At 44.9% G+C, this 120,661-nt stretch overlaps 3 protein-coding genes and 1 long non-coding RNA gene across 7 annotated transcripts; all 4 read left to right on the top strand.

Annotated features, from left to right (window-relative positions):
- The first annotated feature begins 12,507 nt into the window (after nucleotides 1-12,507).
- Nucleotides 12,508-72,902, top strand: LOC125748944 (NACHT, LRR and PYD domains-containing protein 12-like). Of its 3 annotated transcripts, none has more exons than XM_049025683.1 (14): nucleotides 12,510-12,819; nucleotides 18,159-18,295; nucleotides 23,409-23,522; nucleotides 33,636-33,699; nucleotides 33,886-34,114; nucleotides 34,351-36,094; nucleotides 42,085-42,258; nucleotides 48,728-48,901; nucleotides 50,032-50,205; nucleotides 50,349-50,522; nucleotides 69,162-69,335; nucleotides 69,512-69,685; nucleotides 70,147-70,193; nucleotides 72,081-72,902. In XM_049025683.1, the coding sequence occupies exons 2-14, from the start codon at nucleotides 18,189-18,191 to the stop codon at nucleotides 72,614-72,616; spliced, it is 3,885 nt and encodes a 1,294-aa protein (XP_048881640.1). In that variant the 5' UTR covers nucleotides 12,510-12,819; nucleotides 18,159-18,188; the 3' UTR covers nucleotides 72,617-72,902. The 3 variants fall into 3 exon arrangements, with proteins under 3 accessions (XP_048881659.1, XP_048881640.1, XP_048881649.1); XM_049025692.1 differs by lacking the exon at nucleotides 12,510-12,819 and adding an exon at nucleotides 13,174-13,761; XM_049025702.1 differs by lacking the exons at nucleotides 50,032-50,205; nucleotides 50,349-50,522 and having other exon boundaries at nucleotides 12,508-12,819.
- A 21,910-nt stretch (nucleotides 72,903-94,812) lies between these two features.
- On the top strand, nucleotides 94,813-98,570 carry LOC125744737 (uncharacterized). The gene is made up of 5 exons (XM_049016898.1): nucleotides 94,813-95,156; nucleotides 95,815-96,865; nucleotides 97,778-97,943; nucleotides 98,382-98,420; nucleotides 98,536-98,570. The coding sequence occupies exons 2-5, from the start codon at nucleotides 96,107-96,109 to the stop codon at nucleotides 98,568-98,570; spliced, it is 999 nt and encodes a 332-aa protein (XP_048872855.1). The 5' UTR covers nucleotides 94,813-95,156; nucleotides 95,815-96,106.
- A 1,204-nt stretch (nucleotides 98,571-99,774) lies between these two features.
- On the top strand, nucleotides 99,775-106,291 carry LOC125748959 (uncharacterized). Of its 2 annotated transcripts, none has more exons than XM_049025749.1 (2): nucleotides 99,775-102,431; nucleotides 105,754-106,291. In XM_049025749.1, the coding sequence occupies exon 1, from the start codon at nucleotides 100,580-100,582 to the stop codon at nucleotides 102,110-102,112; it is 1,533 nt and encodes a 510-aa protein (XP_048881706.1). In that variant the 5' UTR covers nucleotides 99,775-100,579; the 3' UTR covers nucleotides 102,113-102,431; nucleotides 105,754-106,291. The 2 variants fall into 2 exon arrangements, with proteins under 2 accessions (XP_048881706.1, XP_048881695.1); XM_049025738.1 differs by lacking the exon at nucleotides 105,754-106,291 and adding an exon at nucleotides 103,090-103,222.
- An 11,748-nt stretch (nucleotides 106,292-118,039) lies between these two features.
- Nucleotides 118,040-119,551, top strand: LOC125749034 (uncharacterized). The gene is made up of 5 exons (XR_007399729.1): nucleotides 118,040-118,817; nucleotides 118,907-118,999; nucleotides 119,130-119,213; nucleotides 119,291-119,383; nucleotides 119,500-119,551. It is a non-coding gene; the product is annotated as an uncharacterized LOC125749034 (long non-coding RNA).
- The last annotated feature ends 1,110 nt before the right edge of the window (nucleotides 119,552-120,661 follow it).

Genomic DNA, 120,661 nt, shown 5'->3' with positions numbered 1-120,661 from the left:
AGGCAAAGAGAGCAGTCAGGAGCTAAGCGAGAGATCAAAACCAGAAGACAAACAAACCAAAGGCAAAGCAGAAAAAGTGCAAAGCAGAAAAGCAGAAACCAAATAATCAGAATCGTCATACACAAGAAGTCAATCAGAAACAGCAAAAGACAAAGCTTGAGCAAGAGCTCGAGCTTGATGTGATCAGCAGGCTTTATCCTGGACCGGAACACAGGGCCAGGGTCAGAGGTTAGGGCGGAAAGGGCGTGGCCGGAAACTGGGAGGCGGGCTGAAGCAGCAACTGGTAAGTCGAGCTTGAGGCAGAAGATTGCAAAACACTTACGACACGTTACAAAACAGTTATTGAATACACCTGTTTAATGATAAAATTATTGCTTCAAATACTAACTAGTGTAAAATAAAATACGAAGCTACTGTGACAGATTTGCCAGCTCTTGGGTTGCAGTTGGTGTTTTTTTCCCCCAAAGTATTTAATTCCCACAAAACCTTAAATTTACCAGAAAGTCACAGGTGCAAACTGAAAATCCAACTACCACTAACTTAACTTAATGGACTTGACTCTCAGTATGTCCAGCACAATGGATATGAAATGCTGCGATTATGGCGGAAGACTCAATATGTTCCCACTGCCACCCTCTGGTGGCCATCTTGTATATTGTGACACCACAGATAAATCAAGAATGACCTTCCTAAACCCTGTAGCGGGCGGTATACCGGATTTCATTTCTCATACTGTATACGTTTCTCATATATTCCCATACCGTAGCATAGCTGAAACCACAGCTGTAACACTTCAATAGATAGCAGATTCACTGTTAGAAGCACCAGGGATCAACATGCAGAGTGTATTGGAAGGACCCCTCATTAATAATAATAATAATGTTTTTATTTATAGTGCACTTTACATTTTACAAAGAAAATCTCAAAGTGCATACAGACAGTGAAAAAAACATAACATTAAAAGCGGACATACATGGTTTTGGGCAGAGACAGAGGAAGAGTGTGTACAAATAGCGGATAAGTTGAGCATTAAGGTGCAGAAATAGTTGTTTCAGTAATAAAATGTGTATGGAGTCTAAATGAGTAGGAGGTGAATTGATAGAGACGCAGAAGGAAGTATTTGCGAGCTTTAATGCAAAAACATTCTTTGTAATATGGGTAGGTTACTGTAAAATTTGGACAAATCTGAAACTTAAAGCAACAGGAAGATATTGTAATTGGAGAGTACAGTTTAGGAGTAAGCACACAAGGGAAAAAGTAGATAATTAGTGAAACTTTTGACTGGACTGGAGATCTGAGGAGTCATGCATAGATGTGTGGCACAGGTGCCTGAGAGAAGCGAAAATGAGATAAGGATATTAAAGGAGACTAAGGGTATTAAAACGCATTTTGTGAGAGCAGGAGCACATTAAACGTAGAAAAACAAAGTTAGGTTTCGCCCAGGAGAGGGAGCGAGTAGAAAACAAATAAATATTCTAAAGTTATTAATGGAGGTAGTGACGTTAAAGGTGAAGTGGGAGACTATGTTTAAAAATATACACTGCTCAAAAAAATTAAAGGAATGCTTTGAAAACGAATCAGATCTCAATGGGAAAAAATGTGCTGGATATCTATACTGATATGGACTGGGTAATGTGATAGGAGTGAAAGGATGCCACATCGTCTGATGGAAATGAAAATTACAAACCTACAAAGGGCTGAATTCAAAGACACCCAGACAATCAATGTGAAAAATAATGCGGCAGGCTAGTCCATTTTGCTGAAATTTCATTACAGTGACTCAGAATCATACTCAGTAGTTTGTATGGCCCCCACGTGGTTGTATGCATGCCTGACAACGTCGGGGCATGGTCCTAATGAGACCACGGATGCTGTCCTGGGGGATCTCCTCTCAGATCTGGACCAGGGCATCACTGAGCTTCTGGACAGTCTGAGGTGCAACCTGGTGGCATTGGATGGACGAAACATAATGTCCCAGAGGTGTTCTATTGGATTTAGGTCAGGTGAGCGTGGGGGGCAGTCAATGGTATCAATCCCTTCATCCTCCAGGAACTGCCTACATGCTCTTGCCACATGAGGCCGGGCATTGTCGTGCACCAGGAGGAATCCAGTACAAATTGCACCAGTGTAGGGTCTGACTATGGGCCCAAGGATTTCATGCCGATACCTAATGGCAGTTGAGGTGCCCTTGTCTAGACTATAGAGGTCTATGCGTCCTTCCACGGATATGCCTCCCCAGACCATCACTGACCCACCACCAAAACGGTCATGCTGAACAATATTACAGGCGTCATGATGTTCTAGACAGCTTCTCCAGACCATTCACCAGGCATGAGAACAAATCCTAGAACAAAAATAGGAAAGTCTGCCGAAAGCAGAGGAGTCGAGGGCAAAGCCCAAGCGGGGGGTGCTCGAAAGGGGTGTCCCCCCTCGAGTTTGAAAATTTTGAAAATTCCCAGTCTATTTGGAGTGATTTTAAGTATATTTCAGTGATGAAATTGGCACATTTCTAAAGAAGCTTTAGTACCTTTCTGAGTGCTAGATTACACATTCCTCAGCTTCAGTTCATAATATATCACTGATGGAGAACAAAGAACAGTCACAATATGAGAAGATCAACCATATAGATCAAAGAACTCCTCCAGATCAATAACTTCCTCATTTTACAGACTCACTAGATGCACTTGAATGTATATGCAAGGGGAACTGGCTTGGTAGTACCATCAATGTTGTAAATATGTATAAGAGCAAAAATGAAAGGTCCTCATCATATCCAGGGTCTCTTGAAAGTTACTGGAATTCAAAAACACAACATCCATCTGAATTCGTTCTTCACAGACTTCTCCAATTCATTGACGGGCGCATGAACAGGTAGAAACCGCCACATATTTAACTAGAATTTAAATCACAATAACAGACGATCGCGACTGCATACATGACAATGCAAGTTAACACACGGATTCAGTACGTGACCCGTTTGGACCGATCATGTCGATTGGTTAGTGCTGAAGCGCTCATCCAATCATAGTTGACATAAGAAAAACTACTATTATAGGATGCAGTCCCGCGGTGCCATGCGTGCAGACGATATCATGTTACGTGGTTCTCTTCAGTGCCTAATAAGGTCATGCTACTATCGTGTCGATTGAGACGGGAATGTATTCGACGTAATCACGCATAAATTATGAGCGTTCGGGATGCGACTTCGGCATATAGTCGGCATTGGGTCGCCTATTACAAGGCGTCTGTTGGACTTTGTAGCTTGATCTGGCAATCAAAAACGGGGAGATTGGCCCCACCCCCATCCTACCCCCTATTATTTTTATTGCAGATTTGCATGAATCTCAGGACCCAACTTTTTGGCAATAAAAAAATCGGATTTCCGTCAAAAATCGGAAATTTGTCATGCCTGCTTCACGTCTGTCACATGGGCTCAGGGTGAACCTGCTCTCATCTGTGAAAAGCACATGGTGCCAGTGGCGGACCTGGCAATTCTGGTATTCTACGGGAAATGCCGATCGAGCTCCATGGTGCTGTGCAGTGAGCACAGTGAGGGTCCACTAGAGGACATTGGACCTTCAGACCCCCCTCATGAAATCTGTTTCGGATTGTTTAGTCAGAGACATTCACACCAGTGGCCTGCTGGAGGTCATTCTGTAGGGTTCTGGCAGTGCTCATCCTGTTCCTCCTTGAACAAAGGAGCAGATACCGGTCCTGCTGATGGGTTAAGGACCTTCTACGGCCCAGTCCATCTCTCCTAGAGTAACTGCCTGTCTCCTGGAATGTCCTCCAGGCCCTTGTGCTGGGAGACACAGCAAACCTTCTGGCAATGGCACGTATTGATCCGCCATCCTGGAGGAGTTGGACTACCTGTGTGTTATACCCCAATCTGAGATACAATTGTACACATCTGAGATCCCAGATTCGGCCAGGCAGAATAAGAAAGACTTGCTATTTTAGAATTTGGAGTGTAATGAACAATTTATTATACAATTCACCAAAAAGGTAAAAAAATATTAAATTTAAAGTTCAGAGGGGAAGAAACAGAAGGATGAAGCAAGTAGGGAACAGAAAGAGACGGCAAGTTGTTTATATGGGTACAGGGAAGTGAGCGACCTGCGGCGGCAGCCCGTGGAGGAAGGACTGCAAGGGAATGAGTTAATAACAGAAGGCCAGGTATGTGGGTCTGAGAAAAAAGGGAGTGAGATAAAGGTTGGTTTACGGAGCAAGTGATAGTAATGCAGAAGGGCTGATGCACCTGCTGGACACCCCTAACCCTCCATCTAAAGGATGGAGTCAGTTTCAGAAGAAGGAGACAGAAACGGAAAGTGAGGAAGGAGTAGTGGAGGATAGTGTAGATCTTAGAGTAGTGAGAAGCAGGAGGTCTGTGAGGCCCCCCACCAGGTACACTCCAATGCTTCTGTTGTACAGAGAGGAAGAGGACTCTGCTAAAGAGCATGAGAGTGAGCTGACGAAGAAATTGAGTCACCGCCAAAAAGAAGAAAAAAAGTCCAGGTACCAGTGGTCTCTCTGGACCCAAGCCCCCGGGGGCAGCCTATGGACAGCGACCGTCTCCTGTCGCTGGAGCTCCCCAGGACACTAATTGGTCTCCAGTTCCTAATTGGAATAGAGTGAGTAGATAAAATCGATGGGTGTTTCCTCAGAGGGCTCCCATTTACCCATAAATTTGATGATCCCAGACTCTGGAGAGACGGGAAAACAGGCCATTTCAGCTGGTGTGCTGGAGCTGTGATCAGCCTTGACACACCTGTCCAACCTGCATGTTCCAGAATCTTGTTTAGTAGAAGTTCAGATAGGGGACAAAAATGTAAATATGACCATATTAATATCAGAGCATATCCCAGTGAATTTGTTAGGCAGAGATGCTTTGTGTCAGCTGCAGATTGACATAAAATGTACAGAGGGGGGAGTAGAGGTGCTCAGTGGACAGTACAGCCTGCTGCAACAAAATTTGTTGTTCAATAGGGGGCAGTATAGCTAATACGGGGTTTGCTGAAGATATTGCTGAAAAGGTTTGGGAAATTTTAGAACAGTGGGGATCATTTATACTGGAGCAATATAGCAATAAGCTGAATTGGACACAGGACAAACATACTTGTTCAGTGATCCTGGAATGAAGGATGAGTGGGATCGGCTGATAGATTTTCTGCCTGGCCGAGAGAAAGACAGGATGCGCATGACGGCAGATGGGATAATATTAGACCCTGAGGGAGTAGCCATTGAGATATGGAGGTCGAGAATAGTGGGAGAATGGTACAACACACCAGAGGAGGAGCCCCCCCATAGCAGTGGCTTTTAATCAACCCACGGTGAATTTGGGAGAAATGATGGGACAAGCAAAGCACACAGTCTGGGTACAGATGTAGTGTGATGAAGTACAGACTGCTACCAAAGGTGAGTTGGTGAGAGTCAGTGGAGTGCAGAGTATGTAGGAGATTTAAGAGGTTTGTGGCTGTGGAGCATGATGGGAGTGCAGTGTGAAGGGAAATAAAGTACAGAGGAATGTTGGTAGGAGATGGAAATGGAAGTTCCTGTGGCCCGCCAATGATATGGATGTAGGCCTAGTAAAGACAGGTAACACAGGTATAAGGAAGATGATAGAAGGGTCACTGCAGGTAGAGGGTGGTGGTTATCACCAGTACCTGTGACACCTCCCTCCTGCCTGTCCTAAAGGCAGGAGACAAAATGCGGAGGTTAGTTTATGATTTATGTGCAGCGAAATAGTTAGTGGAGGATCAATAAGCAGAAGATCCAAATCCACACACCCTGCTAACAAATGTGCCACCCAGTGCAAAGTGGTTCATAGTTGTGGAGTTGTAGTTGGCATTTTTCAGTGTGTCCCTAACATACCAGTCACAGTTATTGTTTGCGTTCACCTATAGGGGTCAATATTTCATCTACACGAGGATACTGCAGGGATGTGAACACGTGCTTAGGGCAGATTTGGATGGATTGAATTTAAGAAGCACAGCGCTATAGTATGTGGGTGATCTGCTCTGTGTTATATACAAAGGCACTGAAGCTGCCATTGCTGAAGGTCTTAGCGAAAGGGGGGCTTGAGGTGCCCAAGTACTGATAAGAACAGGCTGCATACTTGGGGTGTGAGTTCAGCCACGGGAGGGGGCCCTTATGAGGCCACTGTGTGGAAACAAGGGGGGAGTGCTACGGGAAAAACAAAAACAAAAACAAGGTTTATGAGTTGAAGTTGTGCATGGGGTGTCTAACTCAAATATGCAAAGTTATTTTCAAGCAGGAAAAGGGGAAAGCACAGACAGCAAGAGAAGACATAGACCTGGACAAACCAGTCATCTCCCTGGGAGACAGAGTACACCTCAAAGTGTTAAATCGCCGGGGTTACAGAATGAGATGGCAAGAGATGCAGGTCGACAGGCAGGAATGTTTGACTGGTGGTATAATATGTGGGGAAGTTGGCAGCAAGCCGTTATGGAGGTGCTTTTCATAGGAACTGTGATTATTCTTGCTGTTACTAATCTTTCGCTGTGTAGTTCCTTTACTGCGTACCTTAGTGAGCAGCACTCTGCACGGCACTCACAGTACCAGTGTACAGGCTGGCCATGACATCCAATAGCTTCGGGAGGACCCTGCGAAGTCTCAGAACTTGATCACCTGAGTCAAATGCTTTACGAAAATCGACAAAGGCTGCAAAGAACCTCTGCCAATATTCGTGCTTGTGGTCAGAATCAGAATCAGAATCAGAATCGTGTTTATTGGCCAAGTATGTGCAAGCACATACAAGGAATTTGATTCCGGTAGATGTTGTCTCTCAAGTAGTGTAAAAGAAAACAAAAAACAAAACAGCAGTGTGTAAGGATACAATGAACAATATCCAGAGCAAGTGTAAATACTATAATATACAGTTACAATATGACTGTGAATATGGATTGTTCTACAGTATAAGACAAGTGTTAACAGGTGTATGTAAGTGTTGTTTGTACATATTGTATAATAATATGTTTATTCTATTTATAAATATATATATAATAATATAAAAAATATAAATATATGTATGTATGTACATAGTATATATATGTGTGTATAAATGAGCAATGAACAGTACAATAAAATAATCTAAATCTTATAAGCAGGAAAAAAAAAAAAAAAAAAAACAGAGATTACAGAATAGATACCAGAATATATACAGATATATACCAAGGAGTGTACATAAAGTGCAGTGCAGTGCTGAAGGTGTTTGGCAGTGCGACAGTTCAGCTGTTTAGGAGGGAGATGGCGAGGGGAAAGAAACTGTTCTTGTGTCGGGTGGTGCTGGTCTGCAGGCTTCTATAACGAACCGATGAGTCGATGAGAACCCTCAAGGTAAGGATACAGTTGATGGTAGACTTCTTAGGTTTAAAACCGGACTGCTTTAGTCGCTGACAGGCAAGCAAGTGATCACGGATCCTCTTAAGGATGACCCTTTTTGACCCCTTATTGTCCACATTCTGTTTTCTTTAATAAACTCCCTTTTGTCTTGTAGCCACTAACAACTGACAAACAAACAAATTTATTTTTGTATAGCGCATTTTCACAACATTACATGGAGGACGACACAAGTAGAAGGGCAAGCTGGATGGAAGGACGTCACGGGTAGTGGAGACGTTGCATATATCAGGGTGTGCAGGATATGACAATTTGATAATTTGGAGTTTCCATGCAGCATACCCCAAGAGGAGTAGGGAAATAAAATGTGCAGTTAGTCAAGGTAGGGGAGACTATAGGCAGTGCTAACAGTTAGGTGAGTGCAATAAGTAAGCTCAAGTAGGTATGGCTATGGCAGCATAAGTAGGAGGGAGAGGCAGGTGGGAATGCAGACATGGGGAGTTCCAGAACGTCAGCATTCCAATTCCACAAGGGGGGGTGAAGCCAGAGTGACAGACTGACAGTCCAAATTATCCAAAGCCAATGGCACCGATCCCCACCCAGCTCTACACCTCACACTACAGGTCTGACTGGGAGTGAGGAGTTAGCTAGAGCTAGAACTAGAGTCCCTATAAGGTAAAGTGTGTTTTTAGCCTGGACTTGAATATTGAGAGTGAGCCTGAATCCTACACATCCGGTGGAGACCATTCCACAGCTGAGAAGCTCTATAGGAGAAAGCTCTGCAGCCTGCCGTAGCTCTTTCTACCCTGGGTACTAACAGTTATCCTGCACCTTGGGAACGAAGTAAGTGCGGAGGGTTGTATGAGGCCAGCAGATCACTAAGGTATTCTGTTGCAAGGCCATTCAGTGCTTTGTAAGTTAATAGCAGTATTTTATAGTCAGTCCGAGATTTAACTAGAAGCCAGTGAAGGGAGCTTAGAACATGGCTAATGTAATCAATTTTTTTAGTGTTTGTAAAAACTCTGGCTGCTGCATTTTGTACCAGCTGAAGTTTATGTAAGGATCCAGACGGGCAACCAGAAAGGAGGGTATTACAGTAGCCCAGTCTGGCAGATATAAAGGCATGTATTAGTTTTTCTATGTCATGAAAGTAGAGCATCTTGTGAAGTTTGGCTGTGTTCCCTAGATGGTAGAACACAGTTCTAGTGATACTTCTTATGTGAGCATCAATACATAGATCTGAATCAACCAGAACGCCAAGATCTCTGACCACTATGAGTAGAAAGACCACGGAGGTTGAGGTGGTGAAACTTATTTTGTGCATCCTTGGGACCAATTACCAGTACTTCTGTTTTTTCAGTGTTTTTAAACGGGTGATAGTAACCCAGCACAGTCCTGGCCATTTAAGAATTACACTAAACAATAGGCGCAACAGGGTCCCGGATTCTAAACATTTGAATGGTGAGCTGACTGAACTTTGTAATACAATAAAATAACAATTCAAATAGTTAAATGGAAAATTTAACTGAGAAAAAAAAAATCTAAGTTTAGTTGCGTTGTGCCTCCACTGTGGAAATACAACACTTTACAGCCTTGGGTCTAGTGCACAAGTGTATCTTCCAGAATGTAACTGCGTAAAATGTAAAATGTGCACTAATCTAGTGGTGAGTGCAAAGCTGGCCCAGTAGCGTACCTCACTAATGTACAAGGCAGACATTTTAGATATTGTGCTATGCGTGAAATAAGCTGCCAATACACCCAGGGTATAATGAAACGTAAGTATATATTATTTATTGATCAGCAATACTAAGTAATAAGAATCATAAAATGGATTCATCAAAATGATATTAATGATAATAATAAAGATCACAGAAAGCAGCAAATTCTAAAACTATTTGGCTACAGCCTACCGAACGAAGGTTAACCTAGCAGGCTAAGTCCCGAACAACCCACCATTGGATACTCCAACTGTGTAATAGTGGGAGCAACAAAATTAGGAGGTATAAGGTTATACAGACAATCACAACACAATTAGAGAGCAAACAGGAGTGGAAAAAGAAAAAAAATATGTAATAATACGGGTGCCATTCGGAAGCTGGAATACTCTCTGAGCTGTGGGCGATACAGCAATAACTGTATTGCCCTTCCAAGTCACTGGCATTCCGGATGAGACAGGGGAAGAACAACATACATGTGCATGTTACTCCGTTACTCACGATCCACCATCCAGGCCAGGCAAATCAGATCGTAGAAACAAAGAGTGACAGAGCAGATGCTCCTGGGCTAACAGTGTAACTGTGGGTTCGTCCATCCAGCAAGATGCTGCGAATCTCCAAATCTGCAGTGTCCAGATGACACAGTAGATTTATTGAAATGTCAATCGCTTTCCGAGACAGCGGGAGCGTTAGCGGTGGAGCTAGGCTAGCGGTGATCAGTCAACCAACTCGATACACAATTCAGCAAGTCCTCACACACTTTACGCCCCTTGACAGTCCCACTCCAGGGCTTAAAACTTCCGTCCTTCCTCACCAAAACCAGCGCTGTCAACCACAACCAAAAAAAACTTGTCACCTTACTCTCCTCTCCTCAGTCGTCGTTTTCTCTCCTCTCCTCAGTCGTCGTTTTCTCTCCTCTCCTCAATCGTCGTTTTCTCTCCTCTCCTCAACCGTCGTTTTCTCTCCTCTCCTCAATCGTCGTTTTCTCTCCTCTGGTGTAAGATCCTCCTCGCATTTCCGATTTTGCGGGCATTAGACATTGCTAATTATCAATTATCAACAGTGACATCATTTTAAACCCCAAAGCATGTTAGTAAATGGAGTTAATACAGCATATCAAATCAAAAAAAGTACAGTACAGCGAATAGGACAGTACAATTTTACAGTAAACAGAAATATATAGTAATACTAATACCCAAATAATAGAGGTCCCTACAAACATAAGGAAATTTTTTGCCATCTAGCACCTGATATCTAGTAGACAGCCTTCTAACCGAGAGAGCAGTGATGCATCATCTGGCTTAACAGATATATATAACTGTGTATCATCATCATAACAATGAAACCCAACACCATGATTTCTAATAATGTTACCAAGAGGTACCATATATAAAATAAATAGTAGCGGACCCAGTACTGGTGCCTGTGGGACACCATATCTGACTTTGGTGGCCTTGGAAAATTCATTGTTCACTTGGACAAACTGATAATAGTCAGTTAAATAGGAGTGAAACCAAGAGAAGGCTGCCTACTTAATGGCAACCACAGATTCTACCCAGTCCAAGAGGATATTATGGTTCACAGTATCGAATACGGCAGTTAAGTCTAGTAATACCAACAAAGATATACAGCCACGGTCAGAAGCCATAAGTAAATCATTCACTACTTTGATTTAGGGCGGTTCATGTGCTATGGTTTGGTCTAAAGGCAGACCATTTCATTAGTATTATTTATCTGTCAGAAAGAAGACAGCTGATGAACTACAACCTTTTCCATGATCTTAGGAAATGGACGGAAGATTTGAGATAGATCTATAGTTTCCTAAAACACTAGGTTCAAGATTTGGTTTCTTTAGAATGGGTCTAATAACAGCTACTTTTAATTTTTATCTGTGAGCTCCCTTTCCTGCAAGTTTTATGTTACGTATGCTGCAACACCACCTCCCTTCTTGCTTATCCGATCTCTACAGAACAATGTGTAACCATCCATATTATATTCTTCTCCATCATTGTCACTCATCCATGTTTCTGTTATTCTTATTATGTCATAAAAGTCTGATGAAATAAAAGCCTCTAAAGCATACGTTTTGCTTCTAATACTCCTAGTGTTTACGTATAGACTGCAAGGGGTAAGTCTTTTACAGTGCCCACTTTTAATATGATTTGGGGCTTTCCGTCTCCACTGGTTCTGCTCTGGTTCAGGTACAGCTTGAACAGATCCCACTTATTCTACACCACCCTTTTAGCCTCACGTTTAATCTCCTTTTCGTTTAACTCCTGTTCGTTTAACAGGCTTGTGTGTGGCACAGGAAGTATCCCACTGTGTAGGTGCAGAATAAGGAGATGCTATTTTTATGTTGTTGGGGGCAACAGGCTGGTGGGCAATGGGAATCATTGTATGCACACTCGTAAAAATACTTAAAGCTTGGATATTACATTATTGTGGCGTTGGTGACCCAAGCGCTATCTGGTCGATTTGCACATATCCCAGCATGCCCCACTTGCAAGGTGTAAATAGCCCTTGTGTTGTTCTTGTTATTAGTTATGTTCTTTATTGTTGCGCGTGTGGTTGCCCATGTCTTGCGTGTATCATGTCTGATCTTTATGTGTAATTAGCTTTCATAAGTCTCCCACCGTGTGTGTATCTTACAGTTCAGCATCTAACAACCCTGTGTTTCATACAGTACAGGCCAAAAGTTTGGACACACCTTCTTATTCAATGTGTTGTCTTTATTTTCATGACCATTTACATTGGTAGATTCTCACTGAAGGCATCAAAACTATGAATGAACACATGTGGAGTTATGTACTTAACGAAAAAAGGTGACATTACTGAAAACATGTTTTATATTCTAGTTTCTTCAAAATAGCCACCCTTTGCTCTGATTACTGCTTTGCACACTCTTGGCATTCTCCCGATGAGCTTCAAGAGGTAGTCACCTGAAATCGTTTTCCAACAGTCTTGAAGGAGTTCCCAAAGGTGTTTAGCAAGTGTGCAAAGCAGTAATCAGAGCAAAGGGTGGCTATTTTGAATAGTGATAAAATATACGTTAATAAAAGTGAATATTCATAGATTCAGGACTAACATAAAGTAGCTAACAGAAACTCAGACTAACAAAAGCTGCAAATACATACTCAGTTGATTACATTGTGTTGATTACATTATAATGTTTACATTGTAATGATTACATCATGGATATTTGGCATACTTTTTAATAATATCATAATACTTGTATTCTACGTTATATAGTGCTAAATAATATTCCATACCCGCCCCCAAACTGTCAATATCACTCCATGCCAAAACTCATGCGCAAAAATGTCAAAAACGCAGAGAGCAGATGGAGGTAATGCACTTGGTGCGTGAGGAAAACTATCTAGTAGAAAGAAAAAAAATACAGTCTGAGCGCCATATTTTAGAACCGCACGCAATTTTTCTTTCTATGGAAGTCTGTAGAGGACAGCATTAACTGTTTTTCTTTTCGTTATCGCGAGATCACAACTTATTTTTCTTGTGATCTCGACATAACCAAAGTTTACGGAGTTTATTTTTTCACGTTGTGGTTTAGCGCTTTTAGTTTTGGCATTGATGAGTATGGCCATACTTAAATTGCTGACGCGTTTGATACGAAACTAATCATTTCCTGATTATAAGTGAAAGTGAAAGTACTTTGGAGTTGGAGTCGCCGTTTTGTCAAAGCACAAACAAGATTCTGGAATACTAAAAATACATTTTGTATCGCAAGGTAAGATTATACAGTAACATTCGTGCAGACTTTATTATTCGTGGGTTGGCTGGAAACGATTGAACAGGAATGATCTGTAAATTGCCGAAAGATCTCAGAAACTCGCAGACAACGCGTAAGCCAAAAGCAGTACTGAAATTTATTTGGATCACATAAAGTTACATAATATATAACAATGAGTAATACATACGGCTAATATTTGTTAGTGCAAGTGCATTCTATGAGTTTAACATTAAATGTTTTTGTTTGAGTACACTGCACATCTCCTATTAAATTAAATCTAATCAAATCATTGTTTAATGTCACATTAGTTGTTACCAGTACACAAGTACTATATATGTGACCCTCCAGCACAAAACCGTACGGAAGTCGCATGGCCGTATTTTTAGTTTTTTTTTTGAGGATTTTTTTGTGCTCTTTCATTTGACACCATAATCCTAATTTCTAATTTTTGAGCCAAGTGTACAGTTTAAAACTAAACACACCTGTTTAGTTTAGCGTATAGGGACACTAGTTCTAGCCCTAGCTAACTCTTCACTCCCAGGCAGACCTGTAGTGTGAGGTGTAGAGCTGGGTGGGGATCGGTGCCATTGGCTTTGGATGAACTGGATTGTCAGTGCTGTCACTCTAGCTTTGCAATCTCTTGTGGAACTGGAGTGCTGACATTTCAGGGACTCCCCATGCCGGCATTCCCACTTGCCTCTCCCTCCTACTGATGCTGCCATAGCCATATCTGCCGGAGCTTGCAGATTGCACTTCATATTGTACTCACCTAGCTTTTAGCACTGCCAATAGCCTCCTCTACTATGCCTAATTGTACATTTTATTTCCCCTACTCCTCCTGGGGGTGATGCCTGGAGACCTCAATCTATCAAGATATCCAGCACACCCGACCACCACCAGTGACGTCCCTGCATCCAGCTCGCCGTTCTGATCTTCCATGTATGACCCGCTGCCTTACCTCTGGTTGCCTGGCAATTGGAAGAAGACTCGGCTTCGGCATTGGCTTATCTTCCTTGCTCTCCTCTCTCTATTTGACTCTCCCTGCCGGCCCCTGGAGGATGGGCTTCCCCTTTGAGTCTGGTCCCTCTCAAGGTTTCTTCCTTCTAGGGAGTTTTTCCTTGCCACTGTCGCCTATGGCTTACTCACTGGGGGCTTTGGGTGAGGATACTGTAAAGCGCTTTGAGACAATGTAATGTTGTGATAATGCGCTATATAAAAATAAATTTGTTGTGTTGTTGTTGTTGTTTTGTCCTGGAGGGTCACAATATCACAAAGAGCTTTGTTCTTTTTGCTCTCGAGCAGAGCACGCGGGTAACGGTGACGTTAAAGCGCAGCGAGCGCTAGAAGCTGCCTCGCGCTCTGAGATCTACGGTTCTTCGCGCGACGACCATCGATAATCAGCGGACTGGGAACGTGCGGCTCGTGCCCGGAGCGCTTTCCTGACGCGCGCCCCCGCCCACCCTCTGCGCAGTACGAGTGGCGCGTCCCCCCTCCCCGGCTGTGTTAGACAGCACGTGTCGCTGAACTCGGGGGTTACCTTCCCTCATTACTGTGACCCTCCAGCACAAAACTGTACACTTGGGTCAAAAATTAGAAATTAGGATTATAGTATCAAATGAAAGAGCACATAAAAATCCTCAAGAAATATCTAAAAATACGCCCATGTGAGTTCCGTACGGTTTTGTGCTGGAGGGTCACATATGTGAGTGAAATGAGGCTTTTGTGTGCAAAACCTCTCGAAGCAACCGTTGTAAGACTTGAATTAACAATCAAAGTATGAGTATAAATATATATAACATAAAACATTTGACCAATCTATGTATGTACAAAAATGCATGCAGTTGTGCAATAAGAATGTACATGTGTAATGTGCAGAAGAGCATCATCAAAGCGACTGGTATTTTAGGTACCGTAGCGACCTGGATTGATAACTGGTTAACAGATAGGAAACAGCGAGTAGTTATAAGAGGCACAATGTCACAGTGGGCTTGCGTTCATAGTGGGGTACCGCAGGGTTCGATTTTAGGACCACTATTGTTCCTAATTTACATAAATGATATGGATACCAATATATACAGTAAACTGGTGAAATTTGCAGATGACACCAAGGTGGGTGGTGTAGCAGATACTGAATTAGTGGCTCAGCAGCTACAGCGGGATCTTGATTTAATTAGTGACTGGGCCGATACCTGGCAGATGAAATTTAACGTCGATAAATGTAAGGTACTCCATCTAGGGAGCAGAAATATAAAGTACAGGTATTTCATGGGTGTCACTGAAATAAAGGTAGCTGATCATGAGAAAGACCTTGGTGTGTATGTTGATGCTTCCATGTCCCATTCTCGCCAGTGTGGGGAAGCAATAAAAAAGGCCAATAGGATGTTGGGGTATATCTCCAGGTGTGTGGAGTTTAAGTCAAGGGAGGTAATGCTAAGATTATACAATTCCTTGGTGAGACCTCACCTAGAATATTGTGTGCAGGTTTGGTCACCATATCTTAAAAAGGACATTGTGGCCTTAGAAAAGGTGCAGCGTAGGGCCACAAAAATGATTCCTGGTCTTAGAGGAATGTCATACAAGGAACGGTTACTTGAGCTAAATCTGTTCAGTCTCAAGCAAAGGAGATTGAGGGGGGACATGATCCAGGTATATAAGATTCTAACAGGTTTGGATGCTGTTCAACCAAATAGTTACTTCAGCATTAGTTTAAATACACGAACTCGTGGCCATAGGTGGAAATTAGCGGGAGAACATTTCAAGCTGGATTTAAGGAAGCACTTCTTTACACAGCGCGTAGTCAGAGTATGGAATAGCCTTCCTGATAATGTAGTGCAAGCTGAATCCTTGGGTTCCTTTAAATCAGAGCTAGATAAGATTTTAACGACTCTGAGCTATTAGTTTAGTTCTCCCCAAGCGAGCTTGATGGGCCGAATGGCCTCCTCTCGTTTGTATAGTTCTTATGTTCTTATGTTCTTATGTGCAATATGTGGTAAATGGCTGTCGGTGCCCATGGTTTTTGGTCAGAGTTCAGCAGTCTGATGGCCTGGTGGAAGAAACTGTCCCTCAGTCTGCTTATCCGGGATCAGATGCTGCAGTACCGTCTGCCTGACGGCAGCAGCCTGAACAGTTTATGGCTGGGGTGACTGGGGTCTTTGATGACCTTCCCCACTTTCCTCAGGCACCTCTTGGTGTAGATGTCTTGGAGGGAGGGAAGCTCACCTCCTATAATACTCTCAGAACACTGCACCACTTTATGCACAGCTTTTCGGTTGTAGGTGGTGCTGTTGCTGTAGCAGGCGGTGAAGCATCCAGTAAGGATGCTCTCAGTGGCACAGCTATAAAAAGTCAGGAGGATGTGGAGGCTCATTCCAAACCTCTTCAGTCTCTTGAGAAAGAAGAGATGCTGCTACACCACCTTCACTGTTTTGTCCATATGAGGTCCTCCGCCAAGTGCACTCAGAGGAAATGGCAGCTTCTTACCATCTCATCAGCAGTGCCAATGATGGTGATGGGGGTGTGTGCTCATTTTTGCTTTTTGAAGTCCACTATCAGTTCCTTGATCTTATCTACCATAGTGTCATCTGCTAAGTTCACAATGCTTTTGGAGCTGTTAGTAGCTGAGCTCGTGGGTGTAAAGTGAGTATAGAAGAGGGCTCAGTACACATCCCTGGGAGTGCTGATGTTTAATGTCACAGAGGGTGAGGTAATGCTGCCCAGTCTGAACATGTGACATCTGTCTGACAGAAAGTTGAGGATCCAGCTGCACATGGTGCTGCTTAGGCCCAGGTCCTGCAGTTTTCTCTCCAGTCTCGAGGGAGCAATGATGTTGAATGCTGAACTGAAATCTACAGACAGCAGTCTCACATATGTGTCCCTCTTCTCCAGGTGGGATAGGGCAGGATCTTGGTATGTTGTCCTGAAAACCCTTATAAATTATATGCGTGATTCGCGAGTGCAGAAAAAGGGCGTGGCACCAAAATTTGAAAGGGCCATAACTTTGGACTGCATCAGAATTTTTCAATAAAACTTGGGAAATTTTCAGTGTTCTCTATAAGGATCAAAATACCAAGTTTTCATCAAAATCAGGAATGATGCCCATGGAACTTTTATGGACATTGGTTGATTTGGCACGGACTGACTCCACTGCTAACAGTGAACATCACTGTTGATCCCCTGTGTGTATTTTGGACAGAAAATATTGTAATGTCAGCAAGCTGGCTCCCATAAAGGAGTGCTCATTTACATCTCCCATCTCATGTCGCATGGGTGCCAACCCATCACAAAGTTTTGATAATTATTCCTGTATAAATGTATAAAATTATGACACATGGCACAAACTCCCTGAAATTCCATACTAAGTTATTAAGTGTAATACTAGATATTAGGGATGCACCGAATATTCGGCCACCGAAAATTTTCGAAAGATTTTTCTCACCGAAAAACACGGCCGAAACAGTAGCTGTGATGATGCAAACAGAAACCGGGGCCTGAAGCAGCGTCTGAAGCAGCATGTCTACGCTGTGGACGTATTTCAGTATATCTGAGAAAGACCCACGGATGGCGATTTGCAAAACATGTAATGGCGAAATTTCAAGAGGGGGTGCGTCTGCAAAGACTTTCTCCACGTCGGGTTTAATTTATCACCTGAAATCCAAACATCCCATTAATCCCATTGTTGTTAATGTTCTACAGTTAACATATGGGCTATGGCAGTCTTTGTTTTGATACACTATTATGTTGTAGGCCTACAGAGAAAATATTGTATCTTTAAGCAGTTGGACTTGTTCTGAATGCACTTTCTTGTAGTAGTCCTACAGAGCAAATTTAAAATGCACTAGACTTAAATGCACTTTGTTTTTATGAGAGAACATATTTAATTTTACAACCTTTCAGCAGGCCAGAAGGCCTGTACATTGTTATTTAATGTACACATGAGTGCGGTTAAGCTAAACATTTAAGTTTGAATTTTATTTAATTTTATACTGTGCATTGTTGCAATGTGCTAAATAAATATTTTCATAATTTGTAACTGATTTATTCTTTGAAATTTTAATATTAATTTATGCAATCGCAATGCCTTGATTTTAGTAAGGTTAGTACACAATCATAGCCATAAATGCAATGGAACTAATTATTGGCATAATTTCTTTCGGTGTTTCGGTTTTCAGCCTTCGTTTCCTCTTCTTTGGTTTTTGGTTTCGGCCAAGAATTTTCATTTCGGTGCATCCCTACTAGATATGAAATGTGTCAGAGTAACATAATGGAGACCCCACATGTCTAAGTTCAATGTAAAGTATTGAGTACAGATATTGTGTATGTATCCTTTGTGTTCACAGAGACCCCAGCAGCAGTCATCTGGTGCAAAAATGGAGGGAGATACTTCTGAAATGAGCCCCTCTGTGGGGTGTAAGAAGAAAGGACCTGTTTCTGAAATTTGTCCCTCTGTGGAGTATAAAAGAAAGAGAACTGAGAGGTAAACCTGTGTTTGCACTTTAACTTCCATCCATCCATCCATCCATCATCTCCCGCTTAATCCGGGGTCGGGTCGCGGGGGCAGCAGCCTCAGCAGGGAGACCCAGACTTCCCTCTCCCCGGCCACTTCGTCCAGCTCCTCTGGGGGGACCCCGAGGCGTTCCCAGGCCAGCCGAGAGACATAGTCTCTCCAGCGTGTCCTGGGTCTTCCCCGGGGTCTCCTCCCAGTGGGACATGCCCGGAATACCTCCCCAGGGAGGCGTCCCGGAGGCATCCTGATCAGATGCCCGAGCCACCTCATCTGGCTCCTCTCGATGCGGAGGAGCAGCGGCTCTACTCTGAGTCCCTCCCGAATGACTGAGCTCCTCACCCTATCTCTAAGGGAGAGCCCAGCCACCCTGCGGAGGAAACTCATTTCGGCCGCTTGTACCCGCGATCTCGTTCTTTTGGTCACTACCCAAAGCTCATGACCATAGGTGAGGGTAGGAACGTAGATCGACTGGTAAATCGAGAGCTTCGCCTTTTGGCTCAGCTCTCTCTTCACCATGACAAACCGATGCAGTGCCCGCATGACTGCTGACGCCGCACCGATCCGCCTGTCGATCTCCCGCTCCATCGTTCCCCCACTCGTGAACAAGATCCCGAGATACTTAAACTCCTCCACTTGGGGGAGGACCCCATCCCCAAACCGGAGAGAGCATTCTACCCTTTTCTGGCTGAGAACCATGGTCTCGAATTTGGAGGTGCTGATTCTCATCCCAGCCGCTTCGCACCCGGCTGCGAACTGCTCCAGTGAGAGCTGAAGGTCACGGCTCGATGAGGCCAACAGAACCACATCATCCGCAAAAAGCAGAGACCTAATCCTGAGGTCACCGAACCGGACGCCCTCAACGCCCTGGCTGCGCCTAGAAATTCTGTCCATAAAAGTTATGAACAGAATTGGTGACAAAGGGCAGCCCTGGTGGAGTCCAACCCTCACCGGGAACGAGTCCGACTTACTGCCGACAATGCGGACCAAGCTCTGGCACCGGTCATACAAGGACCGAACAGCCCTTATAAGGCAGCCCGACACCATTACTCCCGGAGCACTCCCCACAGGACCCCCCAAGGGACACGGTCAAATGCCTTCTCCAAGTCCACAAAACACATGTAGACTAGTCGGGCAAACTCCCATGAACCCTCCAGAACCCTGCTGAGAGTATAGAGCTGGTCCACTGTTCCACGGCCAGGGCGAAAACCACACTGCTCCTCCTGAATCCGAGGTTCGACAATCCGGCGGACCCTCCTTTCCAGGACCCCCGAATAGACCTTGCCAGGGAGGCTGAGGAGTGTGATCTCCCTGTAGTTGGAGCACACCCTCCGGTCCCCCTTCTTAAAGAGGGGGACCACCACCCCGGTCTGCCAATCCAGAGGCACTGCCCCCGATGTCCACGCGATGCTGCAGATGCGTGTCAGCCAGGACAGCCCCGCAGCATCCAGAGCCTTGGGGAACTCTGGGCGAATCTCGTCCACCCCCGGGGCCCGGCCACCGAGGAGCTTTTTGACCACCTCAGCGACCTCCACCCCCGAGATAGGCAAGTCCACCCCCAAGTCCCCACGCTCTACTTCCATATCGGAAGGCGTGTCGGTGGGATTGAGGAGGTCTTTGAAGTACTCCCTCCACCGACCCAAAACGTCCCGAGCTGAGGTCAGCAGCGCACCATCCCCACCATAAATAGTGTTGATGCTGCACCGCTTTCCCGGCCGGAGCCGCCGGATGGTGGACCAGAATCTCCTCGAAGCCGTCCGGAAGTCGTTCTCCATGGCCTCACCAAACTCCTCCCACACCCGAGTTTTTGCCTCAGCGACCGCCAAAGCCGCATCCCGCTTGGCCTGCCGGTAGCCGTCAGCTGCGTCTGGAGTCCCACAGGCTAGAAAGGCCCGATAAGACTCCTTCTTCAGCTTGACGGCATCCCTTACCACCGGTGTCCACCAGCGGGTTCGGGGATTGCCGCCGCGACAGGCACCGACCACCTTACGGCCGCAGCTCCGGTCAGCCGCCTCCACAATGGAGGCACGGAACATGGCCCATTTGGACTCAATGTCCCCTGCCTCCCCCGGGATATGGGAGAAGTTCTGCTGGAGGTAGGAGTTGAAACTCTCCCTGACAGGGGATTCCGCCAGACGTTCCCAGCAGACCCTCACTATACACTTGGGCCTGCCAGGCCTGGCTGGCTTCCTCCCCCACCAGCGGAGCCAACCCACCACCAGGTAGTGATCGGTTGACAGCTCCGCCCCTCTCTTCACCCGAGTGTCCAAAACATGCGGCCGCAAGTCCGACGACACGACTACAAAGTCGATCATCGAACTGCGGCCTAGGGTGTCCTGGTGCCAAGTGCACATATGGACAACCTTATGCTTGAACATGGTGTTCATTATGGACAGTCCGTGACGAGCACAGAAGTCCAATAACAAAACACCGCTCGGGTTCAGATCGGGGGGGGGCGTTCCTCCCAATCACGCCCCTCCAGGTCTCACTGTCGCTGCCCACGTGAGCATTGAAGTCCCCCAGCAGAACAAGGGAGTCCCCAGGAGGAGCGCTCTCCAACACCCCTTCCAAGGACTCCAAAAAGGGTGGGTATTCTGAACTGCTGTTTGGCGCATAAGCGCAAACAACAGTCATGACCCGTCCCCCCACCCGAAGGCCGAGGGAGGCTACCCTCTCGTCCACTGCGGTAAACCCCAATGTACAGGCACCCAGCCTGGTGGCAATAAGTATGCCCACGCCCGCTCGGCGCCTCTCCCCGCGGGCAACTCCAGAGTGGAAAAGGGTCAAACCCCCCTCAAGGAGACTGGTTCCAGAGCCCAAGCCATGCGTCGAGGTGAGTCCGACTATATCTAGTCGGAACTTCACAACCTCGCGCACCAGCTCAGGCTCTTTCCCCATCAGAGAGGTGACATTCCATGTCCCTAGAGCTAGCTTCTGCAGCCGAGGATCGGACCGCCAAGGTCCCCGCCTTTGGCCGCCGCCCAGATCACCTCGCACCCGACCCCTATGGCCCCTCCCATAGGTGGTGAGCCCATTGGAGGGGGGACCCACGTGCCTTGTTCGGGCTGCGCCCGACCAGGCCCCATGGGTGTAGGCCTGGCCACCAGGCACTCGCCATCGAGCCCCACCCCCAGGCCTGGCTCCAGGCGGGGGCCCCGGTGACCCGCGTCCGGGCAAGGGAAAACGTGGTTCCAAAATTTTCTTCATCATAAGGGGTCTTTTGAGCCGCACTTCGTCTGGTTCCTCACCCAGGACCTGTTTGCCTTGGGTGACCCTACCAGGGGCATAAAGCCCCAGACAATATAGCTCCTGGGATCATTGTAACACGCAAACCCCTCCACCACGATAAGGTGTTGGCTCCAGGAGGGGGCACTTTAACTTACACTGTAAAAAAATTGCTTGTAAAAAATACAGTAAATTGATAAATTATTGCCAATAAAGAACTGTAAATGTATAGTAATATACCATGAACAATATTGTAGTACATTACTGTGACAGAAAAAAATAATTTAGTTAAAAATTAGTTTTGCTGTTTTTCTATTTACTGTATTTTACTGTAATTCTCATTTTCAGTAATATCTGTAAAGTCATGTTTTACAGTTAAATACTGAAATCTGTATTTACATTAACTTACTGTAATTGAATTAATTACAGTAATTACCTAGCTGCAACTGCAGCTGCCTATAAAGTACTGTAAAATTACATCTAAAATTGAATGGTCTCATTTGTATAACCTACAGAACAAAGAACACATTATACTTTAGTATTTTAATGTAAAATATGCAAAACATCACAACAATGAAAATCAATACTAAGTCAGTAAACACAGTACTGTATTGCAAACAACCTTAATGACAGCAACGAGATAGATTCTCTTTCCTGTACACCTAACTTATTCAGCCAAATGTTCTGACAGTAAATCGCCATTGAAAAATTGTATCTGAACATGCTTAATATAAAAACTAAGCTAACATTACTGGTACATATAAACGTATTGCATTCAACATAGAGTCATATTACTGCATAACGAGAATGAGGTAATGTAATTGTGTACAGTCGTGACTAAAAGTTTTGAGAATGACACAAGTATTGGTTTTCACAAAGTTTGCTTCTTCAGTGTTTGTCAGATGTTTCTCTAGTATACTGAGGTATAATTACAAGCATTTCATAACTGTCAAAGGCTTTTATTGACAATTACATTCAGTTTATGCAAAGAGTCAATATTTTAAGTGTTGACCCTTCTTTTTTAAGACCTCTGCAATTCGCCCTGGCTGCTATCAATCAACTACGGGGCCAAATCCTGACTGATGGCAACCAATTCTTGCATAATCAATGCTTGGAGTTTGTCAGAATTTCTGGGGTTTTATTCGTCCACTCGCCTCTTGAGGATTGACCAAGTTCTCAATGGGATTAAGATCTGTGAAGTTTCCTCGCCATGGACCCAAAATGTTGATGTTTTGTTCCCCGAGTCACTTAGTTATTACTTTTGCCTTATGACACGGTGCTTTATCATGCTAGGAAAGACATTGTTTGTCACCAAACTGTTCTTGGATGGTTGGGAGAAGTTGCTCTGGGAGGATGTTTTGGTACCATTCTTTATTCATGGCTGTGATCTCAGGCAAAACTGTGAGTGAGCCACTCCTTTGGCTGAGAAGCAACCCCACACAGGAATGGTCTTAGGATGCTTTACAGTTGGCATGACACAAGACACGACTGGGCACAATCAGGGAATCACACGTGGGTAATTAGAGGGCGTGGCACACATGAGGAGCGGACGGAGCGGGCGTCACACTCATAGCCATAGGTGTAAATTAGTAGGAGAACATTTTAAAATGAATTTGAGAAAGCACTTTACACAGCGTGTAGTTAGAGCATGGAATAGCCTTTAGTACTGTTAGTGTAGAGCAAGCAAAAACCCTGAGTTCTTTTAAATCAGAGCTAGATAAGATTTTAATAACTCTGAGCTATTAAAGTTTTCCCCAAACAAGTTTGTTGGGCCGAATGGCCTCCTCTCATTTGTAAATTTCTTATGTTCTTAATTTTATTTTCATACCATAAGGATTTTGTTCCCTTTTGCTGTCCACAGTGCCTTGATGGAGAGAGCAGGCTCACCTGTGCCCAGCTGTGTTTCCATGAAGAGTGACAGTTCAATGGACTTCCTACTCCAATTCAAAGAGGGACCTTTTCCATCAGTTAAAAGGTAAATGTGCATTTAAACAAACATTTTTCAAAACACTCAGACTCTCAGTAAAAAGGCATACAGGCACATTCAAGCGGTAAGGAAAAACTTATTTAATGAAAATTGCATTTTAAATTTCCGTCCTCAGCACACAGGTGGAAAACAGCTGGCTTTCCTGTACACTGCGGTATATCCATTTAGAACGACTTGACAATAGCTTGTCTTCTTCTGGGAGAGAGATTTCATTTTTGATAACAAATAAATGCATTCACATGGACTCGTTAAATGTCTCATGCTCTTTAGTTTGAACATATTTAATGAATGGTGCTTGTTAATAACTAGCTATCCTGTTCAGGGGTGGTGCAGTAGTTGGCACTTTTGCCTTACCCCTCTGGGCCCAGGGTTCGAGTGTCTGCCATGGTAGCTTGCGTGTGGAGTATTCTCGTATCTTCATCGGGTTCCCCTCCTACCACAGTCACGCTGAGGTTAATTGCAGTTACCAAATTGTCTATAGGTATGCTTATGTAAATGTGCCCTGGAATGAGCTACTGACCTATTCAGGGTTGTTCCCTGCTTTGTTGTGATAAGCTCTAGATCCCCAACCCCCTTGTCCCTGGATGGATAGATATCCTGTTGTCACGACAAGGGCGGAACCTTGCTGCGATCATGCGGGTGGGCGTTCAAGTAGGAGGCACATAGGCAAGGATCGAGGCAAACTATGGGTTTATTGTAAATACAGGGTGCGGGAAACATTGAACTACACCTAACCACAATGATGGACAAGGGAGACAAGCAAGACCAGGACTTCAATAGGACAGGACCAATCAAAATACAACGACTGCCAAATTCAATTCGGGGACTATACCGTTTTACAAATACAATGGTACAGGAGCTGCACTGAGGCAGAGAGGAGGGGGCTTCAGCATGTCAATAGCTGCTGATGACCTTTTACCGCTTCTCCATAGAGAGCGTGCTGACATACTGCATCACAGTGTGGGACAGGAGCTGCACTGAGGCAGAGAGGAGGGGGCTTCAGCAGGTCAAAAACTGCAGATGACCTTTTACCGCTCCTCCATAGAGAGCGTGCTGACATACTGCATCACAGTGTGGGACAGGAGCTGCACTGAGGCAGAGAGGAGGGGGCTTCAGCATGTCAAAAGCTGCTGATGACCTTTTACTGCTCCTCCATAGAGAGCGTGCTGACATACTGCATCACAGTGTGGGACAGGAGCTGCACTGAGGCAGAGAGGAGGGGGCTTCAGCAGGTCAAAAACTGCAGATGACCTTTTACTGCTCCTCCATAGAGAGCGTGCTGACATACTGCATCACAGTGTGGGACAGGAGCTGCATTGAGGCAGAGAGGAGGGGGCTTTAGCATGTCAGAAACTGCTGATGACCTTTTACCGCTCCTCCATAGAGAGCGTGCTGACATACTGCATCACAGTGTGGGACAGGAGCTGCACTGAGGCAGAGAGGAGGGGGCTTTCGCATGTCAGAAACTGCTGATGACCTTTTACCGCTCCTCCATAGAGAGCGTGCTGACATACTGCATCACAGTGTGGGACAGGAGCTGCACTGAGGCAGAGAGGAGGGGGCTTTAGCATGTCAGAAACTGCTGATGACCTTTGACCGCTCCTCCAAAGAGAGCGTGCTGACATACTGCATCACAGTGTGGGACAGGAGCTGCACTGAGGCAGAGAGGAGGGGGCTTTAGCATGTCAGAAACTGCAGATGACCTTTTACCGCTCCTCCATAGAGAGCGTGCTGACATACTGCATCACAGTATGGGACAGGAGCTGCACTGAGGCAGAGCGGAGGGGGCTTCAGCATGTCAAAAACTGCAGATGACCTTTGACCGCTCCTCCATAGAGAGCGTGCTGACATACTGCATCACAGTGTGGGACAGGAGCTGCACTGAGGCAGAGAGGAGGGGGCTTCAGCAGGTCAAAAACTGCAGATGACCTTTGACCGCTCCTCCATAGAGAGCGTGCTGACATACTGCATCACAGTATGGGACAGGAGCTGCACTGAGGCAGAGCGGAGGGGGCTTCAGCATGTCAAAAACTGCAGATGACCTTTGACCGCTCCTCCATAGAGAGCGTGCTGACATACTGCATCACAGTGTGGGACAGGAGCTGCATTGAGGCAGAGAGGAGGGGGCTTTAGCATGTCAGAAACTGCTGATGACCTTTTACTGCTCCTCCATAGAGAGCGTGCTGACATACTGCATCACAGTGTGGGACAGGAGCTGCACTGAGGCAGAGAGGAGGGGGCTTTCGCATGTCAGAAACTGCTGATGACCTTTTACCGCTCCTCCATAGAGAGCGTGCTGACATACTGCATCACAGTGTGGGACAGGAGCTGCACTGAGGCAGAGAGGAGGGGGCTTTAGCATGTCAGAAACTGCTGATGACCTTTGACCGCTCCTCCAAAGAGAGCGTGCTGACATACTGCATCACAGTGTGGGACAGGAGCTGCACTGAGGCAGAGAGGAGGGGGCTTTAGCATGTCAGAAACTGCAGATGACCTTTTACCGCTCCTCCATAGAGAGCGTGCTGACATACTGCATCACAGTATGGGACAGGAGCTGCACTGAGGCAGAGCGGAGGGGGCTTCAGCATGTCAAAAACTGCAGATGACCTTTGACCGCTCCTCCATAGAGAGCGTGCTGACATACTGCATCACAGTGTGGGACAGGAGCTGCACTGAGGCAGAGAGGAGGGGGCTTCAGCAGGTCAAAAACTGCAGATGACCTTTGACCGCTCCTCCATAGAGAGCGTGCTGACATACTGCATCACAGTATGGGACAGGAGCTGCACTGAGGCAGAGCGGAGGGGGCTTCAGCATGTCAAAAACTGCAGATGACCTTTGACCGCTCCTCCATAGAGAGCGTGCTGACATACTGCATCACAGTGTGGGACAGGAGCTGCACTGAGGCAGAGAGGAGGGGGCTTCAGCAGGTCAAAAACTGCAGATGACCTTTGACCGCTCCTCCATAGAGAGCGTGCTGACATACTGCATCACAGTGTGGGACAGGAGCTGCACTGAGGCAGAGAGGAGGGGGCTTCAGCAGGTCAAAAACTGCAGATGACCTTTGACCGCTCCTCCATAGAGAGCGTGCTGACATACTGCATCACAGTGTGGGACAGGAGCTGCACTGAGGCAGAGAGGAGGGGGCTTCAGCAGGTCAAAAACTGCAGATGACCTTTTACTGCTCCTCCATAGAGAGCGTGCTGACATACTGCATCACAGTGTGGGACAGGAGCTGCACTGAGGCAGAGAGGAGGGGGCTTTAGCATGTCAGAAACTGCTGATGACCTTTTACTGCTCCTCCATAGAGAGCGTGCTGACATACTGCATCACAGTGTGGGACAGGAGCTGCACTGAGGCAGAGAGGAGGGGGCTTCAGCAGGTCAAAAACTGCAGATGACCTTTGACCGCTCCTCCATAGAGAGTGTGCTGACATACTGCATCACAGTGTGGGACAGGAGCTGCACTGAGGCAGAGAGGAGGGGGCTTCAGCAGGTCAAAAACTGCAGATGACCTTTGACCGCTCCTCCATAGAGAGCGTGCTGACATACTGCATCACAGTATGGGACAGGAGCTGCACTGAGGCAGAGCGGAGGGGGCTTCAGCATGTCAAAAACTGCAGATGACCTTTGACCGCTCCTCCATAGAGAGCGTGCTGACATACTGCATCACAGTGTGGGACAGGAGCTGCACTGAGGCAGAGAGGAGGGGGCTTCAGCAGGTCAAAAACTGCAGATGACCTTTTACTGCTCCTCCATAGAGAGCGTGCTGACATACTGCATCACAGTGTGGGACAGGAGCTGCACTGAGGCAGAGAGGAGGGGGCTTTAGCATGTCAGAAACTGCTGATGACCTTTTACTGCTCCTCCATAGAGAGCGTGCTGACATACTGCATCACAGTGTGGGACAGGAGCTGCACTGAGGCAGAGAGGAGGGGGCTTCAGCAGGTCAAAAACTGCAGATGACCTTTGACCGCTCCTCCATAGAGAGTGTGCTGACATACTGCATCACAGTGTGGGACAGGAGCTGCACTGAGGCAGAGAGGAGGGGGCTTCAGCAGGTCAAAAACTGCAGATGACCTTTGACCGCTCCTCCATAGAGAGCGTGCTGACATACTGCATCACAGTATGGGACAGGAGCTGCACTGAGGCAGAGCGGAGGGGGCTTTAGCATGTCAGAAACTGCTGATGACCTTTGACCGCTCCTCCAAAGAGAGCGTGCTGACATACTGCATCACAGTGTGGGACAGGAGCTGCACTGAGGCAGAGAGGAGGGGGCTTTAGCATGTCAGAAACTGCAGATGACCTTTTACCGCTCCTCCATAGAGAGCGTGCTGACATACTGCATCACAGTATGGGACAGGAGCTGCACTGAGGCAGAGCGGAGGGGGCTTCAGCATGTCAAAAACTGCAGATGACCTTTGACCGCTCCTCCATAGAGAGCGTGCTGACATACTGCATCACAGTATGGGACAGGAGCTGCACTGAGGCAGAGCGGAGGGGGCTTCAGCATGTCAAAAACTGCAGATGACCTTTGACCGCTCCTCCATAGAGAGCGTGCTGACATACTGCATCACAGTGTGGGACAGGAGCTGCACTGAGGCAGAGAGGAGGGGGCTTCAGCAGGTCAAAAACTGCAGATGACCTTTGACCGCTCCTCCATAGAGAGCGTGCTGACATACTGCATCACAGTATGGGACAGGAGCTGCACTGAGGCAGAGCGGAGGGGGCTTCAGCATGTCAAAAACTGCAGATGACCTTTGACCGCTCCTCCATAGAGAGCGTGCTGACATACTGCATCACAGTGTGGGACAGGAGCTGCATTGAGGCAGAGAGGAGGGGGCTTTAGCATGTCAGAAACTGCTGATGACCTTTTACCGCTCCTCCATAGAGAGCGTGCTGACATACTGCATCACAGTGTGGGACAGGAGCTGCACTGAGGCAGAGAGGAGGGGGCTTTCGCATGTCAGAAACTGCTGATGACCTTTTACCGCTCCTCCATAGAGAGCGTGCTGACATACTGCATCACAGTGTGGGACAGGAGCTGCACTGAGGCAGAGAGGAGGGGGCTTTAGCATGTCAGAAACTGCTGATGACCTTTGACCGCTCCTCCAAAGAGAGCGTGCTGACATACTGCATCACAGTGTGGGACAGGAGCTGCACTGAGGCAGAGAGGAGGGGGCTTTAGCATGTCAGAAACTGCAGATGACCTTTTACCGCTCCTCCATAGAGAGCGTGCTGACATACTGCATCACAGTATGGGACAGGAGCTGCACTGAGGCAGAGCGGAGGGGGCTTCAGCATGTCAAAAACTGCAGATGACCTTTGACCGCTCCTCCATAGAGAGCGTGCTGACATACTGCATCACAGTGTGGGACAGGAGCTGCACTGAGGCAGAGAGGAGGGGGCTTCAGCAGGTCAAAAACTGCAGATGACCTTTGACCGCTCCTCCATAGAGAGCGTGCTGACATACTGCATCACAGTATGGGACAGGAGCTGCACTGAGGCAGAGCGGAGGGGGCTTCAGCATGTCAAAAACTGCAGATGACCTTTGACCGCTCCTCCATAGAGAGCGTGCTGACATACTGCATCACAGTGTGGGACAGGAGCTGCACTGAGGCAGAGAGGAGGGGGCTTCAGCAGGTCAAAAACTGCAGATGACCTTTGACCGCTCCTCCATAGAGAGCGTGCTGACATACTGCATCACAGTGTGGGACAGGAGCTGCACTGAGGCAGAGAGGAGGGGGCTTCAGCAGGTCAAAAACTGCAGATGACCTTTTACTGCTCCTCCATAGAGAGCGTGCTGACATACTGCATCACAGTGTGGGACAGGAGCTGCACTGAGGCAGAGAGGAGGGGGCTTTAGCATGTCAGAAACTGCTGATGACCTTTTACTGCTCCTCCATAGAGAGCGTGCTGACATACTGCATCACAGTGTGGGACAGGAGCTGCACTGAGGCAGAGAGGAGGGGGCTTCAGCAGGTCAAAAACTGCAGATGACCTTTGACCGCTCCTCCATAGAGAGTGTGCTGACATACTGCATCACAGTGTGGGACAGGAGCTGCACTGAGGCAGAGAGGAGGGGGCTTCAGCAGGTCAAAAACTGCAGATGACCTTTGACCGCTCCTCCATAGAGAGCGTGCTGACATACTGCATCACAGTATGGGACAGGAGCTGCACTGAGGCAGAGCGGAGGGGGCTTCAGCATGTCAAAAACTGCAGATGACCTTTGACCGCTCCTCCATAGAGAGCGTGCTGACATACTGCATCACAGTGTGGGACAGGAGCTGCACTGAGGCAGAGAGGAGGGGGCTTCAGCAGGTCAAAAACTGCAGATGACCTTTTACTGCTCCTCCATAGAGAGCGTGCTGACATACTGCATCACAGTGTGGGACAGGAGCTGCACTGAGGCAGAGAGGAGGGGGCTTTAGCATGTCAGAAACTGCTGATGACCTTTTACTGCTCCTCCATAGAGAGCGTGCTGACATACTGCATCACAGTGTGGGACAGGAGCTGCACTGAGGCAGAGAGGAGGGGGCTTCAGCAGGTCAAAAACTGCAGATGACCTTTGACCGCTCCTCCATAGAGAGTGTGCTGACATACTGCATCACAGTGTGGGACAGGAGCTGCACTGAGGCAGAGAGGAGGGGGCTTCAGCAGGTCAAAAACTGCAGATGACCTTTGACCGCTCCTCCATAGAGAGCGTGCTGACATACTGCATCACAGTATGGGACAGGAGCTGCACTGAGGCAGAGCGGAGGGGGCTTCAGCATGTCAAAAACTGCAGATGACCTTTGACCGCTCCTCCATAGAGAGCGTGCTGACATACTGCATCACAGTGTGGGACAGGAGCTGCACTGAGGCAGAGAGGAGGGGGCTTCAGCAGGTCAAAAACTGCAGATGACCTTTGACCGCTCCTCCATAGAGAGCGTGCTGACATACTGCATCACAGTGTGGGACAGGAGCTGCACTGAGGCAGAGAGGAGGGGGCTTCAGCAGGTCAAAAACTGCAGATGACCTTTTACTGCTCCTCCATAGAGAGCGTGCTGACATACTGCATCACAGTGTGGGACAGGAGCTGCACTGAGGCAGAGAGGAGGGGGCTTTAGCATGTCAGAAACTGCTGATGACCTTTTACTGCTCCTCCATAGAGAGCGTGCTGACATACTGCATCACAGTGTGGGACAGGAGCTGCACTGAGGCAGAGAGGAGGGGGCTTCAGCAGGTCAAAAACTGCAGATGACCTTTGACCGCTCCTCCATAGAGAGTGTGCTGACATACTGCATCACAGTGTGGGACAGGAGCTGCACTGAGGCAGAGAGGAGGGGGCTTTAGCATGTCAGAAACTGCTGATGACCTTTTACTGCTCCTCCATAGAGAGCGTGCTGACATACTGCATCACAGTGTGGGACAGGAGCTGCACTGAGGCAGAGAGGAGGGGGCTTCAGCAGGTCAAAAACTGCAGATGACCTTTGACCGCTCCTCCATAGAGAGTGTGCTGACATACTGCATCACAGTGTGGGACAGGAGCTGCACTGAGGCAGAGAGGAGGGGGCTTTAGCATGTCAGAAACTGCTGATGACCTTTTACTGCTCCTCCATAGAGAGTGTGCTGACATACTGCATCACAGTGTGGGACAGGAGCTGCACTGAGGCAGAGAGGAGGGGGCTTTAGCATGTCAGAAACTGCTGATGACCTTTTACCGCTCCTCCATAGAGAGCGTGCTGACATACTGCATCACAGTGTGGGACAGGAGCTGCACTGAGGCAGAGAGGAGGGGGCTTCAGCAGGTCAAAAACTGCAGATGACCTTTGACCGCTCCTCCATAGAGAGTGTGCTGACATACTGTATCACAGTGTGGGACAGGAGCTGCACTGAGGCAGAGAGGAGGGGGCTTTAGCATGTCAGAAACTGCTGATGACCTTTTACTGCTCCTCCATAGAGAGCGTGCTGACATACTGCATCACAGTGTGGGACAGGAGCTGCACTGAGGCAGAGAGGAGGGGGCTTCAGCATGTCAAAAGCTGCTGTCATTGGATGTGTTCCTTGTTAAAGTCGCTCGAAATGAAAAAGATTCCAGTGAGCCAAGAGATAGCAGTGATTCTGTTAGTTATAGTGAAAGTCGTCCCACAAAATAATCCTCCTCTTCTCCTCTGTCTCGTCTCCCTCACACCATATATATGTATATATATATATAATATGTGTATGTATGTATTCATAAAAGTATGTATATATATGTGTGTGTTTGTGTATATACAGTCAGGTCCATAAATATTGGGACATCGACACAATTCTAATCTTTTTGGCTCTATACACCATCTCAATGGATTTGAAATGGAATGAACAAGATGTGCTTTACCTGCAGACTTTCAGCTTTAATTTGAGGGTATTTACATACAAATCAGGTGAACGATGTAGGAATTTTAATACTTGGCTGCAAACCCTTTGCAGTCAATTACAGCCTGAAGTCCGGAATGCACAGGCATCATCAAACGCTGGGTTACATCCCTAGTGATGCTCTGCCAGGCCTCTACTGCAACTGTCTTCTGTTCCTGCTTGTTCTTGGGGCATTTCCCCTTCAGTTTTGTCTTTAGCAAGTGAAATACACGCTCAATCGGATTCAGGTCAGGTGATTGACTTGGCCATTGCATAATATTCCACTTCTTTGCCTTAAAAAAACTCTTTGGTTGCTTTCGCAGTATGCTTCAGGTCATTGTCCATCTGCACTATGAAGCACCGTCCAATGAGTTCTGAAGCATTTGGCTGAATATGAGCAGATAATATTGCCCGAAACACTTCAGAATTCATCCTGCTGCTTTTGTCAGCAGGCACATCATCAATAAATACAAGGGAACCAGTTCCAGTGGTAGCCATACATGCCCACGCCATGACACTACCACCACCATACTTCACTGATGATGTGGTATGTTTTGGATCGTGAGCAGTTCCTTTCCTTCTCCATACTCTTCTCTTCCCATCACTCTGGTACAAGTTGATCTTTGTCTCATCTGTCCATAGGATGTTGTTCCAGAACTGTAAAGGCTTTTTTAGATGTTGTTTGGCAAACTCTAATCTGGCCTTCCTGTTTTTGAGGCTCTTTAGTTCTTTAGTTGAACCCTCTGTATTCACTCTGGTGAAGTCTTCTCTTGATTGTTGACCTTGACACACATACACCTACTTCCTGGAGAGTGTCCTTGATCTGGCCAACTGTTCTGAAGGGGTTTTTCTTCACCAGGGAAAGATTTCTTCGGTCATCCACCACAGTTGTTTTCCGTGGTCTTGCAACTATTTTGGTGTTGCTGAGCTCACCGGTGCGATCTTTCTTTTTAAGAATGTTCCAAACAGTTGATTTGGCTACACCTAATGTATTTGCTATCTCTCTGATGGGTTTGTTTTTATTTTTCAGCCTAATGACGGCTTGCTTCACTGATAGTGATAGGTCTTTGCATCTCATATTGAGAGTTGACAGCAACGGATTCCAAATGCAAATAGCACACTTGAAATGAACTCTAGACCTTTTATCTGCTCCTTGTAAATTAGATAATGAGGGAATGACACACACTTGGCCATGCAACAGCTGAGCAGCCAATTGTCCCATTACTTTTGTTCCCTTAAAAAGTGGGTGGCAGATATATAAACTGCTGTAATTCCTACACCGTTCACCTGATTTGTATGTAAGTACCCTCAAATTAAAGCTGAAAGTCTGCAGTTAAAGCACATCTTGTTCGTTTCATTTCAAATCCATTGTGGTGGTGTATAGAGCCAAAAAGATTAGAATTGTGTCGATGTCCCAATATTTATGGACCTGACTGTATATATGTATGTATGTATGTATGTATTCAGTAGTATTTATATATATATAGTACTTTCTGTTGTTTGGTTTGAATGTTCTTTGTATCTGAATGGGTATCTACTCTGCAATTTCGTTATGCATGGTATAATGACAATAAAAGGCTTGTAAATCTAATTCTAATTGTAGTGAAAAGAGCCTAAAGTGGCATGATAAATCAATTCAATTAAAAATACTTGGTTATTCATTCTCTGCAGCATTATATTACATTAGTGTAGAGGGTTTGAGGTCTTTATATTTCTGCCTTATTCACAGAGACCAAATTGAAGAATGCAGTTCAGATCTACTTGATAAAGTGGGTTTATCTTCCATATTGAAGGTATGCATTTATTGCTGATATATATTTTCGTATTAGTTCTATGAATTGGCTTATATTTACTATAGCTGTGCAATTAAAAACTTCATGTAAAAGGAAAGATGTTTAAAAGTATGATTCACAAATGAAAATATTAGAAGCTTTGGTGCAAGTACAAGTACAATAATTAACTGGAATTGTTTGTTTTAGTCACTAGAGGAAAATGCTGTAAAGTTCCTGAAGGATGAGCTGAAGAAGATAGCAAGGTATCTAGGTCAGAATTACCCAGAATGCTCTGAGCCTCAGCTGGAGGAGGACAAAGACCTGGAGAGTGATGGTCATATACAGAACAGTTTTGGTAGAGAGGGAGCTCTGAAGATCACGCTGTACATCCTGAGGAACATGAAGCAAAACGATCTTGCTGACATGCTGGAGAAGAGTAAGAGCTTTATGCCAGTCTGTACATGTATGCAGTGTTTCAGTAAAAATATGTATAATGTGAAATTTAAAGTTTCATTTATCACAGTGAAATAGTGAAAAGTGTGTGTGTGTGTGTGTGTGTGTGTGAGAGAGAGAGAGAGAGAGAGAGAGAGAGAGAGAGAGATTTAATATTCTTCCTCATATTCGTGAGGATCATGGTGGGAATTAGTGCACTTTTCTCCTATTTCTTTTCAGGGAAGCTCATGCAATGTCAGAAAATGCTCATGCAATGTCAGCAGAGAATAAAATGTAACCTGAAGAAGAAATTTGAGAGTATATTTCAAGGGAAAGCTAAGGAAGGACAGCCAACACTTCTCAGTGAGATTTACACAGAACTCTTCATAACTGAAGGTGGAACTGGAGTCAATGATGAACATGAAGTGAGACAGATTGAAACAGCATCCAAGAAACGGCGAACAGAAGATACTACAGTCAAGTGCAATGATATATTTAAACCCTTATGTGGGCGTGTGACACCTATCAGAACTGTACTCACTAAAGGGGTGGCAGGTATCGGGAAAACAGTCTCTGTGCAGAAATTTATTCTCGACTGGGCAGAAGGAAAAGCAAACCAAGATATTCACTTCATTTTTGCTCTTCCTTTCCGGGACCTGAATTTGATTAAGGAGGAATACAGTCTGATTGAACTGCTTCACCACTTTGTCCCAGATCTGAAATTATTTAAATCCTCTGAGCTGTTTAGGTATAAAATCTTGTTCATCTTTGATGGTCTCGATGAGTGTCGCCTTCCTGTAGATTTTCAGAACAGTGAGAATTGGTGTGATGTAACAAAGAAAATGTCACTGGATGTGCTGTTGACTAACCTCATTAAGGGGAATCTGCTTCCATCCGCTCTCCTCTGGATAACCTCCCGGCCAGGAGCAGTCACTCAGATACCTCCTAAGTGTGTCTACCGGGTGACAGAGATACGAGGATTCAGTGATGCCCAGAAGGAGGAGTATTTCAGGAGGAGATTCAGTGACCAGAGCCTGGCCAGCAGGATTATCACACATGTGAAATTATCACGGAGCCTCTTCATCATGTGTCACATACCTGTTTTCTGCTGGATTTCAGCCACTGTTCTTGAGATGCTTTTTAATGAGACTGATGGTGGGGAAAATCCAAAGACTCTGACTGAAATGTACACACACTTCCTAATATTTCAGACAAGTTTAAAAAATGACAAATACCTGAAAAAACATCATTCCAAGCTTAGTAAATGCCCTGAATCTGCCAAGGAATTCCTTTTAAAACTTGGCAAACTGGCTCTTCATAACCTTCAGAAAGGCTATCTCATATTTTATGAGCAAGATCTGACAGAGAATGACATTGATGTCACTGAAGCTTCAGTTTACTCTGGAGTGTGCACAGAAGTCTTTAAAGACGAATCTGGGTTCTATCAGGAGAAGGTGTACTGCTTTGTGCATCTGAGCATTCAGGAGTATCTCGCTGCTTTATATATGTTTCTATCAAACTCATCAGCTGACCTGCTGAAGACTGCAGTGGATGAGGCATTAAAGAGCAAGAATGGACACTTGGACCTCTACCTGCGCTTCCTCCTGGGCCTCTCAACTGACTCAAGTAAAACTCTATTACAAAGGCTACTGGGACAGACGGGAACCAGCTCAGATAGCATTAAGGAAACAACCCAATACATCAAGGAGAAAATACAGGAGAATTTATCTCCAGAAAGGACCATCAACCTTTTCCACTGTTTGAATGAACTGGGTGATAATTCTCTAGTAGAGGAAGTACAAAGATACCTGAATTCAGGAAGCCTTTCAGCAGAACACCTCTCACCTGCACAGTACTCAGCTCTGGCCTTTATGATGCTGATGTCAGATGAGGAGCTAGATGTGTTTGACCTGAAGAAATTCATCAGATCGGATGAAGAGCACTGGAGGCTGCTGCCTGTGGTCAAGACATCGAGGACAGCTCTGTAAGTGAATGTCTGGTTTGGCAGTTTTACATGTACATTGTTTGAAATGTATAAAATATACAATTTATTCCTTTTCATGGACTAATAGCCAAGTTGGATTAAAAAAAAATCCTATGGCTTATTCCTTGGGTGGGGATACAATAAAGCGTTTGATGTAATATTGTGATAACGCACTATACAAAAATAAATTTGTTGTTGTAATAATCTGGAACCCAGGTTTTATAATGACTGAGGACAGTAATGTAGTAAAAAAGTTAAAAAGTGCCATTTCCGTTCCCATCCGGTCTGCCTTCTGATCAAAGCCACAGCATCCTAACCTGCTATAGAAACAGGGGGGGCTCTTTGTTCCGAGTAGGGACATTCAATTGGCAGACTGCTGCCCGAATCAGGACTGAAACACAGCTTAATTCGGAACACACCAGACTGCCTCCATAGACACTCCCCCATGGGTGAAATCTGCTGAGGGAGACCCCTATACCCCCTCCCTCCCTTGGCTTTAAGTTGCTAATGGAATTTGGCCTTCTGATAGTTTGTGAGTGTTATTGTCATCAGGTGTGTTCATGTGGTGGAGCCCAGAGCTGGGGGCTTCCAGAAGACTGCTGTAGCTGGCTGGTCACTACTGGCATCGGCTGCTCCTGGCTGAGGAGAGAATAGAGTAGAAGAGAACAGAATAGCTTTACCCAATTTAGCCAACACTTACACACTACCATAGTTGGCATGTGCATTCATGTACTTAGCACAAGTATTCAATGATGTCCCATTCCTCAAATAAGCCAAGTACGGTGTGCTTGAAGTTCATTTCATTCACACATTGGCAAACACTGCATGGTAGTGATCTTTGGCTAAGAATTTTGACCACAATGCACCGCATCACTGCCGATTAGTGTTTCCATTGAACACAAGGAAGTCTGCCAGCTAATCCAAGTCCAAAATGCCTCCAAAGAACTTTGAATTTAAATGCACAAAATTGTATGCCGAATGTTTGCATGGGCTAGGCTACAGTGACAGACAGCCCAAAACCAACATAAATGACAATGTAGCATGTTCCTTGTTCAGCTCTTCAGATAATAAGTGTGTTCCGTTGGTTTCAAATTCTTACACACTTGGTCTCTTAACATGCATTTGCGCACTTTGTGTCTTGTGTCAACATATGTCACCACAATGTGTAGTACCTCAGTGCTTGCACTTAAGTGGCATACATGAGACAAAGCCAGTATGTTTTTTTCATAGTACTAGGACTGGGTATCATTTTGGTTTTTTTTAAAACAATAAAATTAAATCTTATCAAATATTTACACATTGTATCCCCAAAGTAATGTAGAATTAACACAAATGGGACTATATGGGTCACTATCACAAACTCATTACTGTAACATTTTGGTTTTCTCTCATTTTTAAATAGGCACAAATTATTCAACTTCATTGTCTAATGTGTCGATTTTGCCTCTGGGGTAGTTAATCAGTTATGATGTGTTATGATTCATTTCTATAATAAACAAAAAAAGTACTGTAATACAGTATGTCAAAAAAGTATTTAATCAAATCTAGGGCAAGCATTACTGAGATCAGAAAAAATGACAAAACTAAAAAAATGAGCAAAGACATGCATCATATCATATATATCATATAATATTGATTCCTTTTTGTGGGTTACCTACAGTAAAGGTGAAAGTTTATTTTTGACTGCCTATTTGGGGAAAATCAAATGACCTAATATTAATATACTTAAAAAGTTCAGGTAGGCCTGCTCTGTACAAAAAAACAAACCGTGTATTTCACCAAAACATTTTTGTAAGTTTGTGCGAATGACCTATATTTTACCATTCCTTTAATGGTTTAACTCAATTCAATTTTATTTGTATAGCGCATTTTCACAGCATTACATTTTCTCAACGTGCTTTACATTATCCCGGCCCAAAGCCCTCAATGAGCAAGCCAGAGGCAACAGTGGAAAGGAAAAACTCCCTAGAAGGAAGAAACCTTGGGAGGAAGCAGACTCTGCAGAATCTCAAAGTGGGGAGCAGGCAGGTGCTGGTGCTGTTTCTGGTGGCAGGATGAACAATGGTACAACAGCAGGGCATGCAGGAGAGATGTCACAGGCAGAAGGGCAAGCAGGACGGGAAAAAACCACAGATAGTACAGGCATTGCAGGCAGCAGGGTAGGCAAAATATCTTGTTATTATGGGGTCTCTAGGCAGCACAGCCCAGGAGGAGTAGAGGAAATAAAATGTACAATTAGCCAAAGTAGGGGAGACTAGAGGCAGTGCAAATAGTTAGGTGATTGTAGTATGTAACATCCGGCAAATATGGCTATGGCAGCATAAGTAGGAGGGAGAGGCAGGTGGGAATGCAGACATGGGGAGTTCCGGAACGTCAGCACTCCAATTCCACAAGGGGGGGTGAAGCCAGAGTGACAGACTGACAGTCCAGTTTATCCAAAGCCAATGGCACCGATCCCCACCCAGCTCTACACCTCACACTGCAGGTCTGACTGGGAGTGAGGAGTTAGCTAGAGCTAGAACTAGAGTCCCTATAAGCTAAAGTGTGTTTTTAGCCTGGACTTGAATATTGCAAGTGAGTCTGAATCCTGCACATCCGGTGGAGACCATTCCACAGCTGAGGAGCTCTATTAGAGAATTCTCTGCAGCCTGCCATAGTCCTTTCTATTCTAGGTACTAATAGATATCCTGCTCCTTAAGATCAAAGCACACGCGGAGGGTTGTATGAGGCCAGTAGATCTCTAAGGGCGCTTTTCCACCACATAAACTACAGTTATTTCGGTTTTCCATTGACTTCTGGTCAAGTACCAGTACTGAAAGTGCCAAACCAGCTGGGGTGGTACTTTGGTACTTCGGTACTTTGGAGTGGGACTTGCAATCGTATTTGCTGTCGATTGGTTATGCAAATAGCCTGCTGCTGAAACACAAAATACAACCAGCATCTTTTGAAACACTCAGCAAGAAACAAAATAAAAAGCAGTAGAAACAAAAATATTAAAAAAGTTAAATGGAAGGATGGACAAATGAGGAAACACAGGCTTTAATCATCATATGGTCAGATGAACAGATCCAGCGGGATTTGGATGCACGACTCGAAATAAAAAAGTATTTCCCGTAATAGCAGGCCGCTTGGAAGAAATGGGGCAGACGTGAAACACCGAACAATGCCGCTTGAAAATAAAAGGAACTACAGGAAAGTGAAGGATCATAATAACATATTTGAATTCAGTGAAAGAAATACTGCGCCGTGCTTTGTGATGATGTCTGTCAGGATTGGTCACTGATTATGTCATTTTTAAGTTTTTATGCCAGTGGAAAACCAACACAAAGAAGTACTATTGCCTGTCCAGTCTCTATGGGACAACTTAACCATCTATATTATGTTTTTCTACATCATTAACACTCATACATGTTTCTGTTATTCCTATAATGTCGTAAGAGTCTGATGAAATAAAAGCCTCTAAATCTAGAGTTTTGTTTCTAATACTCCTAGTGTTTAAGTACAGACTGCAAAGTGTAAGTCTTTCATAGAGCCCACTTTTAATATTATTTGGGGCTTTCTGTCTCCCCCCATCTATATTCTTAACTAACCTCCCTGCCCCCCTGTCCCTAGTTTAAACATTCCTAAACTACTCTACACATACGCCTCCCCAATACACTGGTTTCCCTCTTTTTCAGATGCAACCCGTCCGGCTTGAACAGGTCCCACCTGTTCCAGAAGGTCTTCCAGTGCCACATAAACTTAAACCCCTCTTTCCTACACCACCCTTTTTAATCTCCTTATCTCAGCTAACTTAGCCTGGCTTGCACGTGAATACCACCGTGAATGTTCTGCTTCTAAGCTTTCTATAAATCTTTCCTGCAGAACAGCCCCCTTGCCTATGTCATTGGTGCCAACATGCACCACGACCACTGGATCCACCCAGGTGGGGGCCATTAGCCTATGCACACGATCCAGAAAGTCCCCTACCTGGGCACCAGGCAGGCAAGACTTTGTATGAGACCCTCTATCACGGGTGCACACATAACTATCTACACCTCTAATAATTGAATCCCCTACTACCACGACCTCCCTCCTCCTGGGGGTAGGTGGCTCCTTGGTGCCCACGGGCCCTCCTGCCTCCCCAGTCTCTTCCGGCTCTATAACTGAAAGCACCTGAAAGTGGTTAGACACCATCACTTCAGAAATGAATGAAACAAAAAAATTGTGCTGTGGCCTTTTAATTTTTTTTGCAGCTGTATATATCTGTTAAGCTAGATGATGCATCACAGCTGTCTTACTTAGAAAATAGATATCTGTGGTGGAAGGCAAAAAAATCTTTATGTTAAACACAGAAAAACAGAAGTACTGTTAGTTGGTCCCAAAGCTGCTTCATGTAAGTTTGACAACCTCAACCTCGGTGGTCTCCCTAGCCAACCTAACAGTGGTCAGAGATCTTGGTGTCCTGGTTGATTCAGATTTATATTTCTATGCTCTCATAAGAAGTATAACTAGAACTGCCTTCTACCATCTATGGAACACAGCCAAACTTCAGAAGATGTTCCTCTTTCATGATGCAGAAAAACTTTTATAACTTTCAGACTGGACTACGGTATTGCCCTCATTTCTGGCTGCCCATCTGGATTCCTACATAAACTTCAGTTGGTGCAGAATGCAGCAGCCAGAGTTCTTACAAACACTAAAAATTTAATCATATTAGCACTGCTCTATGCTCCCTTCACTGACTTCTAGTTAAGTCTCGGATTGACTACAAAATACTGCTATTAATTTATAAAGTACTGAATGGCCTTGCACCAGAATACCTTTGAGATCTACTAGCCTCATACAACTCTCCTCGCTTGCTTCAGTCTCAAGGAGCAGGATATTTGTTAGTACCTGGGTAGAAAGAACTACGGCAGGCTGCAGAGCTTTCTCTTATAGAGCTCCTCAGCTGTGGAGTAGTTGTTCAGCGGTTGTGCAGTTTGCTGGAGACTTTTATCAAGATATCCTGCCTACCCTGTTGCATGCAACATCTCCACTACCTGTGGCATCTTTCTGGCCTGCTCATCCTTCTGCTTTTGAAGTCTTCCCTGTATGCCCAGCTGCTGAACCACTCTGCATTCTGCCATCTAAAGCAGCACCAGCACCTGCCTGCCATCACTTGCCTGTCCCCCGCTTTAAGACTCAAATATTAAAATTGGGACAGTGTGAATTGGGACTTCGTCATCTCGCCCATTTGATTTCCTCTGCCAGCCCCAGGAGGATGGGCTCCCCCTCTGATCCTGGTTCCTCCCAATTTTTCTTCCTTCTGTGGAGTTTTTCCTTGCCACTGTCGCCTCTGGCTTTCTCACTGGGGGCTTTGGCTGGGGTTAATGGAAAGTGCTTTTTTTGTGGACAGTGTTATTTTGTGAAAACGTGCAAATAAAATTTATTTGAATTGAATGCATATACAGAATCAGGGCCTCATTCAAACTGACTCTGGAAGGTACCACAATATAAATTGTACACATCATTATTGAAAATATGGGCCTTGTGACTTGTGAAAATGTACAATTTGAAAAAAAAAACATTTTAAACCAATGATAGACTTCCTCACTGTCGATCATATAACCACAAAAAATGGCCAAAATACGCAGTTAACTCCCAGGAGATCCTGTATTGTGCCAACACCTGCACATTTGAGTAGACTGATCCAGTTCCTGAATGATCTGTACAGAAAACCTTTGAGGATGATTGTGCTTTGAATTAAAAATTCTTACTGTGTTCTTCATGACAGGCAACATGAGAACCATCAAGATTAAAAATTTACTAAATTTACTAAATTACTAAATTTTTCTAACTGTAGTAATTTAAGGTACTGCTGAATTTAGCCTCTAAGTCCCTTTGAAGTATAAGATGTGCCTCTTATTATGCTTAAAAGCATTTGTTTGAATATTTTGTACCTGTATGATCACTAATGTGTAGGATATATACCTTTATATGTGTGTGTAATAACAGGGGTTCTTTTGCAGGCTGAACAGCTGTAAACTCACAGAAAAATGCTGTGATTCACTGGCTTCAGCTCTTAAATCAAACTCCTCACCCCTGAGAGAGCTGGACCTGAGTGACAATGACCTGCAGGATTCAGGAGTGAAGCTGCTCTCTGCTGGACTGGGAGATGCACACTGTAAACTGGAGATACTGAGGTCAGTATTACTGTGTACACCACACTGTAAACTGGAGTAAAAGTAATACTTGTAATGGTGAGATCATCTAATTCATTGGAAATATCGTTCATCTGTCTTTCTGTAGAGGAATTATTTCTACTTTTATTGTAATTTCAGTTTCAACAGACTATTCCAGTTGTTTCAAGTAATTGGAGTTTAGCATGGTGTGAGTTTAGTGACTCGACTGAACTTCAGTGAAGCAGACTTCATTAGAAAATAACAATAACAGTATGACAAGGAAATTTTATGGTGGCTGGCAGCCTTCACTCTCTGGGCTGGTATCTCTTGGGTGCAAGAGACATAGAAAGTGAAAGACGGGAGGAAAGAGACAAAGGAGAAAAGAGACGGAAGATGACTAAGTACGTAGAGTTTATTTATAAAACGCTCTTCACAGGCAGAGTGCTGAACAATAAAATGAAATACAGAATTTAATCAGAATAAAATAAAGTAGAATATTCTAACAGAAGCTATCCAAACAGGTAAGTATTTAGCTGACCTTAAATTGTTCTCATGCTGTTGGAAGACTGTTCCACAGTCTGGGAGCCACAGATTAAAATGTGCGATCCCTGGGTGTCTTCAGCCTGGAGCGAGGGACAGAAAGTCGGGCTTGTTGGGTGCTGCAGGAGGTTTACAATGTGTAATGAAGCCTGAACATGCAGGGCTCTGTAGGTGACTATGACAATTTCATAATGTATCCTAATTTTCACTGGGAGCCAGTGCAGAGAGTATAAAATAGGAAAGATGTGAGTTCAGTTATGGGGGCATGTTAAAAGCCTGGCGGCAGCATTTTGGGTCATTTGAAGATGAGTTAATCCAGGATTGCTTAAGTAAAAAGAGAATTCAGAGAAATCAGTGCTTGATGAGATGAAAGCATGAATAAGCATTCCCATCTCAACCTTAGAAAGAACAGTCCTTAACTTAGATAAAATTAAAAAAGCAGGACCGACTATGGTACCTCACATGAGTTTCAAAATTCAAGGGCTGATTGAAGACAACACCTTTACAGTAATGCAGAGAGATCTGAGAGAAGCTAGAAGTGATGAAAGCTTTTGGCTAATTGCTGGGCACAGGTCAGGAAAGATGTGGAAGTAAAAAAGCTGTACTCACTTGTCTTTCTCCTGTTCATCACCAGGTACAAGGCAGATTTACTTGACATGACTTGAGTAAGATAAAATTTCTTTGTTAAAGCAGGGCACATCCGAAGTTGACAGCAAAGAAACAGAGTATCCCTATTTTGAAGAAGTGAACCTCAGAACAAAGGCCAGGGACAGACAGCCAGTCACCATCAGCTGCATCCCACCCTTGCTAGCCCTTCACATATTTCTATTTAATCCATTCCATGCAATCAAGTAAATCAGATTAAACATAGCGCACATATAAGGCTACAGAAGAATATGCGCCTGTTTCTCTATTCAGTATTTCTGACTTCTCCCCCATTATCTTTCTCTGCAGCATTGAGCAGACTGTGTAATATGCCCCATTCTCTTAGCAAGGAAAAGGTGGCTCTTGTTATCTTCACAAACAGGCAGTTTCAGCTTCCAGTTTCAGTGACAGCAATCCCCCTAGTGGAATTTCTCTTCCACAAAGAGAGATGCCGATGTCTTTATCCAGCTGAGGTGGGGAGGAGAGAATGGATTCAAATGTTCCACAACAGATGAGCTGAGATGATGGCTGACAGCCCTCTCTATTAATTTACCAAGTACAGAATTTAAAGCCACTGGACAACAACCAGTACATTTTTTAGACCCTGCCTTCATGGGTAAGGGTCTAATTATTAACAGTTTCCATGCATCAGGCACCATATAGGTGTTCAATAAAAATTAAAATTATCTGATTAAAATACTCCTCAGAAACCCAGAGCACAACTTTAAGGCACAGTCAAATAATCCATCAGGTCCTTGTGCCTTGTTAGGTATAATCCATGCAACCATGATAACCTTTTCCTCTGTAAAATGGATTGTAGGGTATGTGGAAGCATTAGCATATATAAAACTGAACTTCTTTCAAAAATATATGGTGCACAATTTCCCATAGTACTGCTTCAGATCATTACTAATAGGTGGACTGTTTAAAATGGTATCACCATGACCCTTATGCACCTTACCTATTATCCTGTTAAGCCCCTGCCATGCTGCAAAACTGTTGTTCCACCTTATTTGTGTACTTAAGCTATGCCTGCTATATTTTAATTCTTCCTCATTTTAAGCTTAAAACCATCAAAGTAATTATTAATGAAGGCTGCCTTTTAAGGTCTTTCAGCAGTCAGGATCTGGTGCTAATTTCAGTTAATTACAGGGTTTTTTTATCCTAGTTTTCCATATTCCACATTTTAATTGTACTTTCCTATGGTTTGTTCCTCTTCATGTGCTGCATATACTTCAGAAGTAGATGTTTGATGTTATGATCAGTTTTACCTATTGCATCCCTGCATACAGCCTTCCATATATCCTCAATACTGCCATAACACATGTCCAGAGTTACAGTCTCCCAGTATAAAAATAGGCTGGTCAGTTATCACATCAGCATGCAATTAATACACTCCATGATATGTCAATCTGCCTCATTGTTATTTGAATCTGGTACATACACCAAAATAATGGTGACCTGTCCAAACTCCAACAGTAGGTGGAATGGTCTGAATGATACCATTACAAGACTCATAGTCTTTTGTGCAAGTTTGTTCAAAGACAGTAAAATGTATCATGCGGTTCTTCTCCACAAACATACACAGCCCCCCGCCAGTGGCTTTGTGTGATTTGATTTTTAATGGTAAAATAATTAAGATTAGACAGATTCAGTTCAATTAATTTTTATTTGCATAGCACATTCTCTCAAAGTACTTTACATTATCCCTGCTCAAAGCCCCCAGTGAGCAAGCCAGATGTGACAGTGGCAAAGAAAATCTCCCTAGAAGGAAAAAACCTTGGGAGGAACCAGATTGAAAGGGGAAGCTCATCCTCCAGGGGGCAGCAGAGGAAGTCAAATGAGCAAAATGGCAAAGTCCCAGTTCTTACTGTCCCACTTTTAACATTTGAGTCTTAAAGCGGAGGACAGGCAGGTGCTGGTGCTGCTTCAGATGGCAGGGCGAACAGTGGTACAGCACCAGAGCACTGAGATGTCACAGTCAGAAAGGAGAGCAGGATGGAAGGGCATCGCAGGCAGAAGGGCATCGCAGGCAGAAGGGCGAGCAGGCTGGAAAGATGTCACAGGTAGTGGAGACGTTGCAGGCAGCAGGGTAGGCAAAATATCTTGATAATTTGGGGTCTCCAGGCAGCACAGCCCAAGAGGAGTAGGGGGAATAACATATGCAATTAGCCAAAGTAGAGGAGACTACAGGCAGTACAAACAGTTAGTTAGTTGAGTACAATATGTAAGGTTTGCCAGATATGGTTATGGCAGCATAAATAGGAGGGAGAGGCAGGCATGGGGTGTCTCTGAAATGTCAGCACTCCAATTCCACAAAGGGGGGTGAAGCCAGAGTGACAGACTGACAGTTCAGCTCATCCAAAGCCAATGGCACCGATCCCAACCCAGCTCTACACCTCACACTGTAGGTCTGACTGGGAGTGAGCAGTTAGCTAGAGCTAGAACTAGTGTCCCTATAAGGTAAAGTGTGTTTTTAGCCTGGACTAGAATATTGAGAGTCAGTCTGAATCCCGCACATCCGGTGGAGACCATTCCACAGCTGAGAAGCTCTATAGGAGAAAGCTCTGCAGCCTGCCGTAGCTCTTTCTACCCTGAGTACTAACAGATATCCTGCGCCTTGGGAACGAAGCAAGTGCGGAGGGTTGTATGAGGCCAGCAGATCACTAAGGTATTCTGTTGCAAGGCCATTCAGTGTTTTGTAAGTTAATAGCAGTATTTTGTAGTCAGTCCGAGATTTAACTAGAAGCCAGTGAAGGGAGCTTAGAACATGGCTAATGTAATCAATTTTTTTTAGTGTTTGTAAAAACTCTGGCTGCTGCATTTTGTACCAGCTGAAGTTTATGTAAGGATCCAGACAGGCAACCAGAAAGGAGGGCATTACAGTAGTCCAGTCTGGCAGATATAAAGACATGTATTAATTTTTCTATGTCATGAAAGTAGAGCATCTTGTGAAGTTTGGCTGTGTTCCCTAGATGGTAGAACACAGTTCTAGTGATACTTCTTATGTGAGCATCAATACATAAATCTGAATCAAACAGAACGCCAAGATCTCTGAGTATGAGTAGAAAGACCACTGAGGTTGAGGTGGTGAAACTTATTTTGTGCATCCTTGGGACCAATTACCAGTACTTCTGTTTTTTTCTGTGTTTTTAAACGGGTGATAGTAACCCAGCACAGTCCTGGCCATTTAAAAGTATTTAAAAAAAAAAAATGTAAGGCGCAACAGGGTCCCAGATTCTCAACAAAAAGCTGGTCCAGTAGCGTACCTCACCAATGTACAAGGCAGACGTTTTAGATATTGTGCTATGCGTGAAATAAGCTGCCAATACACCCAGGGTATAATGAAACGTAAATATATATTATTTATTGATCAGCAATACTAAGTAATAAGAATCAAGGATTCATCAAAATGATATTAATGATAATAATAAAGATCACAGAAAGCAGCAAATTCTAAAACTATTTGGCTACAGCCTACCGAACGAAGGTTAACCTAGCAGGCTAAGTCCCAAACAACCCACCATTGGATACTCCAACTGTGTAATAGTGGGAGCAACAAAATTAGGAGGTATAAGGTTATACAGACAATCACAACACAATTAGAGAGCAAACAGGAGTGGAAAAAGAAAAAAAATATGTAATAATACGGGTGCCATTCGGAAGCTGGAATACTCTCTGAGCTGTGGGCGATACAGCAATAACTGTATTGCCCTTCCAAGTCACTGGCATTCCGGATGAGACAGGGGAAGAACAACATACATGTGCATGTTACTCCGTTACTCACGATCCACCATCCAGGCCAGGCAAATCAGATCGTAGAAACAAAGAGTGACAGAGCAGATGCTCCTGGGCTAACAGTGTAACTGTAAGTGTATCATTACAGAGATATGACAAGGAAAATCACATAGACCATGTTGGAGTGGCTAAGTCTATGGTAGGCGATATTTGGAAGAGTAAAGAAAAAACTGAGAAGCATGTGAGAACTAGTGCTAATCCTGCATTAGCTAAGAAGTGTTGTATTGTTAGAGATGCACATTTCCAAAGCTGGACAAAGCTTGTTACCTGTGGTTTCAGCAATAGCAAGCTAAAGGTGCTCCAGTGTCTGGCCCATTGTTGCAAGAGAAAGCAAGAAATGGGATGATTCGCTAGCTCAGACTGAAATAACATCCTATTATAAGCCTTGCACCTCATAAATATCATGCAGTTTGTATGTGCACACATGTACATATACATTGTATATTGTATTGTAGATTGTGTATGTGTTGTATTGTAGATGTGTTGTAGATTGTAACTTTAGCTACCAAGAGGTATGAACAATATAAAAAAAACTGAATTGATTAGACTTCCTGTTCAAGCAACATGGAGGAGCCTGCCCCCTCCCCAGCACACAACATCCCTCCCACACATGCGTACAGTACATGCCCATCAGGAGCTGACCATCAAAATCGTTGTTTGCAAATGTGAACTAACATTGCAAAGTAGCCAATATTGCTAATAAAACATTTGCAATACATTCATTCAAAGACCAAGACGAATGTAAAAGAATGAATTAGTTTGTTCATTGCGCATTACTATTGGTGTAAGTAGCTTTGCTACTGAAAACAGGAGTAAAATTAGTAGGGCAGCAAAAACATGGAGGATATTCAAAATAATTTAAACTTTTAACATAAGCTAATTTAAACCACCAGACATAGGAGCAGCTTCTGCCCTCAGGCCATCGCCCTCATAAACAGCTAAGCTGTGTCACCTGCCTTCTGTCAGTTTCCCCCCTTATACTCTGTTTGCACTCAACCTCGCACCTTATACATTGCACAGTGGGTTACCCATGTGTGTATATTTCAAATTTTATTTCTTATATAGTGCAATTTATTGTTTGTACAGTGTCATTTATTGTCTAGGGAGTCTCAAGCAGCCAGAAGCAAATTCCTTGTGTACCCCAGCACACGTGGTGAATAAAGCTGATTCTGACTCTTATTTAGAACTTATCAGTATTTAAAACTATAAAAACGAATGACATGATTAAAACACAGTAGATAACAATAAAACAGAGGGTGAGACAAACAGCATGAGACATGGGGGGAGCAGCAGGCCACACTCCCAGTGTCAAACTAAAAGGTGGGTTTCAGGAAGTAGTGGTCAGTCACTATGCTACATGGAAATCGTTTCACTCTAGCAACCGCAAAATACAAGAGTCAACCATTGCTGCTGGTTGCTATCTTTAATAGAATGAACTTGCATTATACAGAAAATTACAAGCTAATAGAAGGTCATAGAAAACAACGTTTTGATTTGCTTTCTGCAGGCTGTCAGGCTGTAGAGTCACAGAGAGAGGCTGTTCTTCCCTGGCTTCAGCTCTGAGGTCAAACCCCTCACACCTGAGAGAGCTGGATCTGAGCTACAATCAGGCAGGAGACTCAGCAGTGGAGCTGCTCTCTGCTGTACAGGAGGATCCCAGCTGTAAACTGGAGAAGCTGAAGTGAGTACAGAAAATATATTTTACAAAAAAGAGACTGAGCATCAGCAAAACCATGCAATGTATTTCATTAGAGGCATAATTAACAGAAACAGCTTCTTTTTCTTTTCATACTCTCACAAACCTGTCAGCACTCGATCCAGGTTAGAAACAATTAATCAGCGAAACAGGAAGCAGCCCTTCATTGTTAACACGTGCAAAAGATTTGTGCTGGTTAGTACAATTAAAAGAAAAATAAACTGATGGTAATGTTGGAGGGGGCAGCATGGTGGTGCAGTGGTTGCCTCACACCTCTGGGACCCGGGTTCGAGTCTCCGCCTGAGTCACATGTGTGTGGAGTTTGCATGTTCTCCCCATGTCATCAGCCCCCCCCCCCGACAGCTCAAAAACATCCATCCATTTTCCAAACCGCTTATCCTACTGGGTCGCGGGGGGTCCGGAGCCTATCCCAGAATCAATGGGCACGAGGCAGGGAACAACCCAGGATGAGGGGCCAGCCCATCGCAGGGCACATTCACACACCAGTCACTCACGCATGCACACCTACGGGCAATTTAGCAACTCCAATTAGCCTCAGCATGTTTTTGGACTGTGGGGGGAAACCGGAGTACCTGGAGGAAACCCCACGACGACATGGGGAGAACATGCAAACTCCACACACATGTGACCCAGGTAGAGAGTCGAACCCGGGTCCCAGAGGTGTGAGGCAACAGTGCTAACCACTGCACCACCATGCCGCCCCCGCTCAAAAACATGTTTAGGCTAATTTAAGTTACCAAATTACCTGTAGGTGTGAGTGAATGGTGTGTGTGTGTGAGTGTGCCCTGCAATGGGTTGGTGCCCCATCCTGGATTGTTCCCTGTCTTGTACCCCATACCACCTGGTCTTAGGCTCCAGACCTCCCACAACCCTGAACAGGATAAGCAGTTTCAGAAAATGAATGGAAATACTGGAGTTAAACAGCTGACTTTAATATATGTTACACACCCCACTAAAAACAGACAAAGGTTAAAATGTTTTTTTAGAGAATTCATTGTTTTAAAAAGATCTATCCCATCTATTCTGCTTATTTGCATTGGACATACAGTGTACATGTGTAAAAAGTGGTTTTATAAGTGTTTGATTTTCCTAAGGGTGGAACGGTGTGATCTCACAGAGAAATGCTGTGAGGCCCTGGCTTCAGCTCTAAGATCAAACTCCTCATACCTGAGAGAGCTGAACCTGAGTAACAATGCCCTGCAGGATTCAGGATTGAAGCTGCTCTCTGCTGGACTGGAGGTTTCACACTGTAAACTGGAGATGCTGAGGTCAGTATTACCAGATATTCTACTCTGTTTAGTGTCTTTATTGATGGTAGTTGCATTCTAAATGAGTAGTCATATTTACTTATATATTCTTCTTGCAATGATGATGTGATATTATTGGATGGTTTTTATCTGTCTCTCTGCAGGCTGTCAGGCTGTAGAGTCACAGTAGAAGGCTGTTCTTTCCTAGCTTCAGCTCTGAGGTCAAACCGCTCACACCTGAGAGAGCTGGATCTGAGCTACAATCACGCAGGAGACTCAGCAGTGGAGCTGCTCTCTGCTGTACTGGAGGATCCCAGCTGTAAACTGAAGAAGCTGAAGTGAGTATGGAGTGTATGCCTTGACACTGCCACTAATACTTGAACATGTATGTGAAGAAGAAGCACCAATAAATAAAATTAGCTTCCCTTTGAGATGCTACTGAACAGGCAGATCGAAACACTATTTACTGATCAATCTAAGATTTTACACCTATTTGGCAAATGGCTCTAAAAACAGAAGCCTGACAAATGTTGAAAATACACTTTATAACATGAATGATAAGATTTTAAGGAAAAAAGTTTTGAATAAAGCAAATTTTATAAATTACGATACTGCAAAGCTTACATCTGTGATTATTTAAATTGAAATAAATCAGGTAACGTCAGCTTCCCCATAAGATGCTAACTGCATGTATATTCACACTCATGTCGTCATTCAAACTGGCTCTTGCAATATAATTGCAATAATTGCAATAATGCAATATAATACATATACAGTGCCACTGGGGATATGGTCCTTATGATAAACAGAGGACAAACAAAGGTTAATGACTGTCAGGCACTGCTCATCTGACCTTCCTGTTTCCTCACTAGCATGAATTTTTTACGCAACTCAAAACACATTTGTTTAGGCAGGCACTTGGGTAGCCTTGCTGTGGCTTCATTTAAATTCATTAATTATTTGCTCATTCCTGCCCTTGTGTTAATCACTTCAGCTGCCTCATGTGCTCCCTTGTCAGTCTTGTATAAAAGTGCTTTCCAGGCCTATCATTAACGTTGCTTCTGTCTGCCTGTGTATATTGGTGTTTGGATCCCTCACGATCTGGTTTCTTTCCAAATGTTCTTTTGTTTAGTTTTACTTTAACACCCCTTTTGCTTTGACCAAAATACCTTTCCCTGGGTTTTTCATCATTAAAGAATTGCTTTTTAATTTCTAAGGCAAATTCGAACTTCAAACTGAACAACATATCAACACCTTAAATATATAAATGTACAGTACTGTGCAAAAGTCTTAGCCAGTCCAAAGAAATGTTTAAAGCTGTTTGGCTAGCAAGTGTAATTTGGCTTAGAACAAAAACACAATTTAACATTAGAACATGTGCAAATTAAGAGTAACACAATAAAAACTAGTAATAATTTCTTCTGTTTTCTAAAAAGTTACTGATATATAGTCGAATGGCTAGATGAACATCGCTTCAGTTCCCAAACTTCTCCTCAGGGGCACCTCAACCGTTCCATGATTTCACCAACAGCTTAATTAAATAATTAAATATATTCGTTTAAAAAGTCAGTGACGGATTGACTAGCTGTATGAAGTGTGCTAGTGGCCAAGTCAAAAAATACATGGCTGCACTGGACGGTCACTGCAAATACTAGAATGATTTTAGCAGATTTTAGCCATTCTGAAATGGCTAAGCTGACACACTTTGACAGGCATAATATCATAGTTTTACACCAACACAAGGATAAACTACACATCCTTTTCTTTGCATGCCTAAAATTTTTGCACAGTACTGTAAATAAATTAAGCCTGTGAATCAATTAAAAAAAAAAAAAAAAAGTAATCACGGTTTTCTGTGATTAATTGCAATGGATTGCACCTAATTTTAAATCTTATAATCATAAATGTTTATAAACAGAATCCCCATATTGAATGTACAGCCGTGGCCAAAAGTTTTGAGAATGACATATATAAATTTTCTGCAGCTTCAGTTTATATGATGGCAATTTATATATACTCCAGAATGTTATGAAGAGTGATCAGGTGAATTTCAATTAATTGCAAAGTCCCTCTTTGCCATGAAAATCTGTGGGATTGGGGCACTACCAGTGCAGAGATTGCTCGGGAATGGCAGCAGGCAAGTGTGAGTGCATCTGCACGTACAGTGAGGCGAAGACTTTTGGAGGATGGCTTGGTGCCAAGAAGGGCAGCAAAGAAGCCGCTCTTCTCCAAGAAAAACATCAGGGACTGATATTCTGCAAAAGGTACAAGGATTGGACTGCTGGTGACTGCGGTACAGTCATTTTCTCTGATGAATCCCCTTTCTGATTGTTTCACGCAACCAGAAAAAAGATTGTCAGGAGAGGAAAAGGTGAGCGCTAACGTCAGTCCTGTGTCATGAAGACAGTAAAGCTTCCTGAGACCATTCATCATGTGGGGTTGCTTCTCAGCCAAGGGAGTGGGCTCATTCACAATTTTGCCTAAGAACACAGCCATGAACAAAGAATCGTACCGAAACATCCTCCGAGAACTTCTCCCAACCATCCAAGAACAGCTGGATAACCAACAATGCCTTTTCCAGCAAAATGGAGCACCATGGATTGGGGAACAAAACATCAATGTTTTCGTTCCATGGCCAGGGAGCTCCCCAGACCTTAATCCCATTGAGAACTTGTGGTCAGTCCTCAAGAGGCAGGTGGAAAAACAAAAACCCACAAATTATGACAAACTCCAATCATTGATTATGCAAGAATGGACTGCCATCAATCAGGATTTGGCCCAAAAGTTGATTGACAGCATGTCAGGGTGAACTGCAGAGATCTTGAAAAAGAAGGCTTTTATTGACAATTACATTAAGTTCATGCAAAGAGTCAATATTTGCATGAACTTAATGTAATTGTCAATAAAAGCCTTTGACACTTATGAAATGCTTGTAATTATACTTCAGTATACCATAGAAACATCTGACAAAAAGATCTACAAACATTGAATACAGTACATGTGTCATTCTGAAAAGTTGTGGCCGCAGCTGTATTTCATCAAATCCTGGGCAAGAGTTACTGAGATCGGAAGAAATGACGAAACTAAAAAAACTGAGCAAAAATATACATACAAATTGTTTATTGTGGGTTACATGCAATAAAGGTGAAAGTTGAATATTTGGGTACATGTTTTGGGGAAGGGCGGCATGGTGGTACAGTGGTTAGCACTGGGGGCGGCATGGTGGTGCAGTGGTTAGCACTGCGGGCGGCATGGTGGTGCAGTGGTTAGCACTGCGGGCGGCATGGTGGTGCAGTGGTTAGCACTGGGGGCGGCATGGTGGTGCAGTGGTTAGCACTGTTGCCTCACACCTCTGGGATCCGGGTTCGAGTCTCCGCCTGGGTTACATGTGTGTGGAGTTTGCATGTTCTCCCCATGTCGTCGTGGGGTTTCCTCCAGGTACTCCGGTTTCCCCCCACAGTCCAAAAACATGCTGAGGCTAATTGGAGTTGCTAAATTGCCCGTAGGTGTGCATGCGTGAGTGACTGGTGTGTGAATGTGCCCTGCGATGGGCTGGCCCCTCATCCTGGGTTGTTCCCTGCCTCGTGCCCATTGATTCTGGGATAGGCTCCGGACCCCCCACGACCCAGTAGGATAAGCGGTTTGGAAAATGGATGGATGGATGTTTTGGGGAAATGGTTGTAAAATCAACAAATCAGAGCAACACTTGTTACGCCAGGGCATGGCGAAGGTGGACAAAGGTGAAGATTCAAGGTGTGGCTCTGAGCACACAGGGATTTCTTAATGAGCAGAACTTAACACACTGGGAGAACACACAAAAAAGGACTGAGAGGGGCCAAAAACAAACAGGAAAAATAATGAACAGACTAAAGAAACCACACACGGTTAGGGAACAGAGCAAACCAGAAAACAGGACTAGCAAACAAGCAGTGGTACAAATGCACAGTAACATGAACAATGACTGACTAGGGAAATGAACCAACATAGACACTTAAATACATAGGCAATGAGGACTGCCAATCAACCAATAAGGAGGGCACAAGACCACAAGAAACAGGTGAAATTCATTATGATTAAAAAAACAGAGGAAACTAGGAGCAGAACTAAAATTAAACAGAACACAAAACAAATATAATCACAGGCACAAGGAAAACAGAAGATCAATAAATACAAAAAACACTGGCCTCTGGCCAGTCTCAAAACCTTGACCGGTGGGTGCTCAACCCTACATGGTGGTCCAGGGAGCAGGGAAATGCACTAGGGAGTTAGAATGAAGATAGAGCAAGGAACAGGGTGGCCGGCAACACCCGCATGCCAAACAAGGATAACGTACTTGGGACATGGACCAGGTGGACACCGGCCCTGACACACATGACCTGAGAATGACCCATGTTTTAACATTTCTTTAATGGTATAACTTAAAATTGTGATGTACATATTTGTAATGATCGCCAGTCGGCGAACAGATAGGAAGCGGGGAAGGACGAGGCTGGCAAGCGAGGATGCAGAACCCTCCCCCCAAAGGCGCGCACACCGGGAGCGCCTTAGGGGAGGCGACGGACAAGACGAGACCGGGGACACAGGACCTGGAAAACAAGAGCAAAAAAAACATTAACGAGGGACCGGGAAAAGAACGGACAGACAAAACAAGCACAATAGCAGGAACCATGACAACACCTGACAAAGAACGGAAAACGGAGACAGGCAGATGAGGAAAGGAGACACAAGGGGAACAACAACAGGCGGAACGAAAGGGCCAAGAGAGAATGGAGGGACCACAGGGGGACAAGGAGCAGAGACAGGAGGGACACAGGGACGAGGAGCAGAGACAGGAGGGACACAGCGATGAGGAGGAAACACAGGAGGCCAAACGGGAAAGGACGGAGGACAAAGGGGAGCCCAAGGGAGCCATAGCGGATGACAGGCGGCAGCCAGAGGGGTCACAGGCGACCGAGGACGGACGAGAAGGTGTTGGAGGGGGACCCACAGGTGACCGCCGAACCAGAGCCACAGGACCTTCAGGCGCCCTCCAAGCCCCAGCCAAGGCAAGCGAGGGCGAGCCAGGGGGCAGGGCGGGTGGGACCCTAGCCCTGCGCCTGTGTCCTCTCCCCTTTTGGGATACTGAAAAGTGCTGTCAACCTGGCCGGGGCATTAGGGAGGTCCCCGAGGGGTCCCACTCGAGCTCCTCCTCCTCCAAGGTGGAAGGAGCAGTGGTGGAGAAGTATAGGACCTCCTCCGGGACCAGGGTTACGGGCCCAGGGGCATGAGCCACAGAGGCAGGAGTCACTGGGGCAGGAGTCACGGGCGCAGCAAGCAGAGGGCGCCGCTGTAACCGCCAACTCTGGGCCAGCAGGAGGCGCCGCAACAACCGCCGACTCTGGGCCAGCAGGAGGTGCAGCAGCAGCCAGAGCCTTGCTGGGCGACTCAGGATGAGGCGGGAGAGGCAGGACAGGCAGATCAGGTACCGGCAGGACAAGCAGGATGCACGTTCCCAGGACGGTTGATGGGATCTCTTCTGCTTTCCTCTCCTTCTGCTTCTTCTTTGTTCTCTGGCGGGAGGCAATCAGTGGAGGAAGGACCATCTCCAGAAGGAGGCACGGCGGTTCGACAACCTCTGCCTGGTGCCGCGTGACTGGCTGGGTCCTCTGCGTATTTATATGCCACACTAGCCTCTGGAGGTTCGCATGCACCTCTGCCATGTGGTGCATGTCCTCGGGCAGGGACATCTCCGTCAGGAGGTCGCCGCTCTGACTGGTCAAGTCCAGTGCCACCGGGTCCTCCTGGACCTCGGGCTGGTTCAGCCAGTATATCACCTCGTGCAGCAGACTGAGGTTCTCGGTCTGCTGCGGTGGTTCTTCTGCGAGGTTTGTCATTCTGTAATGATCGCTGGTTGGTGAATAGATAGGAAGTGGGGGAGGACGAGGCTGGCAAGCGAGGATGCAAGATGCGGGATTTATTAGACGAAGGACAGGGCAAACGGCAACAAACTAACATCACAATGATAGATCTTGGGAATACGGACTCAGACGCGGACTAAATACACAGGACAAGCCGAAAATAACAGGTGATCACAATCGGGAATTAACATGAAGTAACGAGGGGGGCGTGGCACACAGGAGGATCGGACGAGCAGGTCATGACACATATTATTCACGTCCACCACAAATACTACTTGTAAGAAAGTGCAAGCTAAACTCCAATGCTTATAAAAGGGCTTAATGAACAAATGCCAACAGGAAAGGGAGGGTATTGGTATTGTATTATAAGTAAGAATGTTAAGAAAAATTGTTCTTTATCACACATCTTGCAGATTTTTAGCGCACACCACATGTATATATAATTACATGTAAGATACTCAACAGGCAGATTGAAACACTATTTCATCCCACTGCATGATCTATTTAAAATCTTAAAACTATTTGGCAAATGGCTCTAGAGACAGAACACTTTATAATGATTGAAGGGTTGAAGGGCAGAGCATGGAGGCTGCTGGTATTGTTGTACTGAGAGAGAGTGGTGTACATGCATGTTATGCATGCATTGCAGTGGTTGTTTAGGACAGTGATTCTCAACCTTTTTTGCACCGCAACCCAATTTTTAGCATGCCAGTTCAGTCGGGACCCTATATCAAGTATAGGTTTAAATTAACACGTAGATAACTACCTGCTGTTTCAATTATGTCTATAAATAATAGACTAATTATAAGGTTACTAAACCCTTAAAATTTGTTAAATTAAACCTGGAGCCTAAACACATGCTAAAATGGAACTTTAATTTAATATATCAATCCAACTGGATCAAAGACAAAAAAAAGACTTAAAAGTAAACCTTTAAAATAACCAAAGTACCTTACTCACCAGAGAATAACTTCCTTCTAAACCACATTTATGATAAGATAAACTGAAATGAAGTTGCACTTGGGAGGCTGAAAAACCACAAAAACTCTCTCACAGCAGGCTAGTCAGAGTACAAAAAAGTGGAAAATGTCCTCTTAGCCCCTAGCTCAGGGGCAACTGTGCTTTTCCAGCTCTTGTCAATGTTAGCGGCATTAGGTATTATCTGCAACTGTATCTCACATTCGGTAGCACTTGTACTGTTTAATTTACTGTTTTATTTTACTTAGCAGCTTATTGTATTAACTCTAAGTTAATTAAATCAACTGGAATATTAGTTAAATATTCTATATAAATATACTGAGCTGGGAGTAAGGGACAGGTCATACTGCGTTCCATGTTGTGTTTGCAAGATGTTTGCCCTTCTGGATGCTTGTGTCCAGTCAGACCTCATCTGTGAGTGATGTCAGCTGGTGGACTCAAGGTTTGTGACCTTAAGGAGCAACTGGCTCTTACTCAACACAATATTGAGTTAGAAGGGATAGTTAGTGTGCCTATAAGGAGGTAGTGTGTACACCGCAAGCAGGGAAAGGGGAGAGTAAAGAACAGAGTGGTCAAGAGAGCTAGGTAACCGTAGGCCTTAGATGGAAGAAAGGGCGTACACACTATACAGAGGTGGCATCAGCTGAACTGACTGTGTCAAACTGCTTTCAGGTGCTTCCAGCCTCAGAGCTAAAAGAACCTGGGGAGACTGGTGGGCCCTTGGGCACCAAGGAGCCTCCTCACCCCAGCAAGAGGAAGGTTGTTGTAGGGGGGGATTCAATTAGTCAATAGCCTGTTATCCAAAAGGTCCGAAGCTGTGTAGATCAGTCCAGTCTGAAGACAAAGGCTGTACAGTTGAGGCGAACATGAGGGGGAGGATCGAGGAGAGAATGGGCTGAATGAAGACAAGGCAGGACTGGTGGGCAGGTCGGGCAGGGCAGATTGAAGCTAGATGAGAGAGACAGGTAAGAATGCTCAGCACACATGAAAACATTTGGCAATACCTCGCACCAATCGCAGGATCAGACAGAGCTTAAATCTGGTGTTGTCAGCTGCGTTATCTGCATTCTCATGAGGGGTGGGCATGACAGGACGCTCCCTGATGACCACCTCTTTGAGGCCGAGGGGTCCGATGGGGGCAACCCCAGGGACAAGGGGCTGACTAACCTGAGTCATCAGGATAGGCTGTGATGAACAGGCTTAAGGAGAGACATATGGAAGGAAGGGGAGATGCTATACACAAGAGGCAAATGTAAACTTCAATTCAATTAATTTTTATAAATTGCACGAGTGTCCAGCACAATATCATTAACAAGAAGTGATTTGCTTCCTAAACAGTGAATGTTCGATAGTGCGCATTTTATAATGGATTCATGTTGTGACTCATTCAGTCTTATTAATGCGATTGATGTTAAGTTATGCGCACAGGAGACCCAGTGGAATGTTTAGATCTAAGTCTTGCTCTAATAATGCTTACAATATTCTTTCTCTGCTCACTCAACTCTGTTTCTAAATATTCACTATATTAAGGGGATGCTGTGTGTTGGAGCACCTGGTTCAAGGCCAAACATGATCTAAAGGTGGGAGAATAAACAGCCTTCAATTAAAGATCGTAAGGCTGAGGCCTGGGTGGTGCTCTCAGTCAGGCAGGTAATTTTCTTGCCATGTTTTGGGATAACATAAATGATCCTATCCAGTTAGAATGAAGACAGTTCCATTTCTAAAAAACAGGGCATTCCCAGGAAAGGTCCTAATTATTAATAAAGGCAATGTTTTCAGATGCACACCAAGTCTCTAAGAGTAGCCTGTTATAGGTTATATCCCCCTCTAGAGAATTGTTAAGGGACCAAAGACAAATAGAGTTCGACATTTTGTTTTAGCTTTTGCACACATAGAGATGAAGTTCCTCCTTAATACCTCAGATTGTCATTAGTTCCAGCGTGAACAACCAAGGTGGAGATTTCATTGCTGGAGTCCAATTTCGCCTCATTGTCAGAAACTCTGGCCACAGGGAGGCATTTTAGAGAAACCGCTGCTTTCTGATTGTTAGAAACTAACAAGTAACAAACAACTAGTAACGACCTAATCTGGCTGTGTACTCTGATTGAGTCGTATCTATAAATCCCTCGATTTGCTTAATCTCAACTAACGTACTAATGCGTTCCTTCAATGCGTGAATCCTGTCCTCCAACTCAACGATAACTAAACACTTCTGGCACACTATACTATCGGGAGCATCAGAAGGACAGTTTATGCTGTACATGCCACAGGAACAACAACAAATTTATTTTTATATAGCGCATTATCACAACATTACATTGTCTCAAAGCGCTTTACAGCATCCTCACCCAAAGCCCCCAGTGAGTAAGCCATAGGCGACAGTGGCAAGGAAAAACTCCCTAAAAGGAAGAAACCTTGGGAGGGACCAGACTCAAAGGGGGAGCCCATCCTCCAGGGGCCGGCAGGGATAGTCAAATAGAGAGATGGTTAAGTGCCAGAGATGGGCCAAGTCACATTGTCCCAATCATAAGATTTGGGAAATAACTGGAGAGCAAGGAAGATGACAAGCCAATGCCAATGCCGAGTCTTCTTCCAATTGCCAGGCAGCCAGAGGTAAGGCAGCGGGTCATACATGGAAGATCAGAACGGCGAGCTGGATGCAGGGACGTCACTGGTGGTGGCGACGTCACATGTGGCCGGGTGTGCTGGATATCTTGATAGATTGAGGTCTCCAGGCATCACCCCCCAGGAGGAGTAGGGGAAATAAAATGTACAATTAGGCAAAGTAGAGGAGGCTATTGGCAGTGCTAAAAGCTAGGTGAGTGCAATATGAAGTGCAATGTGTAAGCTCTGGCAGATATGGCTATGGCAGCATCAGTAGGAGGGAGAGGCAAGTGGGAATGCAGGCATGGGGAGTCCCTGAAATGTCAGCACTCCAGTTCCACAAGAGATTGCGAAGCTAGAGTGACAGCACTGACAATCCAGTTTATCCAAAGCCAATGGCACCGATCCCCACCCAGCTCTACACCTCACACTACAGGTCTGACTGGGAGTGAAGAGTTAGCTAGGGCTAGAACTAGTGTCCCTATACGCTAAACTAAACAGGTGTGTTTTTAGTCTGGACTTGAATATTGAGAGTGAACCTGAAACCCGCACATCCGGTGGAAGACCATTCCACAGCTGAGGAGCTCTGTAGGAGAAAGCTCTACAACCTGCCGTAGCTCTTTCTACCCTAGGCACTAACAGATATCCCATGGCTTGAGAGCGAAGCAAGCGTGGAAGGTTGTATGTGGTCAGCAGATCACTAAGGTATTCTGGTGCAAGGCCATTTAGTGCTTTATAAGTTAATAGCAGTATTTTATAGTCAATTCGAGACTTAAGTGGCAGCCAATGAAGAGAGGATAAGACCGGTGTAATATGATCAAATTTTTTAGTGTTTGTTAGAACTCTGGCTGCAGCATTCTGTACCATCTGAAGTTTATGCAAGGATCCAGACGGGCAACCCGATAGGAGGGCATTACAGTAATCCAGTCTGGAACTTACGAAGGCATGTATTAGTTTTTCTGCATCATTAAGTGAGAGCATCTTACGAAGCTTGGCTATGTTCCGTAGATGATAAAATGCAGTTCTAGTAATACTTCTTATGTGAGCATCAAAGCATAGATCTGAATCGACAAGAACGCAAAGATTTCTAACCACCATGTTAGGTTGTGTAGGAAGGTTACCAACGTTGAGGTGGTGGAACTACACAAAAGGCACAAAAGACATGGCCCTTACATTTTTGATTTAAATCAAAATTATAGGTGCTTATTAAAGGTGATTAATCCTTTGGAGTGTCAGAGCTTGGAAATTAGTGGATTATTTAACTTGCAGAATTTTTTTACGATAACTTAATTCTAGTTATTATTTAGGTGATATCTATAGTTTAAAGTTTGCGTGCTAGCAACCAAACCCAATGACTCCACTGATACCATTCCTCCAAGGCAAGTACCATGATCATTCAGTCAGTTGGGAGGAGCACATCAGCCAGAGCATCTTCCCAACCTACTGGTTTGTCCTTTCTGCGAGGCCATTGGACTAGGCATGATAGGCTAAGGTGAGGTTTAGGGTAACATTCAGGCAGGAACAGAGGGAACGGAATACCTTGGAAGCGAATTGAAGTCCATAGCCTGAGATGATCTCCTCGGGGACCCCTGAGTACCAGAACACTCAGGTGAACAAAAGGTCAGTTAGATCAGAGGCAAATGGGAGTTTGGGCAGCAGAACCAACCTACATATCTTTGACAAACGGTCTATCACCGTCAACCATCTGGAGTTGACAGCATCGTCGGTGATGCCGTGTATCTTTCTCGTGTAATTCAATTCATAACTTGCTGAAAACTTCATGTAGAATAATGAAAAAAACACTGACAATCTGTAATCTGTCTTCTTCTCAAAACATCAATTGTCAGAAGTATTAAAGATTTTAAAATAAGGTTAAATCAGCAAAAAATTTAACCATGTCACCTTTGTTTAACCTGCATTGGAGGCGTGTAGTGCCACCCACACCTGAAGATCGCTATTTCCATTCTCAATAGCCGCAATTCCGCGTATTCAAAGCGCATTTTCATGGTAATTTGATGAACAATGCAACTGTGAAACGCGATCCAGATACATCCCCATTAGTGCCATAAAAGGGGTGGGGGGGGGGGGGTGTGGCAATGTGTGAATGGCTCAAACAGTACATACAGATGAAAGTTGCAACATATTCAATGAAATAGTGTAATAGAAGTCCAGAATTAGTGACATGAGTTAAGTTTTTATTATTTATTTGTCAAACTGAATGTTACAACTATACCATTTAGTCATCTTCATGTAGCCAAGACTTTGGTGATCAGATATCTGGGATCAAAACAAACTGCCACCATTGTTTACTATGTACTTTTATAATATTCCTGCAAGTGTTCCAAACTGCATTTTGCAATGTCTATACTTTCATGTCAAATTACAAACTTCACATAAATCCGACATATTTACAAAGTACACTAATATTAAGATGAGGTTAATGCCAAAACAAATATATAGAAATAATTAATTTGCCATGAATTAAGTTTTTGATATTGAATTAAATGTGTGACCATGCCCCAGTCAGTGTGTTCCCTACCCTTAGACCACAGAGGGTTAAGATGGTAGTGCAACCTTGCGAAGGTGGTGAGTGATAAAGTCGAGAGATGTGGGACCAGGACTAGAAAGCTGTGGGAAGGGATTGCAGGTGGCCAGCAGGTGGCAGGGGAGGTACCTTGTCTTGAGTACACATGGGGCAGAAGCTGACATATTGCTTCACCTCAACTGAATTCAATTCAATTTTATTTATATAGCACTTTTAACAACAGTCATTGTCACAAAGCACTTTACATTTAACCGGCCAGAACCCCACCAAGCAAGCCTGAGGCGACAGTGGCAAGGAAAAACTCCCTCTAGCAGGAAGAAACCTTGAGAGGAACCTAGACTTAGAAGGGGACCCCATCCTCCTCTGAGCGACCGGGGAGCATGAAACTGCATTTATACTGAGATTCATTAGAGTTCATATAGTTATAAAGTCCCAGTTGGTGTCATGTAGTTACCTCCAGGAGTCCAGGTGCGGGTTCACATGGTGTAGTGTCGGCTCGGGATCAGCTCGGAAAAGAGAAGATGGAGAAGAGTTATTGTCCTACACCTAACCTAACATCTGGCAGGACTAAAGTAACTATGACAGCCTGGCTAAAAGAGAGACCTGGAAGGAAGCACAGACATGAGGGTTTCCAGGGGGTTTGGCGTCAAGCCAACCCGCCTTCCACAGCTTAAGTGATCAGCGAGAGTCGCAGGACGACAGCACCAATCCCCCCTTTCACCTTTAATCTCAAATGACTATGAACCTCCAGATTTCACATTCACCTTAGAAAAGGGGATTTAACTTTCCAAAAGACTGGCTAAAGAGGTACATCTTAAGCCTTGACTTTAAAGCAGAGATTGTGTCTGAGTTCCGAACACTAATAGGAAGTTTATTCCATAGCTGTGGTGCTTTATGCTCTTCCCCCAAAAGTAACGTTCTTTATTCTGGGTATGGATAGAAGACCTGCATCTTGTGATCTAAGCGTACGATTTGGAATGTAGTTGCAAATGAGGTCACTTACATACTGCAGTGCAAGACCATTTACAGCTTTATAGGTTAACAGCAGTGTTTATAGCAGTGAAAATAGTAGGGTTAATAGTAGGCTAAAACTGAACCTTGTCGCACTCTGTATCTGACCTTGACATGTTCTGAGGAATCACTATTTAAATTCACATACTGATAGCGGTCTGAGAGGTAAGATTTAAACCAAGAGAGTGCCACTCCCCTTATGCCTACAGTATGTTAAAGCCTATGTAGGAGAATGGCATGGTCTATAGTATAAAAATCAGCACTAAGGTCAAGCAGCACTAGGAACGAGGCACAGCCTTGGTCAGCAGACAGGAGAAGGTAATTTACTACCTTCAGTAGAGCAGTCTCTGTGCTATGATGAGCTCTAAACCCAGACTGAAATCTCTCATAAATCTGGTTCTCCTGCAGAAATGATGTTAGTTGACTAACTACAACTCTCTCTATTATTTTAGAGATAAATGGTAGATTAGAGATTGGTCTATAGTTTATAATTTCCAAGGGATCCAAGTTTGGTATCTTAAATAGAGGTTTAATTACTGCTAGTTTAAGAGATTTTGGTAGGTGGCCGATGCTGATTGAGGAGTTTACTATTGCTAGTAGCGGTTCAATCAATGCCGGAAGCATCTCTTTGAATAATTTTGTTGGAACAGGGTCTAGCATACAAGTAGATGAATTTGAAGATAAAATTAAGGACATCAGTTCTGACTGGTTAACCCTGGTAAATTCTTCAAATAGGGTGATTGCAGCATTAACACTGTATGGAATCCACTTGCAGAGTCTCCGCAGTTTCAGCAAAATTGTGGTTTATTGAACAGTAAAAATAATATAATGTAATACAGTGTAGAGACACACCGGGTACTGAAAGGCAGCTCAGATACAAATTGAAGACAACTCTTCACCCCCCTTTATACCCCAAAAAGCCCTCCTCACCAAGATGTTGTTTGTAGGTGTTGTGAGTGAATTTACATATAAAGAGTGACCCCCTGGAGTGTGAGGGTCCTGAGACAGGGACGGGACAGGACAGGGTGGAGACTTTTATGATCATTGTAATTAAATTCTTATCACCTTATCTTATCCTTATCACCCTAGTGGTGCCAACTGGACCCCCCATTCGCTCCCTGGCTTCCCCCATGATCATAAATTCCTAACATTGTCTGCATTCAAATGATCAACCAAGAACCTTGGGGCATTTTTATTACTTTTCCTTACATAATCTCCCCTTAAACCTTGAGCCTCAGTGCAAGAGCAGTGAGAGATTTACCCAGAGCACAGTACCAGCATCACACTGATCAGTGGTCAACATACAAGGGGTGGATAGGGGAGGTCGTAGCGGTGTGGTTGTTGTTCTCCATAAGCTACACCCTACTTTGTGTCATGCACACTTTCCTCTCCACATATCCAAGGTCCCTTTTCCGCTTTTCCCTTAGGAATCTGAGATAGCCTATCAAGGCCACACCCAGCAGCAGCATCACAACACATGCAGTGATAACTGCTTTGAACAGTACATCCCAGTACATGTCCTGGTAGTTCTCTTTCAGCGTCGACATTCCACTGATATAGTTACTGACCTGCTCTGTCAGTTCCTTCTCACGCTCATGCATTTTAAGCAGCTGAACCTCCAGTTGCTACTCAACCTCTTGCAGGTCTTGAATCCTGTTTGTTTCAGGCAAAGGTTCAGGCTGGAGGAATTCTGCATAAGGGTTGTCTAAGTAAAGGTCAATCCTATTCTTGGTATAGTACAATTTACTGCCTCCAATGTTCATTGGGTAGATCACCTGAATGCAGAAAGCATTGCTTGGTGCTCTGCACTGTAGATTGGTTGTGGTTAAACTGTTGTTAATTGCATTAATACAATAGGTGTTGTTACCAATGAACCTGATGTCCACATACTGTGGCTTCACCATTTCTGTGGAGATCACACAGTGTGCATCAATACTGTTCATCCACCCACAACCTAGACCTGGATCACCTGAGCACATTATTATATACCTACCAATACTGCAACCCTCTAAACTTTCTAGTGCTAACATTGCTATTCCATCCTGTACTGTCATCCCATGGTCTCTATGTACTTTAGTCAAAGTGTGGTCGTGTAGTTTACCCATGTTGATCATATTACAAGTTTTACGGTACACATCCTTGTCATGGTAGATGGGTATAGCCATAGCAAATGCTGTTGTCTGGGTTGTGTGGTTCTATGATAATACTTCTGAAATAGCATTTTTGACTATATGCTCAAATTTTACAGGTAGTTTGCATTACATTGTTTATATATGTGTAGGGTGTAGGAACAGTGATTATTCCGTTGACTGGCATGGGCAACATCCTGGGACACCGTTCCTCGCACCGTTGTTCCCGATTCATTCCTCACCCCAGCTTACAATTACATTTAAAGTTCCCAATTGTATTGATGCAAATTTGGTTGAGACCACAAGGTGGCTTACTTCCTCTGCACTCATCAATGTCCTCACAACTACCAACTCCATTTCCCATGAGTCCTGCAGAGCGGTGGCATTGTTCTTGTCTAAGGGAAGTCTTTGAACATGTGGAGTTTACATGGCATGTCACGTTGTAGTCATTGTAGTGGAGGTATGCTGTTCCATTGTCATGCACCATACATCTGCTTGCTGTGTCGCTGCAGTCCGCAAGTGCAAAGCATACCATGAGTAGGAAGGACCGGACGAGGCCCCTTGATCGTTTCTCCTCTGTGTCATGGCTTGATGCGATGGAAACCTGAAAAACATCAGGTGCAGCATTTATTCTTATGTCAGGTTAACATCTTGGATTTTTATACAATTTGCATTGGTCAGCATGGAACCATCTGTATACTGGTTCTTTCCTCCATTTCAGTCTAAGCTTGAGATTGCCCTCCCCACAGGTATCCACAATTTCATGTGGTCCTGTCCAATTTGCATCCTAAGGCCCTTTCTAGACATAATTTTTGACCAATACCTGCTCCCCTATTTCAAATTTGTGGATGCTGGGTTTTACAGCATCATCCCATCATTTCTTGTTTCCCTGGTGGGCTACTCCCATATTGTGCGCGGCAAACAGTAGTTTGTCTTCCAGAGTCCTCTGGACATTTTTCAGAAACTGGTCATGTTGCACTCGATCTAGGATTGGTTTCGGCACATCTCCCATGTTGGGATGCAAAAAGGGCATCTTTTTCAAGGCTGTCTTCAGAGTCCTGTTCATTCTCTCCACCACTCCAGATGACTGAGGGTGGTAGGGTATGTGCCACTTTTGTATGATTCCCAGAATTTCACAAAGATCTTTTATAATTTGGCCTGTGAAGTGTGTGCCTCAGTCACTTTCTGTGTGGAAATCCCCATCTTGAAAATACCTGTTCCCATAATACTCGGACCGTGGCTGCAGCTGTGCATTTCTTGATTGGGAATGCCTCAACCCATTTGCTAAAAGTATCTACAACTAGCAGGTAGTGGTACCCCCCTTTGGCAGGTGGCAACGGTCCCATATAATCAATTTGAAGGTTTACCCATGGTCCTTCGACTACCAAGGGCTGTCCCAACAAGGCCTTATGCTTATATGGGCTGAGGTCCATCTGTGCACAGATTATGCATCTGTCCACCAGCGGGTTCGGGGATTGCCGCCGCGACAGGCACCGACCACCTTACGGCCGCAGCTCCGGTCAGCCGCCTCCACAATGGAGGCACGGAACATGGCCCATTCGGACTCAATGTCCCCCGCCTCCCCCAGGATATGGGAGAAGTTCTGCCGGAGGTAGGAGTTGAAACTCTCCCTGACAGGGGATTCCGCCAGACGTTCCCAGCAGACCCTCACTATACGCTTGGGCCTAACTTACTGGTTAATAAGTAAGTACTACAAACCAAAGTAAAAAACAAACCTAAAGCTGAAGAAACCCTAAATGTTAACGGAAAAAACCCACGAACCTGAGTGACTGAGGGAGAGACAGAGAGAGAGAGCGCGCTGTTCTCTTCTCAGTGTTCTGTGTGTGAGTGAGCAGAGCGGGACACAGCAACACAATAAATCTGTATGTGTGTAGGGGAGGGGCGCTGTGACTGGTCCATCACAGAACGCAGACACAGTCAGCTACCCAATGAGAATTTTTATTCAATCCGAGCACAGATATTGACTCGTATTACTCGTATGATACTCGTACTCGTCAAAAGTGCTTTATCCGTACCGGATACTCGTTTCAGCCGAGTATCCGGCTCAACTCTAGTAATACAGAACCAGGACAGAACAGAACAGTCCTTTCAGGTGCTGGAAGGCAGTGACAGGCCCTAGGGGTCCACTGCAGCCTCAGTCATTGGGCCCTGAGAAGGTCAGTCAGAGTATCTGCCACGGACCTGAACCCCTTGATAAAGCACCAGTATAAGATCAAAAACTCAAGGAAGCATTGCAGATCCTTTACCATGCGGGGTTGGGGCCAATCCTGGACAACCTTTTCCTTCTCCTCATCCATTTCTACCCCTCCAGGTCGTATCTGGTATCCGAAAAACTGGGTAGAGGTCTTATGGAACTCACATTTTACCCCCTTGATGTAGAGGTGATGGTCCTTCAGGCACTGGAGTGTCCTCTGGACGTGGTACACATGCTGCTCAAGCAAATATTCGTACTGACCAGTAGATGTTATGAACAACGATGTTTTCCACTCATCGCTTAGTCGGGGCAGAAGAGGGAGTACAGATGCCTGTTGGCCCAAAGCTCTATGGCATATTCGGAAAGACAGCCTTTAATCTACACCTCACAGACCTCCTGGTACTGGGGTGGAATAGTAGACAATTCCTCTCGGGGGCTCTCGACTGAAGTCACTTGACATGGCAGCAAAAGACACTTCCCAAAACTCTTAGACAAGGTCCAGATTCCCCCTACCTTCCAGTCTAGGTGAGGATTGTGCTCCCGCAATCAGGGGTGACTAAGGATGATTCAGAGATGAACAGAGAACTTGGAGCTGGATAGATTTTCCATGAACAGCCCCTACCTGGATCTTCAGTCTTGTGAATGACCGAAGAGGCAGTGAGTGGAGAACCATTGACACCTTGTACAGTAAGGGGGGCAATCACAGGTGATCAAAGACCTTATGGAACACGCTCTGGAATGCACTCCAGCGCTCAACCACTTAACAACAAGATCACAAGAAGCACTCAATCATTGGGAAACAGTTCTGGGTGGTGATCTATATACAGTCCACACTGCATCAGAAAGGCCCAGCAGGTGTCGAGATTGCCGTTATAGCTGTTTGGTATCGCCACTCCTACAGCAGTGGATCAATGGGGCATAGTAGCCGGGAGTGGTGCAGTGGCTACCATGCCCTGCTAGATCTGTCCAGCCAGGTCTGTGACAATGTACATCCTGAATCAAAATATACTTTTAACCTATGATGGACTTACTCACTGTTAATTATCATATGATTACAAAAAAATGGCCAAAATACACAGTAAACTCATAGGAGCCAACACCTGCACATTTGAGTAGACTTGTCTGGTTCCAGAGTTATCTGCACACAAAACCTTTCAGGATATTTGTGCTTTTAATTGAAAATGTCCACTGTATTCGTCATGACAGGGAACATGAGAACTATTAGAAAATTGGCAAGAATTTAAAATTTGACCGTACTTAATCATTTTGGTGCCACGTTACAAGGCTACCCATATAAAGTGCTTATGAATTGTTTATAATCTGGTTACTTATTAGGTTGTAACACTTTGTAAATTATTAATAGACAATATTAAATAAGTTATAACACAGTTTTCTTTTTTTAATGAGTTACTAATATTTACAAGTGGAAAAAGGGAGTCTCATTGTAAAGCGGTACCTTCATTTTTCTAACTATAGTAGTTTAAGGTACTCTTGAGTTTAGCCTCTAAGTTCTTTTGAAGTATAGGATGTGCCTCTTATGCTTTTTGTGCCTGTATACTAACTAATGTGTGTGTGTAATAACACGTGTCCTTTTGCAGGCTGAACAGCTGTAATCTCACAGAGAAATGCTGTGATTCACTGGCTTCAGCTCTCAGATCAAACTCCTCACATCTGAATGAGCTGGACCTGAGTGACAATGACCTGCAGGATTCAGGAGTGAAACTGCTCTCTGCTGGACTGGGAGATGCACACTGTAAATTGGAGACACTGAGGTCAGTATTACTGAAGTATTTCACACCGTTAACTGAAGATACCAATTAGTCTCTATTAGTGAGTATTCTACGCTGTTTACTACAAATATCGAGAGTAGTCACATTTACTTAAAAGTAATCCTTGTAGTGGTGAGGTGATCTTATTTATTGGAGTGGTTTTGTCCATTTCTCTGCAGGCTGTCAGGCTGTAGAGTCACAAAAGAAGGCTGTTCTTTCCTGGCTTCAGCTCTGAGGTCAAACCCCTCACACCTGAGAGAACTGGATCTGAGCTACAATCACCCAGGAGACTCGGGAGTTAAGCTGCTCTATGCTGTACTGGAGGATCCCAGCTGTAAACTGGAAAAGCTGAAGTGAGTAGAGAGTATATGCATGACATGGCTACAGATACTTATGCATGTAGAGATATCTAGTTGGATGGCTAGATGAACACCGCTTCAGTTCCAAAACTTCTCCTCAGGGGCACCTCAGCCATTCCATGATTTCACCAACAGCTCAATTAAATCATTAAATATATTGGTTTAAAAAGTCAGTGACAGATTGACTAGCTGTATGAGGTGTGCTAGTGGCCAAGTCAAAAAATACATGGCTGCACTGGACGGTCACTGCAAATACTAGAATGATTTTAGCAGAGGTTCTGAAATGGCTAAGCTGACACACTTTGACAGGCATAATATCATAGTTTTACACCAACACAAGGATAAACTACACATCCTTTTCTTTGCCTGCCTAAGACTTGTGCACAGTACTGTATGTGAAGAAGAGGCACCAATAAATAAATGGATACAACAGTACTATGTCATTTCTCCTATAGTGTGGACCACAGGGGAGAATGCAGGACCAGACCAGGCTTACAGAAATGTAAGTGTGTGTGATAACAAATACCACTTAATGATTGTATTCAAATAATTGTGATGAGTTTGTTTTTTGCAATATATGTTAGATGGATGTCCATGTTTGTGTTTAGGTGAGCATTGGATATGTGTGTCATTTGAGCTGACATCCATAGAGAAAAACAAAACAGACATAAGCACTAACTTATTTATCAGTTTTTTTAAACAAACTGCTGGGTTTATACATGAGTGGTTTCTCAAATAAAATAGTAGTCTAGGAACTCCTGTACAAATACTTTATAGCTGCTCATATCATCCTTGTGTTTGTGTGAGAGTGTAACAGGGAAAAATACGTAAGGAATAATTGACGACGGGCCGTTGAATTATTTAAAAAAATGCACACCCGAGGTGGTGATGCGGCCACGACGCAAAGCGGAGTGGCCGTTACACCTCGGGTGTGCATTATTTTCTAATAATTCAACGGTCCGGAGTCAATTATTCCACTTATACTACGGTTGCCACACCTCAAGACATCGATCAGATGATATATTTCAAGGGATTCGTCCGGTTTTTCTACTTAAATCGCTGTTGTGAGTAGGATTATTTCTTCCGCATCTCATCCAACGACTCTTTTGCTAGTTCCAAAACGTCATTTTAAAGCTGGCAATGGAGGCTTCAGCCGTTGATAGCAGACTAATGCAGTTAATAATAAAGTTATTAGAAAGAGAGAGACAGAGACACAGAGAAAGAGAAACAGAGAGAGAGAGAGAGCTTGTATGAATTAGGCTACCTTTGTGTGTCCCTCAACAGTGTTCTGAAGCACCGTCTCTAAACTGTAAGTCTGCTTTAAGATGCAGCGCTGTTATTACCTCGCTAGTGAGAAATGTCATGTGTAGCCTTTAAGTTGCTACACTAGGCTAACTGATAAAATCGTCAGGGCAGCGCTGACAACACGTTTTTGTGTGAGTGTGTAACCGTAGTGTGCGTGTGCAAGAACGTGTGATTGCAGTAATGAGACAGAAAAGCTTGTGCATGTATATTTATTCATTTAATTATTTATTTGTTCGTTGCATTTTTCTATTTATTGCAATATTATTACAGTTAACTATGCGAAGTGATATGGAACTGTAATGCGGTCAAGAGAGCTACCTGGAACTACGTTCGCCGTGCGTTTATCTGAAAATAATTGCACACCTCAGAACGTTCGTCAGCCAATCAGATTCAAGCATTCAACGGTCCCGTAGTATAAATTCTGATACATTCTAGTGACATCTATAATTTCACAAAAAACTTCATATTTGTTATTTTTGTGCACACAGTTAGTCTGTATTTTTTAATTCATTAACATTGTCCAAGATGGCACCCATAGTCTTCCCCAAACCAGTGATGACACCAGACTTTCTCCTCAGTCATGTCCAAAGCGATGTGAAAGAATTTCATATTTTAAAGACACTCGCTTTTAGTATTAATCTTAGGTGTCAAATTTTGTGGTGAATATGTATTATGAGTATTGTTGCTTTGTAATTTAATTTACCTATGATTAAACCTGTTTAGCATACGCAGCATTTCAGTCAGTCTTCCCACCAACTTTCAACTTTTCTTGAGGTATTTCACATAATCCATATTCACATAATTCCTGTTTTGTTGGGGGAAGCAGTTTTTGTATTGTACAGAAAAATAAAGTACTAGCCAAAGTACAATGCGGTCCCAAGCAAGTCTGCCAGTGTGGCGTCACACACACAGTACAGGAGCAGCTAGAGTGTCTTTGAAGCAGGCATAAATACGAATAAATTTAGAATAAAATGTGTGCATTAGAGCGAGTTCTGCATTAGTGAGTGTGTGAGCTGTGACAGTGATAAAATGACGGAGATGCTGGTCTGCCTGATGGTATTAGTGGCTCTTCTCTTGCCTACAGACCCCTGCCACCTGACACTGGACCCCGACACAGCATACAGCCACCTGTCTCTATCACAGGGGAACAGAAAGGTGACATGTGGGGCAGAGCAGCAGCCATATTCTGATCATCCACAGAGATTTGAGTGCTGGCCCCAAGTTCTGTGCAGAGAGAGTTTGACTGGTCGCTGTTACTGGGAGGCTGAGTGGAGTGGAGATGCAGCCTATATAGGAATGACTTATAAAGGAATCGGGAGGAAAGGAGACAGTGCTGACTGTCTGCTTGGAGACAATGACAAGTCATGGAGTCTGCGCTGCTCTCCTCACAGTTACTATGTCCGACACAATAATAAACTGACTGTCATACCCATACAGCCCTCAGGTTCCTGCAGAGTAGGAGTATATCTGGATTGGGAGGCTGGTGCTCTTTCCTTCTACAGGGTCACCTCTGATGGACTGACCCTCCTGTACAGATTCAACTCCTCATTCACTGAACCCCTCTATCCAGGGTTTCGGGTTTATCCAAACTCCCCAGTGTCACTGTGCATGCTGAGATAGCTCACTGTGTGCTGGAGGAACAATTTTAACTGTATCACAGTGTCACATGTTACCTTTTCTTCATGGTAAATCACTGCTTTCTAACCTATATAACCATTTTTTATTGTTTGACAAAAATAAATAATGAGGTTTAGTGAATTGAACAAATATGCAGAAAGGCTTTTTCTTCTGACTAAAATGTAATGAAATCTAAGCCTTAAGTCTCCCATGAATATGAACATTTTACATATTTGTCTATATATTGTATTTCCTACCTGTACAATAACAATAAAGGCTTTCTATTATATCCTGTCAATGTCCTGGTTAATCAGTGCCAAATGCAAAAGTGAGTACCATTATTAAAAATTCACTCTCTGATGAATTAAACGAAATAAATTTGTTTTACTACTACAATTGAACATAACTAGCACAATTAGACTAAATCAATGAATATTGTCACGGTCCCCAGTGTAGGGTTGGAGACCGTTAGAAAAGGAAAGGGGAGACGAGACAAGCGGGGAATAGGGAAAGGGAACATGGGAAACAAGGGAGATCTTTTTTCATGTTTTTTAATTTTCACAAACACTGACAGACTTCGGGTGTGACAATGGATAAACTAACAAACAAAATACCGCTACTGAATGAAACCCAATCTAAAATAATCCTACGTGAGATAAACAAAACAACAGTACTCCCTAACCAAACCAACTCACATTCACCCTCTCACACACCGGTGACAGAGGCTGGCATGCAAGGTGCCAACCAGGACTTCTGAATGTAAGATCACAGGCTCCTAAAGCACTATTAATAAATGAAATAATTACTGATTTTATTCTTGGTGCCCTGTGCCTTTCTGAGACCTGGCTTATGCCGGATGAATTCATGGCACTAAATGAATCTACTCCAGCGGAATACAGTTATAAGCATAGCCCTCGACCAAATCGCAAAGGTGGTGGTGTTGCTGCAATTTTTCAGTCCAACTTAGGAGTGTCTGTGAAATATGGTTTGAGTTTCAGCACATTTGAAACTCTTGTTCTTAGCCTTGCTGGCACATTTCTGTCTAGTTCTTCACCCCAAATCACCATTGTTATTGTGTATAGACCGCCTGGGCCGTACAGTGATTTTCTTAAGGAATTTGCTGATTTTTTAACAAACCTGGTGGTCAGTACTGACAAAGCCGTTATTGTGGGTGATTTTAACATTCACATGGAGAAAGATAGTGATCCTTTAAAAATAGCGTTTGCAGCTATTCTTGACTCTGTAGGTGTATGTCAGAATGTAGTCGGACCAACTCATGCCTGTAACTATACCCTTGATTTGATTATTAGTCATGGCATCCTGGTGGAACATGTATCTATTATCCCACAGAGTCCTCTGCTCTCAGATCATTACTTGTTAACATTTGAAATCCAGTATAGCCTCCCGTTGATCACAGCTCCAAAGTATAGAATCATACGTCCCATTACCGCACTAACTACAACAACATTTATAAAACAACTTCCGCAGTCCTTCAGCCTTACATTTGAAGCATTGTGTGTAAATGAAATTGAACAGGCAACTTCAAACATGGAAAAATCCCTTCGCAGCACTCTAGATCTTGTGGCTCTACTTGAGGATAAAGCATAATTGATAACAAACCTGCCCCCTGGTACTCTGATCATACACGTGAACTCAAACTCAAAGGGCAGCATGTGGCTCAGTGGGCTAAGCCTGTGTCCTTGTAATCAGAAGGTTGCAGGTTCGAACCCAGCCTCAGCACGTCTGCGGGTCCTTAAGCAAGACCCTTAACCCCCAGCTCCCTGGGCGCTGCTACAGGTGGCAGCCCTTCGCGGTCAACTTACTCCACAAAGAGCAAGTTGAGGGAGGTGTAAAGATAATTTCCCTACAGGGGATCAATAAAGTATCAATTATTATAAAAACTGGCATCACGCAAGCTAGGGCACAAATGGCACCTCCTCTCTATAGGCCGTCTCATTGCTTTCCGTAATGAGGCCTATGATGGTTGTGTCATCCGCAAATTGATGATGATGTTGGACCTGTGTTTAGCTACACAGTCATGTGTGAACAGGGAATACAGGAGGGGACTAAGCACAAATCCCTGCGGTGTTCCTGTGTTTAAGATGAGTGATGAGGAAGTGTGTTTAGCAACTCGCACCACCTGGGGCCTGTTTAGGAAGGAAGTTGAGAATCAAACTGCACATGGATCAATTGAATTTAAACTGGCTTCGAGGAACATTTTGAGGGGATTACGATATTGAATGCCAAGCTGTAAACGATGAAGAGCATTCTTACATATGATGAAGGTGGGGTCTCACCTAATAAAAACAACGGCAAGAGAAGGGAATAATGGGGAAACATTGAACAGGAACAATGTCAAAACTTATACTTATATTATAAAATAATCCAGGCCACGCATCATGAACAGATAATAAATATGGCCATACACACAAAAACTTTCCCAAAGGGGATGTGCCGACAGGTTGATAGACTGACGCAATTTATAAAACCTTCATGCCCAAACGGGCAAACAACAGAGCGAGTTATACAAAATACTAATATGTGGATGGAGAGAAATAGGATAATCTTAAAGAAACATGGGGAAGTACTAGAAAAACTGTTATTGTTACTGTAATGTTTAGGGGGTGGAATGAACAGGAGTGGGTAATGGCAAAAAAAATGGCAGGCAATAGGTTTAGACACAAATTAATGGAGGGAACACTTGAATGGGCAAAGTGTAGAATATTAGGAGCCCTGGAACAAAATAGGGAGGTTCCGATCGGGATTGGAGAAAGTGAGGCATTGAATCCATCCATCCATCCATTTTCCAAACCACTTATCCTACTGGGTCGCGGGGGGTCCGGAGCCTATCCCAGAAGCAATGAGCACGAGGCAGGGAACAACCCAGAATGGGGGGGCAGCCTATCACAGGGCATACTCACACACCATTCACTCACATATGCACACCTAAATTAAAATAGCATGTGGAGTAATGTCAGCATTTCGGTGCATGTCAGCAGGGACATTGTTCCTCTAACAGCAGGTACTCCCACCCAGGAGGGGTGAAAACAGGAGATCCCAAGACTAGGGAGGGCGAGATAATGATGTGTGAGCACACTGAGGAACTTAATGTCCAACATCAGGCTCAATCTGAGACCCCCCCTATAAGGCCAAGGCTGGGTCAATCTCCTGTACTGGGCCACTTACAGGATTCTTCTGTTCCCTAGAGGGCGAGGAGCTAGATTTGGTGGAAAAACTAATGCAGGCTCCAACTAGACATCCAAATACGAAGAGGAAAGCAGCGGATTGGACATTGACGTTTGATAAATCAATTGTTTCCATAGGGGACTCAAACCTCAGTAAAATACCATACTATAGGGACCCACAAGTCCAAGTAGAAAGTTTCCCTGGGGCAAAGTTTTTACATATATCTAAGGTACTGCTAAAAACAAAACCAAATCCACATACTCAAAAAGTAATTTTTTCATTAGGTATTAATAGGGAACAACATCCGTATAAAACAGCAATAAAACAACTACAGGGTCTCTGGAGAGCTGCAGCCATAACATTTCCCAATGCAACTATATATACCCCAGTCATAAATTATTTGAATTTGTTGTCTAAGGCACAGCAGGAAACTTTAAAAGCAATTGACTCTTATATTTTAAATCACAGGAACTATTTACGGGAATTACATGGTCTAAGGTTCAAAGTTGACCTAAGGGATAAGATCCATTGGACCAAGGAAACAGCCAAATCCTTTTTTGATTATTGGCTAGAGCAGTTAAACTGTTAAATCGGGTGAAGTTTCGGGCTGAACTGCCCCTGCACACCAACCCAAAACAGAATAGTCCACGGGATAAACAAATAATTAATCTGTCCAAAACTTTTAAACTAACAGAGTTGGAGGAGGAGCTTTTAAACAAAGTCATTTATTCTGATGCCACAAGGGGCAACATTAGTAATCTCAAAAGAGATGTACAGGGTTTTAATAGGATATTAAAACTTTGGGACTATTATAAATTTCATCAGGCACGGGACCAGTTTCAATTTATATCTGGGTAAAAATGGGAGCTAAGATCAGAACTGTTGTCAATACCAATACAACAATTAATTGATAAAAATAACCAAGTAGTGACCAAACTAAAAAATACTAAACAGGCACTGGACAATTTGACAAAAATGCAATGGGTAGCCATTAATACGCTGAAAAACAATAGGGATGTAGTAATTAAAGCAGCGGATAAAGGGGCGAGTATTGTCATAATGGACAAACAGCAGTACATATTGGAAGCTAAAAGACAATTGAATAACGAAGTATATTACACTAAACTGATCTATCCCTTACATAAGGAAACACAAAAACAGGTTAACCAAATCCTACAGGAACTTTATAATGAAGGGTTTATCAACACAAAACAAAAATTTTATTTGATGGGTTCAAACTAGCCTCAACCCCGACAGTTCTACTTGCTCCGGAAAATACATGTGGAATCACATACATGGACTGTTCCATTTGAGGTTCCCAAGGGTAGACCTATAGTCTCGGACTATGACAGCAAAATATATAATGTCGCGGAGTATATTGACTCTTTCTTGAACCCGCTGTCACAGACCCATAATAGTTACCTTAAAGACAAAATTATAAGTTTACAAATTCCGGAGGGGGCTTTTCTGTTCACCATAGATATAGAAAGCCTTTATACTAACATTAGCACTGAATTGGGTCTGAGGGTAGTTAAACAATGTTTCTAACAATTTCCGGATCCAGAAGTAATTTGTCTAACTATAGGCCAATCAGTCTAATTTGTATAACTGGTAAAGTTATGGAGGTTATAATCAAAGAGAAAATGGTAGATTACCTGGACTCCAATAACATTTTGCGGGATAGCCAGCATGGATTTAGGAGAGGTAGATCCTGTTTAACAAATCTGTTGGAGTTTTTTGAGGAAGCTACTCAGGAAGTTGATGATAAGAAGGCCTATGATGTCATCTACTTAGATTTCCAAAAGGCTTTTGATGTTGTCCCCCACAAGAGGCTCCTACTTAAACTCAAAGCGATAGGTATTTTAGGTACCGTAGCGACATGGATTGATAACTGGTTAACAGATAGGAAACAGCGAGTAGTTATAAGAGGCACAATGTCACAATGGGCTTGCGTTCATAGTGGAGTACCACAGGGTTCGATTTTAGGACCACTATTGTTCCTAATTTACATAAATGATATGGATACCAATATATACAGTAAACTGGTGAAATTTGCAGATGACACCAAGGTGGGTGGTGTAGCAGATACTGAATTAGTGGCTCAGCAGCTACAGCGGGATCTTGATTTAATTAGTGACTGGGCCGATACCTGGCAGATGAAATTTAACGTCGATAAATGTAAGGTACTCCATCTAGGGAGCAGAAATATAAAGTACAGGTATTTCATGGGTGTCACTGAAATAAAGGTAGCTAATCATGAGAAAGACCTTGGTGTGTATGTTGATGCTTCCATGTCCCATTCTCGCCAGTGTGGGGAAACAATAAAAAAGGCCAATAGGATGTTGGGGTATATCTCCAGGTGTGTGGAGTTTAAGTCAAGGGAGGTAATGCTAAGATTATACAATTCCTTGGTGAGACCTCACCTAGAATATTATGTGCAGGTTTGGTCACCATATCTTAAAAAGGACATTGTGGCCTTAGAAAAGCTGCAGCGTAGGGCCACAAAAATGATTCCTGGTCTTAAAGGAATGTCATACGAGGAACGGTTACTTGAGCTAAATCTGTTCAGTCTCAAGCAAAGGAGACTGAGGGGGGACATGATCCAGGTATATAAGATTCTAACAGGTTTGGATGCTGTTCAACCAAATAGTTACTTCAGCATTAGATTAAATACACGAACTCGTGGCCATAGGTGGAAATTAGTGGGAGAACATTTCAAGATGGATTTAAGGAAGCACTTCTTTACACAGCGTGTAGTCAGAGTATGGAATAGCCTTCCTGATAATGTAGTGCAAGCTGAATCCTTGGGTTCCTTTAAATCAGAGCTAGATAAGATTTTAACGACTCTGAGCTATTAGTTTAGTTCTCCCCAAGCGAGCTTGATGGGCCGAATGGCCTCCTCTCGTTTGTATAGTTCTTATGTTCTTATGTTTAAGGGACTAATAAAGTCACAACTAATTTGAAATCTCCCTGGCAACTTTGAATGTCATTTACATTATACAATCTGAACATTGTGACAAGAAATATGTTGGGGAGACTAAGCATTCTATTCAGATAAGGCTTAAACAGCACCTATATAGTATTTTAAAGAAAACAAAAAAAACAGCACTTTTTTTAAGGAAAAAAGTTTAAGGAAGTTTTGGGCCCTAAGTTTAACCCTAACCCTAACCCTAAACTTAATCCTGGACCCTATTACCCCTTATTCCCAATCCCCTAAACCCTAAACCTAACCCTAACCCCCATTTATAAAATTATTCCTTACTGTGTTACCCTAATTTCCCTTAAATCTCTACAGAGGAAGGATGTGGGACACATTGTGAGATGAATTTGCTCTATTGGGATTGTTCTTGGTACTGGATACCCGAGAGCTATTGTCGATGCCACAGGAAGTTGCCAGCCTATAGCGGGCAGATGGCCAGATCTACTGAAAGTCAGGACCAGCGTAGGTTATGGGGGGAGCCATGCTGTTGAACCAAAATGCAGAAAGTCAGATCTGAGGGGGTGCCAATTTAGCAAAGACCCTGACGAACAGGGTACATTAGTTCCATGGAAGGGCAGATACTTCCCTGTTGGCTTCGTCGCTGCTCCATGTGTGACTTTTTCCCGCGTTGGCTGCCTGGTGCTGGAGCTCTCCTGGATCTTCCATGGTGTCATTGTCCCCATCCCCTGGAGACCATAAGGTAAAAAATTATATTTTTTACCGAGGGGTAATTATAAATGACTAAGCCTTGGCTAAAGGAATGATGGTTGATGCGTAAGCGGGTTGATGCACAGATGAACCCATGATTGGCCTGTGCAATACTGTTGCCCTGGGATGCTGGGGCGCAGGTAAGGGTCTTTACCCCAATCATAAACCTAACCCTAACCTCTAGCATTAACTCATTAAGAACACTTTTCTCAATACAGCTCTATTCAACATCAATGGCTTCTCCTAAGTATACCAAATTTGGGTTCAAAACTAACAACACCAAAAAGCTATTCCATTCGACTCAGAAACCTCCAATATGGTATGCTGTATCGAAACTGTGGTGAGACCTACTTTGAACTTGGATCTGACATGTACATGTTCAAAATGCGGCACTCACTGGGTGTCAGTACATCCGTCATATCCATGTGTAAATGTGGATCCATGATCAACATATGGAAAATGCGGACCTCGCCGAGTCAGTCAGCACATCTGTAATATACATGTGTCATTAAGGATCCATGATCTACATGTTGAAAATGCAGCCCTTGCCGGGTCAGTCAGCAGATCCATCATATCCACGTGTAAATTGGGATCCGAAATCTACATCTTGAAAATGCGGCTCTTCCTAGGTAAATCAGAACATCCATTATATCCATGTGTAAATGGGGATCCACCATCTACATGTTGAAAATATGGCTCTCGCCAGGTCAGTCAGCAGATCCGCCCTATCCATGTGTAAATTGGGATCCGACATCTACATCTTGAAAATGAGGCTCTTCCTAGGTAAGTCGGCACATCCGTCACATCCATGTGTAAATTTGTGCTGTTGCCTAGACAACCATAAACTCCACTAAGCCTGCAACCATTAATATTTAGAGTAAGCAAAACATTATTGTTGAGTTTGAGAAATAATTTCAATTTGAAATACTTCTGTGAGGTCTGCACTCACGAGACGTTGCAGGCTTATTCAGACATATATCTAGTTTATGCACGGCAAAATGCTTCAAAGAAAATAAGAGACTTGCAAGCATTGATTGCAGAAAAAACACTTTTATTTAAAGAATAAAGGACAAAGAGCTCAACATAAATGTTCTAAATTAACATAAAGACAGCCCAGGCCACAAAGTGCACTAACAAACAAAAAAAAAAGAAAAACAAAAGTTCCAAGCCCACCAGACATTTTTTTTTATAAATAACAAAAAAACACAACTGCTCAGCAAAACAACCAAAAAAATTCTCTGTGGCATAGTTAGGGCCTCACCTATATTTCAAAGAAACACTTTTATTTACATAAAAAAGAACAATGAGTTCAATGGAAATGTTCATTCCTCCTCTCTCGCTCCATCTCCTTCTGTCTATAATATGGCACAAAGACATAGCTCATCAGTAAGTCAAAACTGTAAAAGAATAGCAGTGACATTAGCAAAACAATTGCTAATTGCTTACAAGGTTTTGACCAGGCCCCTGAAATTATCATAAGCTCCATGTTTTTGCATTCGGTTATAAGTTGAGGGTTGTTTGCCAATACTGTGTTGATCTGAAAAGAGAGCATTCTCCTGGAGTATTGTTTCTAATTTTCAGCAACAATTGACAGTACATTATGCTTACACGTGCTTACAATATTAGTGGTTACTGCCTCATGCCAGAATGCAGCGAATGATGACTTCACCATTTGCTTCTGTGACTCAGGATATACTAATTTCCTTCCATGCACTCTGGTGGATTTCATTGAAGCCTGAGTCCGCGACATAAAACCGGTCAACTGTCTCAAGACTGTGGCACATCAGATGAGCCACCTGTGACGCCCGCTCCGTCCGCTCCTCGTGTGTGCCACGCCCCCTAATTACCCACGTGTGATTTCCTGATCGTGCCCAGTCGTGTCTTGTTTCCTGCTGCCTTGTTTCATGTATTTAAGTTCCTGATTTGTACTAACCCGTGTCTGTCATTGATGTTAGTCGGCGTGCCATGTTCCCGAGTCCTCGTCCTGCTAATAAATCCCCGTTTGCCCTGATTCTGCCTGCTCGCCTGCTTCCTGCCCGCTCGCCCCGTCCGTGCGCCTCACCCGCAAACGCCGAGCGTGACAGAATGACAGACCGCAAACAAGCAGCTTCCGTAACTGTGGAGGACTACCGCAGTTACGTCGATCAGCTGCTATTTTGGATCGCCCAGCCCGGCATCCGGGAAGATCCCCCGGCCTGGGATCTCATCAGCCGGAGCTGGGACATCCTGGACCGGCTGTCCCTGGAAAGGGACGCGCACCTCGCGGAGGAGGTGCGCGATAACTTCCAGCGGGTGGCCGAGCTCCGTAAAGAGCGGTGGGTTGCGCCACGCGAACCGGGGACCATCCTCCCGCCGTCCACTTTCTCGGACAGTGCGCAGCCTACCCCCCTGACGGTGACGCGGAGAAGGAGGAAGAAGCAGACGGTCGCCCGGACGATCGTCCTAGGGGCGTGCGCTCTCGTCCCCGCCTCCTTCCCAGCTGGTGAGCTGGAGGACACCCTGAACGACACGGAGGTCCTCAGCGCTGCCAAGCTGCCCTCCCAAGCAGCTTCCCCGGTCCGGAGAACACACCGGGTCACGGTACAGCTGGGACAGCCGTCTCCGCGACGAGCGGCAAAGGCCGAGCCTGAGGAGCTCCCTCTGCTCTTGCCGCCCACGCAGCCGCCGCCCTCGGACTTTGCTCCCACGCGGCCGCCTACGCCGCTCGCGCAGCCGCCTGCGCCGCTCGCGCAGCCGCTCCCGTCTTCGCCGCTGCCTCCCCCATGCGCTGCGCCCCAGCTGGAGGTCCCGAGTGAGCCCCTGGCCATCGCTGATCGGTTCTTTGCCCTCCAGGGGCTGTACTGGAGGATGATGGAGGAACCTGCCACACGGGGCTTCCCGGAGGGGGAACAACTTGCCGTGCAGCTGGGGCAGGCTTTCGCCGCGTTCTCCCCTACCTCGCCTCTGAGCGACCTTGAGAGGTTGGCCGAGGATCTCCGGAGGCTGATCTCTCTCCGGAGAGCAGTCCCTGACCGCCCTGCTACAGCCGCTTCCGAGGCGCTTCCCTCTCCGCCTGCAGCCCCTGCTCAGGCCGAGCAGGCAACCCCTGTGCCTGCAGCCCCTGCTCAGGCCGAGCAGGCAACCCCTGTGCCTGCAGCCCCTGCTCAGGCCGAGCAGGCAACCCCTGTGCCTGCAGCCCCTGCTCAGCCCGAGCAGCCGCCTTCGCAGCCGCCGCCGCCTGCGCAGCCGCCTTCGCCGCCTGCTGCAGCTCCCGGGCAGGCGCCCCCACTGCAGCCGCCTCCTGTTCCTGACCGCGCTCCTGTTCCTGACCGCGCTCCTGTTCCTGACCGCGCTCCTGTTCCTGCAGAGGCGCCCCCTCTGCAGCCGCCTGCTGCAGCTCCCGGGCAGGCGCCCCCACTGCAGCCGCCTGCTGCAGCTCCCGGGCAGGCGCCCCCACTGCAGCCAGCTCCTGTTCCTGTCCCGGCGCCCCCACTGCAGCCGCCTGCTGCAGCTCCCGGGCAGGCGCCCCCTCTGCAGCCAGCTCCTGTTCCTGACCGCGCTCCTGTTCCTGACCGCGCTCCTGTTCCTGACCGCGCTCCTGTTCCTGACCGCGCTCCTGTTCCTGCAGAGGCGCCCCCTCTGCAGCCGCCTGCTGCAGCTCCCGGGCAGGCGCCCCCACTGCAGCCACCTGCTGCAGCTCCCGGGCAGGCGCCCCCACTGCAGCCAGCTCCTGTTCCTGACCGTGCTCCTGTTCCTGACCGTGCTCCTGTTCCTGACCATGCTCCTGTTCCTGACCGCGCTCCTGTTCCTGCAGAGGCGCCCCCACTGCAGCCGCCTGCTGCAGCTCCCGGGCAGGCGCCCCCACTGCAGCCACCTGCTGCAGCTCCCGGGCAGGCGCCCCCACTGCAGCCACCTGCTGCAGCTCCCGGGCAGGCGCCCCCACTGCAGCCAGCTCCTGTTCCTGACCGCGCTCCTGTTCCTGACCGCGCTCCTGTTCCTGACCGCGCTCCTGTTCCTGACCGCGCTCCTGTTCCTGTCCTGGCGCCCCCTCCGCCTGCAGCAGCTCCCGAGGCGCCCCCTCCGCCTGCAGCAGCTCCCGAGGCGCCCCCTCCGCCTGCAGCAGCTCCCGAGTAGCCCCCTCCGCCTGCAGCAGCTCCAAGTCCTGTCGCCCTAGTCCCTGAGGTGGTCCCAGAGGACTCCATCGTGGCTCCTCCCTCTTCAGAGGTGGAGGAGCTTGAATGGGACCCCTCGGGGACCGCACTAGTGACTCCTTCACCCTCACCCCGGCGACATCGACCCCGACCGGGGGTCGGTATGTCTGTGTCCCGCAGGGGGAGGGGGCACAGACGTCGGACTGGGGTCCCTCCCGCCCTGCCCCCTGGCTCGCCCTCCCTCGCCTGCGCTCTGGCTCGGTTGGCGCCTGCGGGTCCTGGCCCTCCGGATCGGCTGTCGCCTGCGGGTTCCCCTCCAGTACCTCGTCGCCCCGCCTCGCTCCCCCCTCCGGTGCCTGGTCGGCCGCCTGCGGGCTCCCCGACGGCGGCTCCTCGGTTGCCTGCGGGGCCCCTACCTCCGGCCCTCCACCGGACGTCGCCGCCTGCTGCGGCTCCCCCCTCCTCCGGGCCTTCGCCGTGGGCCCCTCCTGCTCCCTCGTCCCCTTCCCCGGTGCTCCCTCCTGCTCCCTCCCTGGCCCCTCCGCAGGTCCCTCGCCCTGCCTCCTCGGCCCCTCCGAGGTCCCCTCCGGCTCCGGCCTCCCGGCCGCCTGCGGCCCCTCCGGCTGCCTCCCGTCGCCCGCTGGGGCTCCCTCGGGCTCCCCTTCCTTCCTCCTCCTTCTCTCCCTTCTTTCCTGTCTCTGTCCCGCCTGTCTTTGTTCCTCCTCCTGCCTTTGTCCCGCCGTCCTCTGTTCCTGGTCCCTTTGTTCCGCCCCGCTCTGTTCCTGGTTTCCAGTCGTTCCCTCCCGTCACTCCCGCTCCTTTTGTTCCGCCTGTTCCCTCTGTTTCTCCCTTCCTGGTCTGTCTGTCAGCCTTTCCTGTCTTGTGTGGTGTCCTGTCCTGGCTCCTGCCTCTTTGTCTGTTTTGCCTGTCCGTCTTGTTCCCTGTTCCCCGTTGATTTTTTTTGCTCTTGTCTTTCAGGTCCTGTTCTGCCTCGTCCCGTCCGTCGCCCCCATCCTGGGCGCGCCCGGTGTAGCGCGCCTTTGGGGGGGGGTTCTGTGACGCCCGCTCCGTCCGCTCCTCGTGTGTGCCACGCCCCCTAATTACCCACGTGTGATTTCCTGATCGTGCCCAGTCGTGTCTTGTTTCCTGCTGCCTTGTTTCATGTATTTAAGTTCCTGATTTGTACTAACCCGTGTCTGTCATTGATGTTAGTCGGCGTGCCATGTTCCCGAGTCCTCGTCCTGCTAATAAATCCCCGTTTGCCCTGATTCTGCCTGCTCGCCTGCTTCCTGCCCGCTCGCCCCGTCCGTGCGCCTCACCCGCAAAGCCGAGCGTGACACCACCAAGCACCGGAGATTTGCTGACAGGTTCCGATCTATGAACAAGGAAGAAAAACTGATTTGTCTGCAGACAATAATGTGCCATATGCTAAAGGCTTTAACATTGTTTTGAAACTTTGACTTACGCAAGTTGACACAGCCGCCCTATGACATGTGACATGCCACAGTCCTTGCATGTCTGCTTGACGAGCTGTGTTAACTTATAAATAAGCTGCCCGGATGACTTAAAGAAAACAGTTTTGGGCTCCCTCCTATGTCCCGGAGGAAAGCATCTCAGGACTTCAAATTATATGTGTCAGTGATGCTCCCTCTGGTCGAGGGCTATATGTGCCCTACCGTACGTGCCGGCTATTTTGTGGCGATAAAGCCGATGCAGGTATTCCTTGCTTTTATGGAATAATGAGCTCCACCCAGAGCATCTGCAAGCAAAATACACTCAGTGACATAAAAAGCACCCAGACCGCGTGGTGGAAACTAAATGAATCTGCACTTGCTGAAAGGTCATGTGACCGTACTGCAATGATTACTGTATCAAATCAAACAGACAACAGAGTTGGTTCTATGTGCAACTACTGGTCCCATTACAAACCATAATCATAACATTGCGAAGTTTGACTTACGTGATTTTCATTCTATGACTTTCAACTTACCAAGAGTTTCAGGGATTATATTGGTCAACTCTGTTGCCGAGTTCCCGATGTCACTGACTTTGAGGGCTAATAAAAACGTTTCTAAAAGTCACACATCTATGAAACTTTACAGGTGTGTTTGTCAATGTCCTCAGTGTATGCAAAGCTTCTTGGTCACACGGCCTTGGGCGCAGGTACCTTTAAGTGGTTTGCCACTCTCTGGTGAGTGCTGTGGTCTTGAATGTCTAATCTCACACTTTTAGCTCACATGAGCCAGCCCTGAGAACCCCTGACACTAAAGGGTTAATAACATCCATTCTATAAGGGCTAGACTCCTGAAATTTCAGACCCCTAGCTCCAGTTATGAGTTGGAGTTATGAGCTGATTTCTAAAAGAAGCCCAGTATGGGGTTGTCAGTCTAGACAAACACAGGCATTTTTTTGCTCAGACAGGAAATTACAATCAAAATATGCTCCTCTGAATTGAAGGATGAATAAATTAAGGAAGCATAATTGTATGTATATGTATGGAAGGGATTAAAGAGCCGACTGTCTACTTTCAGAAATATTTTGAATCATTATCCTAGGTCATTCCTACGCAGAGTTATGGCCTGTAAAATGAGAGGTGGGGTGCCTCCATTCACTTAACATTGCCGACACAATCAAGTTCAAAAGATCACTGCAGGCCTTTTGTAAGGGATACAGTTATAAAACTTGTTCCTGCATATGTCTGGTTTGTCTGAACCAAATTTCAGACCTTTAGCTCCGCCGGGATGCCCCCTAATGTTAGTTTGAGACCTTGAGTTGACCATCCTTTTCAAGAAGTGGCAGAAAAAGTGCAAGCACTCACGATAAAAAATGGACTCATTCCAAATTAAAGAAGCATAATTTTAATTGAGATATATGAAGGGATTAAAGAGCAGGCTGTTTAGTTTCAGAAACACTTTGAACAGTCTTCCTAGCTCAGCAAATGTGGTTAGGGTAAGCCTAATGAGCAAATGTGGTATTTACATATGTGAATATGGATCCAGGATAAACATGATGAAAATGTGGTTCTTCCTACCTAAGTCAGCAGACCTATCATATACATGTGTAAATATGGATCCATGATCTACATGTTGAAAATGCAGCCCTCACCGGTTCAGTCAGCAGATCCGTAATATCCATGTGTCATTAGGGATCCAAGATATACATGTAGAAAATGCGGCCCTCGCCGGTCCAGTCAGCAGATCCATAATATCCATATGTGTCATTAAGGATCCACGATCTACATGTTGAAAATGTGGCCCTCGCCGAGTCAGTCAGAACATCCGTAATATCCATGTGGCAATAGGGATCCAAGATATACATCTTCAGAATGTGGCTCTTCCTGTTTCACGCAGCAGATCCATGATATCCATGTGTAAATGTGGATCCACAATCTACAAGTTGGAAATTTGACTCTCGCTGGTTCAGTCGGCAGATCTGTCATATCCATATATAAATGTGGATCCACAATTCACATGTTTAAGAGTGTGGCTCTTGCCGGTTCAGTCAGCAGATCTGTCATATCCATGCGTAAGTGTTGATCAAAGATATACATGTTGGACATGGGTTAGTCTAAAGTGGAAATCTGGCCAAAAAATTCTGTAATTTCTGTAATAGTGAAAATATGGATATGGTTAGTCTAAGTGCAAATCAGGCCTAGCTCATTCACAATTTCACTAGGCAAACCTGGCCTAGCTAATCCACATTTCCACTGTGAAGGTCCGGTGTACAAAATTCATATTTGAACTGGGAAAACCTGGCCTGGCTTATTCACAATATCACAGTGAAAATCTGGCCTAGCTATAATGTCTATGTATGTGGACCTAAGTTAGTTTAAAAACCACAAATACACTCTGAAATGCCATAAATGCTATACCAGAATGTAAATATGTAATTTATGTAATATAAGTGAACTGTGGCAGTTTCAGATTTTAAACCTGTAAAATCATGAAAAGGAAGAGGTCTGCCACCTAGTGGCAAAAAAAAGTACTTAAAAAATAAAATCCAAGTATTAATTACCTAATTTGTAATCAAGCATGTGTAATTTGTACTACATTAGGATTTTTCATTGACAGTTTTGTTTTTACTGAAGAAAATGTCCATGATTTCACATCCTGTACAGGAGTTCCATCAATCCCATGTATTTCATCTGTGAAATTACATGATTTGAAATAAATGTCCCTAACCCTAAACACTCCTGATGCCTATGGTCACTAACCCTAGGGCTTATTAATTTCTAAAAATAATATAGTATTCCCCACTGTGCTACCCTTTGGGACAGATGTTGGGTGAAATCATTGGGATTGAGAGTGTGCTTAGGGGTGGATGGCACTGGATTGAGTCTGGGGAAGTTAGGCACTGGGAGGTTCCCCCAGGGGACCCCGGGAGTTAATGGCGATCCCACAGGAAGTCGTCCGTGGGGGGGGGGGTACAAATGTAAGTCCCTGAAAGCAAACAAAAGGCCATTTAATACAGAACCTATATAAAGGTCAATATAAGGGCACATATCTGTTAGCGTCATTGCTGCTCCTCGTGTGGTTCCCCCGGGTTGGCTGCTCTTTGTGCAGTACTCCTCTGTTCCGTATCTCCATCACCTCCACTCCCTGAAAAACAATGGGATGAAAAATGTATAAATATTGGGTTCAAAAATTTAAAAATTATTAGGCGTTAATTGGGAAAATCCAAGCACTAATATAGGGATGGCGTGAGGCACATAGGTGGGTGGATACAAGGTTGGATTCCAGGCAGGCCCATGCACAACTGTGGCCCTGGGACACAGGATGGGGATTCCCCAATCTCAGACCTAACCCTAACTCAAACCCTGACTTTATATTGTAACCCCTAACACTTAACCCCTGACTCTAGACTGTAGTCCCTAACCCTTCACCCTGGACTCTAGACTGCAATCCCTAACCCTCAGAAAAAGTAGAGCCCCTAAATACCACCAGTGACAACAATGCAGGCCCCACAAAAATAATTTCCCCGCGATACAAACCTCCCACAACAGCTAAACGGTGGAGAAAAACAGCAAAAACCCCCGCAGCCTCTTCAACTTAAACAAAGTCCCAAACAAATCATAGTACAACCTCAAGTACATCACACAACGCATAGTTTTGACTCCAGCCCAGCACAAAACTCTAATAACAATGTAAGTCAAACAAATTACCTTCATGACATCTTCTTCATAGGTCCCTGTACCCCAAGCTTCATCTGCTGTTAGTTTAAATGTTTTGGTTAAAGATTCAACGTTTTAGGTTGAAGATATTGCCAAGTTGGTGCGTACTGGGTTCACACGTCTCCAACCTCAGTAGTTTAACTGCTGACACCAAAATGAAAAAATCTGGAGTGCTGTATCTTTTATCTATTGGATCACGTCCCTCGGATCTACTTTGAAGCGTAGTTTATTTAGTTCCAGTAGTGGGGAGCCATGAGAATCAATGTGACTATTATTTTTATGGATAATTTTTTTTATTATTATTATTGTTATTTTTATCTGAATATTGAATAATGGGTGTATAAATTGAAGCATTTGGGAAGTTAGTTCTGGCTACTCTCCAAAGGTACTGTAATTGCTTTATTGTCGTGTTATGGGGTTGTTGTTCCCAGTTGTTAAGCCCTATTGAGAAGATAACCTTTTGTACTAGTGGCTGCGGAGGTAATTTTTGGAGAACCATTGCAATGTGGCGGAAATTAGTCCCAGGAAAACTATCTGTCTATATTTGAGGATCTTTGATCTGAGGAATCCTGCTTAGGTTTGAATCTCCAATAAAGATAATTGGCTTATGGAGCTTCAGTGACCACTCTACAGTTTTCCTGTCCATATTAGGATGTCTGTGTGGCTTCCGAGTTTTAACTTTCACAAGGTCCTTAAAATCTTCCTCCGATGTTGAAGAGGATGTGGGAGATTTCAAACCCCGTAAGTGTGGTGTTATGTGCCGGGTCCCTGTATATAATTTTTGAGGGGAGGGCTCAATTTGGGCTCCAACTGTGGGATTATATCCCTTCCGTTGCCCATTCATCATATTATTCTCCTCTATAATGGGTGGGTCCACCAGAGCTGTAGCTTCTGGGGTACAGGTACCTATGAAGGAGACATTTTCATGGTAAGTTTTCGAATTTGATATTCTATTGGGAAGGTCCAAAGCATTCTGAACGTGGTGATGTATTTCTGCTGTCTCAATAATTTGTTTTTTTGCCTTTTTTTGGGGCTGATAATTAACCTTCTGTACTATGCTGTTGTTTTAAATGGCCTGCATTTTCAAGGCTAGTTTTAGTACTAGGATTAGCATGGTCGCTGTCCATGGTTTTGGGGGGATCCAATTTGTCAGCCAGTTGGATTGTTATAGTTTGTTTAGTTATTTGTAGAGTACTGGGCCTAAGTTTCTGTACCTCCCATTCCCTCTGCCTGTGACGCCCGGTCCGTCCGCTCCTCGTGTGTGCCACGTCACCCTAATTACCCACGTGTGATTACCTGATCGTGCCCAGTCGTGTCTTGTTTCCTGCTGCCTTGTTCCATGTATTTAAGTTCCTGATTTGTACTAACCCATTGTCTGTCATTGATGGTGTTACGTGAGACCTGTTCCCAAGTCCTGTTTCCTGTCCTGATCCCGTGATTAAATCCTGTTCGTCCCGAATCTTGCCTGCAAGTCGTGCTTTTACCACTCCTCGAGCCTCACCGACCCCGCCTGCTCTGCACACCCGGTTCCATATTGCTGGCCTGATTGAGATCTGCTAAAACAGTGTATCTATTTTGTAGAGTAACCATTATAAAGGTACCATTCCAAAACAAGGCCCTGAAGGAAATAAAAATATTTTCCCACCTTTATGATGGTAATATCTTGGGTCAAATGGATGTCACCCCCGGAGTCCGATGTCTCCCTCTGCGTAGGCCGTCTGTTGGTGAATAGAGTCCAGGCCTGGAGGCCTATCATTGGGCCTTCACTTTTTGAGGCTTTTCTGGCATGCCTGCTCCTGGGGACAAACTTGTGGATCTCCTTGGTGAGCCTATCAATATAGTTGTAGTCCTTATGGTCCTTTTGCTAACCCAGCTTCTTCTCGGGGAATTATAACAACCATAGTGGTTGCTTTTTAATTCCCCTCGGCCCTCCCCGCATTGGTTAAAAATATACTTTATTATTTTAAAAAATGAGTGTTTCTCTCAATTAAATGATCAAAATAAAATAAATACACTGTTAAAATGTTTGAAAATCTCAAAGAAAGTCCTAAAGTTTTGCATCAATGATGCTTCATCAGAGCACAAACAGAGGCCTCTAGTGGAACCCAAACTAGCTTTAAAGGTGTAAGTGCTGATGTGGCAGTGTCATGTGACTGGAAACCCCGCCCCCTCCCTCCCCAGGTAACCAATCATTTCCCATCCCCCAGCCTCCCACCCCATTTTTTTTCTCTAATCCATATCAAGAAAAGAGGAAAGGAGGAAGTAAAATGGCACTGGCTGAGTTAGGTTAGGGTATATAATAAAATAAATAGGGTATATAATAACTTATTATAATAATTTTCAGAATGCACTGGTGCATTAAACCTGTATTAACTTTTCCCCTTTCTATTATTTTAGGTTCCCTTGGTGGAGATGCCCATACCCCCAGGCAAAGACGGCGAGAAGTCCCCAACTGCGAAAACGGCACCCCTTAGTGGTTTAGCTTTGGTATCGCGTCTGCAATTTTTCATTTAAGTTGCCCCATGAGGAAATGATCTATATGTTGGGTGCTGTCCTCAAACTGCCAAAATGAAATAAAATAGAAATGCTTATGGAAATGAAAAGTGAAATAAAAAAATAAATATAAATAACAATGGTAGAGGTAGCGCACCAAAATGGTGTTTCAGTCTTGTTTCCCCTCCCTGTGTTATCCTCTTATTTATTTGTACCTCCCAGGAACCTCCTGGTGAGAGGGTTAGGGTTAGGGTTAGGGTTGATGGTGGCGGAAACCCCCGAAGGCAGTAAAGGTGTCCTTGAAGGATCTCCTCCATATAACCTAAGTAAGTTACTTGTATCACTTTTTTTGTGTTTTGCTGTTAAAGAGATTTTTTTCCCAAAAAAACTAAACAGGGATGTTCCCGGTGTCAGTTTGCGGGTTTGGACGGGCAGGCTGGTGGTTAGAAAGCAGGGAAGGATGAGGCAGACAGGCAGAACACAGGGAAAACCGGGGATTTATTAAAGGGAAGACGGCTATGGGAATTACAGGACATCATAACGTTATACTAACATCAATGATGGACAAATGGCAGGGCAAGACGTGGACTGAAATAGACCGGACAGGGCGAAACAACAAGACACAGCTGGGCATGATTGGGGAAGCACACGTGGATAATCAGGGGGCGTGGCACACACGAGGATCTACGAGCCGGGCATGACAGAACCCCCCCCCCCAAAAAGGCGCGCACTCTGTGGGCAGACAAAATACGCACATGGGCAGAAGCCAGGACAGGACCTGGCACAGGATGGGAAATGCAGACAAACAGATCAAGAAAGGCGACACAGAGGAAACAGGCGGGATGAAAGGGCCAGGAGTGAACGGAAGGAACACAGGGGGATGAGGAGCAGAGACAGGAGGAACAAAGGGATGAGGAACAAACATAGGAGTGACAGAGATAGGAAACCAAGGAAGAAAGGACAGGGGAGAAAGGGGAGCCCAAGGAAGCCCCAGCGGGTGACAGGCAGCAGCCAGAGGGGCCACAGGCGACTGGGATGCCGGAGCAGGAGGGGACCTCGGAGGGGCTGAGGAGGCAGGGCGAGGGACAGGCAAAGGGGATGAGGAGGGAGTTGGAGGGGGCACCAGGGAAGGCGATGAGGGAACTGAAGGGGACACAGGTGACGGTAAGGAAGGAGGAGGAGCCGCAGCAGGCTACGGCAAGGCCACAGCCAGTCTAGGTGACGTCTTCCAACGTGCTGGAATTGGAAGGACCCGTAGATGATGGAGGAGCTGTAGTGGGGGAACACGCAGGCAACCAACGAGGAGTCGGAGGTGGGACCGAGGCAGGGTGACGAGGCTTCGGAGGGGGACCTGCAAGCGACCACTGACCCGGAGCCCTAGGACCAGCAGGTGCCCCCCGAGCCCTAGCAAAGGCAAGCAAGTGCGGGGTGGGACCCTAATCCTGCGCCTGTGTCCTCTCCCTTCCTGGGACACAGACATGTGGGTATTAGGCCGGGGTAGACCTCACCGGGGCAAGGGAAGGGAAGACACTAGGAAGGTCCCCAAGGGGTCCCACTCAAGCTCCTCAACCTCCAAGAGGAGCGATAGTCGGGTTGTCTGGGATCTCCTCGGGGACTGGAGCCACCTGTGCAGGCAGTTTAGCGGCAGTGGTGACCTCCGAGGTGATCGGGAAGCACTCCCGATCACCAACAGGAAGAGAAGCGGGGATGAGCATGCAAGCATCTAGGGCGATTGTCGGGGTGATTGCCGGCTTTCTTCTCTTCCTCCTCCTCTGGCTCACGGTGGCGGCGGGAAGCTGCACCATGTCTGACAGGATGGACGGCGGGAGAACAGCTTCTGCCACCTGCGGCGTGACCCTCTGCTTGGTCAGCCGGGTCATCCGCCGGAGGTTTTCGCACATCTCCTCTGCGAGGTGCGCGTCCTCCTCGAGGGAAATCCCATCTAGGATGTCCCAGCTCCGGCTCCCATCTAGGATGTCTTCCTGTCCTTCAACCTATTTATTAACTTGTTTTCTGTGTATTGTTTTTCCCCCCGCCCCGTGTGGAAATCTAGTGGACTTGGGACATCTTGAATGGCTGTAGCGCCCCCTAGTGGTAATAAACCAATCCCAACAATTATGTTCAAATTATTTTCTAGGATTTTGTTTTAGGTATCCCCGTCAGGGACGACGGAAACGATGAAGACGGCGGTGACGGCGAAGACCCGGGATGGCGACAGTGGCGTACCCTATTGGCCCCTCTCACTTATCTTGGGTAGGTAATTTACCTTATTGTTATAACCTACATTTTTCCATACTGCTCGGTGTCCCCCCAGGGAAGAAGGTGATCCCGAGCTGACCATTGGAGACCTTATTTAAGGCACCCTATGAGGGTAGCGGGGTAGACCTGCCATCTATTGCAAATATGCAGCCAAAGGTTTGTGGAAAAGTGACATTTAATAAAAACGAATGAACAAACAATTAACCCCAAAATACATCCTTTCTGGGTCAACAGATGTATACCTAAAAAAGTAACTGAAATAGATACATCCCCAACATCTCCCTTCACAAGGATCATGTAAAAAATGGGGGGGGGGCTTAAGGGGAAAGAGGTTTTTTTTTTTTGGGGGGGGGGTTTAGGGAAGAGGAATAATAGAAAACTTTGGATAGAAGCCAGGGGTAAAGGTTAGAAGAGAGGAGATGTATGGGGGTCCTGCCAGAAAAAGAATTTTTAGAGGGTGGGGTTAGGGGAAGAGGGAATCCATAAATAGAGGTTAGGGTTGGGGAAAGGGTAGGGGTTTAGGGTTAGGGATGGGGGAATCCCCAAGACCGCGGTCCGAGCCGAAGCCGGGGCCCACGTTTTGCACTGGCCTACCTCATAGTGGTTTGGCGCCCACCCATTGGTAACCCCACCAACGCCATCGCTGCCAAACATTATGTGGCTTGGATAAGCCTACATGGCCAAATTATGCGGCTTCAATAAGCCTACAGGGCCTAATAATGTGTGGCTAAGACAAGCCTACTTTTTTATATATATGGGCCATAAAACATTTAACACGGGACCTTGTGTCAGGTTCCGACACGTGTTTTGGGCTGCTTTGCCCTCATCAGGAAAGCAGCAATTAATTAATTTTTCCATTTTGTTTTTCAGGGGGTGATGGAGACGAAGGACCCCGAAAAATCCCACACACCAGGTTGCCAACCCAGAGGAGCAAGAGGAACAGCGACACCAGCAGGTAGGTATTTTCCCTTATATTGACCTTCAATAGGGTTCAACAATCATATAATAATGTTTTTCCTTTTTAAATAGAATGGCACCCCCACAGATCTGATATTCTTGAAATGCGGCTCGGGTGTGGCACCACCAAACCTACGCCAGCCTAAGAAATAAATGGCACCCCCTGCAGATCTGGCTAACCGCCCTATTTTGGCTGTGGTGACTGGCTCCCCCCCCCCGTGGTATCACACAAATCCCCAGTATCCCCCAGAGGCACCTCCCAGTGCCCAAGACCCCCCACAGGGTCAATCCATCACCATCCTGGCCGAATCCCATACAAATAAAGACATTTTTATCACCACTGTGTCCCATGTCCTTCCTCCTCGAAGGCCTGAGGGAAATGAGGGTAACACAGTGGGGAGAAGGTTATTATAACTGTTGCGATGAACGTCATTCCAGCAAGTGGTTACGTCGTTCACGCAAGTGGTCATGCGGAACCAAAGTTTACTCACCTGTGTGCACCCGAGGGGAAGGCATTAACGGACGCACCTGCTCTTTATTTTGGATAAAGTCGGCAAAACGCATTGGTAGCGCGACAAGCAAAGGGTCAAATCTACACCAAGTGCTTCTGGAACTGTGCTGTGATTGTGTACTGAAAAGTAGACTCTGAACGGACAGCCGGTAAGACCATGAACCATGCGTGTTGGAGACTTTGTTGCAAATGTTATTTGTAGCAAGCACTACCTGTTGCGAGTGGGGTTTATTTCTTAATAGGGTGCGCTAATGAGGCATTGAGGCGCTGGTGCTGGCTTGTAACATTATATGAGTTGTGGTATTTGACTGTATTAGAAATAAATGGTGTGCTGTAAGTGTCTCAATGACAATATGTGGAATGCTGTTTTATTGATTCAGATGTTTGCATTAATGTGGTTTAAAAGGGGGGTTTCTATTTTTAGTTTATCTAAAAAGTTAAATATTAAATTGCTAAAAAGAAAAAAAAGTATTAAGGGTGAACTTTCCTTTTAATAATTCATATGGGCAGAAGTGTTAAACCTATTGTTCGATTGTCTAATTGGTTAGCTTTTCATTGCAATTTATTGCGTTGAGTAACTCATTTATGTGTTTCCCCAGTGGTTTGATTTTAAACTTTGATGTTTGGAGGAATTTTATTCAGAACAAGTTATGTATAATTGTGTGAATTTAAAGCTGAGATTGGTCATTTATTGTATATTTTGTTGGTATGTATATATATATATATATATATATATGTGCATTTAAAGTAAAATTTTGTGTTTGCTCATAAGATAGATTGGTGAAAGTTGGTGTTTTGTGGTTTAAGGTTTTTCACCTGTAAATGCCTGGCTTGAGGAAAGCGAAGATAAAATAAAAAGGGATAAAGAGTCCAAAAAGAAGGCCTGGTTATTCTGAGTGAAATCCAGTTATATGTTCAGTTTTGGTACATCCCTATCAAGTGAGGGGTAAAGCACAGTAAGAATTGTGATCACTTGACAGTGAAAAACCGCTGTAAGTTGGTTTATGAAGCTTCAACTAAGCCTGCCCACTTAAGCTCCTGTCTAATAGCTGCCAAGGCAAGCCCAGTACCTCCCATTTAGAGTTCACCAAGGTTTAGAATGGCCGAGTCAAAGTCTCTGAAGCAATTAAAGAGAGAGCGAATGACTGCCAAACAGCGGTTTTCCCGACTAGCAAACTCCGTAATGAAGTCTTGCAAGAAAATGTCGGCCGATGAATTGATGGAAGCCTTCAATAAGGTTGTGCTGGATGCTGATAAGGTCTTGGAGGCGAATGAGGAGGTGGAAATTGCCTGGTTGGAGGAGTTGGAGCATGTGTCGACCCCGAAAGAGAGCATGAGAGATGACATCAAAAGGACAGTGGAGGAGTGTGAACAGAAACTTGACGACGTGGAGCACTTCGTTCAGAAGGTCCTATGGGGAAATTTCGGCAACTCTGAATTGACTGTGGCCCTGGAGGCTGCTGAAAAGGAGTGTAAGCGCCTTTCGATGAGTCAGCCTGGCCTGAAGTTGGAGGTGTATGAGTTGATGCTTAATCACCTTGAGGGGCTGGTAAAGGCAGCGAAAGAGGCTGTTTTTCGATGGAGTCGTTGGATCTCAGATGCAGAGCGGCCTGACTTTCAGCAGCGTATGAGGAACATAGAGAGTTTGTTGCCTGAGTTGATTTCGGGGAAGGCTGACCTATTACAGGCGAAGTTGGAACATAATGGGTCCTCAGATGCAACCCTGCCCCCGCCTCCAGCTATTAAGCTGAGGCCAACAGCACTCCCTCGGTTTGATGGAAATAGGCGGAACTTTTACCTCTGGAAAAAGGAATGGGAAGCATTGCAAAAGCAAGGAGAACCCACTGGGTCCAAGGAGGTGAGGAAGTTTCAGCTTTTGGATAGTCTTGAGGAAAGGGTGGCAAGAGAACTCCGCTTGCCAACCTATGGAACAGCTGATGAAATATTTCGGGTTCTTGGAAATCGGTTTGGAAATAAATCAGCAATTGCCTTGGAGATTGTAGAGGAACTGCAGGCTCTGCCTCCAGTGAGAGGCCATCAGCCACGGAGGGTTGTGGACATGATACAGGTTGTTGAAAAGGCCTTGTATGACCTTAGTGAGTTGGGAAATACGGGTGCTTTGAGGAATCCTCTTGTCACGAAATCCTTAGAAAGTAAACTGCCTGAAAACTTGAAAAAGGAATGGTTGGTCTATTCGGCAGGAGAGGAGGAGGTTGCATCACCTGAAGGTAGATTTGACATGCTCCTTAAGTTCCTGAGAAGTCAGGAAAAGATTTATGAGCAGTTGGACCAATTAAGGGACGATGATTCCAGTAAGAGAGAGATAAAAATCCCACAAAAGCATGCCCGGACCAAAGCCACTAACTCGTTAGGCTTTCAAGCATCTTGCATTGTCTGTGGAGAGAGGGGTCACAGGAAGAAGTTGTACTACTGCAAGAAATTTAAAACGCTTCGAGTGGGGGAAAAGAGGGAGGCCGTTAAGAAGTTCGGCGCTTGTGTGAGGTGTCTTGAGATTCGCGATGGTGACGCAGAGTGTAAGACCACCTTCCTGTGTAAAAATGAGGGGTGCAAGGACGCTCAAGGCCTAGGTCATCACTACTACCTCTGTCCCAAGGTTGGAAGCAAGGAAGGAGACCCAAGGCGGTTGAGGCCCAGTCCAGCAAGAGCTGAAGGGAAGAGGTATACTGAAAGCCAGGAAGAGTTCCTAACGAGCTTGCCCCCTGATTTAGCTCAGCGGTGTCGGAATGTGTTCTGCAACTCTGTCTCAAAGACATTTAGCTTACCCTTTCCAGAGAAGGGGTTGCTAGCGGAGAATGACCTCAAGGAGTTTCCAGTTATAATGATGATCCTTGAGGTCACTGCCAATGCTGGGCAGAAGATTGGAACTTTGATAGACCTGGCATCTGATACCAATTATATTACCCATGAGGCTGCTGGTGAGCTGGACTTAAGGAGTGAGGATGTGACCCTTATAGTCCATGGAGTTGGCGGAATGCAAGTAACAGTTCAGACCAAGCGTTACCTGCTGAAGATACGGGTCAAAACCTCAATGGGAGCCCTGAAGTCTCATCAGCTTGTGTGTTATGGGCTTGATAGCATTGCAGAGGTTAACCATCATGTGTCAGCAGAAAGACTGCAAAAAATATTTCCTCATGTTCCCTTTCATCAACTGGTCCGCCCTACTAAGATTAAACTCCTCATAAGCCATAAGGAAGGGCAGCTTGTCCCTCAGAAGGTGTGCTCTGTTGGGGACCTTGTCCTGTGGGATGGGCCTCTGGGTAAAACAGTGGGCGGTTCTCATCCAGATCTGTTAGAAGACGCTACAGTCACTGTCCACGATTCTAAAACTCATTTTGCACGCTCCATGCGGACAGCGGCTGCTGGATATAAAGAGATCACCAGTGACTACTCAGGTAAACTTCTTCGACTCACTCGGGCTACTATGTCCTCTGTCAACCGAGATTTTATGGATTGGTGGAGGTGGGACAGCATTGGGGCTGCTTGTGAGCCTCGGTGTGGTGGCTGTAGATGTGGAAATTGCCAACCTGGGGGAAAGGAGATGACTATTTCCGAGGAACGAGAGCTGGAGAAAATAAAGGATGGACTTACTTATGTGACTGAAGATCACCATAGCATAAAGCCACACTGGCATGCAAGGTATCCCTGGATTGAGGACTTGGGAACGCTGCCTAACAATAGGGGAGCTGTTGAAGCAACGTTCCTGAGAACCGAGAAGCAACTGACAAGGGAGATTGAATGGAAAATGGCCTATAAAGCACAGGTCCATGACATGGTCGAGCGGAGGGCTGTTATTAAGCTTTCAAAGGAAGAGTTGGAAAACTGGACCGGACCAGTATGGTATATCAGTCACCTAATTGCACCGAACCCTCACTCTGTTACTACACCAGTCCGTCTTGTGTGGAATAGTAGCCAGAAATTCAGGGGTCAAAGCCTAAATGACTTGCTCATTAAAGGTCCAGATGTCCTCAACAGTATACGTGCTGTTCTAATCCGGTTTCGGCAAGGGGTGTTTGCTGCGCTTGGAGACATAAAGAAAATGTATAATTCTGTATGGCTCGAGGACCAAGAGGTACATCTTCATCGCTTTTTGTGGAGAGACTCTGAGGATGAGGATATTCAGGAGTATGCAATTACAAGAGTCAATATCGGTGATAAGCCAGCAGGCTGTATCGCACAAGTTGCCATGCGTGAGACAGCAAATTTGCCCATGTTTAATCATCTTGTTGAAGAGCGTCGTGTGCTGGAGCAAGACGCTTACGTAGATGATGTGCTTACATCCCATAGTGATTTGAACCAGCTCAAGCAAATAACGGCCAATATCGAACAAATCTTGGAGACTGGTGGATTTTATATGAAACCATGGGTTTACTCCGGCCAAAGTGGGAGACCAGAATCCAAGGACCCTGAGGAGAAGAAACCTGTGGTGATGGTCCTTCCGAATCAACTCCCTGATGAGAACAATAAAGCTTTGGGCCTAGGCTATGATCCGGCGAGTGATAAACTTCATTTGATGACAGCGGTAAACTTCTCCAAAAGGAAAAAGAGGATGAGATTGGGAGAGAACTTGTCTAGAGATGAAATCAGGGCGCAGGTGCCAAACCCGCTCACTCGTAGAGAGCTCCTGAGTCAAGTTTCTGGGCTGTATGACCCCCTTGGTCTTGTGACACCTGTCAAGCAAAAGGGAGCCATTTTGGTGAGAAAAGCATTTCAGGAAGTAAGGGGCAAATATAGCCCATCAAAAAATACATGGGATGCTCCTTTGTCGGAGGGTCTATGGGAAGACGCTGTTCACCTCTTTGAAGATTATACCGAGCTTAGCCAGTTAAGATTCATCAGAGCCTTGACACCTCCTGCACCATGTGGCGAGCCCTGTGGTATTACGTTCTCTGACGGGAGTGAGTGCTCGTATGGGGCTGTGCTGTACTTGCGGTGGAAATTGCCACGAGATGTCATTGTACGGCTTGTTGAGTCCAAGGCAAGGTTGACGCCGTTAGATCATAAAGGGGATGCTGTAAAAGCTGAGGTCTGTGGGGCTGTTTATGCTGCTCGCTTGAAAAAGTATTTCGAGAAGCATTGTAAGATTCAGGTAGCAAGATGGTACCATTTGGTTGATAGCCAGACTGTCCTAGGAGCTGTCCAACGTGAAAGCTATGGCTATCAAACATTCTTTGCCAATAGAATCGGGGAAATTCAAGGCAGCACAAATGTTCAAGACTGGTGGTGGATTCCTGGGCCACTCAACATAGCAGACATTATTTCGAGGGGGGCTAGCCCCAAAGAGTTGGACGAAGGCTCAGAGTGGCAGCTGGGTCCTAAGTTCTTAAGGCTCCCAGAAAGTGAATGGCCAGTGAAATCTGCTAAGGATGTTACTATTGAAGCAAGAGAGAACCTCACAAGGATCCAGAAAAAAGCTTTTGTTGCTGCTCTTACGAGGGTCAGGGCAAAAAATGCAGGCCTGAAACAGGACTTAAATCTTCCCTCAGTGGTTTTGCATAGGCCATCTGCCAAGACTGTTGCAAGTCTGGTCGATATCAAGCGGTTTAGTAGCCTAATGCAACTAGTTAAATCAGTAGCGATGGTCTGGAGGGCGGCAAAGAAGTTTCTTCATGCCAAAGCCACCGGAAATCCAAAGTGGGAGGCAGTCCTATTGACAGGCATTGTCACCGTGGCCGAGAGAGAAGACGCCTTCCGAGACCTCTGTCTGTCAGCTCAAGAAGGAGTTACTTTCCCTACCACTACAACGGATCGGTTGGTGGTGTATAGGAATGAAACTAGTGGACTGTTGCTGTGTGGGGGCAGAATTCAGCATTTTAGAGAAAACTATTCGGCTGTCCCACTGCTGCCTTTTGATACTTGGCTAGGGACGCTACTAGCACGTCAAAGTCATCAGCAGGGACATGAGGGGGTCGCTGGGACACTGCTTAGGATGCGGCAGAAGGCTTGGGTTGTTCAAGGGAGAAGGTTGGCCCAAAAGGTCGTCAACCAGTGTGTCCTTTGCAGGAAAGTAAGAGCTCGAATGTGCCGGCAAGTGATGGGTGATCTTCCAGTAGAGAGGTCAAGACCTGCCGCTCCTTTCCAGTTTACGACTATTGATTTGTTTGGCCCGTACCTGGTGAAAGATGATGTGAAAAGAAGAGTGTCCATGAAGGTCTGGGGGGTTATCTTCTGCTGCATGGCAAGCCGTGCTTTATATGTAGATCTGGCCAGCAGTTTGTCTACAGAGAGCTTCTTAATGACCTATCAAAGATTCACAGCCATCAGGGGCCATCCCCTTAAGGTCTGGTCAGATCCTGGGACCAATTTTATTGGTGCAAGAGCCTTGCTGGTGGATCTGTATGCCTTCTTGCAGAGCCAAGATACATTGAGCTTGGAGGAGTACGCTGTAAAGAATGGGACAAGCTGGATCTGGAGAGTGCTCCCTGCTGACTCGCCACATCGAAATGGGGCTGCTGAAGCGGCTGTAAGAATTACTAAGAGAGCTCTTCAAGGACTGGGCAAGTCAGCAAATCTTACCTTCAATGAGTTCCTTACGGCCCTCCATTTGGCGGCGAACCTGGCTAATGAGAGGCCTATCGATGCAAGAGTCCAAAGTCGAGAGGGTCGCATTCAGTATGTAACACCAAATACGCTTCTCCTAGGTCGAGCATCCCACAGTGGGGACTCCAGGTCCTTCAATTTTAACGACTACCCCTACAAGCGGCTCAGGGAGATCCAGAGCCAAGTTAGTGACTTTTGGAAAGCATGGTGTCAGCTTGCTGGGCCAAACCTCTTCATTAGAGCTAAATGGCATACCACAGAGAGAAATGTTGCTGTAGGGGATGTCGTGTGGCTTTGTGATCAAAACTCCCTGCGAGGACAATTTAGACTTGGCCGAGTCGTCTCTGTGGCACCAGATTCAAAGGGCATCGTGAGAGATGTTGAAATTCTTGTTGTGCCTGGGGGCTGTGTGTTGGTCCAGCCTCAGAAGCCTGAAATCCAGCACTTAGCCTCTGGCGACGGGAAGGAAAAGCCTATTGGAGTGGTATTGCGCAGGGATGTCCGGCGACTTGTAGTCCTGTTGCCTGTGGAGGAGCAGGAAAATTAAAACTCTTTAGGGTCTATATTCGCCTTGAAGTTCTCCAACCTTTCTGTTCAAGAACAAAAAGGTTGAGTGGGAGGTGTTGCGATGAACGTCATTCCAGCAAGTGGTTACGTCGTTCACGCAAGTGGTCATGCGGAACCAAAGTTTACTCACCTGTGTGCACCCGAGGGGAAGGCATTAACGGACGCACCTGCTCTTTATTTTGGATAAAGTCGGCAAAACGCATTGGTAGCGCGACAAGCAAAGGGTCAAATCTACACCAAGTGCTTCTGGAACTGTGCTGTGATTGTGTACTGAAAAGTAGACTCTGAACGGACAGCCGGTAAGACCATGAACCATGCGTGTTGGAGACTTTGTTGTAAATGTTATTTGTAGCAAGCACTACCTGTTGCGAGTGGGGTTTATTTCTTAATAGGGTGCGCTAATGAGGCATTGAGGCGCTGGTGCTGGCTTGTAACATTATATGAGTTGTGGTATTTGACTGTATTAGAAATAAATGGTGTGCTGTAAGTGTCTCAATGACAATATGTGGAATGCTGTTTTATTGATTCAGATGTTTGCATTAATGTGGTTTAAAAGGGGGGTTTCTATTTTTAGTTTATCTAAAAAGTTAAATATTAAATTGCTAAAAAGAAAAAAAAGTATTAAGGGTGAACTTTCCTTTTAATAATTCATATGGGCAGAAGTGTTAAACCTATTGTTCGATTGTCTAATTGGTTAGCTTTTCATTGCAATTTATTGCGTTGAGTAACTCATTTATGTGTTTCCCCAGTGGTTTGATTTTAAACTTTGATGTTTGGAGGAATTTTATTCAGAACAAGTTATGTATAATTGTGTGAATTTAAAGCTGAGATTGGTCATTTATTGTATATTTTGTTGGTATGTATATATATATATATATATATATATGTGCATTTAAAGTAAAATTTTGTGTTTGCTCATAAGATAGATTGGTGAAAGTTGGTGTTTTGTGGTTTAAGGTTTTTCACCTGTAAATGCCTGGCTTGAGGAAAGCGAAGATAAAATAAAAAGGGATAAAGAGTCCAAAAAGAAGGCCTGGTTATTCTGAGTGAAATCCAGTTATATGTTCAGTTTTGGTACATCCCTATCAAGTGAGGGGTAAAGCACAGTAAGAATTGTGATCACTTGACAATAACCCTCCATTAATTTGTGTGGGGGAAACTATTACCCTTTTACCTATTACCTATTCAAGCCCTCCACCTCCAAGGAGGGAGGACTGATGGTTGGACTATCCGGGACCTCCTCGGGGACTGGGGCAGGAGGGACAGGAGCTGGAGGGACTGAAGTGGGGCAGGAACAGGAGTCACAGGGGTCATAGTCACAAGTGCGGACGGGGCCACAGGCGGAGGCAGAGGAGCCTCAGGCATAGCTGCAGCAGGCGGCGAAGGCGGAGGGAGCGCCTCGGGTAGAGGCGCAGCAGGCGGAGGGAGCGCCTCGGGCAGAAGCGAAGGGAGCGTCTCGGGTCAGGCAGCTGCAGCAGGCAGAGGCGAAGGGAGCAGGCAGAGGTTTTTTTAGGGTTGGGAAAAGAGGCGGTTAAGGGGGGTCTTTAGGGTTAGGAAGGGAGGAGGTAGGGGGGAGTCCCTTAAGGTTAGGGAAGGGGGGGGGGACCCTTATGGGTAGGGAAAGAGGGGGTTCAGGGGAGTCTTAGGGTTAGGGAAGGAAGGTGTAGAGGGGAGTCCCTTAGGGGGAGGGGGGGACCCTTAGGGTTAGGGAAAGAGGGGGTTAAGGGGGGTCTTAGGGTTAGGAAAGGAGGGGGTTAGGGTTAACCCTAACCATATTTTTGTTGTTATATTCACACCACAAAGAACAAAGTATTATTAGGATTAAATTTCATTAAAAAGTTAAAAAGAATTTCCTTGTAAGGTACTCTGTAATCAATCCTAGGTGACCATCTACCGCCTAAGGGTCTGTCCGGCTTCTCCACCTACATCCTGCCTCACTTACCTCTGGTTGAGTCCTTGAGGGGTCCATGTCTTTAGCTGCTGGATCCAAAGATATTCCTTCCTACGTCTTTGTGTATTTGACCAATTGATTCTTGTCTCAAGGCCTGCAAGAGTTATATTTTCTAGGCCATGTTGGCGGAAATGCTGTACTAAAACGGTGGGTTTGCTGTTGTGGGTTATTGTATACAGATGTTGTTTTAACCAATTTGCCAGAGTATTCTTCGTCTCCCCCACATACCTCTTGTTACAGTGTTTACACTGAATGAGGTAGACTACATTGTGGGTGTCCAACGAGATTCTCTCCTGTGTGGGAAAACTGCGCTTGGTTGGTTTAAATTGGTTTAAAGTAGCCCTTGAGATGTGCATGGTCCTCCTTCTTAGGAGGGACAATGTAGATCTTTTAAGTTCTTGTTTTTCCTGTAAGCTGACATAAACCGATAGTCCCAGAGTTGGGGGACCATCTGTTGGACCTTTGAAGTTTGAGTTGGCTGTAGGGGACTGTGCTTTATCCTTGATGTCCCTCAATGTGAATGCTTTAATATGTCTTAAAAACCGTTTAGTATATTTTCGGCGCCTAAGAGCCTTGGTTAGGATAGATGTAGCAGAGTTAAAATCCTCTATATCTGTACAAAGACGGTAGAATCTAATGAGCTGTGATTTGATTAGACCAGCAAAAGTAAGTTTGGGGTGGTAGCTGGTTTTATGGAGTAAACTATGGGTATCTGTATCTTTGAAATACACCTTAGTTTTAAAAGTCCTGATACCATGTAATAGTTCACTGAGGAAAACTGTTGTCTAAAAAGTTAACGGAGGTGGAACTAATGTTATATTTCACTGTGATGTTAGGATGATGTGCGTTCATTAGGTTAATGAACGAGCTGAAGAATGCCTCGCCATATTGCCATACACCAAATATATCATCCAGGTATCTGAAGTACAGGTCCGGGAGGTGTTGGCTTTTTTTAAAAAGTGTTTCCTCTGCCATATAAATATTGGCATAAGCTGGGGCAAACATTTTCCCCATTGCTGTACCCTGCACCTGGAGATACATCTGGCCATCGAACTCAAAGTCATTTCTAGTGAGGTTGATTTCTAATAGTTCTAGAATTTGTTTGTCTGGTCTGTTTGGCACTGGATACTTAGAGAAGGCTTTTTGTACTGCTTTTATTCCTAGGGGTGTTGAAATGTTGGTATACAAGCTGTTAATGTCTATTGTAAATAAAAAGGAACCCTCCCTCACCTGGACCCCCCGTAGTTTATTAATGAAATCATAGGTGTCCTTCAGGTAGCTATTATGGTGTTAATAGGGTAGAAATAGGGTTTAAAACGTGGTCTATGTACTGTGCCATGTGGTAGGTGTTGCTACCACAGTCCGATACTATAGGCCTCCCTCTAGGGACCTCCCCTGGAACTGTCCATAAATTCTGGTCCATGTGGATCTTAGGAAGGAGGTAGAATAACCTGGGGCGAGGGATGTCCGGGCTCCTTAGGAAGTTTTTTTGTTTCAATGTAATAAATTTATCATAATACAGGGAGTTGAGGATTTTGTCAGTTAAATCAGCTGTTCCCTGGTCTAACGGGTGGGTTAAAGGGATGTAATATGTGGTATCACTAAGCTGTCTTAGTGCTTATAATTTATATTGTTGTGTGTCCATTATAACGATCTCTCCGATCCTCCAGCACTGCTCGACTGGTCCCACCTCCCCTCAAGGCACAAGGAAGACACATATCTCGGCTCTTCTCTGTCCTGGCACCTAATTGGTGGAATGAATTCCCCCTAGATGTCCGAACAGCTGAATCCTTGAATGTCTTCAAGCGACGACTCAAAACATTACTTTTTCAGAAATACCTGACGTAGTACTTCTGTATTCTTACCCGGCTCTCTTCTGGTGTGTGTGTTTAAAAAAAAAAAAAAACTCTGCACTTCTCAACGGAGTTTTCAGACAGATGGTATTCATAGCTTGGGTCCTTATTGAGCTAACATCGGAAATTCATCGCAGAGTCTCAAAGCACTTATGTAAGTCGCTCTGGCTAAGGGCGTCTGCCAAATACTGTAAATGTAAATGTAAATAACTATACCCGCGCCCTGGTCTGCTGGTTTGATTGTGTCTTTATTGTTACGTAATGTATTAATGGCTCCTCTCAGTTCTACTGTTATATTTGATTCTTGTTTTAACTGATGTTTGAGTGTTCTGAGTGTTATGTTATTGAGGCGGATTAAACTCTGAGTATTTTTTAGGTTACCATGTCAAGGGTTTTATAAACGGTATTTCGTTTTCCTGTTGTGTGTAGTTGAAATAATCCATTATTTTTAGTTTCTTGTTATAATGGTGTACATCCCTGGACAACTTCTGCTCATCTGCCCTTTTAGGTGTGGGGATAAAGGTAAGTCCCTTTTCCAGGAGGTCCCTTTCATCTGCTGTTAGTTTAAACATTTTGGATAGGTTGAAGGTATTGCCATGTTGGTGTGTACTGGGTTCACACGTCTCCAACCTCAGTAGTTTAACTGCTGGCACCAAAATCGAAAAATATGGATTGCTGTATCCCTAGTCCAGTGGATCAAGTCCCTCTGATCTACTTTGAAGCGTAGTTTATTTAGTTCTAGTAGTGGGGAGCTATTAGAATCAATGTATTTATTAATTACTGTTAAGTTATTTTGTTGTTCTATGGAAAGGAGATCTGAGTATTGAATAATGGGGGTATGAATTGAAGCATTTGGGAAGTTAGTTCTGGCTACTCTCCAAAGGTACTGTAATTGCTTTATTGCCGTTTTATGGGGTTGTTCCCAGTTGTTAAGCCCTACTGAGAGGACTACCTTTTGTACTAGTGGCTGCGGGGGTAATTTTTGAAGAACCGTTGTGATATGGCGAAAGTTAGCCCCAGGAAAACTGTCTACCTGTATTTGTGGATCCTCAATCTGAGGAATCCTACATAGGTTTGAGTCTCCAATGAAGATAATTGGCTTATGGACCTTCAGTGACCACTCTGCAGCTTTCCTATCCGTATTAGGATGTCTGTGTGGCTTACGAGTTATGACTTTCACCAGGTACTTAAAATCTTCCTCCGAGGATGTGGGAGATTTCAGACCATGTAAGTGTGGTGTTGTGGTCCCTGTATATAATTTTTGAGGGGAGGGCTCAGCTTGGGCTGCAACTGTGGGATTATATCCCTTCCGTTGCCCATTCATCATGTTATTCTCCCCTATAGTGGGTGGTTCCTCCAGAGCTGTAGCTTCTGCGGTACAGGGACCTATGAAGGAGAAATTTTGAAGATGAGTTTTGGAATTTGATATTCTGTTGGGGAGGTCTGATGCCTCCGGGAGAGAATTTTGAATGGGTTGATGTATTTCTGCTGTCACTATAATTTGTTTTTTGGCCTTTAGTTTTTCTGGGGCTTTTAATTGACCTTCTGTACTGTGCTGCTGTTTTAAATGGTTCACATTTTCAGGACTAGTTTCATGAAGGGCATTGGCATCGTCGCTGTCCGTGGTTTTGGGGGAGGGGGCCAATTCATCAGCTAATTGTATTGTTATACTTTGTTTAGTTATTTCTAGGGTATTGGGCCTAAGTTTCTGTTTGTATCTGTTTTTGTATCTGTTTGTTACTTGCTACCTCCCATTCTCTCTCCCTCCATATATCTAGTTTTTGTAAGAGTGTTTGTCTGCCTTGTGTATAGTGTTCCTGTAAGATATGCATGTTTTTTTCCATCCACAAATGAGTATTTGCTATAAACCTTTCTGCTGTAATATTGGTAGGTATAGCTGGTTTTATAAATTGAGGTAACTTGTTTACTTGTTTCAACATCCCCGCCAGGAAGACCCCTTGTGAAAAAATTGTATGCCATTAACATATTTAAGCACACCCTATTTAGAGAATACTTCTATCAGACTTTTTTGACCCAGCTTTAAGTATATTTAATATACTAAAGTTGTGATAATGATATTAATTTAATATATTAAAAATATATTCAGTGTATTGACTTCATACTTTTTTGACCGAGCTTATTTCATACTTAAATATACTTTAAATATATTTAATGGAATGTACTTTTAAACATACTTGTAAGATGCTGCAAATATATTGCCCATATACTATTTACATGATATGTAAGCATTAATAGTCTAATTTTACTGCAATTTAAATGTTTCTGCATTCTACTACAGACATTAAGTATGCATATTGCATACACACGTTGCAGAGGCGGCATCACCTGAGGTGACTGTGTCGAACAGGTTTCAGGTTCTTCCAGCTTTAGAGCCGGAACGGACTGGGGAGGCAGGTGGGCCCTTGGGCACTGAGGAGCCCCCTCCCCCCAGGAAGAGGGAGGTTGTGGTAGTGGGGGATTCCATTATTAGGGGAGTAGACAGTTATGTGTGCACGCGTGATAGAGGGTCCCGTACGGTGTCTTGCCTGCCTGGTGCCCAGGTAGGAGACCTTCCAGATCGTGTGGATAAGCTTTTGGCCCCAGCTGGGGTGGATCCAGTTGTCGTGGTGCATGTTGGCACCAACGACATAGGCAAGGGTAGAAGGGCTGTTCTGCAGGATAAATTTATAGAAGTCGCCAATAAGCTTAGAAGCAGAACGTCCACGGTGGTATTCTCTGAAATACTCCCCGTGCCACGTGCAAGTCAGGCTAAGTTAGCTGAGATAAGGAAATTAAATGCGTGGCTAAAAGGATGGTGTAGGAAAGAGGGGTTTAGGTTTATGGGGCATTGGAGAACCTTCTGGAACAGGTGGGACCTGTTCAAGCCGGATGGGTTGCACCTGAACCAGAGGGGAACCAGTGTATTGGGGAGGCGTATGTGTAGAGTCGTTGAGGAATGTTTAAACTAGGGACTGGGGGGGCAGGGAGGTTAGTTAACTATGTCAGTGGGGGGAAACGGAAACCCCCAAATAATCATATTGTAAGTGGGCACCGTAATAGGCCTACCCTTTGTTGTCTGTATTTAAACGCCAGAAGTATTAGGAATAAAATTCATGATTTAGAGGCTTTTATCTCATCGGACTCTTATGATATTATAGGAATAACTGAAACGTGGTTGAGTGAAAAGGATGGACAAGAATATAATATGGATGGTTACACGTTGTTCCGTAAGGATCGTATAGGAAAAAAGGGAGGTGGTGTTGCAGTATATGTAAAGGAAAACTTGCAGGCAAGGGAACTTACTGATATAAATAAAACTACGGAAGCAATATGGGTAAAATTAGATGCTAAAAACTCAAATAGCCTAATTGTCGGTGTTTGTTACAGAACACCTAATATAGCTGCTGAGGAAAGCAGATTGTTATACAGTGAGATTAGGACTATGAGCAATAAAAATGATGTGGTAGTTATGGGTGATTTTAATCTACCAGGAATGCAGTGGGACATTGTCACTGGCTCTTCAGAAAATGAACTGGAAATGGTGGAATTAGTACAGGATTGTTTTTTTACTCAGTTTGTTAACACCCCTACCAGGGGAGATGCCATTCTTGATCTTGTTCTCTCTAATAACCAGGACAGGATTGGTAAATTAGACGTTTTAGAACCACTTGACAGTAGCGATCATAACATGGTCAAATTTGAGGTTAAGTTTAGTGTTCGAAGAGCTAAGTCCAAATCAAAAATATATAATGTTAGGAAGGCTGACTTTAAGTGTATGAGACTAAAACTAGAAACTGTGAACTGGATGGAGTTAAATAACAAAACTGTTGAAGAGGCCTGGGAATTTTTTAAAAGCACATTATTGCAAGTGCAAGAGGACTTCATACCTGTTTCCAGCAAGAATAAATCTAGGAAATTGCAACCTAGGTGGTTTACTAGGGAAATAAAGCATAAAGTAAGGAGGAAAAGGGCTTTGTTCCAGCAATGGAAAATAACTGATGATGACAGAATTAAGCAGGAATATCTAAGTCTACAGGCTGAGTTAAAAAATGATATTAGACGAGCTAAAAGAAATGTCGAAAGGATGGTTGCATTGGAAGCTAAGGATGACGTTAAAAGTTTCTTCCAGTATTTTAACTCTAAAAGAGCTCTAAAACCTGAAATTACTAATCTGCAGGATAGTAAGGGTCTTATAATAGTAAACGACATTGATATAGCAAATGAGTTCAATGATAGTTTTGCACGGGTATTCACTGTTGAGGACCTTAGTAATTTACCAGTTATTACCTATCCAGCATTGTCTATAGCTAATATATATATAACTGAAGCAGATGTTTTGCAAAGCCTAGCTAAGCTCAAAATAAATAAATCACAGGGCCCTGATGGCATCTTACCTATAGTGTTAAAAGAGATGAGGGATATTATTTGCCGACCCTTAACTTTACTGTTTCAAAAATCCTTATCTGAAGGTGTGGTACCTTCTGATTGGAAGCACGCCTTCATAACGCCTATTTTCAAAAAAGGGGATAGAAGTAATTTGTCTAACTATAGGCCAATCAGTCTAACTTGTATAACTGGTAAAGTTATGGAGGCTTTAATCAAAGAGAAAATGATAGATTACCTGGACTCCAATAACATTTTGCGGGATAGCCAGCATGGATTTAGGAGAGGTAGATCCTGTTTAACAAATCTGTTGGAGTTTTTTGAGGAAGCTACTCAGGAAGTTGATGATAAGAAGGCCTATGATGTCATCTACTTAGATTTCCAAAAGGCTTTTGATGTTGTCCCCCACAAGAGGCTCCTACTTAAACTCAAAGCGACTGGTATTTTAGGTACCGTAGCGACCTGGATTGATAACTGGTTAACAGATAGGAAACAGCGAGTAGTTATAAGAGGCACAATGTCACAGTGGGCTTGCGTTCATAGTGGGGTACCGCAGGGTTCGATTTTAGGACCACTATTGTTCCTAATTTACATAAATGATATGGATACCAATATATACAGTAAACTGGTGAAATTTGCAGATGACACCAAGGTGGGTGGTGTAGCAGATACTGAATTAGTGGCTCAGCAGCTACAGCGGGATCTTGATTTAATTAGTGACTGGGCCGATACCTGGCAGATGAAATTTAACGTCGATAAATGTAAGGTACTCCATCTAGGGAGCAGAAATATAAAGTACAGGTATTTCATGGGTGTCACTGAAATAAAGGTAGCTGATCATGAGAAAGACCTTGGTGTGTATGTTGATGCTTCCATGTCCCATTCTCGCCAGTGTGGGGAAGCAATAAAAAAGGCCAATAGGATGTTGGGGTATATCTCCAGGTGTGTGGAGTTTAAGTCAAGGGAGGTAATGCTAAGATTATACAATTCCTTGGTGAGACCTCACCTAGAATATTGTGTGCAGGTTTGGTCACCATATCTTAAAAAGGACATTGTGGCCTTAGAAAAGGTGCAGCGTAGGGCCACAAAAATGATTCCTGGTCTTAGAGGAATGTCATACGAGGAACGGTTACTTGAGCTAAATCTGTTCAGTCTCAAGCAAAGGAGATTGAGGGGGGACATGATCCAGGTATATAAGATTCTAACAGGTTTGGATGCTGTTCAACCAAATAGTTACTTCAGCATTAGTTTAAATACACGAACTCGTGGCCATAGGTGGAAATTAGCGGGAGAACATTTCAAGCTGGATTTAAGGAAGCACTTCTTTACGCAGCGTGTAGTCAGAGTATGGAATAGCCTTCCTGATAATGTAGTGCAAGCTGAATCCTTGGGTTCCTTTAAATCAGAGCTAGATAAGATTTTAACGACTCTGAGCTATTAGTTTAGTTCTCCCCAAGCGAGCTTGATGGGCCGAATGGCCTCCTCTCGTTTGTATAGTTCTTATGTTCTTATGTTCTTATATTAATATGGAAGAGTTATTCCGTTAAAACTGGGAAGAAAACTCGAGACAACATTAACAAAAGTTTTTTTATTATGTGTATCAACCACAACATATAAATCAAACCAACAAAAGAACAATCAGCATCAACACTATACTTGCTGTTTTTTTGTTTTGCAAAGCTCTCGTTATTGCACTTTCTCCTCAAGATATTCTTCACCTCTTGGGCAGAGGTCCCTGGGAATTGTGCGATGACGCAATCTGTTGAGAAAATTTCAGATCACTTTTACTGAACCAGACAAATGGTGAGCATTACTGTAAATCAAGAGTTTCAAATGAAGGCAAACCAAAAATTTGAAATCTCATCTGCAAAACCCATGTGTACGCAGGTTACCCTTTGCTCACAACCAGTCCCCTAATTAGAGTTGCAATAGTAACCTGCACACACAAAGGGGCTTTCTGGACATCCCTTCCCTAACATCTGCATAATGTAATTCCACACATCATTGGAGCGATCAGGAGTTTGGTTGAGATCCCTCTCTTTTCACATTTATAAAGCTTTTCTAAAGTTTCAGTGCCATAGAACTGATATGATTGAGAATAGATTTGTTTAAAAGACATAATAAATCTTTGCGGAAATGCAAACTTTACAAAAATTACTAAACTAATGGGAAACTTGCCTAAATTGTGCACAGAACATACCTATTAATGCTTCGACCTTTTCAGGGTCCAGCTGGTCTTTCTCTGGAAGGTCCTTTTGATTGCTTGCATGCTTCCCTGTGATCGATGAGGATGCCAATGTCTCCTTCCCGAAAAGCAGTAGTGCCAGCTCTTGTGTATAAAGTGACATCCTGGTTTTGCTCAAACGATCAAAGAGCCTTTTCTGGACTTGAATGCTGGAGTTAGGCAATGTTACCTGAAAGTAAAATGTTATGCTTAATTTTTCTTTATGATTAACTTCCTGGGGCGGCATGGTGGTGCAGTGGTTAGGACTGTTGCCTCACACCTCTGGGACCCGGGTTCGAGTCTCCGCCTGGGTCACATGTGTGTGGAGTTTGCATGTTCTCCCCATGTCGTCGTGGGGTTTGCTCCGGGTACTCTGGTTTCACCCCACAGTCCAAAAACATGCTGAGGCTAATTGGAGTTGCTAAATTGCCCATAGGTGTGAATGGTGTGTGAGTGTGCCCTGCGATGGGCTGGCCCCCCATCCTGGGTTGTTCCCTGCCTCGTGCCCATTGCTTCTGGGATAGGCTCCGGATCCCCCGCGACCCAGTAGGATAAGCGGTTTGGAAAATGGATGGATGGTACAGAACTAATACCAATCTACCATGCCAGGAACTGTACCAAATTGAAAGTTCTGGTAGTGAACCGACCACCGAATACACAATAGTAGCAACAGCATTTGTGATTATGTAACCCATCCATGTAGGAGCAGTAGGGCATGCAGCGGCAGTAGTGATGTGGGATGATACCTTGATCAGCGCCACATTACTAGCCTAGGAATTGAACTAGCAACCCTGTGATCACAAGAACAACTCCCTAACCGTTAGGCTACCACTGCCCATCACCGGCTGATGTGAGGCAAAGACTGTTTCTGTTCTTTCAGCATCCTGCTTGCCTAACCTGGAGTATTATGTGGATAACCTTAGCTGAATATCATGTAGAAGTGGGCTATGCTCTTTGAAATCTAATACTCCTGATGCATCAAACAAGGATAGCTATATAAACTGAAAGAAAGTTAGTTAAATGAATAATTAAAATTTTTAAATATGACAATAACATGAGTTAGATGTAGTTACTGCCTATTTTGTAAGGAACTATTAAAGGTCATCTGCAATCTGTAACAAAATAATTACAAGAAAGGGCTTAATACCATGACTGGTGAACTTGCTGAAGCTGCTGTACCAGAGCTTGAAGGTCCTGCTGATTTGCTGCTTGGAGTGCTCCAGCTGGGGGGCGAGCCAGTGTGGCCAGCCAATGGTAATTTTAACACTACGTCCTTTAGGGTTTTGACAATTGCAGGTAGCTCTAAAGAGAAATGGTGTTTTGCAATGTTTTGGTTAGTGCTGTGTATGACGGTGAATATTTCATTTAAATACATAGAATTAATATAAAGTCATATGCTATTTCATAAATATGCTACGGAGTATGCATAACTTTGAGCATCACCAACAACGCTTTGTGCCTTCTGTGGTAACAATACAAAATTATTGGATGATTTATATTTGAACCATAAAGCCATTTACAGACCTGCCAACCATAGGAAATTTTTTTGAGAACCACAACGGTGGCACTCTCGCAGACTCACACTCGCTTGGTGAGCATGACCGGAGTGCACAAATGGTGACTTTAGTTGGGGGCAAGAGTGTAAATTTGGTTTTGATATTGGTGGGGATATATAAATCTAACACCCACCTAAACCCACCCCCCATAAGCTTATCAACACTATAATCGTTGGATATTGGTGGGGACATGTCCATGTTAATTCTACACCCTTGGTTGGAGGGGCAGCAATTTATGACTGGCAGGATGCTCGGCCAATCATTTCATGTGTTTTTCTTTTACCACAATTAAAACAGTTAATATGCATGTGATGGTTGTATGTACCATAGAAAACATACCTTTAAGAGCCTTTATGGTCTCCATGTCAAGACAACAGCTGGCACTTTGGGTTGTACTTGGTTTGATATAGCCGTCATCCTCTTCATCCTCTGAATCACTTACCAACTAAAATAAAAAGAAAAGAAAACATTAAGTTGTTACCTTTCTCAGTCTTCAGACGAGTGCGGGTATCCACTAATGTGCAGAGCCATAGAACTCTGGAAGCATGTTTGGGAAACCCTGGGAAGAACCCTGGGATATTATGTGCTGTAAAGTTAGTTAATAAATGCAAATTTATAATTTACTGACAAATAAACTTGTATTTGTATTGAACAGCTTTAATTTATAATTCAACAAAATATTCTTACCAGGCGTTTTGACATACTCCTTTGACGTCGGGCACAGTCACTTTCTTCAGAATCATAACACACCTCTGTGGGAATTACAGACCTTTTTTTCTGAATTTCTTTCTTTAGCCTTTCTGCCATTGCAATGGCAGCATCCTTGTTTAGGGTGGGGTTCTTTTCCTATATTCAAATTAAAATGGTCAGGGTTAAAAATGGTAAAAAATATATATTTATTTTATAACATGAATGCATTTTTGCAATAATAACATGTGGTACTGGTAATTTGATTACACTTCCAGTAAATAACATTGTTTTACAACTACCAGATCATTTGCATTTACCATGCCTTCAATGGTTGGAAACATTTCAGAGATTCACATTTCTGACAAATCTAACAATAGTGATTGTTTGCTTACCTTCTTTTTTTCATTGACATTTTCAACAAGAAATCTGCTATTTACTTTTCTCTGTCTCTTCACATTCACAGTATTCCAAATATCCTCTCCACGAATGAACTTGTCTCTTTTTTCAGCCATGATTTTCCAGTCATCTGTAATAACGACATTAAAGAAGGATAATGCACACTATTTAGCATATGCACCTTTACTGTACAGTTGCACCGATTGCAATTTTCTTAGCCATTCTGTTTTTTGACCTGCCAATGTGTTTCGATTGTGCTGTTCGTTTTCTAATTTGTTAAAATGAAATGAAAAATTTTGCAGTTTACCACACTCCATGCACTTTTATCTCAAAGCAATGAGCTAACGTAGACTCGGTAGCAAATTTAGACATGGACAACAGACATGCTAACCGCATCTACTAGCTACTAAACCAGACTAATGTAATTATTATTAACTAGACAAACTAGTGTAATTAATCTTCAGATTAGCTTACCTCCAAGAAGCAATATCTTTGCAGCAATACCGAGTTCTTTCTTCCCGCCTTTTTTTGATGGCCAAAGAACTTCCACCCAACCGTCTTCAGACTCTAAATCGGGGCATTTTGTAACCTGGGTTATGTCCTTCTTGTCTGATTTGTCTACAATATCTAAGCGTTCCACCTCTACAGACCTATCCTGAAAATAAAATAAAGCTGTCACGATCGGTCACGGCAGCAAGCGCCGATCGTGCGGATCGAGCGGGCAGGAAGTAGGCAAGGCAGCGTACGGGATCAAACAAGGGTTTAATGAGTAGACTGGGACCGGGAAACAGCTAACGTGTACAAACATCAATGACGGACGAAGGACTCAGGTAAGACACGGACTGAAATACACAGGACTGATTGAAAATAATCAGACACAGCTGGGTACAATCGGGAAAGAACACGTGGGTAATCCGGGGGCGTGGCACACACGAGGAGCCGACGAGCAGGGCATGACAGAACCCCCCCCCCCCCCAAAGGCGCGCTTCACCGGGCGCGCCAGGGAGGAGGCGACAGACGGGACACGGGAACCGGGACCTGGAGCAAAAAAAAAACAGAACCATCAACGAGAGACGGGAAACAGGACCGAGGCACAAAACAGGGCAAGCGACAGGACGTGAGAGAGGAGTTGACAAAGGACAGGGAAGGCAGAAAGACAGACAAGAAACGGGGACACGGAGGGAACAGGCGGAACAAAAGGGCCAGGAGTGAACAGAGGGAACCCAGGGAGAGAAGGAGGAACACGAGGAGCAGAGACGGGCGGGACGAAGGGACGAGGAGCAAAGACAGGAGAGCAGGGCAAGAAGGAGGGGGAACAAAAGGGAGCCCGTGGGAGCCCCAGTGGGCGACAGGGGGCGACCGGAGGGGCCGCAGGCGGCCGGGAGGCCGGAGCCGGAGGGGACCTCGGAGGGGCAGAGGAGACAGGGCGAGGGACCCGCGGAGGGGCCAGGGAGGGAGCAGGAGGGAGCACCAGGGAAGGGGACGAGGGACCGGGAAGGGGCCAGGGCGAAGGCAAGGCGAGGGGGGGAGCTGCCGCAGGCGGCGATGTCCTCCGACGGGCCGAAGGTGGGGGCCCCGCAGGCGACCGAGGAGCCGCCGTCGGGGAGCCCCCCGGCGACCGACCAGGCACCGGAGGGGGGAGCGAGGCAGGGCGACGAGGCACCGGAGGGGGACCCGCAGGCGACAGCCGACCCGGAGGGCCAGGACCCGCAGGCGCCAACCGAGCCCCAGCGCAGGCGAGGCAGGGCGAGCCAGGGGGCAGGGCGGGCGGGACCCCAGCCCTGCGTCTGTGCCCTCTCCCCTTGCGGGACACAGACATACAGGCCTTAGTCCAGGGTCTCTCGCGCCGGGGCAAGGGCAAAGGTGTCACAAGTGTGATCCCCGAGGGGTCCCATTCCAGCACCTCCACCTCCGAAGAGGGAGGAGCCACGATGGAGTCCTCCGGGACCACCTCGGGGACTAGGGCGACAGGAACTGGGGCACGGTCAGGGACCAGAACAGGGTCAGCCGGCTGTGGGGGCGCCGGCCCGGGAGCTGCTGGAGCGCGGTCAGGACTTGGAGCGCGGTCAGGACTTGGAGCACGGTCAGGACTTGGAGCGACAGGCTGTGGGGGCGCCTGCCCGGGAGCTGCAGGTGGCTGCAGTGGGGGCGCCTGCCCGGGGGCTGCAGGCTGCTGCAGTGGGGGCGCCTGCCGGGAGCTGCAGGCAGGGGGAGCTGCGCAGGTGGCTGCGGCGGCAGCACGGGCGCTGGGTTCGTGGGCAGCGGCGGCAGCACGGGCGCGGGATCCGCGGGCAGCGGCGGCCGCGCGGGAGCGGGATCCGCGGGCAGCGGCGGCCGCGGGATCCGCGGGCAGCAGCGGCCGTGGGATCCGCGGGCAGCGAAGGCGGGAGCGGCGGCTGCGCGGGCTCAGGGTCCGCAGTTCTCCGGAGCAGGATCAGCCTCTGGAGGTCTTCAATTAAGATCTCCAGGTCAGCTGGAGATGAAGCGGGAGTGAATGCGGTGAACCCCTCCCTGAGCTGCCTGGCGAGTAGGTCCACCTCTGGTGAACCTCGCCCGGTCGGTTCATCCATCACCCTCCAGTATAATCCCTGGAGGGTGAAGAACCGGTTGGCCAGGACCGCGGGTGAAACTGGCGTGGTCCCTTTAACAGAGCGGGGGACGCGCGGAATGGCATCTCTCCCCTTCCGTATCCCTCCTCCGTTGGCCAGTCCCTCGGGCCGGTAATCATACCGCCTGAGTGGCGGTTGGAGGACGGGGTCGCTGGACCCCGGAACCACAGCCGGGATAATGCGCACGCTCCCAGACAGATCTCTGGCTCCTCCGAGATCCGCCTGGCCTTCTTGCTCCTCTTCTTTTGGTCCGTCATTCTGTCACGATCGGTCGCGGCAGCAAGCGGCGATCGTGCGGATCGAGCGGGCAGGAAGTAGGCAAGGCAGCGTACGGGATCAAACAAGGGTTTAATGAGTAGACTGGGACCGGGAAACAGCTAACGTGTACAAACATCAATGACGGACGAAGGACTCAGGTAAGACACGGACTGAAATACACAGGACTGATTGAAAATAATCAGACACAGCTGGGTACAATCGGGAAAGAACACGTGGGTAATCCGGGGGCGTGGCACACACGAGGAGCCGACGAGCAGGGCATGACAAAAGCTAAATTGTATTTTGCAGACATCTATGCCGCTATGCGTTGCTTATTAATTAGCAGAGAACAATCTGGTAAATCAAGGAACTAATTGCACACCTTTTTACCGATTATCAGTTTGAAAAATTGCATTGTCACGCTGTCATTGGTCACACTTGGCGCGCAAGCGTTGCTTAGATCAGCCAATCGAAAAGACGTTTGCTGGTTTAATATTCTATTACCATCGTGACATATAATATTTAGTGTTAATAGCAAGTTGCCTGATCCTCAAAATATAGAAGATGAAGTGTTACGATACTGATAATCAGATTTAACTTGCAGATTCTGATTTTCTCTTGAATTTTTATATTCATAAACATCAATATCTGAGGATGGATGAATGGTGTGAGAATGGCAAAAAAAGAGGAAGATATAAGAGATTCTTGGAGGAGGATGATTCGCGAGTACCGATAAAGACTAAATACAGACGCAAGGTGACAAAGGTATTACATCTGAGTTAATTAGCAATTTCATTTATTATACTGTGTAATGTTACTGAATATTTAAGATAATTCCATGTTTTGTTCTGGAGGTACAACAGACTAAGAAGACCCATTATAAGTCATATATTGAATCCGGAATCCCTATTCCTAGGAAAAGTGCTTACAGGAAAAAACAAAGCAACGTAAGTCTTATTTTTAAAATGTACCGACTTGTTATATTTATTCAAAGTGAAATCATTTAAATATGTATCGTATAATATAAATTTGACTGAATTAGTGGTGTATGTGAAACATTAAAACGTGTTTTTTTAGCGCTCAGTTGAGCATTCTGAAACAGCTAATGAATCTGAGCAAGAAAGTGTGGGATTTCTTGGACAAGAGACAAAGCAACTGAAGGTAAATAAAATACATTTAAGATAAGTAGATATTCTGCATGAATGGAAACATATAATAGTCTGACTGTACATTTTAAGATTTCAGATGAATTATTTGAAACCCATGGCCCTGATGTACATGATGAAAATCAAACAGATGTCGTACAGTTACAGGAAGAAAAATGCACATTAGTAAGTTTAAGCTGTTTCATTACAATTAAATAACAGAATGGAATTCTAAACAAGGTGGACAGGTGCAATGTCATTTATGGAAAAAGTAGAAGCAAATGATCCTGTTTTTTGTCTAGCACATTGCAGAAGCTGACACTCAACAAAGTAATGAAGATGGTAATGATGAACGTGAGATCCATTCTGAAAAGATTGCCATGAGCAGACAGGTACTGTGAATTTTTGAATCACATTTGCACAAATAATCTTTGGTCCCCAGGAATTGCTGTATGTAAAAGGTGGGCGATAGGACCTAAAGTTAATATTACAGTATTTTTCACTTTTTAGACATTGATGGTATTATATCATGGTATTACATTTTTATATTTACAAACAAAAAACACCTTTCTTGAATGCAGAATTTTATTTTCATAACAAAAGACTTAGTAAACTTCACAATTCCAAATTAATAAAACTGAAGAACAAAGACATAAGAATAATAATAAAAAATAAACTGAAGTGTACTATACATTTCCAAATTATAATAGTTACGATGGGTAATATAACAAAGCACATTTTCTTTGTTGCCAATATATGTACAGTATAGGTAAAATGCTATTACTTGAGCATTAATAGCCAGTTTTTCTTTACAAACAGAAGCATCTCTGCCTTGTCACCCACACTTATATGGTGGTTCCCCCATGGTTTACTTTGGTCTTACATGTGTTACAGACTGTGAGCTTTGTGACTTCTAAACTCACAGTTAAGAACTTTCACACTAATAATATGTAAACACATGGCTTAGTGTGTGTCCACGGCTGTGATGTTGCCTGTGCTGCTATGTAATATGGCTGACTCGGAATTTCTTTATCCATTCATCTTAATGTGGATCTGATATCTGATCAGCTGAACCAAACCTGACAACATGAGGAAATGTTTGAGACCCATTGCTATGGCTTAGGATAAAACAGGATATCAAAATGGATATCATTAAAACATTCATAATACATTTCAAATAAGAGTTTCAGAGACTCTAACTTCTGATATGGTCTCTTAATTTTTTTGTTGTATACGTTAATCTTGTTTTCTCTCTAGGTGGATGAAACTGATGATTGTGATCCCCTTTACCCTGGTGCACCTCTGACCAAAGGACAGAGTCTGCTTTTACTGATGTCATACATTCTTCGACACAGCCTCACAGGGAAAGCGCTTGAACATCTCCTAAGGTTGTTTAATGAACATTTCCCAGGACTGGTGCCTTCAACAGTTTATCTCTTTCACAAAGCATATGGAGAGTATGGA

The sequence above is a fragment of the Brienomyrus brachyistius genome, chromosome 1 (assembly GCF_023856365.1).
Source record: "Brienomyrus brachyistius isolate T26 chromosome 1, BBRACH_0.4, whole genome shotgun sequence".
Classification (NCBI taxonomy): Eukaryota; Metazoa; Chordata; class Actinopteri; order Osteoglossiformes; family Mormyridae; genus Brienomyrus; species Brienomyrus brachyistius.
The sequence above is the reverse complement of the archived record's forward strand: the minus strand, read 5'-3'. Positions and strand labels throughout refer to the sequence as shown.

Excerpts from the sequence above, each read along its gene's own strand:
- LOC125748944 (XM_049025683.1), top strand. The coding sequence starts at position 18,189 with ATGGAGGGAGATACTTCTGAAATGAGCCCCTCTGTGGGGTGTAAGAAG. Across the intron at positions 23,523-33,635 it reads CCTTTTCCATCAGTTAAAAG|AGACCAAATTGAAGAATGCA; the intron begins GTAAATGTGCAT and ends CCTTATTCACAG. Across the intron at positions 69,336-69,511 it reads TGTAAATTGGAGACACTGAG|GCTGTCAGGCTGTAGAGTCA; the intron begins GTCAGTATTACT and ends ATTTCTCTGCAG.
- LOC125744737 (XM_049016898.1), top strand. The coding sequence starts at position 96,107 with ATGGCCGAGTCAAAGTCTCTGAAGCAATTAAAGAGAGAGCGAATGACT. Across the intron at positions 97,944-98,381 it reads TATTACCCATGAGGCTGCTG|CGGCTGCTGGATATAAAGAG; the intron begins GTGAGCTGGACT and ends CCATGCGGACAG. Across the intron at positions 98,421-98,535 it reads GATCACCAGTGACTACTCAG|ATGTGGAAATTGCCAACCTG; the intron begins GTAAACTTCTTC and ends TGGTGGCTGTAG.
- LOC125748959 (XM_049025749.1), top strand. The coding sequence starts at position 100,580 with ATGCAACTAGTTAAATCAGTAGCGATGGTCTGGAGGGCGGCAAAGAAG.